Source organism: Hyperoodon ampullatus (assembly GCF_949752795.1).
Source record: "Hyperoodon ampullatus genome assembly, chromosome: 20".
Lineage (NCBI taxonomy): Eukaryota > Metazoa > Chordata > Mammalia > Artiodactyla > Ziphiidae > Hyperoodon > Hyperoodon ampullatus.
The window spans coordinates 23,683,129-23,805,024 of record NC_136933.1 but is presented as its reverse complement, the minus strand read 5'-3'; the positions used below and the strand labels follow the sequence as shown (position 1 = coordinate 23,805,024).

The 121,896-nt window shown below is 44.3% G+C and overlaps 1 protein-coding gene across 1 annotated transcript; it reads right to left on the bottom strand.

Moving 5' to 3' along the window:
* Window positions 1–6,249: 6,249 nt before the first annotated feature.
* ACSL1 (acyl-CoA synthetase long chain family member 1) lies at window positions 6,250–49,715 on the bottom strand (the record flags this gene model as incomplete). The annotated part of the gene is given in 22 exon segments (XM_079726793.1): window positions 6,250–6,390; window positions 6,767–6,838; window positions 6,946–7,047; window positions 8,388–8,531; window positions 10,625–10,741; window positions 11,721–11,809; window positions 13,650–13,722; window positions 14,600–14,695; window positions 15,551–15,685; window positions 17,382–17,516; window positions 19,145–19,173; window positions 19,176–19,221; window positions 19,294–19,371; window positions 20,939–21,012; window positions 21,530–21,581; window positions 21,736–21,768; window positions 24,951–25,129; window positions 25,336–25,435; window positions 28,020–28,121; window positions 30,452–30,516; window positions 31,260–31,374; window positions 49,512–49,715. Coding segments are annotated over 22 exon segments (2,175 nt in total). The 5' UTR covers window positions 49,710–49,715.
* Window positions 49,716–121,896: the final 72,181 nt, after the last annotated feature.

Genomic DNA, 121,896 nt, shown 5'->3' with positions numbered 1-121,896 from the left:
CCTCAGCCTGAAATACCTCTTCTGTGCTGCGGACTTTGCAATCTGTTGTCTCCTGACTCGTCTTCTGAGGCAGTGGCCCCCAACCTTTTTGGCACCAGGGACCCATGTCCTGGAAGCCGATTTTTCCATGGACGGGGTAGGGGAGGGGATGGTTCAGGCTATAACGTGAGCGATGGGGCGTGGCAGATGGAGCTCCGCTCCTCTCCTGCTGTGCGGCCCCGCCCCTAACAGGCTGCGGACTGGTGCCGGGGCTTGGGAACCCCTATTCCGAGGTACAGACTCGTATCTATCTTTACGTGGTTGTCCAGCAGGAACCTCAGATGGAAATTGCCCAAACCCAACCTCTTGATTCCCTTCCCAAAACCAACGCCCTGGGGTCTTCCCGTCTCGGTAAGTAAGGCTCCACCGTCCACCCAACGGTGCTCACCACCGAACCCTCCCTCTTCCTGATTCCCCACGTGACGGGCCCCACCTCCAGCTGCTTTCGACTGTCTTCTATCTCCACTGCCACCAACCTGGTTCAGGCTGCCTTACACAGGTAAGCCTGTCCTGACCGGGTTTCCGTGCTTCTCCTCTGACCCCTCTGCAGCCACCAGGAGGGGTTCATTCAGGGAGTGAACTCCTTGTCTCAAAACCCTTCACTGGTTTCCCCCCGAGAAACATCCAGGTTCCATTCTGGGCTGCAAGGCCTGGTAACCGGCCCTCCTCCTTCTCTAACTGCTTTCAGTTCCACTCTCCTGTGCTTATGAGGCCGCAGCCACACTGGCTTCCTTTCAGGGCCTGGACCAGAGTGAGCTCCTTCTCACCTCAGGGCCTTTGCACTCACTGCTTCTGCTATTGGAAACCTCTTTCTCCAGAGCTTTGCAAGGCTGGTTCCTTCTCATTCTTCAGGTCATCACCTCAAGTGTCACCTCCTCAAAGAGACCTTCTCTGACCCCAACACTTAAAATAGACCCTTGTGGCCCCTCGCCGAGACTTTACACGTTGTTTTCAAGGCACCCATTGCGATCTGAAGTTGTTCATTTGCTTTCCTGTTTACTGTCCATCTCTCTCGGCTAGAAAGTTAGCTGCCCCAGGGCAAGGATCTTGTCTGCTGTGCTCATTGCTGCGTCCCCATAGCACAGAACTGTGTCTGGCACTTAGCTGATGTTAGACACGGAATTATGGGTGGATCACCCACCTAACAGGGGTTTTGTGAGCATTAAATGAGAACATAAGTCAGAGTCCAGAACGCTAAGCATCACACCATGTAACCCCTCTGAGAATTTAAGAGTGCAGCATAGCTCACCACCCAGAGCGAGCCCACAGCCCCTTACAGCTGTTACTACCTCTGGAGCTGATTCCTAGGACGTCCACGGGACCTCAGGAACATGCCACAGGTCTGTGACCCAGCTCTGCACTTACTTTCCTCCTGAAATAGAGCAGCAGGTTCTACCTCACTTTTGGTCCTTGATGGATTCGGGGTTTCCAGCATCACAGAGGGCAACCATGTTTAATTTTTGATGATCCATGAACCAGAATAAAACTGGGAAGTGGTACTAGCCTCTGCTATGACAAAGAACAATCATTAGGTAGGAATCAAAACCGTTTGAACCAAAGCTTAGAGGCATAACTGCTGGCACCAAGAAACAATCCAGTGACACATTTTGTCAGGTTACTGGCGCAGGCAGACAAGAAACCTCCACGGCGTGAAGGTGAAAGCTCAGTGTCCAGAGGCAGACTGCCCAGCTCCAACTCTGTTCAGTGTATGACCCTGACCCAAGTCATGTGCCTCAATTTCCTCACTATGATGGGGACACCAGGAGCATTTGGCTCAGAGGGTTGCAAACATGAAAAGGTCACCTGTGTAAGATGCTCAGAAGAGTGCCGGGCACGTGGCAACACTCAACACATTTTAGTTCTTCTTCTTCTTCTTCTTCTTCCGAGTAATCTAAAAAGCAGAAATGAGGCAAAAATACTTTAACTACCAAATGCCAAATATACTTAAAAACAAACTGTTTTTCTGAGTTTAGACACAGAGTGAGGGTGTGTCAGAGCTGGACCTGCGGGGAGGGCAAGGTGAACCCTCAGGGCAGCAGGGTCACTGCTGCCGGATTGAGACAGAGACCCCTGGGCTTGACGTGTGGTTTTGATTTGGGGGATGGAGTGCCATTGTACATAGTGCACCATGAAAGTTAAGAATTGGAAACAGTGTTTAGGGGTTAATACCCAGAATATATAAAGAACTACTACTGCTCGATAACAAAAACCAATTTTTTTAAATGGGCAAAGGACACTTCTCCAAGGAAGATACACAAGTGACCAATAAGCACACGAAAGGAAGCTCGATCTCATCAGCATTAGGGAAATGCAAATCAAAACCACAATGGGATACCACTTCACACCCATTAGGATGGGCGTTATCAAAAAAAGAAAGAAGAAAACAGAAAGTAAAGTGAGGATGTGGAGCAACAAAGGCCCAATGCAGCCAAAATTAATTAATTAATTAATTAATTAATTAATTTTTTTTAAAAAAGAGAGAGACTTCACCTTCCAATGCAGAGAGTGCGGGTTCGATCCCTGGTCGGGGAGCTAAGATCCCACATGCCTTGTGGCCAAAACCAAAACATAAAAACAGAAGCACTATTGTAACAAATTCAATAAAGACTTTAAAAATGGTCCATATCAAAAAAAATCTAAAAAAGACAAAACAGGGTCTTCCCTGGTGACACAGTGGTTAAGAATCCACCTGCCAATGCAGGGGACGCAGGTTCAAGCCCTGGTCTGGGAAGATCCCACAGGCCGTGGAGCAACTAAGCCCGTGTGCCACAACTACTGAGCCTGCGCTCTAGAGCCCGTGAGCCACAACTACTGAGCCCGCATGCCTAGAGTCCGTGCTCTGCAACAAGAGAAGCCACCGCAATGAGAAGCCTGCACACTGCAACAAAGAGTAGCACCCGCTCGCCGCAACTAGAGAAAGACCGCGCGCAGCAACAAAGACCCAACGCAGCCAAAAATAAAAAGATAAACAAATTTATTAAAAAGACCAAAAAACAAATGAATAAACAAAATGTGGTGTAATTATACAAATATTATTCAGCTATAAAAAGTGAGAGACAACACGAATGGACCTCGAGGGCATTAAGTGAAATAAGCCAGACACAGAAGGACAAACACTGTACGATTCACTCATACGAGGCACCTAAAGTAGTCAGATTCAGAGACAGCAGAATGGTGGTGGCCAGGGGCTGGGGCGAGGAGGGAATGGGAGTTATTACTTAATGGGCAGAGCTTCAGTTTTGCAACATGAAAAGTTCTGGAGGTGGATGGCGGTGACGGTTGCACAACAGTGTGAATGCACTTAATGCCACTGAACTGTATGCTTAATAATGATGAAGATGATAAATCTTATGTGTATCTTACCAGAATTGTTTTTAAAAAGAAAACAAAACAAAACAGTGTTTCTATCAACCTCATTACAGAAGCTTGGTTCAAAATTTCAAATATTTGTCCAAATGAGAGTAATTTAACCAACACCCACCAGTTCCTAAGTCCTGTGCTGGGAGCCCAGGGAGGAGACAGAAAGATCACAGTTCCCGTGAGGGGACGAGAGCAAGAGGGCGCAGGGCAGAAAAAGACGACACGAGGAACTTAGTAACCTAACAAAAAAGGCAGACTGGACGAGGAGGCTTTTTTTTTTTTTTTAAGATTTTTTTGATGTCGACCATTTTTTTAAAAGTCTTTATTGAATTCGTTACAATATTGTTTCCGTTTTTTTTTTTAACTTATCTATTTTTGGCTGTGTTGGGTCTTTGTTGCTGCATATAGGCTTTCTCTAGTTGCGGCGAGTGGGGGCTACTCTTCGTTGCGGTGCGCGGGCTTCTCACTGCGGTGGCTTCTCTTGTTGCGGAGCACGGGCTCTAGAGTGCAGGCTCAGTATTTGTGGCAAGCGGGCTTCAGTAGTTATGGCTCAGGGGCTCTAGAGCACAGGCTCAGTAGTTGTGGTGCACATGGGCTTAGTTGCTCCGCGGCACATGGGATCTTCCCGGACCACGGCTCGAACCCGTGTCCCCTGCGTTGGCAGGTGGATTCTTAACCACTGCGCCACCAGGGAAGCCCTGCTCCTGTTTTATGTTTTGGTTTTTTGGCCCTGAGGCATGTAGGATCTCAGCTCCCCGACCGGGGCTTGAACCCAAACCCCCTGCACTGGAAGGTGGACCGCCAGGGAAGTCTCTTGGATGAGGAGTCTTACCAGAGAGGGGTGCACAGGGCTTGAGCTTTAGAGGAAGAAAGCAGACATCAGCACCCCAAACCCAAGACTGACGGGAAAGAGGACTGAAAACAGGCTACAGAAAAACTTAGGGGGTGATTAACTGAGACCTCTGGAAAAGAAAATCTTTAAAATGACAGCGTAGGGTAGCGATAGAGGAAAAGAAACAGTCGGCTGCTGTCAATGGGACACCTGCTCCGACAGTTCCACAGGGAGAGAATGACTAGTGAGGCCGAATGAAATCCACCCCAGGACCACCGACTGCAGCGATGCCTCCTACACTGTCGCTTTCCCCCCGAGAATTTGTACTTTCAAGGCTTTCTTTGCACACCAAGACTTTCTTCTCTGCAACACAGCAGGGCCATTGCTGGGAGCTGGCCGGGGCCCGGGGTCAGCAACTGGAAGTGTCCGGATGACTGTGTCCGAGGAGGCAGACCTGGGAGGGAGGAAAGACCTGGGAGGCCGAGGTCATTCTTGCTCTTCGCTTGTGCACATCAGAGGCCACGCCGAACGCGACACCTGACGCAAAGAGGGAGGCTTCACTCACTTGAAATGCAGAAATATTTATTTTGGTTTCCTTCATTGTTTTTGGAAATTCTGTTTTGGTTTATAAAACATAGAAATAGCCAACACTTACAGCAAACATTCAAAACCCCATTGTGACAAGTTATTGACTTCTTGTGCAATTAAGAACGCACGTATGAAGCTAGGCTACCAAATAGCGTTATTACAACGACAACTCTTTAGGGCAAACCCTGTTGTGCTTGTATAATACAGGTAGTCACATATCCACAAACAACTGCTTTCAACATATAAATGACAACTAAATTCAGTCACATGTGGCAAAGACTTGCAGTAAAGTGAAATGCTGTTAATTTCCCAAATTAACTTAAAAAAAAAATCTCTTGAGAAGTTAATCCCAGGAAATGAGTTTTCCAGATTCCTATGTCTTAGAATTTTGGCTTGTCAAATACATTTCATAGAAGTCAGGTAGCAATGATAGAAGAGCATTTATTAATTACCGTCCATTTCAATAAGTACCCAAGTGCATCCACTCCCTTAATATTTTTAAAGACATGCCTTGCCTGAGAGTTTATTCTGGGGAAAAAAAGCCACTTAATCACAACGTACTCTTCTGATATGAAAACCACATTAAAAACCATCACAGACAGAGCGACGGGTTCAGTGAAGATAAAGTGGACGGTTCTTCAGGCGTCACAGTTGAACATGGCTGATCCAGGTAATTGTTTCCTTGTTGAAATGCTTGTCTTCACTGCAGAGTCTAAGGCAGATTTTAAAATAACCCCTGGGAAGGGACGGAGGGAGGGAATCGGGTCTGGAGAAGAGGGTCAGCGAATGTTCCGCTCTGTGGACGCCGAATCCACCCGCTCTGGTGAGCGGCCGCCCGTCCATGCCTGCGCTGTTCTGAGTTAGGACCACCCTCTGCTCCGACAGGGGTGACGGGTTAATCAGAAGGGTCACGTGAGATGGGGAGGGGACGGTGGCAGGGATTAAAAAAAAAACCTCTGGTCCACTTGCGACCTCCTGCAGCTGGGACAGTTCTTGTTTATAAGGGACGGTCCCCTCCAGTGCACGGGACTCTTCAGAGCAGCAGACACCTGCAGAATTTGCAGCAAGTAGCAGACATCTCAGAAATAGCAAAGTCCTAACCACTTGGTTAGCAAAAAAGGGAGACAAGTTTTCACCCTCTTTTTAAACTGAGGAAGTCGTAAATAACTTAGCACATTTATAGTTTCCCCTTTACAATTTTTTTAAGGCTCATTTTGGAAATTGTATATCACCGTGAACATGGTCTGCAATGCGAGGTGACCATAAGGCAGTGTTCCATTCCCTCTAAGCTTCCTATGACGAGAATCTGAACGCATGAGGCATACAAAGACGCTCCTTCCCTATTTGCTGTTGTCAAAACTACCCACTGAGGCCATGGGCGGGAGAAGACCGCAGAGGCATACGGCCTCTTCCCAGCTTCCTTCCTCGCATTAGATTTTGATGGTGGAATAAAGTTCATCGATCTGTGACCTGAAATAATTCCGAAGCTCTGGCCTTTTAGCCTTCATCGTTGGGGTCAGAAGGCCGTTGTCGACAGAGAATAATTCAGGGTGGAGACAAATACCTTTGACCTGCAAAGAAACCAGGCAGTCAAAGGAGGGAAGGAGAACGGAGGCCACCTGAGTCTAAAAAGCACTTAAGCTTCCCAAGGGATAAAGACCCTTCTGGGTGATTCAAGCCAGCCTCTCAGGCCAGGTCCCGCTGCACTGTCTCAGCAAAGGGCAGTGGCCTCTTGTCAGTACAGAATCAGGATTGTAGCCTGACCTCCAGGAAGAGAATTCATACCCTTGGTAACAAAAATCCCCTGCCCTGCCAAACCACTCCACTATCCCTTCCACACAGATGTCTTTACATCACCTCATCCTCTTCTATCATATATTCACAAAAAACATCCTCCAGTCAGAAACCCGTTTTGCAGGAATTCATACACTTGGATGCAAGTCTTACCTGTTCAAATGGTTTTAGGCCAGCATCCTGCCCAAGTCTCACCATGTCTTCCAGAACAGCTTTTTGGACACCCTAATAAGGCAAGAAAAGTAAGATCCTTACTCCCGTGGCAGGAGTCCCTGAACTTTCACTTAATGCAAAGGGCGGGTCAGGAGTAGGCTGCACACTTCGGAACCTACCTTGCTTCTGCACAGCTCTTCAAAGGAGCCTTCAAAGCCTCTCTTCCGAGCCCAGGGACCTACCGTCTCAATGTCTGGTACCACAATTGCTATGAGAAATGCCTTTAACAGAGACAAGTTAAGTTATTAAAGGGCTTGATCCAGATGCTCTAAAATTGTGGTTCTTTATTATCTGCAGCCTGGGCCCCTGGGAGAATCTGATGGGAGTTACAGATCCTCTTTTCAGAGCATGTTACCAGCCCCAGAGTCCGTGGGGCCCAGGTTAACTCCTGCCTCTGCAATATAGACAGTGTTGGGGATTTTGCAATAAATGTTTTAAAAGAACCATTGGAAATAAAAACCTAATAAAACCCTAATTTTTACTTACTCTTATATATATTTTTAAAAATAAAACAGGGTCAAATAAGCAAACAAGGGGATAGATATCAGATAACTGCTTTATAAAAAGAGAAAATGTATGCAGATTCATTTAGAAAAAACTCTAATACCTCATTCTTTACAATTTATTTATTTATTTATTTATTTATTTAATTTTTTTTTCGGTATGCGGGCCTCTCACTGTTGTGGCCTCCCCCGTTGTGGAGCACAGGCTCTGGACGCGCAGGCTCAACAGCCATGGCCTACGGGCCTAGCCGCTCCACGGCATGTGGGATCCTCCCGGACCGGGGCACGAACCCGTGTCCCCTGCATCGGCAGGCGGACTCTCAACAACTGCGCCACCAGGGAAGCCCTCTTTACAATTTAGTGACAACGAAACTAAATAAAAATTAGAGGCATGGGTATGATTCCAGGTCGAAGAAAAATAGGTGCACTCTTGAAGAAATAGGTTCACTTTCTTATAAGAAAATATTCTTCCAAAATTATTTGAAAATTTCAAGATTTGTAGAAATATTAACCCTCAGGAAACCAGACACCCTCCTCTTCCTTCCCACCATCTGTCCAAAATTTTAGCAAAGGATGTTTCATTGCAATACTGATGTTGGTTTTCGACTTTAAGATATGTTGGCTCACAACCACCATTTGCTCAAAAATGACGTAGGAGACATATCATAAATAAGTTGGGTTTAATATGTTTGAAAATTCTAAACTTTCTTATAACCTGTATATCAATATTTCCCCTCATAATTAAATTAGAAGCTTATTTTACCCACTCCCTTGGTATCCCTATCCAACTTCCCTTGGTAATATGAAATTAGAGAAAAAACTTTTCTGGATAAGAATTGCCAAGAATAAGAGGTACATATTTCCAGTTACAAAATAGATGAAAAAAAAAAAAAGAAATGCCAAGCAGTAAAAACTAGCAACATGTTGATAATATTCCAGCACATAAGGCATGAAAGTCAACTCACACCCATCGCAAACTTCCCATCACACTGAAAGGCCCTGGACTTCTAGGCCCAGGCCACGCCGGCCACAGAATTCATGGCTGGGGCAGTGCGTACCTGTAAGCTCTCTCCGTGGACAAACACCTGAGCGACAGGTTCACTTCGCTGGTAGATGTTTTCAATCTTCTCTGGAGCTATGTACTCTCCTTGTGCCAGTTTAAAGATGTGCTTTTTCCTGTCGATGATCTTCAAGGTGCCATTCTGTTTGGAGGGCGGGGAGCGGCCTATGAGCAGGTCCAGCAGCTGCTTTCCCCTCAGCAGCAGGCATTTCCTGTACACTATCACTTAATCCTAATAACCTCTGGCAGGGGTCAGCTGTTAACCCATTTTGCAGAGAGGCAAACTGAGGCTTAGAGAGATTATGTAACCTCCCCCAGGCCACTGAGCAGAGTAGAGAGACAGAGAAGGGACTTGGGAGCCCCCCTCACTCCCAGCCAACCAGAGCACCCCACTTGCTCCCTTCAGCTCAGCAAGCTTCACTTTGTCTCATATATGAATTGGCCGCTCGATGGGGTAAAGGTCCTCGAGAGCAGAGACGCGCTCATCCTCCCACAGGGCTCTGCGCAGAGCAGGGGCTGCAGAGGCAGCAGCTCACTCCCCTCTGTCCCTGTTCCAGGGCGGGGGCAGGAGGGGGTGTCAGCTGCCCCCATGATGACTGTGGGGATGCGAGAATCTCCAGACCAGACTCTCCAAATGCCAGTAGCTCCCACCTCCCCATCTCCCGTAAACAAAACCCCCATCCCCACCCGAGGCCACTCTCTCGCTTCGGAGAGTCATCCACTGGAAAGTTCTCTCAGCCCACATCAGTTTTCCTCCGTTTCCAAAAGGAGCCGACTGAGGTCCAGGGAGATTATGAGATGTGCTCCTTAGAGACATAGTCAGAATTAGAACGGATACTTCATCCCTCCTGAGTCTGGAAAGAGGGACTTAATTTATTTCTAAATAGCCTGGGTGGACTTGCCCGGTGGTCCAGTGGGTAGGATTCCAAGCTCCCAATGTAGGGGGTCTGGGTTCAATCCCTGGTTGGGGAACTAAATCCTGTATGCATGCCACAACTGAGAGTCCACAGGCTGCAACTAAAGATCCCACATGCTGCAACTAAGACCCAGCGTAGCCAAAATAAATCAATAATAAATAAATAAATAAATATTAAGAAAAAGAAAAAAAAGAACCACAGTGAAGTACCATAATGTCTATGAAAAAAATAAATAGCTTGGGTACTCTGAAATTAATTGGGGGGGGTATTTTTCAAAACAATAAAAATTTCGGAGTATAAAGCACCATAAAAGAGGGCAGACAGCAGAAGCAAGAAAACTACAATCCTGCAACCTGTGGAACAAAAACCACATTCACAGAAAGATAGACAAGATGAAAGGCAGAGGGCTATGTATCAGATGAAGGAACAAGATAAAACCCCAGAAAAACAACTAAATGAAGTGGAGATAGGCAACCTTCCAGAAAAAGAATTCACAATAATGATAGTGAAGATGATCCAGGACCTCGGAAAAAGAATGGAGGCAAAGATCAAGAAGATGCAAGAAATGTTTAACAAAGACCTAGAAGAATTAAAGAACAAACAAACAGAGATGAGCAATACAATAACTGAAATGAAAACTACATTAGAAGGAATCAATAGTAGAATAACTGAGGCAGAAGAACAGGTAAGTGACCTGGAAGACAGAATGGTGGAATTCACTGCTGCGGAACAGAATAAAGAAAAAAGAATGAAAAGAAATGAAGACAGCCTAAGGGACCTCTGGGACAACATTAAACGCAACAACATTTGCATTACAAGGGTCCCAGTAGGAGAAGAGAGAGAGAAAGGACCAGAGAAAATATCTGCAGAGATTATAGTCGAAAACTTCCCTAACGTGGGAAAGGAAATAGCCACCCAAGTCCAGGAAGCGCTACGAGTCCCATACAGGATAAACCCAAGGAGAAACACGCCAAGACACATAGTAATCAAATTGGCAAAAATTAAAGACAAAGAAAAATTATTGAAAGCAGCAAGGGAAAAACGACAAATAACATACAAGGGAACTCCCATAAGGTTAACAGCTGCTTTCTCAGCAGAAATTCTACAAGCCAGAAGGGAGTGGCATGATATACTTAAAGTGATGAAAGGGAAGAACCTACAACCAAGATTACTCTACCTGGCAAGGATCTCATTCAGATTTGAAAGTTAGGGTGCCAGTTTTAACTTTTTCAAAGTTAGGGTGCCACTGCAACGTGGGTTTTTTTTCTTCCCTATGGTGGAACAAAAGCGTCTGTGAACAGGGGAGGGGACCACTTACTGGTAACCACTTTCCAATGTCCCCTGTGTGCAACCAGCCGTCTTTATCCAGAGCTTCTGCTGTGTTTGCTGGGTCCTTTAAGTAGCCTTGAAATACATTAGCCCCTTTCACACACACCTGAGGGAAAAAGATCGGGAGGGAGGCGTGGGAGTTGGAAGAAGGTGGATGAAAGGTACAAACATCCAGTTATAAGATAAATAAGGACCAGAGGTGTCACGTACAGCATGGCGACTACAGTTAGCACAGCCATATGGAAGATTTTAAAGTTGTTGAGAGAGCAGATCTTAAAGAGTTCTCAACACAAGGGAAAAAACCACATTTCTTCTTTTTTTTGTATCTATATGAGATGATGGATGTTTACTAAACTCACTGCGGTGATCATTTCACAATATATGTGAGTCAAATCATGATGCTGTACACCTTAAACTCCCACCGTGCTGGATGTCAATTATATCTCAACAAAACTGGAGGGGGGAAAAGATGATCTGTTAAGAGCACTGACTGGGGCTTCTCCAGAGAAAACTCGTGTGTGTGTGTGAAAACTCGCGTGTGTGTGTGTGTGTGTGTGTGTGTGTGTCTCCCAGCCTTTAGCCAGACCCTGAATGCCAGATGCAGAGGGAGCTACCAGAGCCCCGCTGGCATCGTGGCGGCACCTCCAACCCCTCACTCCCCTTCCATAATGGCCTTGGCTGCAGTCAAGTTCCAGGACTCACGCTCACCCTAGGCTCTGGATCAGAGCTGCTGGAAAACCCCAAAGGGGGTGAAATCCCAAAGCAATCTGGCCTTCCTTCCTCTAGCCAGTAGCTCACTAACAGGCATGGAGGGCAATGAGCAGACAGGACTTCAGGCCCTGGAGCCTCGGTACCCTCCTGGGCCCACGGCCCCATCGTGGCTGGCAGCAGAAGGCAGGCATTAGTGCCCCCCACCTCCCTACCCGCCCTGCGAGTTAGGCATAAATGTACCGTCAAAAAGAAGGCTGTGTGACTCAGGGTCACCAGCAACACCAAGCTCAGTGGCTTTACGCGCTGTGGTGCTGAGAGGTGGCCGGTTACTGGAGGAGCCCACAGTGAGGGGGTGACTGCGGGATTTCACTCACCTCGCCCTCACCCTTGGCAGCCATGTAATTCATTTCTTCCACATCGACGAGCTTTACAATGTTGCAAGGCATTGGGGCACCAACATGGCCTGTATATCAAATAAAAGATGATCACTCCTACTGTGACTACCGGTATCCTTAGGACAGATCACTTTTATCACAAACATGCCCACTCACGATGAGAACAGAGGGTATAAACCTCTGGTTTCGGCAATCACAGCCTGTCTCCCCCTGGTAAATTACAGAGTTTATTCCTAGAAAAGAGACAAAGACATTCAAAAGTCTCTTAGGGAGCTTTCCCAAGTCTGATGCTCCAAATTATTTTTCAAAGTATAAATGATCTGGCTGCTCATTTTCAGGGCTTCTTTGAACACCTGGAAGCAGGTTTCCTGAAACTTTCACCTAGGAAGGTTCCTATGATCTGATGGCCCTGCTCTCCCTCATACAGACGTAACGTCCCCGTTCTCTATAAGAACAGACCTTGACAGGTCCGATGGTTCTGACCAATACAGCCTTATTCCCTTGATTATAAACGAACATGTTTTACATGTAAGTTTATGAAGACAGGACAGGGATTCTTTTCACAGCTCACTTAACTCTCTTGCCAAAGGGTGCTAGGACTGGGTTCTTTTCCCAAAACAAAAATAACAGATATTAGACTAAGTTTTAAGAGTATCACAAATCATTCTTCCTATGTTTTGATAATTTTAGCTTAAAGAAGTCACTATTCAAATTCTCTAGCCGGTAAGGACCAGGAGTTAAAAATTAAACAAACAGGGACTTCCCTGGTGGCGCAGTGGTTAAGAATCCACCTGCCAATGCAGAGGACAGGGGTTCGATCCCTGGTCCGGGGAGATTCCATGTGCCGCGGAGCAACTAAGCCTGTGTGCCACAACTACCGAGCCTGCGCTCTAGAGCCCATGAGCCACAACTACTGAGCCCATGTGCCACAACTACTGAAGCCCATGTGCCTAGAGCCCGTGCTCCACAACAAGAGAAGCCACCGCAATGAGAAGCCCATGCACCACAATGAAGAGTAGCCCCTGCTCGCCACAACTAGAGAAAGACCGCACACAGCAACGAAGACCCAACGCAGCCAAAAATAAATAAATAAATTTATTTAAAAAAAAAATTAAACAAACACCATGAAAAAGGTTCACAGACTGTTAGTGCCAATCGCAGCGGAATTATGCTACTAGAAAGTGCTTGATACTAGAATCTATGTCACTAGATGCTCATATGTGTAAAACAGCAAACAAATCACAGAATTTATTTATCACAGTGTAGAATACACTGCCGGTGTAGGACAGGGGAAAGCATAGAAGTTTTGTGGTCAGACCTGGGTTGGAATCCTGGCTCCAAAACATAAAGCCGTGTAAATTCTTATACATTACTGACATGCTTTTTAGCCAACAATCAATCGTGTCCTTGCAGAGGTTAACAGGGCTTCTCTCACAGGGATGCTGGGATGAAGCACATATAATATGCATCATCAACTCCTGATGCAAAACACCTCATGCAGGACAGTTTGTCCTCCTCTGTTTTTCCCTTTTGGGACAAAGGACTTGTGTTTATTTCTGTCTGGAGTCTCTGGAAATTTAATTAAAATTTACCAGCAAATACTTAGGCCCCAATCAATTCCTGGAAAGCTCTGTTGGGCCAAACGTTCTGAACCTGGAATAAAGAGCACCATCTCTAGATGTGAGCTTCAGGATCTATGTAAGTCTCTGTTGCCACCCACCCAGGTTGACAGTCAGAGCCTCGAAGTCACATCCCACTCTGCCACAGGGCCCTCTGGTTTCCAAGATTGTTGACCCCAAGGCCTAATCATCAGAGACAGAGCACTTGTTTAGGTTGGTTTATTAACCCAGTTCCAGTAATTCCAATGCCCAAAGTAAGATCCCAGTAAGGAAAGTCCTGCCATCATACCTGCGGTCCAGTCCCCAGGCACAGTCAGGCAGCACCCGGCAGTGCACTCGGTCTGTCCATAGCCTTCGTAGAACTGGGTCACCAAGAGACGGGACAGGAAGAGAGGGGCACAGTCACACCTCTGCTGCAAGTGCTCAGTAACTAAGCTCCTCTAGCTCGTTTGGTAACCTCAGCCGATACACTACAACACGCTTTATTACAGCACCCAACGTATTCACCCACATAGGAGACAACGTCATTCACAGGTCACGCCGTGCACCACCTGCCCAGGGACTCACTCGCTCCGTCGGCTCGGCTACTTATCACCCAGGCTCTGCTGGCTCCTCCTCCCCTTTAAGAAAGGGTCTCTGCATGCTTTGCAGGTCGCCTTATCACTTACTGCCAACCCCCATGCCCTCACACCTGATCTAAAGGCATCTTTTGTGCCTTACCCTAGAGAAAATTACCCAGTGGTAGACACAAACGCATATTCTGCCTGGGGTAAAAGATATATACAGGCATACCTCATTTTATTCGCTTTGCAGATACTGCGTTTCTTACGAATTGGAGGTTTGTGGCAACGCTGCGTTGTCAGATGACGGTTAGCAATGAAGTATTTTTAAATTAAGATATATACATTGCTTTTTAGACATAATACTATTGCACACTTAACAGACTACAGACTAGTGTAAACATTACTTTTATATGCACCGGGAAACCAAAAAGTTCACGTGACTGGCTTTACTGCGTTATTGGCTTTGTTGCAATATTGGCTTTATTGCAGTGGTCTGGAACTGAACCTGCAGTATCTCCGAGGTGTGCCTATACCCCTTTCTCCAAGCAATCTAGGAATAACATGATCTTAACAAAAATACAGCACACGGAGGAGAAGAAGAGTGCCTTTTGGAAAGCAGACTCCTGGGCATGACTCGGTCCGAGCCCAGAGGGAGGTGCGGAGGGAGGCACCTCACCTGGCAGCCCAGCGCGGCTCTCAGGAAGGTCAGCACGGTGGCGGACACGGGCGCTGCTCCTGTGATCATCAGCCGTACTTTTCCTCCCAGGCTCGACTTGCAAGGCAGGGAGAGGGGAGAGGGTGAAGGGGCAAGTGACTGGAAGGTGGCGGGCTTCTCAAAGATTCCTTCTGGGAGCCCCAGTACTCTAACCCACCAGCTCCTTGTCTGCAGGCTGCACAGAACTCACTGCGCCCAACGACGCACAGGCACCCCAAGGGGGACACCTGACTGGAGTTTGGTTCCACCCGAAACCACTCCATTCACTCTCAACAGGTGTGGAAAATAAAGCAACACCTCTATACCTGCAGGTGTTTTAAGGAATTAGAACAAGAGTGTCATGGGTTTATGGCAACCACCACCTTCTGGGGGACATAATATTATTCCGTATTCTTTATTATTCCGTATTCTTTATCTTTATTCTGATAAAGAATACCTCAAGAGTTCCAGAACGGTAAAACAAAATGGAGAATCAGAAAGGCTATGCTACCTGATTCATTTTCTGCCCTGGATAGCTAAACACTGTTCAGACTTATCTTTGACACTGAGGTTTTGCTAATGGCTTTGTCCTTAGTTTTTAGAAATGTGCCAGAAATTCTCCCTCTTACCTTCTCTTTTAAAAACAGCCCTCACACAATATAGGGGTAGGGGATTAAGAGGTACAAACTATTAGGTATAAAATAAGCTACAAAGATACATTGCACAACATGGGGAATATAGCCAATATTTTATAATAGCTATAAATGGAGTATAATCTTTAAAAATTGTGAATTACTATATTGTACACCTGTAACTTATATAATATTGTACATCAACTATACTTCAATTGAAAAAAAAAAAAGAGCCCTCACAGAAAGTTTGAAACGCAAAGGAGTTTACATGACAAATAACCGTTGTGAGTCAATGTGCTACCTGTATTTTGTGGAAGATCAACTTATCCCACAGGCTGTTGTTTCTAATGATGCCACTGCGAAGCTCGGCTTCTTTCCTCTTGGAGGCAAAGTCCAACAGCCATCGCTTCAGCGTGGTGTTTGCCTGAGCAAAAATCTAATAAGTCAAGAAGCAAGAAGGTTTCACAATAAGTAGGATGGCGAGATAATAAGTCAGATAATAACAAGTGTCAAAGAAAATGTAGAGAAATTGGAACCCTCATACACTGCTGGTGGGAATGTAAAATGGTGCAGCTGCTTTAGAAAATAGACCGGCGGTTCCTCAGTTAAACACAGAGTTACTGTATGACTAGCAATTCTGCTCCTAGGCACATACCCGAGAGAATGAAAACACATGTCCACACAGCCTCTTGCCCGTGAATGTTCACAGCAGCATTATTCATAATAGCCAAAAAGTGGAAACAACCCAAATGCCCATCAATGGATGGATGGATAAATAAAATGTGTTGTATCCATGCAGTGGAATATTATTTGGCCATTAAAAGGAATGAAGTATGGATGCATGCTATGACATGGATGGACCTTGAAAGCATACTAAGCAAAAGAAGCCAGCAACAAAAGAATATTGCATGATTCCATTCGCATGAAAATCCAGAATAGGGAAATCTATAGATTCAGAAAGTAGATGAGTTTTTTGGGGGGTGGAGGGAGGTAGCCGGGTGGAGTATGATACCACATTCTTTTTGAGGTGATAAAAATGTTCTAAAATGGACTGTGATAATGGTTGCAGAACTCTGTGAATGTACTAAAATCCTTTGAATTGTACACTTAATGGGTGAATTGCATGTAATGTGAATTATATCTCAATAAAGCTGTTTTATAGTTTTTTAAAAAAGAACTATTAAGAAAATGAGAAGGTTGGCACCTCCCTTGTGGCACAGTGGTTAAGAACCTGCCTGACAATGCAGGGGACACAGGTTCGATCCCTGGTCTGGAAGATTCCACATGCCGCAGAGCAACTAAGCCCATGCGCCACAACTACTGAGCCTGCACTTTACAGCTCGCGTGCCACAACTACTGAACCCATGTGCCACAACTACTGAGCCTGCACGCCACAGCTACTGAAGCCCGTGTGCCTAGAGCCCATGCTCCACAACAAGAGAAGCCACCACAATGAGAAGCCTGTGCACCACAGCAAAGAGTAGCCCCCGCTTGTCGCAACTAGAGAAAGCCCGTGGGCAGCAACAAAGACCCAATGCAGCCAAAAATAAATAAATTTAAAAAAAATGAGAAGGTTCTCATAGATGACGAAAGCCATGTCTCAAAATAAAGAGTATTAGAACCACCCAGTCCAAATTCATTCTGGAGACTGCTCACACCACATGGGGTTCTGCCCCAGCTGTGGGGTCCGTGCTCTAAAGGCTCACCACCTCCTCTTGGTCCCTGGCTTGGTTTAGTCACGTCTCTCAGGGTGGCTAAGTAAGTAATATTTTTCATGCAGTGGAGCTTTACAATTTATAAAGCCTTTTCATATGATGTAATTAGCATCTTTATGAGATGGAGGAGGTAATAGTCCACTGTAAAGATGAGAAAACAGAGGCTCAAAGAGTTTATCGTGAAAATAAAACCACCTCCACCTCACACCTGTATTGTGCCCTCCAGTTTACGAGGTGTGTCCATAGGCGCTTTCTCTTATAACCCTCACTCACAGCTCTGGGAGGTAAACGCACTCAGGTTTCTTAGCAGAGGGGTAAACTGCAGTCCCTCGAGAGAGTAAGGGCAGTGGCCATGGTCACACACAGTCTTGGACTCAAGGTCCGGAGCTCTGCCCCTGCTCTTCGCTTGGCACTTACTCGGTCAAATATCCGGTTCAGCAGTCTGGGGACCACAGGGAAGATGGTAGGTTGAAGGGTCTTGAGATCATCCATAAGCAGCCTGATATCTCCTTGGAAAAATCCTATTTTAGCTCCGTGACTCAGCATCACACACTAGAGAGGTAAACAGAAATATCCAACATGTCATCATTGCAGCAGGGATTACACAACACACACAGACACACAAGGCTCCAGTTTTAGCATTTCAGACCAGCTTCCAGAAATCATAAAGTTCCTAAATGTAGGGAGCTTTTAAAACAATGTTCTTGTGTCCTTGGGTCCTTGTACAACACGGGAATGTGGCATTGCTTTTGCTTACCCTGAAGATAAAGGGACTAGTAAGAAACCAGTGAATGTGGTTTTCAGTGATGATCAGAGAGGTTCTGCTATTTTAGCTTCAATAATAAATATTTGCTGAATGAATGACATGGTATTCGATAACCCAAGTATTTTTAGCCTTCCAGAAACTTTAGGTCTAACTTATTCTCATCAAAAAAACTTAGCTACTTGCCTTAGCTTTTTAAAGTCTCATCTCTTCTATTTGAATCTAACTAAAAAATTCTGAGTAGTCAGAATATGCTGAGGCTGAGGCACTAGGCCATCTATACCACAGCAGTTTGCATTCGGCTATAACCTAGTGCCTGCATTTTTTCCTGTCTGATGCAAGCTGCACTGGCAAGCCACAGGCACTTGACAAAGAGTCTGCCTGTTTTAAATTTTAAAAAGAAAGAGAGATTCAAGAGATGATGCAACGGAAGTACAAACGGTCTCAGGCTTGAAAGCAGAAACAACTAGAAAGGTTCATTGTTTAAAAATTAAAGCTCGGAGGTTTCTGTTCAGTGTGGCCTGCCTCCTGGGAACACTTTGAAAACTAGTTAGGTACTTACGGTCCACTGTCAACATGTCTGCAATCACTCTGTAAACTCACAAGGTCTCCTGAGGCATGCAGGAGACACAAGTATCAGATGGAAGATCCTTGATCCTTTGGGGGAAGTGAATCCTACAGGGCGGCAGCTAGTCAAAGGGCTGGGATTTTATCAGCCACCCCTCTCTCTCTAATACTTGCCCAGTACCTGCAACCCAGCTGGTGCTCCGTGAACATTCATTAAATGAATGAGCAGTGCTCACTGTTTCTCTTATAAGCATACAATCCAAAACTGTCCAAGAAGGAAAAAAGATGGTTCTTGGTCAGTTTTTAAATTAGGCACACACTCGTGTATGAGGAGCTCAGGCAGAGGTCAGCTGAAGATCATCCCGCTTTGCCAAAGGCACTTGGAATATTGCTGAAAAAATGAGCCTGAAGTCAACTTGTGCCTTACGAACAAGCACAGTCAAAAATAGAGACTTCTGGGACTTACGTGGTGGTCCAGTGGTTAGGACTCCGCACCTTCCACTGCAGAGAGTACGGGTTCGATCCCTGGTCGGGGTACTAAGATCCCACAAGCCGCATGGCGTGGCCAAAAAAAAAAAAAAAAAATAGAGACTTCTTACAGAACTGAAGCCTCACCAGCCTTTGTGGGATGGTATTCATAAAAATTCTACATTCACAGCTCATCTTTCTGAATTCATGTCCATATTCATGTCCTTCAAAAGTCTGAGCTTCCAATTTTAAAATGAGTATTAAAGTTCAAGTATCTGGACGCAGAAAAAAAATTAGACTCTTAAATAATTAGCTCAATTTCTAAAATGGGCCTGAGCAAAGAACTCTCTACATAGAGGACAGTCTGCACACTCAAACTTATCTGCATGAACCACTCATGCCTGTGTGCGATGGTAAAAATGAAGTGTCTGTGTCACTGGCATTCAAGACAACTGCTTTCTGTAAAACACAACAACTGAGCAGAAGACAACCAAACGCATGTGCACAAACAAAATAAAAGTCGGTGCCTACCTCTACGACCTTCTCAAACATGTGGGCAAGAGGCAAGAAAGAGATCAAAGTGTCGTCCGAGGAAGGAGTGAATGCACCCTGGGAAGCAAAGACACCAGGCAGGCAGAAAAGCATTACAATTTCCAGGAAGTTTCCAGTTTATCATTATAAATTACGAATTATTAATCTCAAGATTAACATTAACTGTAAACATTTACTGCAATGATTCATGAATTTTAAGTTTTCTTTGAAGGTCAGTAAGGAAATTAAAATTTCACTTGGTAAGGTACTAAATGTTGAACTCTGTTTAGAAAGTATATACCAAAAGGATTAAGAAAGTGTAAGTATAAGTGAAAGTGAGATCGAGCTTCTGCAGTCGCCAAAGGTGCCCATTCCCCCAAACCATTAAGCATAGGCTCCTACCACAAAAAGTAGACCGTAGGGAGCCCTCCCAGAGACATGTAATTTGCAAAAGCAAATTATGTAAAAGTGTGCAAAGGATATGAGGGAAAGGCATTCATTATATTATTCAATAAGTACTTTTTTAAAAGGCAAGTTTGAAAGAGACTTTGGTGTTACAGACTGAATTGTGACCACCCCCCTCAAAGTCATATGTTAAAGCCCTAGCCCCCAAAGTGACTGTATTTGGAGACAGGGAAGGTCATTAAGGTTAAATGAGGTCATGAGGGTGGGGCCCTGATCCAATAAGGCTGGTGCCCTTGTAAGAACAGGAAGAAACACCAGAAACCTCTCTCTTGTTCTCGGTATGCAAACAGAGGAGAGGTCAGGGAGAGGGGTGGTGAGGAGCCTGCGGTCTACAAGCCAAGGGAGCCTTCACCAGACCCAAACCTGCTGGCACCTTGATCATGGACTTCTACCCTCCAAAACTGTGAGAAAATACATGTCTGTTGTTTAAGCCATCCAGTCTGTGTTATTTTGTTGCGGCAGCCCAGGCAGACTAAGATACTTACAAAGCAAACTTTAAGGTTATAGGAAATAACTAAAGTTTGAGGCTTTAATCCTTCTTATAAAGTGGAAGCCAAATCAAATCAAGCATAATAAATAATAAAAACAATAGTAATCCAAAAAACCTTCAGCAGCATTTAACATTTCTTTGTCAACTTAAAGAAATTAATTCTTTTCCATACTAAAATAGGAGATAAAAACAAGAGAGTCAGTTCTTCTCTGTCCTTCCCTGGAAACATTTATAGAGCAGTATCCAAATAAAGTTTTACTATATAAAAGATGTAATAAATTCTATCTGTCAATTCATCTAAACAGTCACAGCAGGAGTTGGGGATTAGGTCCACAGTGAAAACTATTTGGGAGAAGGTGAATGTACGAAAGCTCAGACCTTATCTATATTTCAGACAGTGTTTCAAATACAGCCCATGCCTAACATGATAGTGGGGCTTTTACCACCTTCATTCTTTTTTTTTTTTTAATCTCTTTATTGGAGTATAATTGCTTTACAATGGTGTGTTAGTTTCTGCTTTATAACAAAGTGAATCAGTTATACATATACGTATGTTCCCATATCTCTTCCCTCTTGCATCTCCCTCCCTCCCACCCTCCCTATCCCACCCCTCTAGGTACCACCTTCATTCTTGAGGCCTGATGCCAACCAATGGATATGAAGAAAGATGACAATATCCCCAAAGTTTACCTCTGTTATTTTAACAAATGCTGAACAATCGCTCACTACATTTCGATGGGTGATCAGTGCTCCTTTGGGGTTGCCTGTGAACACATATGAACAGAACAAAGTTAGAGGACAGAAACTCCATCCAAGAATAATGGACATGACAGAAGCCCAGAAACCCCATATCATTAGAGCCTCTGATGCCTGTAGTGTGAGGTACACCCATGAAGGCCAAAAGTGAGTCACATTAAATTCCTGAGCAATCTGTAATCCTTTAAAATGAAACCTATTATTTTAAACCATCTTTACTAATATGGGCAAGTTTTAGAGGGTGTGTGTAGCAGTAAGAGAAGAAAATCCAGGGATTTTATTTCTGGAAACCATGGATACACTTTGTCCTAGCAAGACGGGTGATCCTACTGTGACCTTTCATAGATGTTTGAGGACATGCTCAGATTCTGGGAACATCTTATAGAGCTACCGTAAGACAGGCGTGAACACTTCTGTCTCTTCTGCTTCTAGTCCATCTATAGCTCGAATAAGTCATCCACAAGAAGAGGCAGGGAATATACACTTCCAGATACCACTCAGAAATAATTCCTTTTCAAAACTGACCTGTAGTGCCACTTGTGAAGCAAATTATTGCAATATCTTCAGGTGCTGGAGGCTACAACACATTAAAAAAAAAAGCCAGTATAAATCAGAATAGAATAGAAAACTTTAAGTCATAAGATATCACTCAAGATTTCTATTAGGCTCTGAGCTGACTAGACACGGAAGCTACACAGAGGCTGGGGCAGGGTCGCACATGGTGCACTCACCTTGGGCTTCCGTTTGTTGGCTCTTCCCAGGTCCTTAAAGAGAAGAGAAAAAAAAAATCTTAAATGGAAACATTTTCTAAATGTAAAGAATAAAAGTCACATCAAGTCAGTTCAAGCTGACTTTTCTATGGGATTCACTCACAGCTAACTCAAAGACAGCACAGATTTCAAATTAAATAAACTACAGCAATTTTAATTAACCTGAACCCAAATACTTACCCATTGCTCTAAGAAGCCATTTTCTGGTTGTTTTCTCTCTTATATAAAACTATATCGATGGCATTAGGACTGGCCTTTGAAATAGGATTTATTCAAGACAGGAATCAAAGTCTTTTACACGTTCTTCTGGTTTCCACTCCCCTTCCTATCACAGCCTTTAACAAAGCCTGGCTCTTCACTGTAATCAGAGAACCACAGCTGCTCTGGACCCTTCCAAAACCAGAGCTCAGCACAGATATGTGATCACCCAGTTCTGCAAAACTGACATCTTCAATCTGGAGAGAGAAAATCAGTCTCTGCCAGACTTCACTGGTGGCCATTCTGGAGAGGCTCAACTACCTGTACTCCCCACATGGAGCAGAGGAAGGATGGGGCACCTCTGATTATAAAACAGGCCACGACAGAAGCTCTAAGACCACTCTCGAATGGCTATGAAGGTTAAGAACGACAGATTCATTTCTGAGGTACGGCATTTCCCAAAGGCGGACTCCCAGTTACTACCAAGGGCTAATTCTGATGTTGTTATTTCATGAAGGTGTCTCCATGACCACTTTAATATCTATTAATTTTTTTAATGAACTATTTATATTCTTTTCCTATTAAAATTGAACAGCTTGAGTGAACATGTGGAATGAGCATGCCTAGAAATAAATGGAAATTAGATGGGTGGGCTCAGGGCTCAGTGAGTTTGTACCCAGCATACAGTTTTAAACAGTTTTTAATCCTAATCACACTTTAAATTATATATATAACAGACCGCTGATTAAAAATAGGAACACTGACATCCAAATGGAAATCAACTAAGAGTTAAAGTAGTGATAATTCCACCAATCTTTTTTCTAAAATAATCTTTATCAGATCCAAATTTCCACTCATCTTTTTAAAATTCTTACATTAACTTCTTAAGATCTCTAATTCTTCAAAAATTGATGTTAAGTAAAATAAAGCAAGTTATATGCAATTAGACTTTTAATGTATTAGAAAAAAATTATCCAGGGGCTTCCCTGGTGGCACAGTGGTTGAGAGTCCGCCTGCCAATGCAGGGGACATGGGTTTGTGCCCCGGTCCGGGAAGATCCCACATGCCGTGGAGGGGCTGGGCCCGTGAGCCATAGCCGCTGAGCCTGCGTGTCCGGAGCCTGTGCTCTGCAACGGGAGAGGCCACAACAGTGAGAGGCCCGCATACCGCAAAAAAAAAATAAATTAAAAAAAAATTATCCAAATTAGTCCATTATTTGCCAAGAGAGTTTCATAGCCTGAAGCCTGACTTATGCCATTATTTAGGGAAAAAATACAGCTATTATAAAAATTAAAGTTGTCATCTTTAGGTTCCAAATGCCAAAATAAAAAAGAACCATAAACAGAAGGAAAACTGAATTCTACTTAATGAAGTATTTGGGGGTGATAAAATTTGTACCCTACTGAAAATGAATAAAAAAAGACAAATCAGTGAATAAGGAGATAGAATGATTAATCTGTGATAAAGCAGATATATTAAAATGTTAATTGTAGACTCTTGGTGGGATATAGTGGTCTACTGTTCAACTCTTTCAACTTGTTTGCATATTTGAAAATTTTCGTAACACAATATTGGAAAAAACGCAAAAATACCAATGTTTCTATTTTTGATGCTATAAAAATAGACATTAATAAAAATCAGATCACATGATCAACCAAAAAGTTAGTTTTAAATTCATTGCTTAAAAATGTAATCTTTTGCTTATAAAAATTCTAAAAACCCAATATGAATCATATTATACAGGTAAGTGTAAAACAATGTCTTTTATAAATATTTTAATATAAACTTTACGTTATAATCTGTGGTCACTTATCTAAATTTTAATCTTAAGATTACTTCTTTATCATACAGAGCAGTCAAAAAAGACAAAAAAATGCTTGTGTATGTGTCTGTGTGTGGTGCGGGCAGCAGGAAGAGGAAAAATGGGGGGAAAGATATAATTATGAAATGGGGTTACAAGTAAAAAATACAAAAATAGGGAAATGCTGGGTGAAAAGCTAGTTAAAAACCCAATTTAACAATTCAGCACACCCATTAGCTCTTATGGACTCCTGTTGTATGCTATCGTGTGTGTGTGTGTGTGTGTGTGTGTGTGTGTGTGAGAGTCACAGAGAGGCAGAAGCTCTGACAGAATAAATGACAGATTCTCTGTGACGACTAAGTTCCCCAGGAAAGGTTTTATAGATCCTTCCTCATAGCTCAAATTCTTGATAGAAGGAGAACTGTAAATAAAATTCAAAACCCTATTTATAACAGTTCCAGGAAAATATTTGTAACATTTTCAGAAAGAGAATGACTTATTCTATTGAACCGATTACTTCCCGTGATATGCACATAATAACAAGGGCCTCCTCTTGCCCACTGTTTTGGATTGAAGTTTAATCCAAAAACAACTGGGGAGGCTGGCTTCTCGTAGGATCCGATGTCAAACAATCAATTTAAACATGGACCACACTCATTTTCCTAGAATGGTTACCTTTAAAGTTGTGATTAATGTGAATCTTAAATATAATACAAAAATAAACCAAATCAAGCCTCTATGCTAGAAATTCACCAGGACCCTATAAAAGCAACCTGGGGAAAAGAATAATGAGGCAGATTCCTATGTTTGGCTCCGTTTTAGAGATAAATCAGTAAGTAAAAGGTGTTAAAGCCTAAAGAGGACATACAAAGTTAAATCTCTGCCTGGATCTGCAATTCCCATTTCCAGCATTTATCGGCGTGGCTTGTCAGCGCTCTAGAATGAGTATGTGAGCGCTGCAAATTGCCTGATGAGAACACTTCCTGTAAAATGTGACGGATTAACACTGGGATGCGGGTAGAATTCTTCTTTCCAGTAATGAGACAGAGATTTCTGCTCGCCATCTTTTACAGGACCAGCCAGAGTTGGGACTTTGTGGTCGCACTGGACGCCACATTTGAGCCAAAATGACCTCAGGGAAACCCTGCAGCGAGGTGGGCAGGGCAGGGTGACTCACCTCCATCGCCTTCATGCTGATGATCTCCACCCCGCACTTCTTGCCTCGTTCCAACAGATTACTGCCATAGGAGTCCATGAGAATGATAGTTTTAAGGGATGGTGTTAATTTATTTTCTACACCTTCTAATAAGAGGTTGGCCTTCCCTGGTTTGTCCACAAAAACCAGAGAGAGTTCAGCTGGAAGTGAAGAGACACAGTGAGGAACCAGCTCTGGGATATTAAAAGCTTGACTGTAACATCTGACACCAGGTTAAGTACTACATGTTTTGAACAGGAGGTTAGATGTAAATGGAAAAATCCCTATCATATCATGTATCAGCAAATGTAGTCTCTGTATCTAACCAATAACTATGCCAAAGTGCCCCTAAAGGCCGCAAACATACCTTTGTTGATGATGTAGGTGATTGCTTCTGTTCCAAGGGTGTCATAGAGGGGAACAATCACCATCGAATAAGTAAAGCATCCCTGTTCAATGATCACCCACTAAAGACAAAGTAAAGATCAGGGTGAGAAAATGGGATATTGTGGAACCACTCCAGGGAAAACAATACTCTATAGAGATTCAACATGGAGACACCAGATGTAGCAAAACTAACATCTGTGTATCTACTACTATGTGCCAGGCACCAAAGGGATTCCTAATGAGAGCAAAACACTTGCCCACTTCTTAAAAGGAAAGTACAATTTGCCTGAAAATTTGAGGCAAATATGTGAAAAGAGAATGAACAGCATGAGAGTGACGGGCTCAGAGGCAAGACAGCCTGCAGCGGGCCTCCTTGGTGGGGGAGGTAACCGAGCTTGCCCTTTGCAAGAGCAGCACGATTTGGACAGGTGGAGAGAAAGGTAAGGGGACTCTGGGAGCCGGGACTGTGAGATCAAAGCAGGGAGGGTAAAGGGAGATGCAAGAGGGAAGAGATATGGGGATATATGTATATGTATAACTGATTCACTTTGTTATAAAGCAGAAACTAACACACCATTGTAAAGCAATTATACTCCAATAAAGATGTTAAAAAAAAAAAAAGCAGGGAGGGTGGTCCAGTGGGTAAGAATCTGCCTTCCAATGCAGGGGTCGCAGGTTCGATCTCTGGTCAGGGAACTAAGATCCCACTTGCCGCGGAGCAACTAAGCCCACGTGCCACAACTACTGAGCCCGCATGCCACAACTAGAGAGAAGCCCGCGTGCCGCAATGAAAGATCCTGCATGCCGCAACGAAGATCCCACGTGCCGCATCTAAGACCCAATGCAGCCAAATAAATATTAAAAAAAAAAAAAGCAGGGAGTGGGGGCATCAGTGAGCCACCAGGCTGGCAGGGATGGCCCAGCAGGGCTGTGGGGACTGGCTAGGCTGGAGCGAGGGCTGGAGCCGGCCTGAGGCCACGGGGGAGCCTGGCTCTATGTCCCTGGCAAGGTGCAGCCTCTGGGGTTTCTCGGCCAAACAGCAACTGGAGCCCTGAGGGACAGCAATCTGGCCAGTGTGCCGTAGGGCCTGGGACTAGGGGAAGAGGGACACATTGTCTACCGGGAAAACTGTCCTGGAAGGCTCCCCAGGAAAGTGAGGAAGGAAAGAAGTGACACAGTCACTGGTCATCTTCCTCTAAACTCATCAGCCACACCGCAACTGACCCGCCTACAAGGCAGATGCAGCAGAGTCACTCTTTTGCTTATAATCCTCAGTGGTGCCCATCATCCGCAGAACACATGGCATGGATAAGGGCACAGCGGCTGTGGGAAGCAAGCACAACCCACTCACATTCACTTGGCCTGGAGCTGTCTCTCTCTCTCTCATCCTGCCACTCCACCCTCCACCACAGTGAAATGCTTCATCCCCCGTCACAGACATGCTGCTCCACGCAAGCGTGCCATTGTTCCTGACATTCCCTTGGCCTCCCCACCCTCGAAGGCATCAGGACTCCACCGTGGACTTCCCTGGTGGCGCAGTGGTTAAGAATCCGCCAGCCAATGCAGGGGACATGGGTTCGAGCCCTGGTCCGGGAAGATTCCACGTGCCGCGGGGCAACTAAGCCCGCGTACCACAACTACTGAGCCCGCGTGCTGCAACTACTGAAGCCCACGCGCCCAGAGCCTGTGCTCCCCAACAAGAGAAGCCAGGGCAATGAGAAGCTCGTGCACCGCATGAAGAGTAGCCCCAGCTCGCCGCAACTAGAGAAAGCCCGTGCACAGCAACGAAGACCCAATGCAGCCAAAAATAATAAATAAATAAATTTATTTTAAAAAAACCACTGAGAAACCACTCTAATTTATAAAATTGCCACAGCAGTGAGAGGCCCACATACCACAAAAAAAAAAAAAAAAAAGAACAAATAATTTATAAAATAGTAGCACAGAGATTGAACCAACATGTCTTTTGGACCCAAGTAGGTCTAAGAATCAATTCAATTTCTTCAAGCCCAGTGCTTGAACTTTTCTGCACCAGCTATGCCACTATTTACTCACACTACAGGCAATGGCTCCAGGGGGCTTCTAATTTAAATGTAATTCAATACAGCGGTTTACAGAAGCACCACCCATGGGCCCAGATAGCTAAACAACAGTCTGCTTGCCCAAATTAAGGCCAGCTCCCAGTGAGGGCCCTTCTCCATGGTTCCTGGGATTTTAAACTTTATAACCTGGGCAGAGAGAGCCCAGACCTTTTAGAGAGAAAAGATGAGAGTTTGCTACTGACAAAAATGTATCCAAGTTTCTCTGTCATTTATTAATGCCATTTTTCTAATCACAGAGGAAGCCCTTAAAGTGGGAAGACTTCTTTGTTAGTTATTTGTTCTAAGACTTTCTTGACTAGTTTTTGTTTGGGGACCTGATTTAAAAAAAACAAAAACCATAATTTTCTTTAAAAGTGATTTTCTTTTTCCTACCTAAAGGCTAAGAAGGGCCTGGTTTGGGTTTTCATACATGTAACTCTCTAAGGCATAACACAAAGTCATGTTCTCAGAGGTAATCAGAACAAAGAATCTGGTCTGAAGCAGAGGTAGGTGTGAACCCTAACTGGTTCTTCCATCTGAGATCTCTCCAAACCATGTACGGTCAGCGCCTAATGGTTAATACCTCAGGTCTGTTCTGAGAAAAGATGCCGATGAACTGATCTGGGGCCGCCTTGAAGCCCTTGTGGAGCAGCGCTGAGCCCACACACTCTGCCATTTCTGCAACCTAAAACGGGGGAGAAAAAATCAGGAAGAGCATCAGGCCCAACTCAAGGAACACGGCTTCCTGCGATGGCCAAGCCTAATATCTCAGCCAAGAAGCAGCATTGCCTGGGGGGAAAGAACAAGGGCAAACAGGCATTCCTTTAGTTACACATTTTTGTAAAGTTCAAGGTTTGAATCACCAGAACTCACTGTAAAAAAACTGATCATACAGTTCCTTCTGCAGAGCAAATGAACTTCACCCCAACAGCTGCAAGTCACAGAAGACACATGTCAGAGTTTCTATATTTTAGTTTAGTTTCTATACTTTTATACTTCAGTTTTATAAAATTATAAAAGCAATCCAGGGACACAGAAATTTGTGTCTGTGTCTATCTGTGTCTATAAAGAGCAACCAAGTGGCCAAAACTTGTCCTTTGATATAAACACACAAACAACAAGTTTGGGGGAGATCTTTGAAAAAAAAAAAAGAACAAGCTCTTATCAGTAGGCTCCACAATTCTATTCTTGAGAATTTATTCTTTGGAAATAACCCGATCCTAACCAGAGGTTTGAAAAAACTTTAGGTATAAAGATATGTATTTCAAAATTATCTAAAGTCACAAAAGTCTAGGGGAAAAAAGACCAATGGCTGGATGGTTAAGTAAATGATGGTAAATCTCTAAGAAAATGTTCTACAGCTAGTAAATACTACAGTTATGAAAACCATATCAAACAGAGTATTTGTAACAATTTTAAGTAAGATAAATGAATACAAAAACGCATACTATTAATTACAACTATGTAAAAATAGGTGGATTCGTAAAAATTGGGCAGGGCTATATCCCTGCCCCCAGCCCTCATCCTCTCCTCATTCCTACCCCAAATGAACTAAAAGAAAAATGTTTTTTAATCTTAATTTGGAATTCTTTTCTTTATTCTCAGTTGCTAAATTCTCAAGAGCACTTTAAATCCACACCCACGCCCGCAGAAAATAGAATCACACCTATTCCTGCCCCAGAAGCCCGTAGGTTCTGGCACATAGTACCCCTCCCCACGCACCAATGGCGGTGAAAGCAACGCTGGCCAGGCGACAGCAAGAATGACATTAACGTGCTTATTACTTCCACACGTCATGGACTGTTTCACAACTCCTGCTTGTGTGTAAGGGCTGGGAACCTGCGAGTACCTAGATGGTTTTCAGAGCTTATTGGGATTCTATGCATGCACTTGTATCTCTAGAAAGAGGGTCCAGACCTTTCTTTGAAAAACCTTACAGGGGTTCCTAGCCCCAAAAGCTAAGAGTCACTGGGCTAGGGGGGAAAAGTGATTGAAATATACAAATTCAAAGTTAGCTTAAGTCTATTTTTTTATCTTCACCAGCCTCTGTCTGAAATGTACAAATGTACTTCTGAAACCCCAGTGATTTTTCAATCTGCCTTCAAACATCCCACCTGCAATGGACCTGTTTTCTCTCCTCCAGCCAATATATAACAGAAGCAATAGAGGAACAGACCACTAGAGGTGACTGCAGTGTAAACCCCAAGGGCTGGGCTTTCTCTCTTTTTGTAATGCAAGTGCCGGCCTTAAGCTTTGATTGCTGACCATCCACTTCCACGGCTGACGCATCACCAGCCAAAGGCTAGATAAGGAGCCAGGCCCCCTCCCAGCAGGAGGCTGCTTTGTTTTACAGATCTTGGCTGATGTTGAGAACTGACCATTTGAGCCACTTGTTTTCTCTCTTCCTGTGCTTTAAGTTCCGGCTCTTCTGTTTCAAATTCATCAATAAGATGAGCCCTCGAAACCCTAGGCCCCCAGCTTTGACCCCAATAAAGCAGAACCCCAGGTGCTCTATGCTCTCTCTCCCCCTACCCGAGACCTCGCCTGTGTGGCCCAGGTGTGCTGTGTCATTTCCATGTCCTGTAGTAAGAAAGCTTTATTTTTTCCAAGTTTCCTTATGGTTATTGCTAAAAGGCGTCTTGCAATCATAATATGAACTACGAGGGCTGGCCCAGCCACTATATTGATTATTGATAGGCTGAGACCTGCACAAAACAGTAACGTGACAAGAAGATGATGTAACCCAGAAGCACTTGAAGATTCTGTGAGGCCTGAAGACCATCGTGCAATGTGAAATTTCTAACGCACATGAACTGTTTTTACACCACTTGTGAAAATGAGGGATGTGAAAACTACTATTTGGCTCTGGTAAGGCAAAATCAACACTGAGAGATCCCTCTGCCCACCGGACCTACAGCTCATTACTCCTTCCTGCCCAATGTTCAACGGCTCCAAGAACTGCCATGTTCCAGCACTATGGCTCGCGTGAGGCGGCCACACAGCCAGAAAACTCACCTGTTTGTATGAAAGCCATTCATAGGGTTGGTCTGGTTTCCGAGAGCCTAAACACAGGCCATTATCTGAAAGGCGAAAAAAATTAAAAAGAAAAAAGGATGGACTTAACATGCATAAATATTCCTAGATTCTCGTTTTAACACGCATAAATATTCCTGGATTCTCGTTTGTATCTTTCATTCCACAAAGTATCAGGTAGATTCTACTGTGGTCCTCAGACGTGAAACAATGAATTCAGATTGCAAATGTTTTCTCCCTGGGTTTTGGTCTGAGTCTTTGTTTCTTTATTTCTATTTTGTTCCTTACATGGGGCAGGAGGGAGAGGGGCTGGAAGGCCGGGCAGCTTCCAGGTACCCAGGGTCTTTCGTGCCACCCTCAGGGATGAAGGGCAGTCCCATGAGCCGACGCCCCCCAAGTGCCTCTGATGGAACCCCGCTTCCTTGGATGTCAGTGTTCATTTCTCAAAATATGGGTCTCCTGGTCAAGCAAGTCTGAGACATGTTGGATCAGGCGCAATTTAACAGGTCTCTTTACTGCAAGAAACGTCAGAGCCTATTCTGAGCTAACAGACGTGTGACTCTCCATGAAACACATATGTGACCATGGAAGCCCCTTGGCCACGGGGCACACCCGGCGGGACCCGTGTGCAGTGAGACTCACTCTGTGGAAGTTATGGATGGAGACAGGGAGCCGGGAGCCAGACCGAGTGGGAGAAAGTTGGGAGCAAATATGGCTTTCTGATGAAAGACCCCTCTTTCTGAAGGAAAAACATGAAGCCTTAGTCACACGGATTCAGTCAAATGCTTACTTGACAGCTGTATGCCCCTCTGGAAACCTTCATATAACGTTCTGACGTCATCATAGAAATACACCAAGGGCTCGTCACTGTCCAGGAGCACGGATCTCCGGGCACCATCACTGCCCTGGGAAAAAGACAGACAGACAGATGGCACGTCAGCAGAAAGCATCAAAAATAAAAAGTCTACCGTGTGCACCTTCAGTCCTCTCCAGGGCCTGGGAGCAGCTGCTCGGTGAGCATTTGCTAGATGAACTCCAGGGCGGGATGTGCTGGCGTCTGATATAAATCATCCACCTGGAGACAAGTGCAGGCTTCAGAGAAGCAAGGCCAGGACCATGTCCATCCAGGACCCCTGGGAAAAGGAAGCAACTGAGGGAAAAAGAAAAGAGGTTCACAGACCTATAAGCACTGGTCGTGCCAGACAAGGCTGAAGAGTCTGAGGACTGGACACCAACCCCGAAATGCACTGTGATGATTCTCAAACTGCGGCCAGCAGCACAGAGGACGGATTTTTGTCAGGTCTTGTGGAAAGGACACACTGCTCAGTTTTACTTCCATCATGTTATCTATATTCTTTTGGAGATTACGTCTACTGCTTTTTCTCTTTGCCGACTTCAGTTTCTCAGGTAGCATCTACTAGTTACCATCATCAGCTATAAAATGTAGGATGTGCATGGACACACTGACCTGCAGCACTTGTAAGGAGGCAGAGTTGCTACCGTTGTGCCCCCTACTCTAAGTTGCCATCTGTCGGCTCAGAAAGTACACCCGTTATGGACAAGAACGCCTAACTGGCAAGTCATCTCAAGAGGCAGGAGTTCTCAACCACTGAGCAGCTCAGCATGCTGGGGCCCCAGAGATACTGCAAGGGGTACAGATGTATTTTTGTTTAAACTTTCTTGGGGGGTGTTAGATTATGATACAAGGACTTCTGGTACCACAAGAAAGCATGGTTCAAAAGTGGGAGACATTGTTTCTAGCATGAGGTTTGAAGGAAGAAACTAGGAAAGGCTTCAGGAAGGGGCAAAAGGGAAGGTCTCAAAGAGGAAACAGCCTGAAAAGGCAGAGCTGACGGGGAAACAGGATGCACTCCAGGGGACAGGCCAGTGTGGAGACCCTTTATAAGGCAAAGAGACAGCCAGACAGGTGCTGGTGGATTCTTTTCCTTATTGTTGCTGTTTTTTAAAAATTAGGATTCTTCACTCCTCCTCCCATTAGCTCTTTCCTTCCCCTATTAAGTTATCATTTATAGGGGACTTCCCTGGTGGTCCAGTGGTTAAGAATCTGCCTTCCAGTGCAGGGGACATGGGTTCGATCCCTGCTCGGGGAACTAAGATCCCACACGCTGTGGGGCAACTAAGCCCGTGAGCTCTGGAGCCTGCGCTCCGCAACTAGAGAGAAGCCCGCGTGCCGCAACTAAGACCCGACACAGCCAAATAAATAAATAAATATTTTTAAAAAAGTTATCATTTAGGGCTTCCCTGGTGGCGCAGTGGTTGAGAGTCCACCTGCCGATGCAGGGGTCACGGGTTCGTGCCCTGGTCTGGGAGGATCCCACATGCCACGGAGCGGCTGGGCCTGTGAGCCATGGCCGCTGAGCCTGCGCATCCGGAGCCTGTGCTCCGCAACGGGAGAGGCCACAACAGTGAGAGGCCCGCAAGAGAGGACTACAAGGCCAGTCCTTCTTAGCCTACATCATTTTACCAACAAATATTCAGATTAAAATTCAGAAGCAATTCGTGGCTTTAGAGTAAACATCAGAAGCCTCTTCAACCCAGGAAGCTACCCCAAAGACCCAGGGCACCGAGGCTAAGATAGAAAGAGCGAGACAGGAGACTGAAAGACAGAAAATGGGAAGGAGAAAAAACGCTGAGAAAAGTAAAAGGTGCGCCTGCTAAAGAGAAGCCAGCTGCCATTAAATAGCTGTCTCCTGGCCACCCGCCCGACCTGCTCTGCGTGTCACCACATGGCCTGAAGGCGCAGGCAGCCTGGTGGCCCGCGGAGAGGCCCTCATGACCTCAGCCTAGCATGGTGCCACCTACACCTCTCCTCAGGCCAGTCGCTCATCCGTGGCACTACTCAGTTGTTTCTCTGCAAAAGCAATACTGCCTTCCCAGTGCGCTCTGCTGAGCGGTGCCCACAGCTGCCAACAGAGCTGACGGGAACCAGGAAAGAAGATACAGGGCTTGTTCTGAAGGCGGCTAAATCTTATCCCTACATGACCAGAGGGACTCCAGGAGTACTGGCTGAGCAGAGGCGCATGGAGGGAGCCGGAACGAATAGAGAGGAGAAGCCTAGAATCTACAGAGCACAGGCTCACCCCCGAGCTGAGGTCCTCAGAGAATGGTCAAGGTAACACCTGGCCCTTGTAGGGAAAGCATTTGGCGAGCCCTCTGCCAGATCTACCAAGTCAGAAACTCTGGGGGTGTGATCCAGCAGCCGCGTTTCAGCCGGTCCTTCGGGGGACTCTGGTGCGCCAGCCTGGAGGCATTAAGGTCCCCAGCAGGGAAGCGGTGAAGATCCGGGTAATGCTTTAAAAGGAAATCTACAAGGAGGGTGAGCAGTGTACGGAACAAGATGGACAGAGACCAACTGACGTGGGCCTGGACTAGGGCAGGGGCGTGACACTGGAGGCGCTAAGCACTAATGAATGGGATTGGTAGGTAACTGGATGCAGGAAAACAGGAAGGGAGAGTTGGAGGCCTGAGACAACAGCAGTTCCGATTTATCCAGAATAGGAAACTAGGGATTGGGGGTAGGTTTGAAAAAAGACATTAAGTTTAGCTCTGGATATATGGAGACCCTATCTCTTCAAGACAACAGGTCGACTCCCCAGTTCCTACTTTGAGAATCACTGCTCTGGAGTATCGTTTTATAACAAACTTTTGCCTAAGTAATTCTTTGGTTATGCTGCCGTTTTGGTGGTATATGATCTTCAGGACTTTGAGAAGCATGGTGGTAAAACAGCCAAATTAAAGTTAAAGAAGTTAATCAGGGGCTTCCCTGGTGGCGCAGTAGTTGAGAGTCCGCCTGCCGATGCAGGGGACGCGGGTTCGTGCCCAGGTCCAGGAGGATCCCACATGCTGCGAAGCGGCTAGGCCCGTGAGCCACGGCCGCTGAGCCTGCGCGTCCGGAGCCTGTGCTCCGCAACAGGAGGGGCCACAACAGTGAGAGGCCCGCGTACCGTAAAAAAAAAAAACCAAAAACCAGAAGTTAATCACATCCCAAATAAAGCCATCATCTTGACAAAGTAACCGAGGACAAGACATTTATTATTACTCTAATTGGCAAAGTAGCAAAAGTTTGAAGATAAAGCAGTAAATGAATTCTATGCCCAAACTGTACAATTTAAGGTATAGGTGAAACACTGGGGGACAGGTCACAGTGTCACTTAACTGTAAGGCGTACTCTGTAATTTCAGGAGAGGAGCTGAGTGAAATGAGGGTGGGGAGACCGAGCAACAGGGTCTGTGCTTTGTTGCTCCACGATGATCACAATATGCCCGTAAGGACTCATCATTTTTGATGTGCATATGAGTTACCGTTCATCTTGAACGGAAGTGCTATCCATAAACCCTGGGTGTTAACAACCTTAGTTACACCTGCAAGGTGAGGGCTTACATGCTGAGTGCAACGGAGGCTCAAATGTCCATATGTGCTACAAAATTGAGCCATTTCAAAGGCAGGGCATTTAACTATCGGGTTATCCAAGTACATGCAGCTATTTCTAGGAACACCTACTTAAATGAAGAAATATTTTAAATCTGGCCTTTCTGGACTTCTGACATCACCTACAGATCGGGGGTGAAGATGTGGGTTTCAGCTGTACTCAAAACACAGGGAGAGCTATGCAGACAGCCCTGGTGGAATGTGCAGGAAATTGGCCAATAAGATTGAGTCAGGGAGGATTAAGGGTTTTTTCTTTCCTCTTTAACATGGTTTATACAGTTTTCCCAGTTTTAAAAAAAGAAAAGATTGTGAGTCAGTGGGTAGTGACCACCCTACCGTCAAATCGCGGTCACGAGGCTATTCGGCAATGGCTATACAAGCAAAGGTTCCTCTAGAGGTCAGTCTCCCCACGTGGGCTGAGTTAGGAAATAAAAGTTCAAGTTCCCCTCAGGGGCAGTAAGGACAGGAAGACAGTGAACATCTGTGAATCGATGGTTCCCAGGACTAGAGCTCTTGCCAATATTTGAGAAAAAGGAACATTTGATGGTGAGACTCATTTTGCATCACTCCCATATTTAAATGCAAAAGCAGGGACTTCCCTGGTGGCGCAGTGGTTAAGAATCTGCCTGCCAATGCAGGGGACAAGGGTTCGAGCCCTGGTCCGGGAAGATCCCACATGCCGAGGAACTACTGAGCCTGTGCTTTAGAACCCATGAGCCACAACTACTGAAGCCCGTGAGCCTAGAGCCCGTGCTCCGCAACCAGAGAAGCCACCGCAATGAGAAGCCCACGCACCCCAACGAAGAGTAGTCCCTGCTTGCCGCAGCTAGAGAAAGCCCACGCGCAGCAATGAAGACCCAACGCAGCCAAAAATAAATATAAATAAATGAATGAATGAATGAATGAATAAATGCAAAAGCAAATTATTACATCCTTGAGGATTTCTCAGGGGTAGAAAGGCCTGAGCTTTATAAATTGTGGTCCCATTTATCTCCATCTAGAAAATGGCCCCAACAGTCAACCACCTATTATGTGACTACCCTTTATTTCCTCTAAGGAGATGGATTGGGGGAGGGCAGGAAGTAGGAGGGAGGGAGGGAGGGAGGGAGGAGGGGAAGGTAGGGACAGCAGAGAGGGAGGGGGGAGAACCCAGTAACATCTAAAGAGGCTGCTGAAGACTGGGCTGGAGTTTATCTAATCCATCTCTAGGGAGAAAAGCAGCAGGTGGAAACCACAGTTCTCGGGGGTAAAAATGACTTTTTTTTGCTCTTTCCAATATCGTCCGTGTAAAATACACTCCCCCCAGCACGTAGATTTCACATGCATCTTACCTGCTCAGGCCACCATCACCTGCAGTCTTTTATAAACAGGCACAAAGAGACTTTTCCATCCGGGGACCCAGAGGCTCTCTCTGGCCATCAGTTCTATCCAGCAACACGAGATCTTTGACAGAGCAAACTAGGGCCTTTATTCAAGACGAGCCAATAGGTGATGTTCCCAACCAGATTTTTCAGGATAATGAACAGGGTATTTTAAAAATACCTAGACTCCTGCATTATGTTGACATAAATGTAACCAGGCACCCATGAACCCTCCGGTTTACTGTTCGCGCTCACCATTTAACCAGCCAATTTCCCGAGATCCTTTACCCACAGTGGGTGAAGCAGGGGCAGAAGCATCCGTTACAGCCGGCGCTGGGTGTTGTCATCTGAGTGCAGGAGGCTTGGAAGGAAGTGTTCACTTCGAAGAGGAGAAAATGGACAAACAGACGGTGGGGAGACCTTCCCGTCTCAGTCCCACGTCTAAAATGCGGCAGAGCGAGCCTCAGACCAGCCTGTAGGACATCCGGGTTCAAACTCGCCCACACATGGTTCATCTCCACCTTGCAGGAGACAAGCCCAGATCCTGGTGGCCACCTGGGGGGGTCTGGTTCTCTATCGCTCTCCTCTAATCCTCAGGAGGCTTTCCTGTCCCCCCACCCCAGCTTCCTCTCCAGTTTTCGGCTTCCTGAGCGCCCCCTGTACCGACGGGAGGACCTGCCTAAGGGGTGGGGTAGGCCGACTCAGTACTTAGCAAACCAGTTCTGTGCCGCCAAACACAGGTCAATCTCGTCACCAGAGAAAACTAGCCAACTGCACAAGGGAAAATAGCTCCCTCCCACCTCCGTGGAAGGGGAGAGAGTTCAGAGTCACAAAATCCAAATTCCCACAAACACACACTGGTCCAGCAAAACAAGCCTGCCTGTAGCATCTCCGAGTGCTGGCCACTTAGAACATACGAGGCACTAGCTCACAGGCTGAAGGAAACGTGTCTGTTCCTTACCCTTCCTCGGCCTTTTAGAGGCTGCTGTGAAGGTGGGGTTTTGCCCAGAGGCTCAGAAGGCCTACATCTGCCATGTTTCTTTCGATAGGAGTGGACCTTGCTTGGGGCGAGGCTAATTAAGTAATTTACTTATTTATTTATTTATTGGGCTGCGTTGGGTCTTTGTTGCTGCGCGCGGGCTTTCTCTAGTTGCAGCGAGCGGGGGCTACTCTTCATTGTGGTGCGTGGCCTTCTCATTGCGGTGGCTTCTCTTGTTGCAGAGCATGGGCTCTAGGCACGTGGGCTTCAGTAGTTGCAGCACGTGGGCTCAGTAGTTGTGGCTCGTGGGCTCTAGAGCACAGACTCAGTAGTTGTTGTGCACGGGCTTAGCTGCTCCGCAGCATGTGGCATCTTCCCGGACCAGGGCTTGAACCCGTGTCCCCTCCATCCCACCCTCTGTGTCCCATCTGCTAGGACAACTGGCTGAAAATGCCCTCTGAAGTTGTGATGTTTCTGGAAAACTTGTGTGAAAATCCTCTGAATATCACAGCAGCAAAGTCGCCAGTGGTGCGGCTGGAAGGGCACATCTCTGCCCACCTCTTTACCTGACCACGTGCGTAATCATATCACAGTGAAGAACAGGCCGTGGGGAACAGTGACAGGAGCTTGCAATGACAAATGGTAAGTAAGTGAGCGTTAATGCCTAATCACAGGTTGACACAAGGATTCCAGACAGATATGAAGCCAGAGCCTCAAACCAAGGGATTCTTCCAAAGTCTCACACGCTCTCCTAGTCGACTGTTCCCAGGCTTCCCAGAGGTGAGAATGACGTTCACGTTTATGTTCATATTTACACGTGACTCTGCAGGAACAAGGCCGCCCCCTCCCTTCCTCCTAGCGTGGACCTGGCTCAGACTCACGCCTGACGAGGCTACTGCCCCTCGCAGGTTGCCCCACGAGTCCTCCGCACGCCCCCAGGGCTGTGTCAGAGGAGTGAGCGGTCCCGCCGTCTGGCCGCACCTGCCCTTCCGGGACAGCCCTCCTCTTGCTGTGTCCCTGCAGCTTCCCCTCGGGCTTGTCCCGACGCTGCTGCCGCTCATCCTGCCCGATGCCACAGCCGCTGAATCCCCTCCACTGGGTCCAGAAGGGCATCGCCATTCTTGCCGTGTTTTTCCAGCTTTGCTGAGGTGTAACTGACAACACTGCAACATATCCACAGTGGACAACGTGACGTGACACACACATGCGTTGTGAAAGGATCCCCCATCGAGTGAATTAACACATCCATCACCTCACATCTTTACCGTTTTAAATCTTTTTTGGATATTGAAGTTCTACTCTCTCAGCAAATTTCAATTATACAACATTATCAACTACAGTCACCACGTCAGACATCAGATCCTCAGACCTTATTCCTCTGACAGCTGAAAGTTGGACCCTTTACCAACCTCTCCCTGCTTCCTCCACCCACCCAGGCCCTGGCAACCACCATTCTACTCACTGTTTCTAGGAGTTCAACTCTTTTTTGGGGGGGGAACACCATCATCACCCCTTTGTCTCCACAAGTCCAGGGTGAGAACTTCATAAAAGCTTTCAAACAATGACCTGCTCTCTTCTCGTGTGGAAACTGCTTTGCCAGTTTGCAAGGAGGTCTTTACACCCACACCCTGTGTCGAGCGTGACTCTGCCAGCCACGGGGGAAATCCTACTCAGTGACAGTCTCCACAGGCACCTGTACACATGGACTAAGAATGCCAGTCCCTGTCACAGTAGGCACGTGAGCTGGGAGGCCAGAGGTTTGTCCGGATAAGCAATGGCATCAAGAAGGCCTCCCGGGGGCTTCCCTGGTGGCACAGTGGTTGAGAGTCCGCCTGCCGATGCAGGGGATGCGGGTTCGTGCCCCGGTCCGGGAAGATCCCACATGCCGCGGAGTGGCTGGGCCCGTGAGCCATGGCTGCTGAGCCTGCACGTCCGGAGCCTGTGCTCCTCAACGGGAGAGGCCACAGCAGTGAGAGGCCCGCGTACCGAAAAAAAATAAAAAAGAAGGCCTCCCTGGAGGAGGGGACTTTTGAATTCGAAAACCTTGCTATTTACTGAGCATGTCTTCCACAGGCTGGATGTGCTACCTTTAGTTTGCTTCTTTCAAGTTCTTCCTGATAAAGAACCGTGGCTCTAGTTTTATGGCATGAAAACAAGTCACTCATGTGACTCTTAGTTTGAGGATGACCCTTGTCCTCTGTCAGGGCTGGAAGGAGTCCTTGGTGGCCCTTCCTGCTGGGCTGTACTCTCCGCAAGGGCAGCAGCCTCTTCCTGCCTGGTCTGGGCACACCATGTATTTGCTGAATGAATGCCCATCTCATACCTACTCTGTGACTCAGGAGGATCGAATCCAGAGTGTCACAGCCTCTATATTTGACTTTCAGCAGCACGGGATTAAAATGCTAAGGCAAGTTCCTCACCATATATATATCCCAACATATGAATGTTTAAATCTCAACCTTTCATGCAAAAGGGTCACCCAGCCAGCATGTGACCTGGATGTCATGAGGTTATCTGGGGTGGAAGTAAGTCATCCAACACGGAGACAGGATGAGTTATACCCAGAGAACTCGTTCTACATATTAAAAGGTATAAACCCACGCTAAGCCAAGGCCTGGTAACAAGGCTAAACAGTGACTCTGCTATAGACTAACTGGTTGAGTTACCAGAGGTACATTTTAAAATAAGTTGTGATAGTCTTCAAATGAAGCCTTTAAAATGCTAAGGGGCTTCACTGGTGGCGCAGTGGTTGAGAGTCCGCCTGCCGATGCAGGGGACATGGGTTTGTGTCCCGGTCCGGGAAGATCCCACATGCTGCGGAGCGGCTGGGCCTGTGAGCCATGGCCGCTGAGCCTGCGTGTCCAGAAAAAAAAAAAAAAAAAAACCAAAACAAAAACACTGCTGGAGGGAATGTCCCGTCACTTCCGTTTTCCAGATGAGGACTCTGAAGGTCAGGCTGGGTGAGCCTGCCCAAGGCCGCCTGGTCCAAGCAGAGCGGTCAGGTCCAGCCTCGGCCACAGCTGCCCCTGTCCCTCGGGTCCATTCTGGCTCCAAAATGCTCTCCTACTCCCCGTAACTGCAACTACCACGGCCTGGGCCCTGACCAATCCCAAAGGGTTTCTGGTCACTCCAGCAAAGATCAGCTTCACGAGTGGGACATGAGATTTCAATTCCAGAGAACAGGCTGAGACCAGCTAAAACTGGAAAACTTGCACATCACTTGTGAATGTGATTTCAAAAACCAAAAAAACCCAGATATACACACAAAAACTTGCTTTCACACCCTGCTCGAAGTTATGGAACTACAGCAGAGAAACGCTGTGGAAGACAGAATTCTTCCCGGACACGCACTGTTGCAGGTCAGGAGCTGTGCCTGCAGACGGAGGGAAACGGCTCTCTGAACAGGGTCTTGATCAAACCAGGCTCAGAAATTTACGAGAGACTTTTGGGATTCTGTTGCCAACTCCAGTTTCGCTGCCCTATCCTACAGCGTGTGTCTGCATCACCTTTCCTGCACAGGTCTACAGCATGGGTGCTAACATCCACTTTATTACCCTGATTTGTAAAAGGAAATTTTAGAAGCTTTAACTTATCCAGAACCTCTGTGCTACTGCTTTATTTATTTATTTATTTTCTTCTTCTTTTTTTTTTTTTTGGCCACGCTGTGCAGCATGCAGGATCTTAGTGCTGTGACCAGGGATGGAACCCATGCTCCCTGCAGTGGAATCGTGGAGTCCTAACCACTGGACTGCCAGGGAAGTCCCCTCTGTGCTGCTGCTTTAAAAGAAAAGTGTGACTGGGAAGCAGCCCGTGTGGGTAGTGATGAGATGCAGCCAAACCCAAAGGGCAGATTCCTCTCATTCTCATAGCCATGTAAAGTTTATGGGAAGAGGAGGGTGAAAAAACTGCCTATGCAAAATGGGAGAGGGGTGTGAAGGTGGGGATGGGCAAATGGTGCTTACTTGGCTTCAAAGTAGGAACAAAGCAACAGTACTTTATTTGGCTGATCAGCCCCTTCAACAGTGCCAGCCAGACAGGCTCCTGATTAATACTTAATGAATTAAGTTACTCTTTCTGCCATGGATGTCCATATGACGATGCCAGCTATATAAAAGCATCTATATTACTAAGTATCATAATCCCAAATTCAATATTTTAAGTTCTTTTTTAGATATGCAAAGCAAATTTTGTATCTCTTCCTAAGACCTACAAATTCTGAAAATCAGAGCTAAATCTATTCCTATAAACAAGGAGAAAAATCAGGAAGCCCATACACCAGGTAATGGAATTAGAGATTTTAATTTTCTTTCTGCTTACCTGCAGTTTTAAATTGTCCTACAGAGAACATGTATAATTATTTTAATAAGGCTCAATGACTTTATGCTAAACTGGAATTTAAAAACCACATTGTAAGTGCCTCTCCAATTTCTCATACAATAAGAATTTGGCTTTTTTATTTTTTACAGTTACTGCTTAATTAAAAATATCTTAAATCTATACTGGCTAAGTACTCTTTTCAGAGTGATGGCAATGCTACGGTGAGACACCAGGTCCTCTGCCAGAAGACAAGGGATGCCAAAAACTTCACACATATCAGAAAAAATTAAATTCTATTTACGTTTGGTATATGACTAGCTGTTGTGAAATACTAAGTTTACCTTCTAACTAGAAATAAAATACAAAGCCAGCTTTCCTCAGCAGTAGTTCATTCTATTTTTACATTTTGGCATGAATTACACTGACATATCATTTTATATATTTTAAGAGTTTCACATTAATGAATCCAAGAAATTGTCTGAAATGAAACAAAGAACTGAAGCCCTATAAATAACAAAAAGGTATTAATTAGGCCAGGGCTTCATTTGGAAGGACACATTCTCCTGCTTGTGACCATCAGCCCGGGTCCGAGGAGGGCAGGGAGGGGGTGGGGGGCGACCATTCACTGCTACATCTACAAGTAAATGAGGTGATTCTCTGTTTCCCAATGCTTTTCTCTTGCGAGTCATAAATCCTGAAAATGAATTCTGACCTGGGTAGGGGAAAGCAGGAAACTACAGAGAGTAGGTGAAGAGTCAAAGCACCAGTGAACACCTGGCTGCTTCTCTTTTCTATTAACCTTAAACAGAGATTCGCGAGGGCAGGAAGGTAGAGAAGGATCGCTGAGAATCTCCCTCTGGACTTCCCTATCACCCCCCCAAGTAAGCCCGAATTATGGAACTTCACTCTCTGCTTGGTTCTTAAGAGTGATGAGAGCCTGACCTTTTGTTTGCCCAAGTTAAACACAACCACGGCACCCAATGCTACCTTATACACCTCTTTTTTTTTTTTCTGAATGTTTTTTCTTTTTTTTTAACATCTTTACTAGAGTATAGTTGCTTTACAATGGTGTGTTAGTTTCTGCTTTATAACAAAGTGAATCAGTTATACACATACATGTATGTTCCCATATCTCCTCCCTCTTGCGTCTCCCTCCCTCCCTCCCACCCTCCCTATCACACCTTACACACCTCTTGAATGTCCTTGATTCTTCACGCCCATCCTAAATTCTGTGGCCACATTAACCCTGCAGGCTCCCAGTCTGGCCTCATCCTATTAGAACTCCCCAAGTCCCAACTCCCTCTTGCGAGAGGCACCAGAATCACAACTAGCTGCTGAACAATCATCAACAGGAAGACACTGGAACTCACCAAAAAAGATACCCCACATCCAAAGACAAACAAGAAGCCCCAGTGAGATGGTAGGAGGGGCACAATCACAATAAAATCAAATCCCATAACTGCTGCATGGGTGACTCACAAACTGCAGAACACTTATATCACAGAAGTCCACCCACTGGAGTGAAGGCTCTGAGACCCATGTCAGGCTTCCCAACATGTGGGTCCAGCAATGGAAGGAGGAATTCCCAGAGAATCAGACTTTGAAAGCTAGCGGGATTTGATTGCAGGACTATGACAGGACTGCGGGAAACAGAGACTCCACTCTTGGAAGGCACACACAAAGTAGTGTGCATATCAGGACCCAGGGGGAATGAGCAGTGACCCCATAGGAGACTGAACTAGACCTACCTGCTAGTGTTGGAGAGTCTCCTGCAGAGGTGGGGGGCAGCTGTGGCTCACCTCAAGGACAAGGACACTGCAGGCTCCAGTGCTGGGTTGCCTCAGGCCAAACAACTAACAGGGAGGGAACTCAACCCCACCCATCACTAGACAAGCAGATTAAAGTTTTACTGAGCTCTGCCCACCAGAGCAGCACCCAGCTCTACCCACCACCAGTCCCGCCCACCAGGAAGCTTGCACAAGCCTCTTAGATAGCCTCACCCACCAGAGGGCAGACAGCAGAAGCGAGTACAATCCTGCAGCCTGTGGACAAAAACCACATTCACAGAGAGACAAAATGAAAAGGCAGAGGGCTATGTACCAGATGAAGGAACAAGATAAAACCCCAGAAAAACAACTAAATAAAGTGGAGATAGGCAACCTTGCAGAAAAAAATTCAGAATAATGATAGTGAAGATGATCCAGGACCTCAGAAAAAGAATGGAGGCAAAGATCGAGAAGATGCAAGAAATGTTTAACAAGACGTAGAAGAATTAAAGAACAAACAAACAGAGATGAACAATACAATAACTGAAATGAAAAATAAACTAGAAGGAATCAAAAGCAGAATAACTGAGGGAGAAGAACAGATAAGTGACCCGAAAGACAGAATGGTGGAAATCACTGCCAAGGAACAGAATAAAGAAAAGAGAATGAAAAGAAATGAAGACAGCCTAAGAGACCTCTGGGACAACATTAAATGCACCAACATTCACATTATAGGGGTCCCAGAAGGAGAAGAGAAAGAGAAAGAACCTGAGAAAATATTTGAAGAGATTATGGTCAAAAAATTCCCTAACATGGGAAAGGAAATAGCCACCCAAGTCCAGGAAGCGCAGAGGGTCCCAAGCAGGATAAAACCAAGGAGAAGCACGCCAAGACAAACTGACAAAAATTAAAGACAAAGAAAAATTATTAAAATCAACAAGGGAAAAATGACAAATAACATACAAAAGAACTCCCATAAGGTTAACAGCTGATTTCTCAGCAGAAACTCCACAAGCCAGAAGGGAGTGCCATGATATATTTAAAGTGATGAAAGGGAAGAACCTATAACCAAGATTACCCGGCAAGGGTCTCATTCAGATTCGATGGAGAAATCAAAAGCTTTACAGACAAGCAAAAGCTAAGAGAATTCAGCACCACCAAACCAGCTCTACAACAAATGCTAAAGGAACTTCTCTAAGTGGGAAACACAAGAGAAGAAAAGGACCTACAAAAACAAACCCAAAACAATTCAGAAAATGGTAATTCAGAACACACATATCGATAATTACCTTAAATGTCAATGGATTAAATGCTCCAACCAAAAGACACAGGCTCGCTGAATGGATACAAAAACAAGACCTGTGTATATGCTGTCTACAAGAGATGCACTTCAGACCTAGGGACACATACAGACTGAAAGTGAGGGAATGCAAAGAGATATTCCATGCAAATGGAAATCAAAAGAAAGCTGAAGTAGCAATACTCGTATCAGATAGAACAGACTTTAAAATAAAGGGTGTTACAAAAGACAAGGAAGGACACTACATAATGATCAAGGGATCAATCCAAGAAGAAGATATAATAACAATTATAAATATATATGCACCCAACATAGGAGCACCTCAACACATAAGGCAAATGCTAACAGCTATAAAAGAGGAAATCGATAGTATCACAACAACCGTGGGGGATTTTAAAACCTCACTTACACCAATGGACAGATCATCCATACAGAAAATTAATAAGGAAACAAAAGCTTTAAATGACACTATAGACCAGATAGATTTAATTGATATTTATAGGACATTCCATCTGAAAACAGCAGATTACACTTTCTTCCCAAGTGCACACGGAACATTCTCCAGGATAGATCACATCTTGGGGCACAAATCAAGTCTCGGTAAATGTAAGAAAACTGAAATCATATCAAGCATCTTTTCCAACCACAACACTGAGATTAGAAGTAAATTACAGGGAGAAAAATGTAAAAAGCACGAACACATGGAGGCTAAACAATACATTACTAAATAACCAAGAGATCACTGAAGAAATCAAAGAGGAAATCAAAAACTACCTAGAGACAAATGACAATGAAAACACGACCATCCAAAACCTATGGGATGAAGCAAAAGCAATTCTAAAAGGGAAATTTATAGCAATACAATCCTACGTTGAGAAACAAGAAAAACCTCAAATAAACCATCTAACCTTACACCTAAAGGAACCAGAGAAAGAAGAACAAACAAAACCCAAAGTTAGCAGAGGGAAAGAAATCATAAAGATCAGAGCAGAAATAAATGAAATAGAAACAAAGAAAACAATAGCAAAGATCAATAAAACTAAAAGCTGGTTCTTTGAGAAGATAAACAAAATTGATAAACCATTAGCCAGACTCATCAAGAAAAAGAGGGAGAGGACTCAAATCAATAAAATTAGAAATGAAAAAGGAGAAGTTAGGGGCCTCCCTGGTGGCGCAGTGGTTGAGAGTCCGCCTGCCGATGCAGGGGATACGGGTTCGTGCCCTGGTCTGGGAGGATCCCATATGCCGCGGAGCGGCTGGGCCCGTGAGCCATGGCTGCTGAGCCTGCGCATCCGGAGCCTGTGCTCCGCAACGGGAGAGGCCACAACAGTGAGAGGCCCGCATACCACAAAAAAAAAAAAAAAAAAAAAAAAAAAAAAAAAAAAAAAAAAAAGGAGAAGTTACAACAGACACCACAGAAATACAAAGCATCCTAAGACACTACTACAAGCAATTCTATGCCAATAAAATGGACAACCTGGAAGAAATGGACAAATTCTTAGAAAAGCAGAACCTTCTGAAACTGAACCAGCAAGAAATAGAAGATAAAAACAGACCAATCACAAGCACTGAAATTGAAACTGTGATTAAAAATTGTCCAACAAACAAAAGCCCAGGACTAGATGGCCTCACAGGCGAATTCTATCAAACATTTAAAGAAGAGTTAACACCTATCCTTCTCAAACTCTTCCAAAAAATTGCAGAGGAAGGAACACTCCCAAACTCATTCTACGAGGCCACCATCACCCTGACACCAAAATCAAAGAAAGATACTACAAAAAAAGAAAATTACAGACCAATATCACTGATGAATATAGATGCAAAGATCTGCAACAAAATACTAGCAAACAGAATCCAGCAACACATTAAAAAGATCATACACTATCATCAAGTGGGATTTATCCAAGGGATGCAAGGATTCTTCAATATACGCAAATAGATCAATGTGATATTAACAAATTGAAGAATAAAAACCATATGATCATCTCAATAGATGCAGAAACAGCTTTTGACAAAACTCAACACCTATTTATGATAAAAACTCTCCAGAAAGTGGGCATAGAGGGAACCTACCTCAACATAATAAAGGCCATATATGACAATCCCACAGCAAACATCATTCTCAATGGTGAAAACCTGAAAGCATTTCCTCTGAGGTCAGGAACAAGACAAGGATGTCCACTCTCACAACTATTATTCAATATAGTTTTGTAAGTCCTAGCCACAGCAATCAGAGAAGAAAAAGAAATAAAATGTGTACAAATTGGAAAAGAAGAAGTAAAACTGTCACTGTTTGCAGATGACATGATACTATACATAGAGAATCCTAAAGATGCCACCAGAAAACTACTAGAGCTAATCAATGAATTTGGTAAAGCTGCAGGATACAAAATTAATGCACAGAAACCTCTTGCATTCCTAAACACTAACAACAAAAGATCAGAAAGAGAAATTAAGGAAACAATCCCATTCACCACTGCAACAAAAAGAATAAAATACCTAGGAATAAACCTAACTAAGGTTTACCTAAGAAGGTAAAAGCCCTGTACTCAGAAAACTATAAGACACTGATGAAAGAAATTAAAGATGACTCAAACAGATGGAGAGATATACCATGTTCTTGGACTGGAAGAATCAATGTTGTGAAAATGACTATACTACCCAAAGCAATCTACAGATTCAATGCAGTCCCTATCAAATTAACAATGGCACTTCTTACAGAACAAGAACAAAAAATCTTAAAACTTGCATGGAGGCAAAAAGACCCTGAATAGCCAAAGCAGTCTTGAGGGAAAAAAACAGAGCTAGAGGAATCAGACTCCCTGACTTCAGACTATACTACATAGCTACAGTAATCAAGACAATATGGTAATGGCACAAAAACAGAAATATAGATCAACAGAGCAGGATAGAAAACCCAGAGATAAACCCAAGCACCTATGGTCAACTAATCTATGACAAAGGAGGCATGGATAGACAATGGAGAAAAGACAGTCTCTTCAATAAGTGGTGCCAGGAAAACTGGACAGCTACATGTAAAAGAATGATATTAGAACACTCCCTAACACCATACACAAAAATAAACTCAAAATGGATTCGAGACCTAAATGTAAGACCGGACAGTATAAAACTCTTAGATGAAAACAGGAAGAACACTCTTTGACATAAATCACAGCAAGATCTTTTTTGATCCACCTCCTAGAGTAATGGAAGTAAAAACAAATATAAACAAATAGGACCTAATGAAACTTAAAAGCTTTTGCACAGCAAAGGAAACTATAAACAAGTCGAAAAGACAACCCTCAGAATGGGAGAAATATTTGCAAATGAATCAACGGACAAAGGATTAATGTCCAAAATATACAAGCAGCTCATTCAGCTCAATATCAAAAAAACAAACAACCCAATCCAAAAATGGGCAGAAGACCTAAATAGACATTTCACCAAGGAAGACATACAGATGGCCAAAAGGCACATGAAAAGCTGCTCAACATCACTAATTATTAGAGAAATGCAAATCAAAACTACAATGAAGTATCACCTCATGCTGGTTAGAATGGGCATCATCAGAAAATCTACAAACAACAAATGCTGGAGAGGGTGTGGAGAAAAGGGAACCCTCTTGCACTGTTGGTGGGAATGTAAATTGATACAGCCACTATGGAGGTTCCTTATAAAACTAAAAATAGAACTACCGTATGACCCAGCAATCCCACTACTGGGCATATACCCAGAGAAAACCATAATTCAAAAAGACACATGCACCCTAATGTTCACTGCAGCACTATTTACAATAGCCAGGTCACGGAAGCAACGTAAATGCCCATCGACAAACAAATGGATGAAGAAGATGTGGTACATATATACAATGGAATATTACTCAGCTATAAAAAGGAATGAAATTGGGTCATTTGTAGAGACGTGGATGGATGTAGAGACTGTCATATAGAGTGAAGTAAGTCAGAAAGAGAAAAACAAGTATCATATATTAATGCATATATGTGGAACCTAGAAAAACAGAACAGATGGACCTGTTTGCAAGGCAGAAACAGAGACACAGATGTAGAGAACAAACGTATGGACACCAAGGGGGGAGAATGGCGGGGGTGGTGGTGGTGGGATGAATTGGGAGATTGGGATTGACATGTATACACTAATATGTATAAAATAGATAACTAATAAGAAGCTCCTGTATAAAAAAATAAAATAAAATTCAAGAATAAAAAAAAAAGCTTAAAAAAAACAAAAACAAAAAACAGATGTACCATACTAATGTTAGATGTTAATAATAGCAGAAATCGATGTGGAGTTTATGGAAATTCTGTAATTTTTCTGTAAATCTAAAACTGTTCTAAAAACTCAACTTAAAAAAAATCTGATATAAAGAAGCAAGTAATGAGTATGCAGCCAAAAAAAAAAAAAGAAATCCTGAGTCCTTTTTACCCCCTGTGCAATGTGTTCCAGGTATCAGACAACCACAGGTGAAATCCTTCTTTCTCTAACAACTGACAACCCTCTTCTCCGCTGAGGGCAGGGACCCTGTGCCTGTCCTTTCCCCTCTCAGGATCCTCCGGGCACAGCTCAGAGCCCAGCGCAGGCCAGAAGCCCCATGAGATTACGGGACGAGCCTCTGCTCCGTGTGATGTGGCCAGACGCCCAAGCAGCATCGCTGCCTGTGTCCCTCTGCCCTATTTTTCTGCCCTCCTCTTCTCATCACTGCTGAAATTCTGTTTGGGGAGCACATTTCAGTTTACAAAGTGCCCCACCAATATTCGCTTGTGATTATGATCTTGCTCGACGCCGCCTTCGATGGGGCCTGGAACCTGTGGAGAGGGAGGCAGAGGCCCGGGGGCGGCCAGGCTCCACTTACCGCCACCTGCACCGACTGCATGGCCAGGTCGCACGGTGGCTTCAGGGCCCGCGGCCGCGTGGCGTACCAGAAGGTGGTGAGCGCTGCGAACGCACCGAAGCCCATGAGTGTGTTGGTTGGAAGGGTGCGCACGTACTGCCGGAAGTCAACCATCTCTGGCATCCGAAAGTACTGGGACAGCTCGTGGGCTTGCATCATCCTGGGTTGGTGGCACCCTACACCGATATCTGCCGGAGAGAAAAACATCACGTTCATTCCAGGGTGGCGCTATGCTGCTCCAGACTCCCCGGGGCTGACCATCAACTCGACGCTGGCTGACCAACTGGGGGCATTAAAGCCACAGGCTGATGGTCCAGGTCTTTTCCTGGCTGCCAAATCTCACTTTTCTAAAAACATTTTAGGAATTCGTTTTACTTCTATCATTTTGTGAAAAGTTTTCGTTGACCACATTAAAAAGATTTAGTCACTCAGAATTCCTGCCATAAAATGTTCACACAAGGGGCATAAGTTACCATTTTCTTGCCTTATATTCTCTCTCTTGTTCTCTTCCACCTAATCAAATACACTCAACTCTCATTATCACAGCTGATGGGGAGAAGAACAGCGAGGCAGAAACTAGCTCGGACCACCCAAAGGCCATCAGTTTCCATTTCTTCTGACAAAGCTCAGCACAAGCTCCCCAGCTGGTGAGAGAGACCAAGCTGGGTCCTGAGTGGGCCCCTCACCTTCCCCACGCTCTTTGTACCACAAAAGCAGCCATATAAGCGCAGGGTAAACTGGAGTTGGCTATTCTGACAAAACAGTGTCATTTATATTCCTCAAGCTATTATAACTAAAATAAATAATAAAAGGGTGTGCATAAATATCTAGAGATATTTATCTAGCAAATATCTAGGGAGATTATAGCATAGTATTTGAGAGAAAGTACAAAATAGTATTTAAGATCCCAGATTCTAGAGCCAAATCCCACCTCCCCAGCTCATCAGCTGTATGACTGGGGACAAATCACTTGCCCTTTCTGTGCCTCAGTTTCCTCATCCATAAAAACAGCACCTATCTCATAGGACTTTTATAAGGACTACATGGTTCACATAAAGAGCTTAGAATGGTGTGAGGCACCACAATGTGTTCAGTCCATGTTGGGCATTATTAGTATTTCCTCTACCGACATTCTGTGATCAGTCCTGCCTGGAGAACAGTAAGAGACAGAGGCAGTAAAAGACGACACAACCACAAGGAGTTTACATACAAAATTAAGAAGCCAAAACACACGGAAGAAAATCAGATGAACAGCCCCACATATATATTAAAGCCTCAAATTGAATATTATAAATAATATATATATATATATCAATGTAAAAATGAATGTGCAGTACAGAGAACAAATAAGAATAATTCTAATTAGAAAACTATTGATGAATAGCTACTCTAAAGTATGTCTGGCAGTACAGGGAAGGAAATCCTAGGAAACGATCTGAAAGACTTTTCTCAAAAACTGCCCGGCAATGCGACAACTGTTAACCTTTATCATTAATTCAGATGGTATTTTTGAGCTCCTTATTTTATGTTTTTTAGAGAGCTACGTCCCAAGACTGAAAATCTTTTTTTTCCCCAAATATAGAAATCCTCTTCAAATTTAAATCTACATCACTGTATATATCTTTTTACAGAGCTGAGAATATCAGGGGCTTTCACTGGCCGTCAGTTCTCTAGGAGGCAATCTTGTGCTACAACAGCCCTGTGTAGGCAGACATACACACACACAGACACACAGACAATTTCGAGCTTTAACATGACAACAGAGAAGGAGCAGGTAAGTGCATTTCTGCAGGTCATAACTGTGCAGAGAAAGCACCAGCACTTACAAAACCATTCACCCTCTGTGCCACCAACAGCTGGCTGCTGGGTGACACACCACTGCAGAAACAGACTAGGCAGCAGGGTAGGGGCGGAGTAGGGGATGGACGTGCTCACCCGGTGCTTAGCCAGCCTGCCAAGGTCTCTCAGGGCATCCGTCACATGCCCGGTCCTGTGCTGCTGCCCACTGGGCTAAAGGTAACTAGCAGACAAAATCCATACTTGACTTCCCAAGAGAACAGACAGTGGAGGATAGGCCAATGAGAAGCTGGGAGCAGTCACCCCACTGGGCAGGGACAGGATCAGTGAGTGTCAATGCCGGTGCCAGTTCCGAAGACAGACACTGTTTTCTTTCTGCTCAGCATCCCAATAAGGAGAGACAATGGGCATATTTTTTTTAAAACCACTGAAATGAACGATCAGATGTTGGGTGGTCACGTCAAACGGACATAAGACAGATCAAGAAAGTAACTGATTATCAGTACACTGACAGCAGGTTTCTTCTAGATGAATTCATAACTCGAACTGAACTATCCCAGCCATTCAACAAATCTGAGCATCTTGTGTGGGCTAGGAGCTGGGAAGACAATGCCAGATGACCCGGTCTGGGCTCCCAACGGGCTAACCAGCTAGTGGGGGAGATAAACAAGCAGTATCTGTCTGCAAGGTGGAGTAAGTGTTAGCACCGTGAAGATCCACCGATCAAGGAAGACCCCTCTGAGGAGGGGATGTTTACACCGAGACTTTGAGGATAAGCAGGCAAATCAAGTCCAGGTCTTACTGGCCCCGAGTAGTCAGATTTCATAAACAGTATTGCAACTCCACGGATGCACAGAAACCTTATGCATATAATGTGCACACCTGCCTTTCCCTCCAATCATTCTGGCTGCCTTCTTCACCTCACAGCACTTGGAGTCTGGATGGGAGGTACCCACCCTATTTATTACACACAAGCCTGACCTTCCCTCCTCTGTCCCCGAAGTCCCTGAAGTCATTTCCATAAAACCTAGATCGTGCGAATTTACAGGAGTTGTTCAACGGACTCACATCCCTGTGTGAGCATATTAAATCATCCCCCCATAAACAAACACAGTCATAAACAAGTGATTAATTTTTTTATATTATATTAAGCATCAGCAATAGCCAAGCTACAAGTAGATGGCATTATACTAAGAAAGAAATGTCTATTTCTAGAAATAAGTCTAGGAAAGAAAACTTAAAAAAAACAAAACCAGAAAATTGCTGATTCGGTAGCATTATACTAAGAAAGAAATAAGTCTATTTCTAGAAATAAGTTTAGGAAAGAAAACTTAAAAAAAAACCAGAAAAGTGCTGATTCAGTAGCATGCATGCAAGAACATTTTATTAGGTACTGATCTGTAACACTAAGGATTTAAATACAGCTAAATTCTTATCTTTAGTGGGTGATGATGACAAGCTATAGCAGTTTAATTCATGCCTTTTAGCTGGCAGCCAGGTAACAAGCTGCAAATCAACTTTGCTGAACAAATCGGTTAATGCTATACATGGGAAAACTATAGTCCACACAATGAAGAAAGAAGGCAATACCTGGTGTAGATCCATGTAAGGGAGAACTCTTAAATGTGAATGGGGAGTATTACAAATCTTTTCCCTTCTATTTTCCCTTCTATTCAACTGCTATTAAGGAAACGGCACTTAGGCTATTTAGAAATGGAGGCAGACCTACATGCAAAGAAAATTAGCCACAATAAATAGCCTTTAAATGCTCCAGGTGAACACAAACACCACGTCTTAAGACAGTCCCAGCAGGCCTCTAAGAAGTATCAAGACTCACGTACTTGCCAACAAGCGGTTAAAACCCAGATCTTATGCTTGTTCCAATGGTGCTCTAGTTGGAATCTTTTTCCTAATTCTTAATTTCCACATCACCATCTCAGGAAGTTTTTTATAGCCCAGGCATATAATCATGGTGCTGTTTGCTAAGAACATGATTCAGTCAGCTTTTAAGCCGGCTTAGGCGGTCAGTATTTGTTGCACACACAAGGCTACTGGCAGCCAGCTCCTCCTTCCCTATAGCTACTCTCACACCGACAGAAAGTGAGCTCGCTCAGTTGAGTCTTCCGAAATTCCTATAAAGCTGGAGTCTAAAACCACAGGATGACGGGGAGCGTACCAATGGTGGGGGAAACCTGGCACAAGCTCACTGCAAAGAACCAGAGCAGAGGACGTCTTTAAATAGACCTGGGTAGAAATAGATGTACAAGCAGAGGAACAGAAACTGGACTGCATGACTGTCAGAAAACAAAATCCTGGCACCCATCTGCCCGAACTTTGGGAAGAAGTGCTAAATGATACAATTAGCATCAATATGGTGTTTTGGAAAGGCTTTCACATCGTGTGTCTTATTTAAAATCAAAATATAAAATCTGATGAGGAAACAGAGGCTGGACACTTACAAGGCTTCCAGAAGGTATATCCCAAGATGGGGACACCAACCCAACTAAACTCATGCTTTTTCCCCTACAGGAACAGTTCTTACCCTCTGCTGGGCTGCTGACTCGCTCCACTAAGAACATGCACGTACTTGTTTGCACCTGGGGCTCACAAGCCCCCTGCAGCCCATACCCCAGGTTAGGACCCATGAGAGCAGGCGGCCTCTACAGGTCCCTGCAGCACTCACACGCCTCAGTATTAGGAGAGCTCGGCATCTGAAATCCATCTCACCCTCCGTGACCTACAGAACCGCGAGCATTCACCCCTTTACCTTGGCCTGGGAGCATGTGGGTTCAAGGCCCACTGTACACAAAGGGTCACCTCTTACCATTCTGTTTGCACCAGGAAAAAAGTGGCTCAGGGCCAGAGGTGACTCAAAAGGGCATCATTCTCTATGGACACACATATACGCACGCACAGCTCCTGCGATTCTGCAAACAGATACTTACATTAGCATTTTATTTTCTTCATGTCATTTATAAATCCCCCAAATGGGTGAGCTGGATGTTTCTCTCCTTCTAAAGTTCCTCGAGCTTTCATCCAGCCGAATTATAGCCGTTTGATGGACTACTTTACCAGGAATGCAGCCCTCCAACAAACCCACATACATAGCACCCTTGACCCAGCAGCAGCAAACGAAGAAGTCCTGACGTCCCGCCTTCAAGCAGCAAGCCAAGCTGGCGAGATGCTGCCATTCCTCGTCCACCTCCTCCCCTGCACAATAGGCTATTTACAGAGGCCTGAAAGTGCCCTCTTTGTCCGGCACTAGCTGGGCAGAGCTCGGCCTCAAGAGCAACAAGAGGGCAGCAGCCAGACCGTGTGCTGTGCTTTCAACTGGCCTCTCCAAACCCGCTGGATTCCTGCTCCTTAACCCTGGCTGGCAGAGTACCTAAAGCTAGATTTGCTTAAACCATCCGCTCTGGAACCGAGAGAGCAGCCAGGCTCCCTGTAGAGAGCGGGAGCTATAGAAGCTTCACAGAGGTGCCCAAGTCTGCTGTTCCAACCCCATCCCACGGGGGAGTTCCTGACCGTGGTCGCTGCCCCTGGACCATCTCCTCATCCTGAGCAGGAGAAGGACAAGGACCACTTGGGTCACTCAGGGATCCCAGGCAGAAGGAGCAAGTAGTTCCACAGGGAATTATCCCCATCCGCTGCCTTGGGGTTTCCCTCCCCAAGGAGGCATAGTAAACCTTAAACCCGCTTAATTTTCATTAAAGTGATTCTGTGTGTGGATCCCCAATTCAATTTCCAAGAAGATTTTAAAAGGAGAAAGGGAGCGGAGACGCTTTGTTTTTAGAAAGCTTTTTTTTGTTTGTTTGTTTTTCAGTATGCGGGCCTCTCACTGTTGTGGCCTCTCCCGCTGCGGAGCACAGGCCCTGGACGCGCAGACTCAGCGGCCATGGCTCACGGGCCCAGCTGCTCCGCGGCATGTGAGATCTTCCCAGACTGGGGCACGAACCCATGTCCCCTGCATTGGCAGGCAGACTCTCAACCGCTGCGCCACCAGGGAAGCCCTAGAAAACTGTTTTATTGAAACAGTCGAGGCAAGCTGAATAATTCTATACTCAACCACTCCCTGCCCATCTCCTTAAAGCTGTCCAAGGGTGGGACACAAAGCTTTCACAGGCAAGTATAGGGCTAGACTGATTTTTTACCAGTAAGATTAGGGCCAGGCCTCACCCGTTCACAGTGGCCACCGGCCACCACTACCACATACATCCCCAAATAAAGAGATTCCAAATATAACATGCCCAACCGGAACAGATAAACTTTTAGGGATCAGATGAAACTGGTCAAATGCCTGCTCGTTACAGTCTCCGTATTCACCAAGCTATACATATATTTAAGTCATACAACAATATACATTACTTTAGAAATATTTACTGGTTTTCTATTCACATTTCATTAATATTTTATTCAAAGTCTTTGAACATGCTTCTTCCAACAGGGTCTTCAGAATCTCCAAAGCCACATTTTGAGGATTAACAGTTTTCTGTGGCATATCTTCACATTTTTCTCTTCCATTTAAGCTGGTTAAGTGGAAGCATTTTTTGAACTCCCATCTGCAGCTACCACTGCAAAAATTCTCCCAAGTCACAGGAACACATCTGTATAATGTTAGGACAGTTAAAAAAAAATCTGTCCTGGGCTTCCTTGGTGGCGCAGTGGTGGAGAGTCCGCCTGCCGATGCAGGGGACACGGGTTCGTGCCCCGGTCCGGGAAGATCCCACATGCCGTGGAGCGGCTGGGCCCGTGAGCCATGGCCGCTGAGCCTGCGCGTCCGGAGCCTGTGCTCCGCAATGGGAGAGGCCACAACAGTGAGAGGCCCGCATACCGCAAAAAAAAAAAAAAAAAAAAAATCTGTCCTATGGGTCCATATTCATATAACTAAACCACATACTTCACTGCTTTTTAAACTGATGTTTAAAAGGTTTTTATAATAATATCCAATGCTTGCCTTTGTAAAGTCCAGCCCCCAGAAGTAATTACCCAGCCAGCATTCAATTTCTTTGCCTTAGACTTTTACAAGAACCCAAGATTCAGATTGTCAGGGGTGGCTTCAAGACAGGGTGCTCAGGCTTCCCTGGTGGCGCAGTGGTTGAGAATCCGCCTGCCAATGCAGGGGACACGGGTTCGAGCCTTGGTCCGGGAAGATCCCACATGCTGCGGAGCAACTAAGCCCGTGTGCCACAACTACTGAGCCTGCGCTCTAGAGCCCGCAAGCCACAACTACTGAAGCCCGCGCGCCACAACTACTGAAGCCCGCACGTCTAGAGCCCGTGCTCCACAACAAGAGAAGCCACCACAATGAGAAGCCCGCGCACCTCAACGAACAGCAGCCCCCGCTCGCCGCAACTAGAGAAAGCCCGTGTGCAGCAACGAAGACCCAACACAGCCAAAAATAAATAAATAAAATAAATAAATGAAAAAAAAGACAGGGTGCCCCCTCTACTGATGTTGTTCAAAATAAAGTGCCCGAGAGAGCACTCCGTAGCGTGAAAGGCTTGGTAAGACTTTAACGTGAGGACTGAAAGAGGGTTTGGGAAAACCTCACCTTCTATGGACATGTACATGATTTACTATCCACTTGGGGGTACAAACTTCGAACACTTGCAGACGCCATTCACGAGGCTTGGAAGTAAACTGCATAACAACAATACAGACACAACATAGAGAATAACGAGGTGCCAGTAAGTGCAAAAGAAACTGTGGACGCCATCACACCATCTTGGGAGAGCTGTGTGTGGACGCAGGAGGTGAGTGTGGTCTAAGAAAATGAGCGTTAACTTCAGGCTCTGGGGGTGAGAAGCAGCTCCCCACCTCAGCTCAAGGATTTGGAGCAGGTTAATCCAGAACGCACGACAGGGTAAGCTGCACAGGAGATGGGAAGGAAGACGTCTGGGGAAATTAGCGTGAGGTTACGATGTCTGTGAGGCCACTGTGAGTTAGGCACATAGCACATGTCAGGCCGGTGCTGAGCAGTCAGCCGTGAGAGCACGTGTAGTAACAGTCCTCACTGCACGGAGTTGCTACTGACAATGCAAAGACCAGGAAACCGTGCGGGGAAGTTCAACTCCCTGCCCAGCTCCACACAAGAACAGGACTAGAGGCTGGGCTGAGGGCAAGGCCACTGGACCTTAAGAGGCAAGTGCTGGGACCCAGGCACACGGTGATTCAAATCTACACAAAGGTGGGACACAACGCAGAGGATGACAAAAAGCGAGGACACGTGGGGCTTTAAAAAGCTGGGATGTGACCCCCAATGTCCACCCACAGGTGAAGAGATAAACAGAATGCGGTGCATGCACAGGATGGAATATTCTTCAGCCTTTACAAAAGATGGAAATTCTGATACCCGCCATGATATGGGTGAACCTTGAAAACGTTATGCCAAGTGAGAGAAGCCAGACACAAAAGGACGCATACCATGCGGTTCTGCTTATACCAGGGGCCTAAAATAGGTGAATTCATAGAGACAGAAAAAGACACACGGGGGTGGGGGGGTTTACTGCTTCACAGTACAGTTTCTGCTTCAGATGATCAGAAATTCCGGACTAGAGTGTGGTAATGGTTATACAACACTGGAAATGTACTTAACGCCACGGAATTGCACACTTAACGCCACGGAATTGCACACTTAACTATGGTTAAAATGGTAAATTTTATGTTACTCATATTTTACCAGAATTTTAAAAAATTTAATCACTTAAAAAAAATACGTACCAGGATTCGGTAACTAAGTGGATATAAATGGAAAAAAGAGAAGGAGTTGGAAGGTGAGTTTTGGAGTCTGGAGAATGGTGGTGGAGCCATGAAGTGCAGAGGTGGCTGTGAGGCATCTGTAGGCCCTTGTCCTGGCGCGAGTGGAAGGGCGATCCCTCCTCTCCCCGTGCTCCTCCGGGCTCCCCTGCCGACCCCAGCCTCAGGGCCGCCACGAAGGCAGGTGTCACAGCGCACGCCACCTCCGTTCCTCCTCGGCACCCCTGCCCTTGCTGCACCGCACGAGCCCCCCAAAGCCCAGCAGAAGGTCCCTGTGCCTCCAAACCCGCTCCGCAGTCCCCCTCACCTACAGCTCTCCTCCCTGGTCCTACTTTAAGATGTCCAGGGCTTCCCTGGTGGCACAGTGGCTGAGAGTCTGCCTGCCAGTGCAGGGGACGCGGGTTCGAGCCCCGGTCCGGGAAGATCCCACATGCCGCGGAGCAGCTGGGCCCGTGTGCCACAACTACTGAGCCTGCGAGCCACAACCACTGGGGCCCGCGCGCCTAGAGCCCGTGCTCTGCAGCAGAAGAGGCCACCACAGCCAAAAAAAAAAAAAAAAAAAAAAAGATGTCCAAATCCTACCCAAATAGGCCAGAGGCTGCTTTCCCGAATAAATTCTTACGGGACCCACTCAGTCAGAAGTCGGGAGTCCTTCCTCTGAATTCCAGGAATGCTCTAGTTGTAGCCCTCGTGCGGTCCTTAGCGTCTCCTGTTTTGCGCTTATGGTGAGTGTATGCTTCCCTTGGGGAGATGCTCCCCCTCCTCATGGGCCGGAGCCCTGGCCCAACTGTCTCAAGATGCCCTCAGTGCTTAGCATGGTGCCCTGCCCAGAACAGGTGCTTCCTAAATATTTCCTGAGTCATGAAAGACCCTCTGTGATCCTGCCCAGTTCTCTACTGCAAGCCTCCGGAAGATGTGTACACAGAGCTGTGATTCTCCAAAGAGAAAGGGGGTATTCAGGCCATTTCCAAGCTTCAGCATCTTCCCTCGGCACCCTCGCTGCTGCTATGAGGCAGTGAGCTGGGAGGAAGCAGCACCTTCCAGGGGGCCTGAAGGGGAAAGAAACAAACCAGCAGACAGGATGGCAAGCCACTGACTGAGAGGCTACCTCCGAACATCCACTTTCCCATCTTCCCATTGCCTATTTCTCAAACTCTTTCACTTATGTATGATGTCACCCCCAAGGTCATCTAAAGGCAAGGGTCCTCACTTCTCCTTTGTAGAAATCCATTCAGACATGTGATTGCGGGTTAGTTTACAACAAATTAAGGCTGCCCATGAGGAAGACGAGAGCAAACCCCTTTCTTAAATAGAACAGCCAATGCCAGAGGAAGGGCTGAGTCCAGAGTCTGACCCCAGGGCTGGCCACCAACTTCTGTAAGTGAGTTTTATCTCTGAAAGGAAAGCAAATCCTCCCAACCAGAGAAACTGCCCAGGGGCTGGAACACAAGGGCGGGCTGGCGTGAGGAGCCCTTAGAAAGGCCCAGAGCGTGGATGGGTGGGTGGCCATCTGGGATGCAAGGAATGCTCGAAGCAGGACCTGCCCAGCATTCCCCAGAGAGAAAAAAACCACCAAGCACACAGCTCTCCTCCCTTCTCTCTTCAACACAGATACAGAGACCTGTCAGGTACATCCACTTGGGAAAACGATAATTATAGTCAGGCCCAGCCTGGTGAAGATATGCAGGTCACCTAAAAGCCTCTCCGTCAGGGTGAAATTTTAGTGGCATGGATTTCAGAGGAAATGTTTCCATTCAAAAAAAACATTCCTAAGAGAAGCAAGATGTTTCCACTGGTCGCCCAACAGCGATTCACTACTATTAAGTGGTATCTAGATATGAGTCACGACGGGGCAGGGACGTCTCCCAGGAAGAGCCAGAGAAGGGAACAGCCCTGGACAGAGCAGACCCACAGTCAGCCAGCTCTGCTTCAGTGGCTGGAGACCAGGCAGCTGTTTGTTAGGCTGACCCCAGGCTTCTGCGAGAACCAAGACAGAAGAGGCTCCTGCAGGCGAGGCTTCCCGCTCATCAGTGGGTCTGAAAGGCATGTTGTTTCAGCTGATCTGGGCACAGAAAGGGAGGGTCCTGATTACGTCTGGGGGCCTGCATGTCACAGAGAATGACACTGTGGTATGGGGCAGTCAGGCAGCACAAGGGGAGCCTGTTATGATAACAGCTGGAGAAGAAATAAAATTCCTGTGGCCACTAAACAATCCAGAAGAAAAGATTCTCTACCTTCCTGGCATGCAATGAACCACAAAGTAAACCCTGAAGCAGAAGGCACCCCGAGAGAAGGAGACAACAATCGAACAGGAAACAGGACCCATGTCTTTCACAACGACCAGGGCTGGACCCAGCTGGCAGGGGCCCTCCTCTAAGGGCCTCAGGACCGGGAGGAGGTCCATTTGTTTGAGACGCTGCACACAGGGAAGGCACCGAAGTCCTGGGGTCCCTTCAGATGCTCTGTCCAGAGCTAGCAACTTCCGGTAGTGGCCACGGGAGGGGGCAGAACAGAATCGTGAAAGAACGCTAGACCCACAGGCACGGAGCTCTCTGTCCAGGTACTGGCTGTGCCCCGGGAGCCGCAAAACCTGAGCCAGCCGCCCTGCTGCCTGTGGAGGCCCCCGGGGGACGAGGAAGGGAGGGGGAACAGAGGGAAGCTTCACCCCTTCTGTCACCAACACCACAGAGCATCATCTCCAAGGTGACGCTCAAAGAGGCAAAAGCTGGCCACGCAGTCCCGGCATTTGGGACTAAATAACAGGATCCCACCCACCCAGAAACTCCGGGCGATGGCAGGACATAAAAAGAAAACAACCCATTGTTAAAAAAACCCATCAATTCTATGGGTATTTGTTTTATGGTTTTATTACTCTTTGTACTTTGCTGTATTTTTTTTTTTTTTTTTTTTTTTTTTTTAGTTTCTCAAGATAAACAAGCTATAACTAGGTCAGGTCAGTTCATTTCCTCCTGTATTTATGTATTTCCCACCTGCTCCAGAAAGGGCCCTGGGTGGTAAGCTGTCCTTCCAGCAAAGTGACAGATGGGGTGAAAGCCCCTCCCAGAAAATACATATCTAAGCTCTCACCGTCTGCCCTAACCTGTAAGAGTTAACACACCTGCAGGAGTTAACCAAACTATGCAGGGCCCTGGGCTCCAGGAGCCAGAGGGGAGAAAGCACTGTGTATGGGCTGGAGCACAGAGGGAGGGCGGTCCAGCGAGCCAAGAGCCAGACAGGAACAGGCAGAGGCAGCTGGGGGTGGGGAAACGTCAAGGCCCAGCCCGTGCTGGCAGCACCCGGGGTGGCGGGTAGGTTAAGGACAACAGTGACATAAACCAGAGGCCCCGACACTCCTCTCTCCCAGGAGAGCAGCCTGGCAGCAGGCTGAGCAAAGCTGGTGCAGGAGCCAGAGGGCAGCAGGACCAGCCCTTGCAGCTCCCAGAGGATGCAGTGATCAAATGTCAGTGACCTGGATAAGGAGGCTGAGGGGACACAAGGTTGGGTAGAGATACTTACACCTCTGAAAACAGACCGAGGTTCCAAAGGGACAGATAAACCAGAGAAATGGCTAGCAAAGCAGGGGTGAGTGGAACACAGAATAAAAGGCAGATTTCTACCCAGAGAGTCAGCAAGGCCAGCTACTCCCAAACTTGGGAGAAATCCACTTTTGATCGTTGACGGATTTCAGCTCTGGGGACACCCTCAGTGGCGCAGCAGGAAGCGACAGGAGAAACAGAGAAAAGGTTTAAGCAGGATTTAGCTCATTGTGTGAGAAGGGATGAGGGAGGCCTCGGTGAGCGAGGGTTACACCCAGAGTTCAGGTAACTATAAGAGGTGATTAGCCCCGGGGAAGCTAAAGACAAAACGAATCTAACCAGTTGCAGAGGATTATAGAATAATGACCCAGTGTTTAAAAGAAGGAAGGGGAAAAAAAGAGATTGTCCCATCTGGCCGTACTTCCTCGGAACAGGTGACACTAGTTTTGGGTCTTTATTTTCCCTTTATGTTTTGTTTAAATTTTTATTATGAAAATTTCCAAGTCTATTCAAAAGTATACAGGGTAGTATAAGAAGCCACCATGTACCCATAATAACCCCAGCTTCAGTTTCAATAATGATCAACATCTTGTCAGCACTGTTTCATTCTTAAACAACAATTTAAAAGCAAATCCCAAACGTCCTACCATTCAGGTGACACTACTGAGGCCCGTTTTAGCTCTACGATCCTACAGCTTTGAGAACTCAGTTAAGAGGAGTAAAACGGGCACAGATGCTGTAACCTGCCACTGACCAAAGGTTTAAACAAAGAAAGCCAACTCAAATATTGACTTGAAGTGGCCAACCCAGCATGATATTTAATTGTCATGCAAGAAAAAGGTACATGTATACACACTGAGAATATTTAGGGAGCACCCACTCTACATCAAGCACTGCCTGAGGCACAGGAGTGAATTAATACAACAGAAAAAAATGAAATCCTTGTCCTAAAGATGTTTCTTTCTACATTGTCAAGTTTTGGCCAAAGGCAAAACATCTTCCAGGTTTAACCTGGCTCTCCTAAAGTCAGAGGCTAATTTGACACGAATCACAACCCAGTGTCACAAAGCAGTGTCTATCCCCCCTTAACTAACAAATTCCTTTATTTTATTTTATTTTTGCGGTATGCGGGCCTCTCACTGTTGTGGCCTCTCCCATTGAGGAGCACAGGCTCCGGACGCGCAGGCCCAGCGGCCATGGCTCACGGGCCCAGCCGCTCCGCGGCATGTGGGATCTTCCCGGACCGGGGCACGAACCCGTGTCTCCTGCATCGGCAGGCAGACTCTCAACCACTGCGCCACCAGGGAAGCCCTCCTTTCTTTTAAAAATGGCATTTGGAGGGGTCTTGCCATACTGGTGGCAGAGAAGGAGTTAATTTTCTGACTCTCTAAACTTTTGATAATGCATCAAAAATCATAAGTAAATGTATCCCTGACATGTAGATGCACTTATTTATAAACTGTATACATGTGCAAATATTTTCTGAACATTATGAAACATACAATTATGAATTTAAAAAGAAAGCTAAAAAATAAATATCTACAGAAGTTCTAATACATCCACCTGCACCCTAATAGATGGTCTCCCCAACCCGGGGCACATGCACCCCATTTTGGAGACCAGCGCCCCACCTCCTCTCTGTCACCTGCCTGGCTAGAGTCTGTGTCAGTTCCCAACTACAGGCAGCGGTAAACACAACTGCTAACCGGAGCGCCTGCAAAAGCCCGCGGCGCCCAGGACGCAGGGTAACAGTGCCGGCCCAAGCTGCACACGGACCTTCCATCCAGGGGGAGACAAAAATACTCCGCATCCCTGTGATGGAAAGAAACGTGCCGGGAGGGCAGCACAGCACAGGTCACGGGCACCCGGGCTAGTGCCGAGGCCAAGCGGACTGGGGCGCTGCTCTGGAGGAAGGAGACTCTAGGCAAGGGCCCCGGGCAGGCTAAGGGCCTGGCTCATCGGAGGCGGTCTGTCCCGGGACCTCAGCTAGAGTCCCTGAGTGCCCTCCAGAGAGGCCCTGGAGTCTGACGTGCTGCTCTCTGACTCATGCCAGGAGGGGAAACACAGCCCGGCACCACCTCCGGCATCTAGCCTGCTCGGGCTGCTGGGCATACCCTCTGCATTGTGGGGCCCTCCCCGGTGAGCTGGTTGGTTGGACAGTGTGACAGCAAGGTCCCTGCCAGCTGCTCAGTCTGGGGCGCCTCCGGAGATTTTCAACGAATTTGATCTCAGCTACAAGATCTAAGCCTTGCACAGGATCATAACATACAAACCTGGAACGATGAAATGTACATTCTTGTCAGTGACACCGTCTATGAGACATCTGTCCATCTGAATGTCTCCTGGTCTCAATCAATCATCAGATAACACTAAGGACTTATTAGCAGCGAGGCCCTGTGTTAAACGCTGCTGAAAACACAGAAACGACAGTGACTAGGTCTCCTAAATGCACAGAGCTCAGTGTGTGGCTGGGGGACCTAGTGGGGAAGTGAGCTATGCGCGTACGAAGAGGCAAAGGAAGGGCCGGGGTGGGGGGTGCACTCGAAACGCAGGGTAACCAGTACAGCCAGGCACCAAGCAACTGGAAAAGAAGGAGGCCAACCACCAGAACAGGGTTCAGGAGAGCCTCCCCGGCCAGGCACTAACCCTTCAGTTTCTGAATTAGGGGTGAGGGCTCTTGGGGTAGCAGCTGTCTTCTAACCGGAATGGGAGTGTTTCATCATTTTAACCACGAGTTGCTGTCAGCCGAGGGTTTCAGTGAGTGACGTGGAGTCTGAGGACAGCGACGGTCCCTCTGGGGAAAGTGCCTCTGAGGAGCGGAGCGATGAGCTACGAGGGTGGGATGAGGAATGTCACTGCAGACGGGGGACAGTGGGCACACAGGCCTGGGGGGCTCGTCCGGGGCATGGGACAGCGAGTCGGGTGGAAGACAAGAGTCATGGGTGCAGAGGCCTTGGTTCAACCCTGTGCCACCAGAGTGTCTTTCCAAAAGTCCCAGCTCGTGGTGGTTTGGGAAACTCATGGGAAACAGCAGGTTGGACCCAGACCCCAGAAGCCCCCGAGAGCCAAGCTACGTGAAGACTTGGGGCCTTCCAGAAGGACCCTGGAAGGCTTCTGGGCGGAGGAGGGATTCGATCCGAACTCTGTGTTACGAAGAGTCATCATCCTCCCCCTCTTTTTTTAACTAAGGACTTTTGCTGTCTAAACTGGAGGTGCCAGACTCTGGATTAGGGCAGTGACATGGACAATGAAAGGAAGAAATGCGTGTGTGCTGGGCAGGATGGTACAGAATAAGCAGAACCTGCTGACTGGCAGGATCTTCGGGCACGAGTCAAGGATGACACCGAGGTCCGGCTGTTCCCCGCACCGAGGTCCGGCTGTTCCCCGAACAGGCATAGGGCCCGGGAACAAACGCCATTGTGTGTCACGGCCCGAGGGGAACACAGCTTGTGTAACCTTGGTAAGTCACCTCCTCTCCTGCACCAGGTACTGCATCGGGCGATGAGTGAGTTAGGCTCAGGGACCCGGGGAACCTGGGGTGCGCTGGAGTGTCTCAGAGGTGAGGAAGCAACCGCATCTCGAGCCTCTGTGATCTGGGATTCCCACCCCTCCCTCCTTAAACCATGGCAGCCCTGCTTTTATTTATTTCATATATTGGGGTTCTGCCTAAAACTGTCCTGGGGAAAGGAGGCCATAACCACTGGACTACACTTCTGTGCCTGCAAACCCTGCAAATCCATGATTCTATTCTCTTGTCTATTAAAAGTTTCTAGCACAATCTAGAACAAGACTAACTTCCAGGGCAGGCAAAGCCTTTTACTCTTTACTTTTCTAGAAAGTCACACCTGTGTAGCAAGTGATCTTATCACTCGCCGACGCTGAATGGAGCTGAATCAAAATCTGTTGTCGTTTCAGCCCACTGGTAGTAAAGACAGCGTGTGAATGAGACAGGGGATGACCAAGGAGTAATGATACGGAAGAAGAATCAGCTCTGTCCTCAGTCTTGCTGGATAACCTAGAACTTTCCAGGCCCCCCTGGACTAAGAACCCTTCAAGTTCAAGAAGCAGAGCCAAGCCATTAGGCGCTCTGGCCCTGGAGCCAAACTGCCTAGGTTCAAACCCTGGTTTGAGAGACTTAATCCCTGCACCTGTTCCTTTACCTTTCGTAAAATATGGATAAAAGTAGGACCTACCTACAGGGTAGCTGGGAGGATTAACTGCGTTAACAGATCTGAAGCACCAAGAACAGTGCCTGGAGCTATTAGCTGTCACTACCCCCTATCCTGTCCACTCAGCTGACACTGCCTTGCTCTGCAGTTGACAGCCGAGCCTGGAGGGAGAAACGAGCTCCTGTAGGAACTTTCTCTTTACTCTGGTTAACAAAAGAATAAATGGTACTCAGGGTATTTTGACCTTACGTATATGGACATTTTCCCCACAACAAACCTGTGGGAAAAGTGCCAACTTCTACAGCGGCCAAATAAGTGTGCAAATGGACAGATAATACATTTATCAGAAGTCCCTCTAGAATGAGGAAATGGTGCAAAAGGCAGCCCACATTTCCTCCTGTGATGCCCTAACTTCTTTTCACTTATCGTTCCAAAGCACGAAATCCTTATTTGAACAGCTTTTGACTAGAACACATGAACCCAAAAGTCCATTAAAACCATACACTAATAAAAATAATTTCCAAATCATTGTCAATTTCAACAATTTTAAAGCAGAACATGCCCAAACTTAAAAAAATATATATTGAAATATATAAGAAGCTTGGTGAACTGTTCTGAAATAGACAGTTGTTCCTAAATATCCAACAATAGGGGAAAGGTAAATAAATTATGGCATATCCCATAAACCATACAAGGCAGTCACCTTCAAAACTCATTTTTTTCAACAGTATGTAACATGAAAAAAATTGTTCACGATATAACTTAGGTGGTTAAAATTTATCAAAAATTTTATCTTTGATTAAAAATATACTCTTAAGCTTAAAAAAAATCTGGAAAAACACAAAAAGGAAATACATGAAAATGTTACTAATATTCAATCTCTTGAAGAGAGGTTTTTGTTTTTTGGGGGGTTTTTTTGGCCATACCATGTAGCTTGCAGGATCTCAGTTCCCCGACCACTGACTGAACCCGGGCCACAACAGTGAAAGCCCAGAATCCTAACCAGTAGGCCACCAGGGAACTCCCAGATTTATTTTTTATAGTTCACAAATTTTCTATAACAAGCATAGATTTCTATTACAACATTAAATGTATATATTATAAAAATGTCTTATTGTATACTGTATTTATATAAATATATAATTTTATTTATACATACAGATTTTCTGAGGCAAATGGTTTTGACTTAGATATTAGCTTTCAAATTTTATTTAAAACTTGAAAACTACATGGAGCCACCAGTCCTGAAATCTTAGATTCTAGAGACAAGACGCTGGTCTCCAGCCTAATGTATTCTTCTGCAGCAGGGAAACAGAGTCCTCACCCCTAGCTAAGTTTCTGGCTGAAGAAAGTGCCATCCCTCCAAGCCGGCCAAATTTCAGGGAAGGCTCTGTCATATTTCTCCCTTCCCTCTTGATTCCACAAAAGTTATGACTAATAACTGTGTCGCCTCCAACATAGTTAAGAAATTCTAAATGTTAGGATGTGAGAAAGCAGAAAAATGAACCAAACTCAAATTATGTGACCCTTTTCTCTTGTCACTGTGGTACAAATTAGGTAACACCTCGAGCTTACACAAACTAGGATTTCTTAAGAGCTGGCATTCAGCATTTTAGATGAGGAACGGGCGAGGAAATGGCATGGAGTTGCGGACACAAGCACTGGTAAGTCTGCCTCTACCTTCTAGCTCATCACGTACAGCTATGACTTCAGGGCTTGTGCTTGTTTGAAAGCTCTCCAAAGCTCCTTTAAGTACTAGAACGTTGAAACTCAAACTCATCCCCTGGCACGTTCTCTGTTCCCTGAGACTTGGCCTCCAGGCAGGAGTGTCAAAGCAAAGTGACTCTAATGTGTTTGTCTGGACATCAAGTTGGACCGATAACCTTCAATAAAAACTCTGGCATCTTTGATCTCCCTCCTGACTGGCCACGGCCTATCACAGAGCAGAGCTTGAAGAGGACTTAGGATAACTACAGATCTGAGCTGCCTTAAAGGAGGTTCTTTTGTATTTTCTAAGACAGGAGTCTAACGCATTGCATCATCCAAACAATACTCTTCACAAAACGTGATTAATTCTGTCAACACTGACAGAATTTGGTTATAACAGATAGTAAATGCCAAAGAATAATGGACATAGGTGGCAAATTTGCACAATAAATTCAGCAACCGACCTTAAAAAATTATCTATTCCCCCAAGATTACTGAGTATCACATCTAGAAATTACTACTATTCCTACAGTCTCCCTCTTTCCAGAAAAGTGAAACTTGAAGGGAGAGAGGAGAAATCCCCAGCTGTAATGACAAAACATGATCTTTCCCCAGGCCCTCCTCCAAACTTCCACAAGACAGCTACATCAGAAACCAAAGACGTAGCCAGCCCTGGATATCAAGCAGGACACTGTGGCATGCGGTACACTGTCAACTATTCCAAAGCTCAACCAAAAGCAGAGACAGTTATGAACACTTGACCTTTGTGATATAAACAGACACCTGTCTCTACCTGCCTTTGTCACAAGTATCTATCTCTTAAATACCCCAAATTAAAAAGCCCAGAGATTCTTTTTAGTCAGGCTGCCCACAACGATAATAAAAATACTGCCAAACTATGCATAACAGAGACGGGAAGGAAATAGGTCAACATGCTTATAAGTGTGAGAGAAGGGTGATTTAATAAAAGTCTTTTCATTTTACAGCAAATGCAGAAAACAGAAATCTGTAACACATGGTCTATGATGCGTCTATCTTATTTTAAGTGAGGGAGGGAGGTATGAAGTGTGCTGCTCTTCAGGGTTTGCTTTTTCTAGTCACAGAATTTTAGCTGTGAAAGACTTTGGTCTAATGCAGTCTTTTCCAAATGAGGAGTCAAGTTTCATACTGGGAAGGGATTCTCCCAGTTGAGTCAGAATAAGAAAAAAAGTCTCCCAGGACTGGCTCTACCCTGATGGCAAGCGAAGTTTCCTTTGAAAGTCCCACCTTCTCAAGCCCACCCAACCAGACTGTCAACTCAGACCTTAAGTTTTAAGCCAATCTAACCTGCCACCTCCATCTGAAAATGCTGAATCAAACCAGAGGTTTTGACTGGCTTTTTGTTTGTAAGTGTGAAGCAAATAATTGTTTACATTGAGACAATCACAGGTGAAATCTGTGTCAGAAACCGTGAAATTTAACCAGTTTCTCTTATGCTAAGCAAAGGTCAAAAATAAAAGTAAGGATATTAACAGTTAGGCACTCTGTATATTCCTGCACCAACAAGAAGCTTAAAAGTCTGAACTTTCAAAGGCAAGGGCACTTTTATAATGGTCTTAGTTAAGCTCCATAACCTTGAAAGTGAGTGGGGTGGGGAAGGAGTCTGCAATTCTAACGTACACACTGATGAGCAGGAGCATCTATCTCTCGGTTCTCGTGCACGTGTTCATTCAAGTCACCGTCTAGGCTACAAGGTAATAGACAACATGATTTTTGCTTCCTAATTTCAAAACATGCCAGGCTCTTTAAATGACTCCATCACGGCCAAGTGCAGCGGATACGGGCACTCCTCTGCAGGCACCGCGAGAATTTCCACATGGTGGCAACCGGCTTTTGATGCTGCCTTTGACCCTCCCGCGGGCGCTGCGCGCAGGGGCAACCGTCACGCCGAGGCTGGGAGACTGCCTGCTCCGATGCTTCCACGCGCGGTCCGAGCGCGCCTGAAACCCCGCCACGGGGGCAGGAGGGAGGCCGCGGCCCAGAGAGCACCGTCACGGCCCCGCGGGATCATCGCCTGGTATCTGCAGCTCCGGGTCCGGCTTCCCGCCGGGCCGGTCCCCGCCGCCACACAAACAAGGACCCGGTCCGGCGGCGCGCGTCACACGCACCACGCCGTGCACCAGCCCCAAGCCCGCGCCGCCCGCGGGGAGCTGCGGGCCGGCCTCCCCGGCTCCGGCACAGGAAGCGGCGGCGGCTAGGGCGGCCCGGAGGCCTCCGCTGCGGCGGGAACCCGAGGAGCCGCGGGGCAGAGGCCGGAAAAGCGGAACGTCCCTGCGAGCCGAGGCCCTGTTCGCGTGCCTCCGCTGCGGCCGCAACCTCCTGGGCTCGGGCCGGCAGGGGAGCCTCAGCCCCGCGCCCCGCCGAGACGCCGGCGCCGCAGCAGGCACGGATGCGGCTCCCCGCGGCAGGAGCACTCACCTCCTCCACAGGCTCGGCCGTGCACCCCCGGCTGTCACCGCAGCCCACTGCTGACCCCAAGCCGACTCCGGATCTTATTTAAGGGGGCCGCCGCCGCTGCGTGCGCTGGCTACGCCCCAGGCCCCGCCGCCTTGGAACCAGGCTGCGGCGGGTGCTCGTGCCGCGCCCGCCCCGCCCTCAGGCCCCGCCCCGCCCACCGCGCGCTCGCCTTCCCGTCTGGTCGCGCGTATGCCGAGAGGGCACGGAGTGTCCCGGGGCACACGTATCTCTAGTCGTCCGAACTGCCGTGGATTTCATAATGAGTCCGAGGAAGGGCAAGAGGTAAACTGTGGTGGCTCAGCCCGGAAGGCTGCGGTGCTGCGGCGGCCGGGAAACGCCCTTTTGCGTCTTCCACCCGCAACCGCGTGCCCCGCTGACTCCTTGGCGGGCGGGGGCTTTTGCAGGGAGGGGCCCTGGGGGCCCGAGGCCTTTCCTTTCCTATTTTCTTTGGCAGCGACGTGCGTAACCTGGTTTCACTACGGGCCCCACATAGAGTTTCGCCACACTCCCTGGCTGGGAAGGCTCTGGTCTGGATTTCTGCAGAGCCCTGGACATGAAGCAACCCGGACAGATGAGCCCAGGTACAGGCGGAGCAGAGCGCATGCTCGACATCGCTCAAGGGCAGTGTTCACCTGACAATTCTTGTGGCCTGTCCACTGCTCAGTCCTGGCCGTGCTATTTTGAGGACTTCTGTCTGCGAGCATGCGATGCCGATTTGGGGCTTTCAGAAGCCAACGCAGTTTTTTTCAGGCTCGTAGCCAAATGTTATTTTTCCTCTCAGCACCTGTGGCCTGTCAGCATCCTTAACCTCTAATACCGGTGGTCCCAGTTACAGTGGCGCTTGTGCCCCGCAGTGCGTGGAGGGCTCTTATCTAGTACTGCTTGGAATTGGAGGCAGGAGAAGAATTATTGTTATAATAAACACCTCTAATAATGACAGATAACTTTTACTGAAACATTTCACACACATTTTATTGAATCTTCATCATAACCCTATGAGGTGGGTGCCGTCATTATTCCCTTTTCGCAGATGCAGAAACTGAGGCCCAGAGAGGTTGAGTGCTAGTGAGGGCAAAAGTCACTGGGAACTCAGGCAGTCGGCCTCCAGGGCACGTCCATAATAGGCCGTGCAAGTGTACTTGTACACTGTACAGTACAGTACAAATGTACTTGTACTTACATTCTGGTGAACTTGTGCTCACGGAGACCTCAAAGCAGACTGCAGCTGACTCCATGATAATCTCCTAAGGACTTCCCCCTGGGCTTCTCTCACTGCTCCAGAAGCTGATGGTGAGGCAGCCCACACCCCGGCGGCCTCTGTAACAGCTCACTTCTCCTAGGCCCCCTTCTCCATCTAGATCTGCTAGATCTTGACTCTCCACTTAAAAGAAAAAAATGGACTCCACTTTCGTTTGTATGGGTTTCCACTTGCTAATCCTGGATTTAGATCTCTGCCTGTGTCTCCTTCTCCTCACCCGTGATTTCATCATTTCAGCCTCTCCTTTGCCCCCTGACTTCTCCTGCCGGTCCTTCAGCCCCGGTGCCTCCTCAGATGCTTCCCAAGGTCTGTGGTGCATTAGTTTGCTGGGGCAACCATAACTAAGTGCCACAAACCGGGTGGCTTAAGCAACAGAAAAGTATCGTCTTACAGTTCTGGAGGCTAGATGTTCAAAATCAAGGTGAGAGCAGAGTTGGTTCCCTCTGAAGGCTGTGTGGGGAGACTCTCTTCCAGGCCTCTCTCTAGAGCCGTCCTCTCCCTATGTCTCCTTGTGTGGCTTTCCCTCCATATGTGCCTGTGTCCAGATTTCTCCTTATAAGGACACCAGTCCAACTGGATTAGGGTCCACAATAATGACCTCACTTTAACATGATTACCTCTGTAAAGACTCTATCTCCAGATAAGGTCACATTCTGAGGTCCTAGGGATTAATACTTCAACATATAAATGTGGGGGGGGCCCTCAATTCCACCCATAACATGTCACAGTTGTCATTGGCTGCCTCCTCTTATCCCTTCCCTCTCCAGGGACACTTTTCTCCTAATGAGCATGCCTGTCCCTGGGTTCTAGCCCTTAATTCAGGCTCTAGACCGGGACCGGCACACAACCGGGGATTGCATCTCGATTCCTAGCCCACTGGCAGAAGCTACTGTGTGACGCTGGGAAGCAACTTCACTCCCCAGAAGTTCAGGTTTCCCCTCGGGAATTAAGGGGGCTAGATGAAATCATTTCTCAGGTCCTTTTCGGCACTAACACTTCTTTTTAACATCTTTATTGGAGTATAATTGCTTTACAATGTTGTATTAGTTTCTGCTGTATGACAAAGTGAATCAGCTATACATATACATATATCCCCATATCCCCTCCCTCTTGTGTCGCCCTCCCACCCTCCCTATCCCACCCTTCTAGGTGGTCACAAAGACTTTTTAAAAAAACCTTTGCTCCGTAATCATTTCAAAAACTTTCACAGTTTATGGGGTTGTCCTGTGACCATCAGATACAGACTTGATGGGTGGCAGTATTGCACAGAAGTTGAGGACACAGGCTTTGGGGTTGGGCCAACTTGCATAAAGCCCCATCCCATCCTCTGTAAAATGAGATTAAGAGTACGTACCTTAGAAGGGTGTCACAAGGATTGCCATCCTCTGGCCTCAGTCTTCTCATTAAATGAAAGTTCCAGACTCCACAGTTGGGGGTTCCATTCTGTGACTCACGTAGAAGTAGGAATCCAGTCTCAAACCTCTTTATTTCTTCCAAACGCCTCTCTACCTGAGCGACCAAGAGCCAACTGGATGTTTCAGTGCAACGAATTTCCTATCAGAAGCTTGAGTCTTCTCAGTTGTTCTCACCCCCATTACATTTTGGCTTGATTAGAATTTTGTGACTAATTCCAGCTAGATCTAAATCTACATCAATCTTCTAGAGAAGCTAAAGTGAGTCAAAGTCCTCCTTTGGAGACAAGCTGAGGGGCAGGTTGACAATGGCCTTGTCTCCAAAGCCCTCACTTGCAGTTGCCCCTTGCGAAGTTGTGATGATTATTAATCGTCTACATCTGTTGCCTTTGAGCACAGTCCTCTGAACTAAGCCACATCAGTTAATAATGGCTGGATTGTAAAGTAACTATATTCCAATAAAAAATTTTTTTTAATGTATGAATGATTAAAAAAAAATGGCTGGGACTTCCCTGGTGGTCCAGTGGGTAAGACTATGCGCTCCCAATGCAGGGGGCCCAGGTTTGATCCCTGGTCGGGGAACTACATCTCGCATGCATGCCACAACTAAGAGTCTGCATGCCACAACTAAAAGACCCCGCATGCCGCAACGAAGATCCTGCGTGATGCAACTAAGACCCGGCACAGCTAAAATAAATAAATTAATTAAGTAATAATGGCCAATGTGTTTTTACTTCCAGACCTTGGGAGGTGGATGGTTAAAGAAAGGGTTGGCGTCAGTGGACATTTACGTTAGACATATAACCGTCTCCCCCATGAAACTAAGTGTCTGGAGAGCAGGCACCGTATCCTATTAATCTTCATAAACCACCACCACCCCACACGCCTATGCAAGTCCTAGCATACTATTTACACACAGTACGTACTCAGTTGTTGAACTGGACATACTTTTCTAACTATTCACACATGGTCAAACAAGCGTGGATCCAGGTTTTGTGGAACTGGAAGTTTATGTAATTTAGAGGGCCTCCTTAAGAAAATTACAAAGTTAAATACAAAAGAGAACGTTTCTATAGATTGAAACAAGAAACAACAATAAATTACAAATTTTAAAACTTTATAACACAATACACTTCACAAAAACTAGGAGAAATCTAAACATTTTATTAATTTTTTCCACCCTCTACAATAAGTTTTTACCCCTACCATTTTGGCTGCATACTCATTAATTGCTTCTTTATATGAGATTTTTAAAAAGTTTATTTATTTATTTAAAATAATCTCTATTTTTAAAAACACTCATCATTTATTTATTTATTTATTTATTTATTTATTTATTTATTTTTGGCTCCATTTGGTCTTCATTGTTGTGCATGGGCTTTCTCTAGTTGCGGTGAGCAGGGGCTACTCTTCGTGGCGGTGCGCGGGCTTCTCACTGCGGTGGCTTCTCTTATTGCAGAGCACGGGCTCTAGGCACACGGACTTCAGTAGTTGTGGCACATGGGCTCAGTAGTTGTGGCCCGCGGGCTCTAGAGCGCAGGCTCAATAGTTGTGGCACATGGGCTTAGTTGCTCCGTGGCGTGTGGGATCTTCCAGGCCCAGGGCTCAAACCTGTGTCCCCTGCATTGGCAGGTGGATTCTTAACCACTGTGCTACCAGGGAGGTCCTAAAATTTATTTTTTAGAACAGTTTTAGATTTATAGAAAAATTGCAGAATTTCCATAAACCCCACACCCAATTTCTGCTATTATTAATATCTAACATTAGTATGGTACATTTGTTTTCAGTTTTTGCTTTTTTAAAAAAATTTTTTTATTCTTGAATTTTATTTTTTATTTTTTTATGCAGCAGGTTCTTATTAGTTATCTATTTCATACATATTGGTGTATACATGTCCATCCCAATCTCCCAATTCATCCCACCCCACCCCCCACTCTCCTCCTTGGTGTCCATACATTTGTTCTCTACATCACTGTCTCTGTTTCTGCCTTGCAGATCGGTTCATCTGTACCATTTTTCTAGATTCCACATATATGTGTTAATATACGATATTTTTCTCCTTCTGACTTACTTTACTCTGTATGACAGTCTCTAGGTCCATCCACTTCTCTACAAATGACCCAATTTTGTTCTTTTTATGGCTGAGTAATATTCCATTGTATATATGTACCACATCTTCTTTATCCATTCATCTGTCGATGGGCATTTAGGTTGCTTCCATGACCTGGCTATTGTAAATACTGCTGCAATGAACATTGGGGTGCATGTGTCTTTTTTTTTTAATTTAATTTAATTTATTTTTTATACAGCAGGTTCTTATTAGTTATCTCTTTGTTTTACTGTTTTTATTTTTCTTCATTTAAAAAAATATTTATTTTTTGAATTTTAGAATTTTATCTTTTTATACAGCAGGTTCTTATTAGTTATCCATTTTATACATATTAGTGTATATATGTCAATCCCAATCTCCCAATTCATCACACACACACACCCCGCCACTTCCCCCCTTGGTGTCCATATGTTTGTTCTCTACGTGTGTCTCTGTTTCTGCCCTGCAAACTGGTTCATCTGTACCATTTTTCTAGATTCCACATATATGCGTTAATATACGATATTTGTTATTCTCTTTCTTACTTACTTCACTCTGTATGACAGTCTCTAGATCCATCCACGTCTCTACAAATGACCCAATTTCGTTCCTTTTTATGGCTGAGTAATACTCCATTGTATATATGTACCACATCTTCTTTATCCATTCCTCTGTCGATGGGCATTTAGGTTGCTTCCATGACCTGGCTATTGTAAATAGTGCTGCAATGAACATTGGGATGCATGTTTCTTTTTGAATTATGGTTTTCTCTGGGTATATGCCCAGTAGTGGGATTGCTGGGTCATATGGTAATTCTATTTTTAGTTTTATAAGGAACCTCCATGCTGTTCTCCATAGTGGCTGTATCAATTTACATTCCCACCAACAGTGCAAGAGGGTTCCCTTTTCTCCACACCCTCTCCAGCATTTGTTGTTTGTAGATTTTCTGATGATGCCCATTCTAACCAGCATGAGGTGATACCTCATTGTAGTTTTGATTTGCATTTCTCTAATAATTAGTGATGTTGAGCAGCTTTTCATGTGCTTCTTGGCCATCTGCATGTCTTTGGAGAAACGTCTATTTAGGTCTTCTGCCCATTTTTTGATTGGGCTTTTTGTTTTTTTAATATTGAGCTGTGTGAGCTGTTTACATATTTTGGAGATTAATCCTTTGGCTGTTGATTCGTTTGCAAATATTTTCACTTGTTCTAAGGGTTGTCGTTTCGAGTTATTTATAGTTTTCTTTGCTTTGCAAAAGCGTTTAAGTATCATTAGGTCCTATTTGTTTATTTTTGTTTTTACTTCCATTACTCTAGGAGGTGGGTCAAAAAAGATATCACTGTGATTTATGTCAAAGAGTGTTCTTCCTGTTTTCCTCTAAGAGTTTTATAGTGTCCAGTCTTACATTTAGGTCTTTAATCCATTTTGAGTTTATTTTGGTGTATGGTGTTAGGGAGTGTTCTAATTTCATTCTTTTACATGTAGCTGTCCAGTTTTCCCAGCACCACTTATTGAAGAGACTGTCTTTTCTCCATTGTATATCCTTAGCTCCTTTGTCATAGACTAGTTGACCATAGGTGCGTATATTGAAGAACCCTTGCATCCCTTGGATAAATCCCACTTGATCACGGTGTACGATCCTTTTAATGTGTTGTTGGATTCTGTTTGCTAGTATTTTGTTGATGATTTTTGTATGTATATTCATCAGTGACATTGGTCTGTAATTTTCTTTTTTTGTAGTATCCTTGTCTGGTTTTGGTATCAGGATGATGGTGGCCTCATAGAATGAGTTTGGGAGTGTTCCTTCCTCTGAAATTTTTTGGAAGAGTTTGAGAAGGATGGGTGTTAGCTCTTCTCTAAATGTTTGACAGAATTCACCTGTGAAACCATCTGGTCCTGGATTTTCGTTTGTTGGAAGATTTTTTTTTTTTTTTTTTTTTTTTTGGCTGCATTGGGTCTTCGTTGCTGCGCGTGGGCTTTCTCTAGTTGCAGCAAGTGGGGGCTACTCTTCATTGTGGTGCGCAGGCTTCTCACTGCAGTGGCCTCTCCTGTTGCAGAGCACGGGCTCCAGGCACACGGGCTTCACTAGTTGTGGCATGTGGGCTCAGTAGCTATGGCTCACGGGCTCTAGAGCACAGGCTCAGTAGTTGTGGCACATGGGCTTAGTTGCTCCACGGCATGCGGGATCCTCCCAGACCAGGGCTCGAACGCGTTGTCCCCTGCACTGGCAGGCCGACTCTTAACCACTGCACCACCAGGGAAGTCCCTGTTGGAAGATTTTTAATCACAGTTTCAATTTCATCACTTGTGAGTGGTCTGTTCATATTTTCTGTTTCTTCCTGCTTCAATCTTGGAAGGTTTTACCTTTCTAAGAATTTGTCCATTTCTTCCAGGTTGTCAATTTTATTGCATAGTGTTGCTTGTAGTAGTCTCTTATGATGCTTTGTATTTCTGTGGTGTCTGTTGTAACTTCTCCTTTTTCATTTCTAAATTTATTGATTTGAGTCCTCTCCCTCTCTTCTTGATGAGTCTGGCTAAAGCTTTATCAATTTTGTTTATCTTCTCAAAGAACCAGCTTTTAGTTTTATTGATCTTTGCCATTGTTTTCTTTGTTTCTATTTCATTTATTTCTGCTCTGATCTTTATGATTTCTTTCCTTCTACTAACCTTGGGTTTTGTTTGTTCTTCTTTCTCTAGTTCCTTTAGGTGTAAGGTTAGATAGTTTACTTGAGGTTTTTCTTGTTTCTTGAGGTAGGGTTGTATTGCTATAAACTTCCCTCTTAGAACTGCTTTTGCTGCATCCCATAGGTTTTGGATGGTTGTGTTTTCATTGTCATTTGTCTCTAGGTAGTTTTTGATTTCCTCTTTGATTTCTTCAGTGATCTCTTGGTTATTTAGTAATGTATTGTTTAGCCTCCATGTGTATGTGTTTTTTACATTTTTTCCCCTGTAATTTATTTCTCATCTCATAGTGTTGTGGTTGGAAAAGATGCTTGAAATGATTTCAATTTTCTTAAATTTACCAAGGCTTGATTTGTGGCCCAAGACGTGATCTATCCTGGAGAATGTTCCATGTGCACTTGGGAAGAAAATGTAATCTGCTGTTTGGGGATGGAATGTCCTATAAATATCAATTAAATCTACCTGGTCTATAGTGTCATTTAAAGCTTTTGTTTCCTTATTAATTTTCTGTATGGATTATCTGTCCATTGGTGTAAGCGAGGTGTTAAAATCCCCCACTATTATTGTGATACTGTCAATTTCCTCCTTTATAGCTGTTAGCATTTGCCTTACGTGTTAAGGTGCTCCTATGTTGGGTGCATATATATTTATAATTGTTATATCTTCTTTTTGGATTGATCCCTTGATCATTACGTAGTGTCCTTCCTTGTCTCTTGTAACACTCTATTTTAAAGTCTATTCCACCTGATACGAGTATTGCTACTCCAGCTTTATTATGATTTCCATTTGCATGGAATATCTTTTTGCATCCCCTCACTTTCAGTCTGTGTGTGTCCATAGGTCTGAAGTGGGTCTCTTGTAGACAGCATATATAGGGGTCTTGTTTTTGTATCCATTCAGCGAGCCTGTGTCTTTTGGTTGGAGCATTTAATCCATTGACATTTAAGGTAATTATTGATATGTGTGTTCTGAATTACCATTTTCTGAATTGTTTTGGGTTTGTTTTTGTAGGTCCTTTTCTTCTCTTGTGTTTCCCACTTAGAGAAGTTCCTTTAGCATTTGTTGTAGAGTTGGTTTGGTGGTGCTGAATTCTCTTAGCTTTTGCTTGTCTGTAAAGCTTTTGATTTCTCTGTCAAATCTGAATGAGACCTTTGCTGGGTAATCTTGGTTATATCATCACTTTAAATATATTGTGCCCCTCCCTTTTAGCTTGTAGAGTTTCTGCTGAGAAATCAGCTGTTAACCTTATGGGAATTCTCTTGTATGTTATTTGTCATTTTTCCCTTGTTGCTTTTAATAATTTTTCTTTGTCTTTAATTTTTGTCAGTTTGATTACTATGTGTCTTGGCGTGTTTCTCCTTGGGTTTATCCTGCCTGGGACCCTCTGCGCTTCCTGGACTTGGGTGGCTATTTCCTTTCCCATGTTAGGGAATTTTTTGACCATAATCTCTTCAAATATTTTCTCGGGTTCTTTCTCTTTTTCTTCTCCTTCTGGGACCCCTATAATGCGAATGTTAGTGAATTTAATGTTGTCTCAGAGGTCTCTTCGGCTGTCTTCATTTCTTTTCATTCTCTTTTCTTTATTCTGTTCCTTGGCAGTGATTTCCACCATTCTGTCTTTTGGGTCACTTATCCGTTCTTCTGCCTCAGTTATTCTGCTTTTGATTCCTTCTAGTGTATTTTTCATTTCAGTTATTGTATTGTTCATCTCTGTTTGTTTGTTCTTTAATTCTTCTATGTCTTGTTAGACATTTCTTGCATCTTCTCGATCTTTGCCTCCATTCTTTTTCCGAGGTCCTGGATCATCTTCACTATCATTGTGAATTCTTTTTCTGGAAGGTTGCCTATCTCCACTTCATTTAGTTGTTTTTCTGGGGTTTTATCTTGTTCCTTCATCTGGTACACAGCCCTCTGCCTTTTCATTTTGTCTATCTTTCTGTGAATGTGGTTTTTGTCCACAGGCTGCAGGATTGTAGTTCTTGCTTCTGCTGTCTGCCCTCTGCAAGCTTCCTGATGGGAGGGACTGGTGGTGGGTAGAGCTGGGTGTTGCTCTGGTGGGCAGAGCTCAGTAAAACTTTAATCCACTTGTCTGCTGATGGGTGGGGCTGGGTTCCCTCCCTGTTGGTTGTTTGGCCTGAGGCGACCCAACACTGGAGCCTACCCGGCTCTCTGGTGGGGCCAATGGCAGACTCTGGGAGGGCTCACGCCAAGGAGTTCTTCCCAGAATTTCTGCTGCCAGCGTCCTTGTCCCCACGGTGAGCCACAGCCACCTCCCGCCTCTGCAGGAGACCCTCCAACACTAGCAGGTAGGTTTGGTTCAGTCTCCTATGTGGTCACTGCTCCTTTCCCCTGGGTCCTGATGCACACACTACTTTGTGTGTGCCCTCCAAGAGTAGAGTCTCTGTTTCCCCCAGCCCTGTCAAAGTCCTGCAATCAAATCCCACTAGCCTTCAAAGTCTGATTCTCTGGGAATTCCTCCTCCCATTGCTGGACCCACATGTTGGGAAGCCTGACGTGGGGCTCAAAGCCTTCACTCCAGGGGGTGGACTTTTGTGGTATAAGTGTTCTCCAGTTTGTGAGTGACCCACCCAGCAGTTATGGGATTTGATTTTATTGTGATTGTGCCCCTCCTACCCTCTCATTGGGGCTTCTCCTTTGTCTTTGGATGTGGGGTATCTTTTTTGGTGAGTTCCAGTGTCTTCCTGTTGATGATTGTTCAGCAGTTAGTTGTGATTCTGGCGCTTTCACAAGAGGGAGTGAGTGCATGTCCTTCTACTCTGCCATCTTGTTTTAATGAATTAAAACAAGATGTTTGTTTTAATGAATTTTTTTTTTGGCCGTGCCAGGTCTTAGTTGTAGCATGTAGGATCTTTGTTGCGGGGTGCAGGATCTTTAGTTGTGGCGCATGGGATCTTTTAATTGCAGCATGTGGGATCTAGCTCCCCAATCAAGAATTGAACCTGGGCCCCCTGCATTGGGAGCATGGAGTCTTAAACACTGGACCACCAGGGAAGTCCCCAGTATGGTATAATTGTTAACATTAATGAGCCACCATTGATACTTTTTTATAACTAAAGTTTATACCTCATTCAGATTCCCTTATTTTTTACCTAATGTCCTTTTCCTGTTCCTGACCAGACACTATACTACATTTTGTGGTTGTATCTCCTTAGACTCCTCTTGGCTGTGACAGTTTCTCAGACGATCCTTGTTTTTGACTTTGACAGTTTTGAGAAATACTGGTTATTTTATTTTGTAAAATGTCCTTCTATTGGGATTTGTCTGGGGTTTTTCTCAAAATAAGTATGGATTTTGGGATGGAAGACCACATATGACATTTTTATTATATAATTTTCTATAGAGAGAATAGAAGGAAAGTTCATTCTTTTCCTTCAACATGGTTGATGGAATTTTTTTTTTAATGATAGCTTTGATTAGCTGTTGATGAGAACCAGATCCAGTGCTTTCCATTTTATTTTTTATTTTATTTATTTATTTATTTTTTGTGGTACGCGGGCCTCTCACTGTTGTGGCCTCCCGTTGCAGAGCACAGGCTCCGGACATGCAGGCTCTGGACGCGCAGGCTCAGCAGCCATGGCTCATGGGCCCAGCTGCCCCGCGGCATGTGGGATCTTCCCGGACCGGGGCACAAACCTGTGTCCCCTGTATCAGCAGGTGGGCTCTCAACCACTGAGCCACCAGGGAAGCCCCAGTGCTTTCCATTTTAAATGAGCGCTGATCAGAAGAATTTTCAGTAGTATAGCTTCTGGCTATGTACCTTTCACCCTGTGTTTCTCTTTCATTGCCCAAATACTTCCAGATGCCTTAGGACAGGTTGATAAGGAAATATGAGCACTGGCCCTGAGCTCTTCTGCCAGGATACTGCGTGAGTTGGCAGAGAGAGTAGTCCTGAAGGCTTTCTTACACTTTGAGGTTATAAATATGCATGCAAGTGACTGAACATCCCATATATATCTCCCCAAACCCACAGTAGTATATGCCCAACTCCAGTTCCCCTTAGCTGGGTGCCAAAAACGACCTGACCACTTCAGCACTGCCAAGGGAGGGGTGGTGACAGAGGGGACTTGGAGTAGAGAAAGGCAACAGTGTTAACTGATTGCAGTTAAATTATCTTACTTTTGTAAATTTTGCAGAAACGTTGAACTATGTGAACATGTTGCTAGAGCCCTTCCCAGGTCTTATAAGGGGCTCCTGTAAGGAGGGGACCTGAAAATTAAGCTATGTTAGCTTCACAGTTGGCAGGACTTTTTGCAGAGCTACCGTGCTACTGGTCAGATTTGCTAGTGCACCTCTCTTGTGCTTCCAGCAATAGGGAGGGAGGATATTTCTCCAAACTGACACTGTTCTGGAGCTACTGATGATTATCACATGGCCTTTAGTTGTCCTAATGAAGCCATGGTCCTCCCGTCTCCCACATCCCTTTTATTTTTTAAATGCACTTGAACCACCGACTCTGTTAACTTTATGAGGGAGAGCTGGCCCACAGCTGCGCAGGCAGTGACTTCTCTGGGTTTGCCCCTCTTCCTCCTGGGTGAGGGTCCACCAGCTCTCCTAGAGGTGTTCTCCAGGCCCTCTCCTGGCTTTTCAGGGCTGCCCCAACACAGAGTTGTTGGATGAGGACAGGGCTTCCAGACTCTATCCTGCACTCCCACAACACTAGACTTTCTGTTTCTTGAGGTGGGATGAAGATTGTTTTTTAGTCCATCAAATAGAAATTGTAAGTACCCCAATCTTCCAATTCAACTGGCTTCTCACTGTCAACCAGTGAAATTCAAACTCTTTATCAGAACTTGTGAGACGCCCTTCATAAGATGCTGGTTGCTTTTCTCACCAGCCAGCTCTCTGGCCACTCCCCTCTCCAGCTGCGTGGAACTACTTGCAGGTTAAGAGCTGAAGTTTTGGAGTCAGACCACTTGAATTCAAATTCCACAATTTACCAGTTGCAGACCTAGGGCAAAAAACCCTCTGGACCCTAGCTTTCTCATCTGCCAAATGAGTATAGTACTGTATTTTGTCCAATCTAAATCAAAATCAATTGTAAGATGCACCATTACTTTATGTACCCTTGAAAAAGAAAAAAAAAATGTTGCACGTTATAACTGCAAGACATCATCTGTTGGGTGATGCATCCTGTATTGATTAGCTCTTATAGCAAATCACCTTAAAACTAAGTGGCTTAAAACAATGATCGTTTGTTAGCTTATGATTCTGTGGGCTGGTACTTGGGTCAGGTTCAGCTGGTCAGTTCCTCTGTTAGTCTCTCTTGGGCTCTCTCTTGCAGCTGGTGGATAAACTGGAGCTAGATGGTCCAGGGATGGCCTCGCTCACATGTTTGATGGTTGTCAGGCTATTTGCTGGGGTCCTTTAGTTTTCTTCCACACGGCCACTTCAGTTAGCTAGTTCAAGCATGTTCAATCGGTGGTCTCAAGGCTCTAACTCAGCAAAGGGGACAAGCCCCAATGTACAATTGCTTTTCAAACCTCTGCTTGCATCATGTTTGCTGCTCTTCCATTGGCCAAAGCAAGCCACATGACCACGTCAGGAATCCATGTGGGAAAGAACTACCCAAGGACATGGATACAAGGAGGGGAACCATGGTGGCCATTTTGCAAACTATGTGCCTCACATCCTGATTCTAGAGATGTAAAAAATAAAAAATAAAATCTGGAAAATTATGCAGCTAAGAATACACAAAATATAGTAATAGTGATGGACTAGACTTGTTATGGTGATAACTAGACTTATTATGGTGATCATTTTGCGATATATACATATCAAATAATTATCTTGTACATCTGAAACCAATATAATGTTATACGTCAATTATGTCTCAATTTAAGAACATAAAGGAGAGAAGAAATATATTTGCTAAAGGGAACACAGAGTTTAAGAATATTTATTTTGTCTGTAGCTTTAACTTATAAAGGTGGGAAAATTAGAGCATGTGTAAACCTATAAGCTTTGAGTCAGAAGCCAGCAAAATGGAAGATATTGAAAATAAAATGGGAACAGGGATTATTGGTGGAGTCAGACCTCAATGTTGGAAGAGATGGGAGGGAAATGTTTTTGAAAACAGGTAAAGCTTCTAGCAGAGGAAAAGACCTTTTTCTGCAACTGGAGGGAAAGAAGTACAAGAGGATACAGATAAAGTTGGAAGATATTAGAGTTGAAGGAGAAAGGAACCCCACGCTTTACTCTTATGACTAAAGTAAGTCAAATATTCTCCATTCTAAACAGTAGATACTTACAAAGCCTTCCCCCTCAGCCTCCATTTCCTTCAGAGATTACAATCCTGCAGTCCTTTTGTTTTCACAGAAGAAATAATGCTCTTGCAGGAAAAATAATGCTTCTGTGGGTTTCTGCCAAGGAAATACTTCCTTGATCAACCTGAAAACATGTAGGACTGCCCAGTTCAACGGACAACAATGGTATACACAGCTTTCCCTAAGGAGTTTCTGCTCTGGAGCATTCCTGGCAGGTCCACCATTTGAGCCCTCCAGCTATACATAAACTTTACTGAGTCCGCACAGTTTATAGAACTAAAGCTCCCAATTGATAACCACTACTGCTCTGACAAACCACAAGTTCCTGGAATGTCACTTTAAACAGTTTAGGGTGACAAGATGAAATATATCACCAAGAGAGCTCCTTTCAAGGTATTTAAATATGAATCACAGTCCTGTCTTCCGTACATGGTACTCTCTTTTCACTCAGTCATCACTCAGCCAACCTAATAGAGGAATATGTAAGCCAATATTTTTGAAAATGTGTTTTCTGCTTATTAGAAGAAAACTATAATTTCTGAAGAAAAGAAAATCCTATATCTGATTCCTGAATAAACACTGGAAGAGATATGGATAGATAGGTAGATGATGCTGATAGATAAATAGATACAGATGGATGGATGGATAGATGTGTCTGGAGTATGGTAGGCTCTTTTGGGGCTGTGTCACCTTCTATCCAAGAAAGGACCATTATGTTAAAAAAGGGGTGTCTCTCGTGACATATGTCACAGAGTGCTTGGCACCAAGCACTTAGTACAGCGCTTGGTGCCAAGTGAACACTCTATAATTACTAGTATTTTTGCTTCTTTTTGGAAAGCCTTTGTATTTATTCCTCTTTCTACCCTACAACCCCTTAAATTCTTATTTATCCTCCAAAACCTAACTGAGGCACCACTTTCTCCAGGACACATGCACACATGCACACACACACATTTCTTGTTCCCAGAGCTGTGCTACCCTGCACTTCAGACGCAGGGCCTTTGTTGTAACAGGTTTGTCTATGCTTCTAGGCCTGTGGCCTGGCTTTGAGCTCCTTGACAGCAAATACGCAGCGTCTAGACATCTTCCAGCCCCGTGCCAATGCAGTGCCTGGCACTTGATACACGTTTATTTAATTGAACTGACAGGTCACCTCCAGTAAAACTGCTTCTCATGCCCTTAGGTATAATCTTTCCTTCCTCTGGAGGTGCTCCCACAGTTCTTTATAATGTTTCTGGTATAGGACTTGTCACATTCAATTGTGATCACTTGTTTGTGCAACATGCACACATATAGACTGTGCCTTATTCACCTTTATATGACACAGAGCCCATAGCACCATGTCTGGTGGTAGCAGTGAATTATCTACAGACACCTGTTAAATGAATAATAACAGCGTTTCAAATCTCCATTCCTCTTTTTTTTTTTTATTAGTTTCTGCTTTATAACAAAGTGAATCAGTCATACATATATATCTGTTCCCACATCCCTTCCCTCATGCATCTCCCTCCCTCCCACCCTCCCCATCCCACCCCTCCAGGCAGTCACAAAGCACCGAGCTGATCTCCCTGTGTTCTGCGGCTGCTTCCCACTATCTATCTACCTTACGTTTCGTAGTGTATATATGTCCATGCCTCTCTTTTGCTTTGTCACAGCTTACCCTTCCCCCTCCCCATATCCTCAAGTCCATTCTCAAGTAGGTCTGTGTCTTTATTCCCGTTTTACCCCTAGGTTCTTCATGACATTTTTTTTTTTTAATTCCATATATATGTGTTAGCATACGGTATTTGTCTTTCTCTTTCTGACTTACTTCACTCTGTATGACAGACTCTAGGTCTATCCACCTCATTACAAATAGCTCAGTTTCGTTTCTTTTTATGGCTGAGTAATATTCCATTGTATATATGTGCCACATCTTCTTTATCCATTCATCTGATGATGGACACTTAGGTTGTTTCCAGCTCCGGGCTATTGTGAATAGAGCTGCAATGAACATTTTGGTACATGTCTCTTTTTGAATTATGGTTTTCTCAGGGTATATGCCTAGTAGTGGGATTGCTGGGTCATATGGTAGTTCTGTTTTTAGTTTTTTAAGGAACCTCCATACTGTTCTCCATAGTGGCTGTACCAATTCACATTCCCACCAGCAGTGCAAGAGTGTTCCCTTTTCTCCACACCCTCTCCAGCATTTACTGTTTCTAGATTTCTTGATGATGGCCATTCTGACTGGTGTGAGATGATATCTCATTGTAGTTTTGATTTGCATTTCTCTAATGATTAATGATGTTGAGCATTCTTTCATGTGTTTGTTGGCAGTCTGTATATCTTCTTTGGAGAAATGCCTATTTAAGTCTTCTGCCCATTTTTGGATTGGGTTGTTTGTTTTTTTGCTATTGAGCTGCATGAGCTGTTTATAAATTTTGGAGATTAATCCTTTGTCTCCATTCCTCTTATACTCAGGAAGGCAGATGGCACAACTGGCCTGGGTTAGGTAAGCCTGGAGTAGGCCTGGGGAGACCAAGTTTCCAATTCTGGCTTTTTCACCAATTAAATGTGTGATTTGGCCTCCAACCTGGGCTTTACCTGTCTGGGCCTCGTTGGTGTCATCTTAAAATGCTTTGAACGGGTAACATAATTCTAATGTGGTCCATTCTACCTTTAAAGTTCTAGGACTTAGTTTAAAGGTACATTGGAGGATGCACATAAAAGGCCTTAGGGGACTTCCCTGGTGGTCCAGTGGCTAAGACTCCGCGCTCCCAATGCAGGGGGCTTGATCCCTGGTCCTGGGAACTAAGATCCCACATGCTGAGCAGTGCAGCCAAAAAATAAAGTTAAAAAAAGAATCCTTCTGTTTTAGGAAAAAGGTACTTAAAATACTTATTTATTTATTCAACAGATATTTATTGAGTGTTTTCTAGGTGTCAGGCACTGCTCAAGTAAGCCTTCAGGGAAATAGCAGTGAACAAGAAAAGTCCTCACCACCGTACGAGAGCTTACATTCTAACAGGGAGGGGGCCAACAGTAAAGAAACAACTCCAACAATGTAAGGTGGTGATACATGCTATTAAGAAAATTAAAACAATAGAAAAATAGAAGTTGGGATTGAGAGTGACAGAAGGAGAGAGGCACTCCCTACATAGGCTGGGAGGGAAGGCTTCTAGAGGAAGTGAAAGAGCTTTTTGAGCAGAGGTTTAAATGAAGGAAGGGATGGAGTCCCATGAAAACAGGTGGGGAGAATTTTCCAAGAAGAGTGATCAAATAAAAGGCGAGGGCAAAGGTCTCAGGTCGGTATGTTTAAGGAAGAGCAGGAAGGTCAGAGAGGTCAGAGCCAAATGAGATGTTTCAGGAAATGGGACAAGCAAATGCAAAAGCTCTGAGTCAAGTTTAAGAAGGACAAGGCTGGGCTTCCCTGGTGGCGCAGTGGTTGAGAGTCCGCCTGTCGACGCAGGGGACACGGGTTTGAGCCCTGGTCAGGGAAGATCCCACATGCCGCGGAGGAGCTAAGTCCATGCACCACAACTACAGAGCCTGTGCTCTAGAGCCCATGAGCCACAACTACTGAGCCTGTGAGCCACAACTACTGAGCCTGTGTCCTAGAGCCCACGAGCCACAACTACTGAGCCCACATGCCACAACTACCTAGAGCCTGTGCTCCGCGACAAGAGAAGCCACCGCACTGCAACGAAGACTAGCTCTCGCTCGACGCAACTAAAGAAAGCCCACATGCAGCAATGAAGACCCAACGCAACCAAAATAAATAAATAAATAAATTTATTTTTAAAAAAAAGTTTAAAAGAAGAGAGGGCAAGGCTATCAACAGAGTATAAGAGTGAGCCAGGAAAACAGACAGGGATGACTTCAGAGAAGTGGCCAAGGGTCAACCTTCGTCCACAAGTTTTTTATTATTCCATTATATCAGGGTGGCAGGCACTGTGCTAAGCTCTGGGAACACAGCCCTGAACTGGCCCTGCCCCCAAGGAGCTTAAGTCCCTTCAGCGGACTCCCAAGTATGTCAAACACATTTTCAGTCATCAACCTTATTTTCCGTCACTTCCTATCTTGCCAACTTCAGTCGAACTCTTCTGGTCCATCAAGCTTTTGCTTAAGATGTTTGCTTTGCCCAGGTTTGCCCTTATTACCATCTCACACATGTAAAGCTTCCTTAGCCTTTATGGCACAGCTCAAATACCAGTTCCTTCAGGAAATTTCTAACACCCTAGGCTTGAAGAAATCTCTGCTGCTCCATCCATCCATCCATCACATTCATTGATTCTTTTTCTTTCTAACAGGTAGCAGGCCTGTCCTGGGCACTGCTGATGCAGCAGTGGGCAAAAAACAATCTTACTTTTGACAATATCAGAATGTAATGGCAAAGTTCAACAACAAATCAATCATTGAAATACAGGGAAATATTACCATCAATCGTTTTTTTAATCAGGCACTTGCTGTATGCTCAATGTCATATTAAACACGAGAAGTAACAAAAAGTAAAATAGGAAATCCTGACTTTAAGCGTGTCTCCTGCTTTACGAATAGAATTTTTAAACAATTTTTCAGTGTAGAGAATAGATATTAAATATCTGCTTATTAAAGATTTAATATAAAGTTCAAACAATAGAAATTCAATTGGATAATTGAGTATGGTGATGAAAATATCTATATACGACTTTCACTGATAATGGAGTAGATCTCTCAAATAATAAATTTCTATAGAAGTCAATCAATTAATCAAAAAATATTGCAAAACACTCTACCAACTAGACACTGTGGGAGAATCCCCCTCAGGGTGTTTACATTTATATTTAACTGTGGGGATAAGACCTACACCTACGAAAAGATAACTGCATTTAAGAAATGAGACAGTGAAGGATAGGAAGCAAATCAGTAAATAATATAAATTCAGAGAAGTATTGTGGGGGGAGGCTTTGAATCGGTCCTTTCATGATGAGCAAAATTCACAGGATGAAAACGAGCAAAGGTGGAACTCCGATTTAGGGAAATAATGACAGCAAAGGCCTGTCTGAGAAATGGTGAAGTATTACAAAGCATACAGAAGAGTGTGGAGTTTATTCAGACTCGGGGAGTTAGCACTAGACTGTTTCACTCATCATCATCCCCAGCACCTAGCATACGGCCTGACATAAATATTTGTGGGATGAATGGATTTTTAAAAAATGAATGAATAAGCCATAGGGGGCTACGTAGATTCATATTCAGGAAAATGACTTAGAATAAATGGTGCTTCTGGAAGATTCACCTGGCAGAAATGAACATGATGAGTAGGACTGAGTAGGGAGGAAAGTGAAGAGCGGCCCACCCGCCGGGAAACGTGTAGTCACGGGGAAGAACGTGACGCTCCAGATAGCGCCAACAGGTCTAAGAAACAGCTGAAGCACTGCACAAAAGTTGGCGATGGATATGAGGGACCGGATAGAAGGAAGAGTCCAAGGATGACACGGGGGACTAGAAGGATGGCAGTGGTTTGTACGGGAAGAGGATGTTTAAGGAGGATCGTCCCAGGAGAAGGTGAAATTTAGGGGCTGGGGGAGGGAGGCCATGGAGATGTAGAGCCTTAGTCTAATCGCAGAGATGAGCAGGGAAGATGCCTGCTCTCCTGTCGTGGAAGGAACAGGCTGAGGTCCCTGTGAAAGGTTCCTGTTCAGTATGTCCCTTTTCCCTTAAGCTAATTTTCCTTGCAATTCTGCAGCAGTACAAGCTCATTAAATAACCCAGTCAGCAAAATGTGCCTGTGATTTAGTTCCATGAGTGTTTGATTTCTTTTATCTGTGATCATTCATTTTATCTGTGATCCAGCAATTGAAAGCTATTTGTATGTTTTGTATGTTCTAAGTGGAGGGGCAAGGGCTCTACTTTGCCTGCTTCTGAGCTAAGGAGCATCGTCGGTGATGTGCCCAAAAGCGCTGGGATGGAGAGTGATCCTGCTATAGCTACTGTACCCACCACTGGGGGAAGGCTGGGGTCAAACAGTTAATAAACAGAGAGTCAAAGCCTCGACCCGCCTGCCTCTGGATCCTACATCTGCAGAGAGCTTTATAAATAGAGTTAATTTCTGTCTGGACCAGCCTAACTGAATACTTGCGTGAAGGCAAGCGTATATTTAGATGACTGCCCAGCTGATTCCATCCTGCAGTTTGTGTGCCTGTTTGAAGCACACAATTGAAGTTTGTTAAATACAGATAAAAATGTTCTTATGGTCAAGTTTATTGGGCATCCATTTCTTTGTCTTTGTCAGTAGGATAATAATGGTTCACAGAGTTTCTGGGGGCAGTGGCAGCAACATGTGGGCCAATCAGGAACAGTAGTGCCAGTGAAAGACCAAGGCGGCTTGTACCAAAGTGGTAGCAGTGGTGGAGAAAGTGGATATATCTGGAATATATTTTACAGTAGAACCAACAAGACTTGTTTCTTGATTGGATGGGGTTGGGTGGTGTTATTAATGGGGGAAATAGAGGACTTAAAACGATTAGGTTTCTGCCCTGAAAAACTGGTGGATCCTGGTTCCGTTTATTGAGATTAGAAGGACTTTGGCAGAAACAAGTTTGAGAGAAAAAAATAAATAATTCTGCTTTGGAGATGTTAAGTTTGAGAGGTCTACTACCCATCTAAGCAGAGTTTCTGAGCAGGCTGTCAGATGTACCCTCAGGGGAGTTCCGGCATGGAGATTCAGATCTGGGAGATAGAGTTTGCAAATCTCCAACCTCCTTCTCAGCTGTTAGGTTAACTAAGGAGGGGGAAGAAATCCTTCTCAGCTTCAGAGAAATGAGGAACTGATGTCTATTTGTCAATTTATATTTTCATTTGTTCCTCAAATATTTATTGAGTGCTTTTCAGTGCTAGATGGTGTGTTGAATTCTGTGGTTACAATAGTAATAAGATGAGTAAAAATAGATACAATCACTGCCCTCATCGACCCTGACACCTAGAGCAGCACTATACAACACAATCTGAGCTTCATATGTAAATTTAAATTTTCTAGTAGCCACATTAAAAAGCTAAAAAGAATTAGATGAAATTAATTTTAATAATATAGGTTATTTAACCCAATATGTCCCCAAATAATATAATTACAACATGTAATCAATATCAAAATTATTAATGAGATATTTTACTTTTTGTAAAATTGGGTGTTCAAACTCCATTGTGTATTGTACATGTACAGCACATCTCAGTTCAGATTAACCGCGTTTCAAGCACTCAGCAGCCATACGTGACTATTGGACAGCTCAGACCTAGAGTGTGTTGTACAACTTTGCTCCTTGATATGCAAACCCCTCCCTCTGCCCACTGATTATCTCAGGACATCGGGGACCATCTGGGGCTCCAGGATGCTGTCCAATAGCGAGGTGGAACCTCTGAGGATCACGGCCCCAGAGCAAAACCATCAGTTCATGCTGCCTGAAGGGCCAGCGATGGCAACCTGATGACACACGTGTTATTATTCCACAGATCAGTATCCAGCTGTCCCCAGCCACACCTAGATTAATTAGTGACCCACTGGAGGATAACCGCTGTGTGCTTTTAAAATGGCAGCATTGCCACCATGGTAAATATGTTTACTGTCAAGGTTAAAAAAAAAGTTGGTTTTCTGTAAATCAAGCTGTCTCAATCCCGCAGTCTCTGTGGACAACCTCCCTTGTCACGTGTCCCTGACACGTGGTGGTGACTCTATTTGGTGGTATTTCTCCTCTGAATCCCAGCACCTGGCCATGGTAGGGCTCACTGTGTGTTCAGCAAGTGAACACGGGAATGGTATGTTTGTTCCATGACTCAGGGGAGGAAAGCATATGGGATTATGTTTCTGAAGTTGGTTCCTTCTTCAAATGACAGATATAGACAACGACTAATGCCTTCTTTGACATCTTCCTCTCAGGAGGACTCAACACGGGTATTTCTTTCTTTAACAAGTATGCTTCATAGCTGGTTGCCCCTTCCCCATCACATGCAGTTCAAAGGTCAGTAAAAAGGAGTCTTGAGGACAGCGGCTTCTGAAACCTAAGAGAGGTGCAGAAGCTCCAACAGTGAGATGGGGCTTCACTGGGAGCAAGCTGCTTAGGGAAAGTACTTCGTCCCAACCATTTCAAGAAGGCTGCCCGTGCAGACATGCCCGTGGTAGTTTCCCTGCTTAACTTTTTCCCTGAAGATTCTATGTCTAGGGACAGATTCAGCCCAGCGTGGGCATGCATGTTGAAAATTGCCCAGTCTTTCTACCTTTTGCCTTTTTGGTTCATCTGCTATTTCACGAGAGTCTGAACACTAGGTCCTCCCCTGGCTTCCTGGGCCTAGAGATGTGCCTTGCAGGGGCGTCGGCAATGAAGGAATGAGACAGGCTCTGATAACCCGGGGCCTTCGAAAAGCAGCAGCCAAGGACTGATCAGGGAGCTGCAGGAAGGCGAGCCTGCCAGCAGACTTGAGGGAAGGAGAGGAAGGAAGCTGGGATGGACTCTTCCTCGCAGTCGTAGGAAAGTTGGGCAGAGCCAAAGGGAGCCTGAGACAAAGTCACCAGCCAGCCAGAAGAGCTCCATGTCCCCCAGGAAGGGGCCGTTCCTAGCGCCCCTGCCACCTTCAGTCATCGGTGGGGAGCTGCCTGTGGGGAGCGAGACCTTGGCCAAGGCAGAGATGGATTTCAGAGCAGCAGCTGGTGCCCTGGACCAGCGATGCCCCTGGTAGCTGGAGGTCTGGGAGGTGCACCCCCATGGCCGCTTTCAGGCCTGTGTCCAGTTTCTCTCATGAACAAGCTGTGTGGGCCCTGCATGGTTCATACACAGAGCAAGTGCCACATGACATGGGGGGGGGCTGTGCCCTGGAATTGACACTGAGGTCCTAGGTCAAGTTCCTGATCATCACTTATTAGCTCTGTGACCTTAGAAGAGTCACTGAGCCTCTCAGAGCCTCGGTTTCTTGATTTGGAACCAATACCTGTCTCACAGTGTTGTGGAAAATGAAATGAGCTCACGTGGGAGAGAGTGCTTTGTACAGCGTTGATACAAATGCTGAATGCCCGACTTGAACAAAATCAACAAAGCATAATTATTAAAGACCAACAACAGGAAGTCTGGAATCTTGCTCTAAGGAAAGTCTGGGGCGATGAGAGGGACTTTCCCCATCTTTGTGGTTACATTTGTGGAACACTGCACGCTAGCCCAGTATGCAAGTTCCACAGAGTCTCTATCACTTAGTGGATGCCAGTTGTTAGACTATGTTCCAGGCAGACATTTATGAAAATTTTAAAATGTGCAGAGATTGGGGAAGATGAAGAGTGTTTTCAGAAAGGCTTAAAATTTTATAGAAGATGGCTATTCTGCAGTTCCTGAATAATTTACGGTGGAGGATAATTCGTGGTGAGTCAGTGGTAGCTGCCTACTGCTTCCCTGCTTTCCTCTTCTGCCTTCTAAGATGAGGAAGATGCTGGGAACAAAAAGCTGTTTGAGTTACAGGTCGTCTGGCAGTTTTTATTCCAGGGCAATATTGAGATTTGAAAGGCTGGGGCCCTGCCTCTTAGAGACCCCAGGGTGAGAGCACAGGAATAAGCAGTGACTCAGAGGCCTCTTCCAGAGACTCAGATTCCAGGGCAAACTCGCTCACTGGGCAAAGGATTCTAGAAGATGGTGCGAGTGAAACTGGAAGACCAAAGCTGGAAAGACCCTGTGAGTTTATTTTTAAATAGGTGAAGGACTCAGAACCACATAGATTTTATTCTGGAAAAAAGGCATTGAAGTAGATAATCTGTTAGAATCCAGGCTTCTAATGTTAGCTCTGAGGTTGTGAGTAAATGAAATTAGGCATTGGACTGGTAGCAACCGGATAGCCGAGGGTGGAGACTGAACTGCACGAGGTGATTCACACCATCAACAATTTACTCAACTATGAGGAAACAGGTCAACCCACCCGAGGACGCCCCCCGACGGAAGACTCCCCAACCAGGCTACTTGCTTCCCTGCTGATCTCCGTGAAGTGTTTTGTTTCATTTAGCCAACACCCAAAGATTAAAGGCAATGATTTCTCCTTCAAATACAGCCCTGAAGTTATAGCTTTCCCAACTTCTCTTTCCTTCTGGCCACGCTACCTCTTCCGGCCTATGGCAGCCAGCAGCCACAGCCAGTTCAAAGGGCACAGGACACAGCGTGAGCACATAAACCAGACACCGATGGAGGGGGTCTGACTAAACCAGGGTTTCTGCAAGTGTGGTCCATGGACCACCTGCATCAGAGTCCCCTGCATATCTCACCAAGGAGGAGATTTCATCAGCCCCACCCAGACCTACTCATTCAGAATGTCTGGGAGTGGAATCCAGAATCTGCATTCTCTCCCCACCAACACACACTAGTTTTCCTCAAGCCATTCTTTTGCACACAAGAGTGTGAGACACAATTAGATGATCACTAAGCTCTCAGATCAAAAACCTTCATGATCCTGATTTGAGAAAATTTACCTTATTTTTCAGTTATTTACAGTTTTAAAGTTTTAAGCTCTTTTTTCCCTGTATATACTCTCTGGACTTTCTCTTTTATTAGTCAGGGATCTATTTTTAAAGTCTCAACAAAGTATTCATAATGTATATAATATATGACATGCAAGACCCTATGTTTTGCATGGGGGAATGGGAATACTGACAAAAATATATGAGGCGCCCTGCCCTGAAGGTGCATACAGGCCACAGGAGGAGCTAAGACTACATGGAACCAACTTTGCTGCAAGGCGGAGGGTCACCAAATCACAGGATAATTAACTCAAGAGGCCCCCTTCTGACTGGTCGGTACTTGGCCTTGCCAGTAGTGAAATACACTGAATATCAATCGTGGCAATAAGTACTATATGACTAGTGGAAACAAAGTTCTTCAAGGTTTGAGAGGAGGAAGATATCACAACCAACTGAGGCAGCGAGGGGAGCTTCACAGGACATGTGGCAACTGAGTGAGCCCATCAAGGATAGGTAAGATTTCAATGGGAAGAGGACATTCCTGTAGAGGAAGTGGTATGAGAAAGGCTTAGGGGTGGGGAATTGTGAGGTGTGGTCAGGGAACGCAGAGAAGTTCAGTCTGGAGTGAGTGGAGAGGGGTTTCATTGGAAAGATGGATGGTTCCCATCAAGTCAAACCACTCCAAAACCTAAAGGCTTAAAACAACAACCACCATTTATTTTGCTCATGAATCTATAGCTTGCCTTTGTTCTACTCAACATCAGCTTAATTGGGGCTGGGGGATCCACTTTCATGAGGACCCCCTCCCATGGCTGGAGGGTTGGAGATGGCTGTCTCTTCTTCTTTATGTGGGCTCCTCTATAGTTTGGGCTTCCCCACAGCTGTTGGGTTGCAAGAGTAAGCATTCCCAGAGAGCCAGGTGGAAGACGTGTCACCTTTACGACCTAGTTCAGGGAGTCAGAGTATCACTTTAGCTGTGAGCACGAGCCCAGATGCAAAGAGAGGGAACAGAGACATCGTCTCCCAATGGAGGAGCATCAAAGTTCTTTGTAAGAAGAGAAGGTGGGAAGAGAGAAGTGATAGTCAATTTTAGAAAATATATGTGAGAACCATCTCTAATGATGCATTAAATGGTAATATAAAGCACTTTTTAAAAACACAGATAATTTTATTATATATATCATGGCAACCTTTCAAATAGGCAAAGCTAATATTATTCTTATTTTGCAGACGAGGAAACAAAACTGAGAGACACAAGAGTAGAAAGGTGGATTTGCCATGAATTTAATGAAGCTTTAGTTTCAGAGCCCCTCACTAGCACTGACACCTTCTTCCAAGGCCCTAAGAGGGTCCCAGAATTGTGTTCACAGGGTCATATGTTTTGTAAATTTTCAGAGGTAAGATATCTTAACTGCAATTGGTTAAATCCATTGTTACTTTTCCACTTTGACCTCCTCTCCATCACATTTCTCCTTGTGTCAGGTGTCACTGGAATGATTATGAGCATTTTGGAGATCCTGTTAAGGGGAAAGTGAATTATGGATACATTTAGTTTTGGTGGAGTGGGATTTATAGATGTGGATTTCAGTAACTTCAACATATAGTTGTTATTACTGGGCTTCCCAAAGCAGAAATGACTTCCAGAAATACTCCTATGGCTTACTGGAACTCATCCAGGAATGTGATACTAAAGTCCAAGGCCAGAGCTTGTACTGTGATCTGACTGTGTCCTACGGTATCTGGAATTAGAATGAAAACATATGCACGGTGGAGGAGAAACAAAGTGTGAAACGTATATAACCGGAAGCTAGTCTGTGGAGAATTCTTCCAATCAGAAAATAATTGTTGTACCTGCCCAAAGTCAGAATACAATGCAAGGAAAGCAGGTAAACATTATGATACAAGTGTTAAGAGAGAAACTCTCTGAAAGGAAGAACTGGAACTCAGAGCTGCTGGCAGCCAAGAAAGTTAACGATGCCTGCAGTGGGTTTGCAGGAAGTGGAAGAAAAATGAGGCCTGTTGTTACCATGAAAGATGAACTTGTAGAGAATAGGAATGGGGTCACAATCATTATCAACTCATCAACAAAAAGCACCAATAAAGTACCATTTCGCACATTACACTGTGCAGGGATACTGGAGTGTAGAGGATGGCCTTTCATTACACATGCTGGATTAGACACGGTTTCTGACCTGTATGATGGAAGGTAACGTAAAATGAAGCTAACTCAGGCTAGCTTATTGGGTAAAACCAACAACAGAAGGAAAATAAGACATTACTTAGGCAATGCAATAACTGTATCTATGTTGTTTATTGGCACACGATATTTGTTACTTGAAATGGAATGCAGGTAGCATGTTTTGGAAGAAGAAAAATCAGAAATAATCATTGAAGTCCTATGCTTAAACAGGGCAGGAATCAGAGAAATCCAACTGCAGAGGGTTTGTGGAGGAAATAGGATTCTAAGAATCGCAAAGTTGGCTGGGCAGGGAGGTTATTCCCAGTGCATGCTCCAAATAACAGTTGGGTACATTTCATGATGCAATTACAGTGTAAGAGGTAAAGGAACTTTGAGCATGCTTGAGAGGAGTGATCTGAATAACAACTGCTATCGTTTTTGAGATACCTGTGTCTAAGCAGAAGAAAATAAATTAGGTAAAATAATCTTCATTCCTGATGATGCCTTTGAAAGAGAAACTATCTTAGTTGTGCTTGTTAAAGATCATAGGGTCCACAACATCATCAGAAATGGTGGGTTTGGGGTCCAATGGATGAGGTTGATGAGTGCAGTAGCAATAGTGAGATCTAAAGGAGAAGATGAGAGTTAATAGAGGTCAGCCTAGGACGGTTGTAGTAGCCATGGGAAAAGGCGGCATGTCCGTGAAGAGATGACCGTGGCAAGGGGTGGAGATGAATGGAAGCTCACTCTGAGGATTATTGGTGGTGTTGGCCTCTCCAAGAACAAGAAATAACCTCCTCTGTTTGTCTTGCTACTACCTCTAGCTACAGCCTAGTTCTCTCTGTATATTTATGTCTCAAATCAATGGGCAGTGCCTGCTAAATGGGTTCCTCCCCATCTGGGTTCCATGCTGTCATGGTAGAAATCTTTTCCTAATCCCCTCAGTCTTTTCTCCCCACAGGAGCCCTGGGCAGAGTAGGGCTCTCTCCTTTTGGAAACTCTCTTCCCTGATTTGTGACTTCCGTGACCTACATTAGTGTCTTATCTCTCTCTCTCTCTGCCCCTTCCTTTCATCTTTCAGTGACTCCTTTCCCATATCATGCTCCTCAACTGTGGGCACCCCCAGGTGTCAATCCTAGTCCTCTGGTCTGCTCTCTTTATATTGGACTCTTGTTCATTTTTACTTTTCAAATACATACATTTATAATAATCTCCAAATCTGCATTTCCACAGACAACCTTTTTGCCAAAGCTTGTGGTACATACTCCTTGATGTATTATCATCATTTCAAGCTCAAAACATCCAAAACTTACCTCCTCATCTATCTCCCCAAACTACTTCCTAATTTCTGGCCATGTTATCACACTCCACACTCAAATTCTTCTAAATTTGTGTCTTTGGGCTTTTGTGTTCCTTTGTCCCTTACATCACTCACCAAGTCCTGTGGACTCATCTTTGCCATGTTGGTAAATTCATACCTGTCTCTCCTTATCCCAAGAAGCCCAAGCCATCTCATTACATCTCTCCAGGGAATAGAATGTTTGTTGTTTTTCTCTAAATTATCTTCCCTAAACACTGCTTCGGTAGCAGTGGTAGTAGTATCATAACTAAACACTTACTGTATGTCAAGTACTTTAGTAGAAGCTTTAAATACATTACTCATTTAAGCCTTTCAACTCTATGAATTGAAACTACTGTTAAACATATTTTACATTTACTGAATCTCAGCAAGTTTAACCATGTTTCCCAGAGTCATACAGCTAACATGGAATATGGCCTTGAACTTCTGTCTTGTCATGCTACATATGTGCTAAAAAATCTACAACAGTCTCCTGTTGCTTTTCAGGTCACATCCAGCATCCAGTGTCTCCATAATCTAGCCTCACCAATCTGTCTAGTTCACTGCCTTCTACTCTCCAGCGTGGTACCTTTCTTAATGGCCCCACCTTCCTAAGTAATGGGTGGAGCACAGACACTGAATCATGAATCTGACATCTACCGCTTCCCTACATCTGAGTTCTCTTATTTGTAAAATACCTACCTCATAGTCCCAGGATAGCTGTGAGGACTCGGTACAATGAATGTAAAGGGCCTAGCATGGTGCAAGGAACATAACAGGTGCATAATAAACAGGACCCACTGTGGCTGTTACGATTTATTCCTGCCTCTGTGCCTATGTTCATGATATTCCCCACACAGGAAATGCTTGTCCTTCATATTGCTCTAGCCTAACAGTTCCTAAAGGCCAAATCCCATTTTTATTTTTTAATCATTTTTATTTTTTATTATTTATTTTAAAAACTGAGTATAGTTGACTTACGATATTATAGCAGAGATTATATTAGACAGTAGATATTAGGTTAGATTTGATATTTTATAGATTACAATGTAATTATAAAATATTGACTATATTCTCTGTGCTATACATTACATCCCTGTGGATTATTTATTTTATAACTGGTAGTTTGTATGTCTTAATCCCCAATCCCATCTTTATTAAAGTTTTCCTTTACTCCAGCACACATTGGTCTCTCCCGTCTACAATTCTGAATGCACTTTTTATATAACTAGACAACTAGTATCATATACTATCTTATTCTTGAATGGTTTTGCATAAATCAGCCTCACAAGTTACTTGTGAGCTTGTTTGTATTTCTTCTGTTCTCATCTCAAAGCTCTTGGCAAAGTGTACCAAAGTGATTTGTTAATTGATTGATGGGGAAATTTAAACATTAGGAGAAATGTGAGAGGAAAAAGGAGCAAATTGGATAGTCTCTTGTTTGGTTTGATTTAGCAATCAATGACTGGTGTTTAGATTATCCTGTAAGAAGCCTGAACCAGAAGGGGAGATACAGAAAAAGAGTTGATATCAACTGTAGTATAGGGACAGAGAAATGGTAGATCTCTGTATTATTCATCCCTTACTTTTAAATTCTTTCTCCTAAAGAAGAGATAAACCCAAGAGGAAATGCTGTGAGACACATCTTCAGGCAGTGAAAGAGACAGAACGGTGTGAAGATGCACTGAGCTGGAAATACTGAAGAGAGGGTCCAAGATATTCACGTTTGTAAACCACACAGAAAAAAACAGGAAGCACATTTAAACAGAAAAACCCAGGCAATATTAAAGAAGTGAGATTGTGACTGATGAAAGAGTAAGAGGAAAAGCCTTAAATGAACTCAAGTACCCAGTAAATTCGTGGAAAGCCAGATTCATTGCTTAACTAGCCACTAAGGAAGGAAATCAGATAACCATATTATTTTGAAAGAAACCAGACTATGTTTATTGAGTGACCCGGAAGAAGTGAAAAAGGCTAGATACAGGTGCTTTGTTTTGGTTTCTGAGATTGAGTCATGTCAGGGAGCCCATTTGCTGTATTCATAAAATGCCAAAATAGGGAGAGATCTTGACAAGCTGATGAACTCTTACCGGTGGGACTGGCCACCATGGATGAGCAGCCAAGGAGAATTGAAAGGACAGCATGTATTCATGGCTTTGAACCCCTGTATTATTCTGCAGAGGGGATGTAAGTTATATTATATGACGTGAAGGCAGAGTAAGTAGTCAGCTTGCTGTAAATCACTTGCAGAGCAGCCTCTTTGGCCTCAGGCCAAGGCAAGTAGGCAAGGCTACTTACTCCAAAGACTGCAGTCACTAGCTTGTTTGACTTAAAGGATAGGAGGGATGTGTTCACCAGGTGTGCAAACTGCTATATCAGACAATCCCAGAACTCTAATGTCCAATCAGGTGTTAGGCAGGTGGCCTTCCACATAGTAATCCAGGGAAGCAGCTCCTTCAGTGAAGTTCTGCTGTCTTCAACCCAAGATGTCAAGATCATCCTGGAATCATCCATCAGCAAATGGGGGAAGCAGGAAGAGAACTTCCTTAGCCCCTAAGTGGCAGGATCACTTCCTCTACATTCCATTGATGAGAACCAGTTGTAAGTCCCTACCGAGATGCACTGGTGACTGGGAAATTAATTTGACTGTTTTCCTAGGAGTATGAAATAGGAGGGGTGAGTTAATCCCTATGGAGGAAAATACTGGGTTGGATTTTTTTTTTTTTTTTTTTTTTTTGCGGTATGTGGTCCTCTCACTGTTGTGGCCTCTCCCGTTGCGGAGCATAGGCTCCAGACGCGCAGGCTCAGCGGCCATGGCTCATGGGCCCAGCCGCTCTGCGGCAGGTGGGATCTTCCTGGACCGGGGCACGAACCCGCATCCCCTGCATCGACAGGCAGACTCTCAACCACTGCGCCACCAGGGAAGCCCTGGGTTGGATTTTTAAAAATCCAAATAATGAAACAAATTTTTCTACCAATCAACATGCCTATAAGCATGGAATGATTTAATTTTTCATTTCAAACAGATGTTTTGGGTTGTGAAGACCCAAAAAGCCTATGGGTCTCATGTGCTTTTTGGTAAAAGAATGTGAGTAAATGGAGATTGCAAAAGTTTATTTGTTGAATCAATGAGTTACTAAATTAATGAAGCTTCTTTAGGGATGTAGTGGGAGCTAGTTCTTCCCCACCAAGAAACAAAGAAATAAAAAAATTCTAAGAAAGAGAAATGAGAATTATGAAAATTAATCATTCAGCCAACAATTACAGCATTTATCAAGAGACAAAAGTACAGAGTTTTGAAATAGCTGAACTCTAGTAACTTCAATGTTTCAGTTTTGCATCAGGGTGATATTTCATTCCCAAGGTTATTTTAGGTCTCCAAACCTCTTTCAGACTGGAGGAAATTATCATGCTTTTCATGCAAGTACCTTAATGTAGCAAGTTGAAGGTATTTTATAGAAGTGTCAAAGGTAGATTTTTTTTTTTTTTTCTTGTTGCGGTATGCGGCCTCTCACTGCTGTGGCCTCTCCCGTTGTGGAGCACAGGCTCCGGACGCGCAGGCCCAGCGGCCATGGCTCACGGGCCCAGCTGCTCTGCGGCATGTGGGATCTTCCCAGACCGGGGCACGAGCCCGTCTCCCCTGCATCGGCAGGCGGACTCTCAACCACTGCACCACCAGGGAAGCCCTCAAAGGTAGATTTGAAAGTTTAAAAAAATGACCAGTATGATAGAGGTTATACAGACAGAAAAGATCATTCTCAAACAATAGCATGAGAGATATGAGTTGGGAATAAAGGCTAGAGTTCTTTGTCTATGGCAGAGAAAACGTGCAGAATCTCCCCCTGGAAGACAGACAGACTTACTTAAAGTCATTAGACCAATAACCGTGTTTTCTCTCTTAGAGGTCTCGGGTAACAGAAAAGATGTTTCAGCTTTAAATACAGAGTTTTATAGCAGAAATATGTCACCTAATTTAATGCCCACTATAAAACTAAAAGGAAGTAAAGTCTTGAAGCAGTAAAATAATTTGCCCTATGTCACAGTTGGAGTGAATAGTCTAATTCTACTCCATAAAGAGGTATTAGCAATCCTATGGTTGTGTTGAAATTGAGGCTACTTGGATGCAAAATATCATGGGTCCTTTGACAAAATGGGTGGTAGGAAGGAAGAACAGAGGGATGGGAGGCCCTAGTTTCTGAAGCAGTAGGTAAAGAAAGTGTCTATAATCAGGTGGGCAAGGCCTGGGACTGGGGGACACAGGCAGCCTTCAAGTGCTCAGGAGCCAAAAGGATGAAGCACTGTTCCCTGACATCTGTTTATGGCAGGAAATGACACTATGGGTCAGTTCAAATCCCAGAGACGGGGCCAGGCTGGGTGCCAAGTCCATTGACAGCTGAACCGGGATTCAGAATAAGGCTGGCCTCCCCATGGCCTACAGACTAGCTAGGGCAACAGATCAGACTTAAGGAAGCAGTGCTTAGCTAGAGAAGGGCGCAGGGAGAGAGAGGGCTGGGGACTAGGTGAGCCCCCTGGATGCTTCTGGAAGCTGCCAGGTCTCACACAAGGTCCCTCCAAGAGTCACCTAAGCCCAGCAATTGTGGCCAGGCCACAGGACCCAGTCTGGGCTGGTGGCTTATCCTCAAGCTCCCTAGGTATGAGAGGAGGGGTGGAGACACTCATGTTTTGCGTCTGTGGCGTCCAGGACTGACTCCAGGGCTGTGGGGGTTGGAAGGATGTAACTGCGGGTTGATTAGGAAGGCAAGGCCCCCAGAAGCAGGGTCGATTACATGGAAACGTGGTGGATCAAGTGGACATGAAGAACACACCCAGCAGCTCTGCTGTCTCCAAAAGGTCCTAGGTTGGTCCTCTGAAGACCGGGAACTTCAGCTCAGCTTTGCCACTCATTGGTTGTGTGCCCCAGGCGAACGGTTTGTATCTCTAGGTTGTGGCTTCTTCCTTTTAAGGGAGGAACCATACAGCTGATGAGGGGGGGCACCGAGTCTTAGAGGGCTTGTGCAGATGGCGGGGATGCTGGAGCATCAAGGGGTCTGAGGCACACAGGAAGGCGCTGGACAAGTGGCAGCTGTCACCCTTCTCTGTCACCTCTCCCCTGGGGCCAAAACCCATTCTTCCAGATTCTCCCTCACTGGTCAATGATCCATTTTCTCCTCATAGGATCAAGTCTAGAGTTGGACAAAGTCCATGAAGGAAGGACTGCCTACCTAAATAATGTTATTCCCTATACCCATTCAGGCAACACCACTACCAGTGAACAGTCATTGAATCCTTCTTCAGTTGCCAGACTCCACACTAGATGCCTTGCATTCCTGACCCCTCCCCCAACAACCCTATCACATAGTTTGTCAATTAGTCCCAATTTATAGATGAAGTCACTGAGACACGCAGAAGTTACAAACCAGTGGTGGAATCAGAACTTGAACTCAGGCAGCCTGTGCTTTATAACCACCAAACCACACCGTCTTTCCTAGGCAAGGCTGCTAGATCACGAACAAGTAGGAACAGAGAGTAGAGAAGGAATTTTCAGTGGTAAGAACTGGTAACTGGAGATTTGGGGAAAGAGAAATGAAAAGAATTGAAATGGAGAAGAGAAAAACAGTAGTATTTGTGGGGAAAATACAGAAAATAAAATTTGTCTTGAGAATAAGATGAAAATGAAGGCGTGAAAGCCGGTTTTATTCATGCATCATAGACTTATAAATGAGACATTCACTGAATAGCTAGAATTAAACATGATATCAGCTTTTAGGGGACTCACAGTCTAAAAACCAGATGTTCGTACACCTCCAAAATCTAGTTCAACAAGAGAGGTTTCTAACAGAGTGTGGAAATGGCTGCCTAAAATAGATCCCTAGGCCAAAAGTTACAGAAGAATTGCAAGAGCTGGCGGGGGAGGGAGGGGGAGTTTCTTGCATTATCATGAAGAAGAAAGTCAAATCAATTCCACTCTTTCAGGTCAAGCTCCCTCCCCTCATCCCAGCCATATCAGACAAGAAAGAACAAACTTAGGGTCAATTATTTGGGGGCAGAGAGAGGATGTAGAAATGAGGCCACTGGGGACTTCTTACATTGCAAAGCCTTGAAATTATCTCAGTTTTGCTCTGATTCCTCGGTGGAGACGTGTTGAACCCCTGAGTCTACTGACCTCTGCCTGATATTTGCAGATCGGCTTTGTGAGTCTCTAGAAGACACTTCGTGGCCTTTTGTAAGTAGAGAGAGGGCCAACACAATGATTCAAAAGTTGTGGCAGGACTATTTTCAAAGAAATAAAATCCTGGCGCTAGAAAAGCAAAGCTCTTAATCTTTCGGACACGGATGTAAACCATCGGAATGGGGTGCAGTGGGCAGGATTAACAGAGTAACTATAGCCCAGATGCTTCGGGAAGCTGGAAAACCCAAAACATAACAGGGAGAAGAGCAGGATGGCAGACTGAGCAGGAACCACAGGTCTCTCTGGTTCCGTAAATTCTGATCCTCTCTCAGCCCCTCACCCGTCATCAGGCCTGTTCCTCTCTATATGGATGGGGTATGAGTTTACACCAAGGGAGAAAGTCCATCTCAACTGCTTCTCTTGTTTCACTTATGCTTTCTCCCCAAATATAAAAACGGCATACTCAAGAGAAGGATTTAGAAAATACAGAAAGAAATAAAAAAAAAGAATTTCTTATAATCTCAATATCTGTTATCTCCTGCCCTAAGGGGCCACCTGTCTTGTTTACCAAGCTCTACCCCCAGATCCTAGAAGAGTAACTGGCACATAGTAGGTGTTTAATTCCACATCTTTTCTGTATGAATCAATCCCAACTTTAAAAATGAATCAATCGGTATCCAGAGATTACATCTTAATATCAGTTGCACATCATCCCATATTTCAAAGCATGCATTTTCTGTAAACTTGTGTATTTTTTTTCTGGGCATGTTTTTATTGTGGTAAAATACACCTAACATACAATTTATCATTTTAACAGTTTTAAAGTATACAATTCAGTGGCATTAAATATATTCATAAGATTGTACAACCACCACCACCATCCATTTCAGAACTTCTCATCATCCCAAACTGAAACTCTAGATTCATTAAACAGTCCTCCCCATTCATTCCTCCTCCAGCCCCTGATAACCTCTGCTCTACTTTCTGTCCCTATGAATTTACATATTCTAGGTACCCCCTATAAACGGAATCATACACTATTAGTCCCTCTGTGCCTGACTTGTTTCACTTAGCATATTTTCAATGTTCATCCATGTTGTAGCATATAACAGAATTTCATTTCTTTTTTTTGTTTGTTTGCGGTACGTGGGCCTCTCACTGTCGTGGCCTCTCCCGTTGCGGAGCACAGGCCCCGGATGCACAGGCCCAGCGGCCATGGCTCACGGGCCCAGCTGCTCCGCGGCATATGGGATCCTCCCAGACCGGGGCACGAACCCGTATCCCCTGCATCGGCAGGCGGACTCTCAACCACTGCGCCACCAGGGAGGCCCAGAATTTCATTTCTTTTAAAGGCTGACTATTATTCCATTGTGTGTGTGTGTATTTCACATTTTATTTATCCATTCATTTCTTGATGGACATTTGGGTTTTTCCAGTACATATTTACAATTTTGCATCTCCTTTATTCACTTTATAGTATCTCATGATCATTCTCCATTTTATTAAAATATTTCTTGGGCTTCCCTGGTGGCGCAGAGGTTGGGAGTCCGCCTGCCGATGCAGGGGACACGGGTTCGTGCCCTGGTCCGGGAAGATCCCACATGACGCGGAGAGGCTGGCCCGTGGGCCATGGCTGCTGAGCCTGCGCGTCCGGAGCCTGTACTCTGCAACGGGAGAGGCCACAACAGTGAGAGGCCCTCATACCGAAAAAAAAAAAAAAAATTCTTATTGTATATTATATATAATATGAATATATTTACATATATAATAATTATATGTAATAATTATAGTTATTATGTTATATATTTATCCATTTTATTCTTTTTTTTTTTTTTTTTTTGCGGTACACGGGCCTCTCACTGCTGTGGCCTCTCCTGTTGCGGAGCACAGGCTCCGGACGCGCAGGCCCAGTGGCCATGGCTCACGGGCCCAGCCACTCGGCGGCATGTGGGATCTTCCCGGACCGGGGCACAAACCCGTGTCCCCTGCATCGGCAGGCGGACTCTCAACCACTGCGCCACCAGGGAAGCCCCCATTTTATTATTTTCTTTTGGCAGGCACATTTTATCTGATTGAGAGACAATGTTGCTATAATTGTTCTCCCATGTTTGAACATTTAGGTTATTTCAGTCTTTTGCCATGGTAAGCAAGGCTGAAACACCCTTGGACATAAGCCTTTGTCCAAGTGTGTTTGTGATATTATTGTTTTCTAAGGATAGCTTCTTAGAAGGTGAATTACTGTGACAATTATGTTATCTAAACTTCTCTTGATGTTTTCTTTCCAATTTGCTTGGCAAATGGCTTTCCAGAAAACAGTATGGTGGTTCCTCAAAAAATTAAAAATAGAACTACCATACAATCCAGCAATTCCACCTTTGGATATTTATCTGAAGAAAACAAAAACAAAGATTTGAAAAGATATCTGCACCCCCATCTTCACTGCAACATTATTTGTAATAGACAGACATGGAAACAACCTAAGTGCCCATCAATGAATGAATGGACAAAGAAGATGTGATACACACACACACACACACACAGGAATATTACTCAGCCATAAAAAAAGAATGGAATCTTGCCATTTGCAACAACATGGATGGACCTTGAAATACTGCATGATTTCACTTATATGTGGAATCTAAAACAAAACAAACAAATAAAAAAGCCAAGCTCGGGCTTCCCTGGTGGCGCAGTGGTTGAGAGTCCGCCTGCCGATGCAGGGGACGCAGGTTCGTGCCCCGATCCGGGAAGATCCCACATGCCGCGGAGCAGCTGGGCCCGTGAGCCATGGCCGCTGAGCCTGCACGTCCGGAGCCTTGCTCCGCAACGGGAGTGGCCACAACAGTGAGAGGCCTGCATACCGCAAAAAAAAAAAAAAAAAAAAAAAAAAAAATCCAAGCTCATAGATACAGAGATCAGATTGGTGGTTACCAGAGAGGGGATGTGAGGGGTGGGCAAAATGGGTGAAGGAAGCCAAAAGGTACAAACTTCCAGTTATAAAATAAATAAGCCACAGGGATGTCATGCACAGCATGCTGACTATAGCAAATAATACTGTATTGTGTATTTGAAAGTTGCTAAGAGAGTAGATCTTAAATCGTTTTCATCACAAGAAAAGATAATTTCGTAACTGTGATGACAAACGGTAACTAGACTTATTATAGTGATCATTTCATAATGTATACAAATATCAAAGCATTATGTTGTACCTGAAACTAATACTATAACGTTATTTGTCAATTATACCTCAATAATTTAAAATATAAATAAATAAATAAAAGTAAAAATTTTAATTTTTTGCTTGTTGTTGGGATAGAAGGATACAATTGATTTTTGTTTACTGGTATATCCAGCAACCTTGCTAACTAATTAAATTTAATAATTTAGCTGTAGATCTTTTTGGATAGTCTATGTACACCACCAAATTGCCTGTGAACAGGGGCAGTTTTCGTCCTTGTGTTCATATTCTTACACTTGTTTTCTTTATCTTTCTTATTCGTTGGCTCGGATAGTCTTGTCTCATTCTCAGTAGAGGGAAAGTTTTTAACATTTAATCATAATGTTTGTGTACTTTTTTTTATAGGTGCATTTTATCAGATTCAAGCAGTTTTATTTACATTTGCTAAAAGTTCTAATCATGCATATATATTGAATTTTGGCAAGTTCTTTTTTGGCACTTATCTATAAGGTAATATGATATTTTCCCCTAATTCTCTTAATATGACAAAATATTTCAGGTGTTAAACCATTCTTTTTTTTTTGTTTCAAATGTGATGGTTTTATTTTCTTTTCTTCTGATGCAAAACCAAAGATTCCACTACAGCACAGAGACCAATATAATAAAAGGTCATGAGGAAGTGTGGGACAGGCAGGACGTGATGTACAAACGAGGATCATGTCCTTTCTTTATAACATGACACTACATCGTCACTGAGGCACACACTCAAAATAACACTTCGGAACTAAACGGTGGCACAAACGTGACAACCTCCAGGAATGCCTTCAAGCACCTCCCTTCGGATGGACTTAACGATCTCTAGACTTCAGTATGGGCAAGATTACAATTCTTTGGAAGAATAAAAGTTTACACTTTTCAAATTTCACGGAAGACCTTGACTAAGGTCAAGACATAGTGGGTTCATTTCTCTTAATTCCCAGGGACAAAGCTGGTGCATTACTCAAAACCACATTAAGCTTCTTAGTTCAAATCCCAACCCAATCTTGTGATTTCCCGCATTGAAGTTCCTTCCATCAATCAAAACAGATAGGGTCAGTTTGACTCCTGGGCAAAGTGTTTGGGTATGACCCTGTCCAATCAGGCTGGCATGACTTACTTTAGCAGATAGAGAAGTTCTATAAGTCACTTTGTATTTAGCGGTGATGTCAGAAATGGGTATCATTAACTGCCAGCCATCCAAGTGAGGTTCGGTGACATTTCAATCTTCTCCTTAACCTTCTGGTGGATACAACCTCCAGACTCAGTGCCATGGTTCACATAAGTGAGGGGCTGGAAGTCTGCAGCCTTGTAACCCAGGGCAAAATTATTCTGTGACAGTTTGGACTTGGCTGTGTCAAAACTCATCAAAACTCATCTGGTAGTCAGCAAGCCAGCCTTCAAAGACTGACACAGCCCACTCACAGATGGCTGGTTCAGAAAAATCGATCAGTTAGTTCATTAAGAGGTACAGTTGAGTGATACTGTATTGTGTTAAAATTCCACAATTTGTTTATACCTTCACCGTTTGATGGACATTGGAATTGTTGGGTCACGTGTTAAGTGTATGTTTAACTTTTTAAGAAACTACCAAATTGTTTTCCAGAGTGGTTTTGCCATGTATTTTGATTTTTATATATTTAAAACCCCATAAGACTTCACTATTATGGTTTCAATCCTCAATATTCATTTATATTTCCCTTTATGTTTATCTTCTATTTTTCTTTTCACTCTTTTTTGCATCTCTGAGCTACTATCTGGAATCATTTTCTTTCTGGCTGAAGAACATCTTTTAGTATTTTCATTAGTGTTGGTCTGCTGATGATGCATTTTTTTCATTTTTGTTTGTCTGAAAATGTATTTGTTTCACCTACATTTTTGAAGGATATTTTTGCTGTCAGTCTGGCTGCTCCTTTGAAGGTCATTTTTCTTCTTCTGTTAGCTACATTTAACACTTTTTTGCCCTTCATCTCCAGCAGTTGTACTGTGGTGTGCTTAGGTGTGATATGTTTTATAGTGACCTTCTTGGTTTTATTGTGCTTCTTGAATCTGTAGTTTGATATCATCCATCCATTTTGGAAAATTCTCAATTGTTATCTTGGCAAATATTGCTTCTGTCTAATTCTCTCTTTCTTCTTCTTCTGGACCAATTACTCATACAATTTTCACTATAGCTCCTATGTTTCTTAGCCTCTTTTCTGCGTTTATTATCCTTTTGTTCCTCTGTGCTTTTATTTTGGATGTTTATTACTGATTTTCCAGTTCACTATTCTCTCTCCAGCTGCTAAACACATTATAAAATTTTTCTGTTATACAAGTTTCATTTTAAAAATCATTTCCAGTTTTCTACATAAATTCTGAATTTCAACTTTTATCTCTGTAAACATATTAAGTACAGTTATTTTAAGGTTTGTGTCGGATTATTTGTATAATTGTAAATCTGTTTTTATTATTGTTTTCCCCCCTTGGTTATCTATCACATTAACTTGTCTCCTCATTTTCCTGATTTTTTTTTAATGAGTAGCAGATATTGTATATGAAAAATTGGGAGATAAATTGGAGTCTAAGATGATGGTATCTTTAAATAGAGCATTTATGTTTTTCCCCTTGTTAGTAGCTGAGATTATCTGAAGCTTGCTTTAGTCCCTTTGAAGGTCAGTTCATTTAGAGTTCACACTTAGTCCTAGAGTGTAGCCTTGTAGCTTAGCAAAGCTTAGAGGGGTTCCTGGGATCCTCTTCTTTGGTAGTTTGTGAATTCCAGGTTTTTCTCCTAACTTCATGAATTTGTCAGTACCTCTGTTGAGCTGCTCAGCTTCTCATCTGCCTTTTCTGGAAGCTCCAGAGACCTGAATGCAATGACCATCTCTTTGTGTTTCCTTCTTTTTTAAGATTGTGGATCCTTGATTCTTCCTAACTTCATAATTCCTTGATGACTTCAAACATTAAAAAAAAATAATTGTTCAGATATTCTAGTTCTTAGCAGGAGGATTAATCCAAATTATTTACACTACCACATCCAGAACTGGAATTCCTAAGAACAAAAATGTTTAGGTTGGGGGCTTCCCTGGTGGCGCAGTGGTTGAGAGTCCACCTGCCGATGCAGGGGACACGGGTTCGTGCCCCGGTTGGGGAAGATCCCACATGCTGCGGAGCGGCTGGGCCCGTGAGCCATGGCCGCTGAGCCTGCGCGTCCGGAGCCTGTGCTCCGCAATGGGAGAGGCCACAACAGTGAGAGGCCCGCGTACCGAAAAAAAAAAAAAAAAAAGTTTAGGTATAAATGAAAAGAATCAGAGTGAAGGAGAAGGCAGACTACAAAATAAAATATTAGAAATCATATGTACATGAACATAAATATGAAGAACAGAAAATGAACATAAGTGAAACATAGCTATAGCCTCTTAATATTCCTCAATATTTCTTTTATCTTTGGCTTTCCATATACATATGAATATTCATATATATATGGATATATATTCTCCCCTATGACTATTCATCTCCTTATTTTGGTACATTTGCCTGAGAAGTGTGAGGAAATTTGTTACATAAACCCAAACTGTCAAGTTATTTGTGAGAATATATAAGAAATTTAGAGAGGGAAAAAGAAATGGTATACACTGCAGTTACTTAGTAATAAAACAATATAATAAGGTGCGAATAGTAAATTAATTATTAGGGACAGAAAGTTGCCATTCAAAAATTAATTACAGTCATTCCTCAGTGTTCACGGGGGATTGGTTCCAGGATCCACACCCCTGCCCCGCTCTCCCACACCAAAATTCCCTAATGCTCATGTCCTTTATATGAAATGGTAGTACTAGCATATAACCCATGCACATCCTCCCATTTACTTTAAATCATCTCTAGATTACTTATAATACCTCATACAATGTAAATGCTATGTAAATAGTTGTCAGTGTGTGGCAAATTCAAGTTCTGTCTTTTGGAGTTTTCTGGCATTTAAAAAATGTATATATTTTCAATCTGCAGTTAATTGAATGCACAGTTGTGGAACTCACAGTTACAGAGGGCCAAATGCAGTTGATAAAAATATGTGAGAATAGTAAAGACTTAAAATATAATAATTAGGATGACTACGGTTCCTGGGAGGGAGTGAAAAAAACTAAGAGCCGATTAGTGCTACCAAAATAAAAGCACAGCAGCATTAACAAAAAGAAAAAAAAAGAAATCTTAAAGAAACGTTATCACCAACAAAAATAATAGAAAATCAAGTGATGCTAGAATAAGATTTAAGGAAATAAAAGTTCTTAAACAGAAAACTCCCTTTAAATATAAATTCTTATTGAAAAATCAGTCTTACATAAGTTAATCTATTATTTCCCGCCTCAATAGTTACAATGCATATTATATATTTCAAGATTTTTTGTTATTTTAGGACTTTATAATCAGCTTTTTAGGATCACTACTTTGAACACAGTCTTTATTGAAAAGATGGAAATATGAAATGTGTATGGGAATAGGATGAATCTACACAGACCCAATTTATCCTGGACTATGTTTTTGGAAAAAATTCCTGATAATTCATAAAAACCTGCTTACAAAAAGGTTCCAGTGATGTGGTTAATCAATGATTTGAAGTAAAAGTACAACCTTCAGAGTTGTAGCAATTCAGTACAACAGTACAAAGTCAAAAGATACACTTATACATGCAGGAGAGGAAAGGAAATAGAATTAGTGAGGATGGAGAGTTAGAAGCAGTTAAACGAGTATTTTAGCTTGAAGCCATTCGTTGGTTATTATGACAAGGAAGTCTACTGAATGAGGTTGAAAGCAAAAGCAGCCGACCAAGGCTAGGACTGAAGAGCATGATAATTCGTTTACTTGAGAATGAAAGAGTACACCATGTACAGCACTGCAGGCACTTAAGCCTGGTACATTCTAGAAGTCAACATGGAGAAGAAGATGCTAGATAGACACAAGAACATTGAGCTCTTTTAGTCCTGCTTTTATAATTGGAGAACAACTTGAAAATATGGAGAGCATATTACAGAAAACACGTAGTACTGTAGAACATAAACCTGGTATATGAAAACTGAAAACCGGGTCAAGAAACACAGTGTTCATACAAGCCACTAAAGTATGAGGCCAAAATATAAGTGAAAATACATAGATTTCACTCTGAAAATAGGATATATTTTTCTTAATCTCACTTTCTGACTCAGGGGGTCTCACTTATGGGTTTCTTTTCCCGAATTATATGAAATGGTTTGATGGACTCATCCACTGATTTGATCCAGAAATCCTCCTCTTGTTTTGAGTAATTCTAAATTGTCTTAAAGAATGGTATGAAATCCCTAAACAAATGAATTACCAGTTGTAATTTGCTTTAATTAAAAAACTAAATATGTACCAGAAGGGATTTATGGAGACCATGTGGGATGTTGTAAAACCAAAAAATCCAAGAGTGCATCCTTTCTAAAAAGTTTGGAATCCTTGCACTACCTAAAGTGTATATGTGCCACATCTCCTTTATCCATTCATCTGTCAATGGACACTTAGGTTGCTTCCATGTCCTGGCTACTGTAAATAGCGCTGCAGTGAACATTGTGGTACATGACTCTTTTTGAATTATGGTTTTCTCAGGGTATATGCCCGGTAGTGGGATTGCTGGGTCTTATGGTAGCTCTATTTTTAGTTTTTAAGGAACCTCCATACTGTTCTCCATAGTGGTTGTATCAATTTACATTCCCATGAAAAAGAAACAAAACTGAGTTATTTGTAGTGAGGTGGATGGATCAAGAGTCTGTCATACAGAGTGAAGTAAGTCAGAAAGAAAAACAAATACCGTATGCTAACGCATATATATGGAATCTAAAAAAAAAAAAGGTACTGATGAACCTAGTTGCATGGCAGGAATAAAGAGGTAGACATAGAAAATGGACTTGAGGACATGGGGTGGGAGGGGCAAGCTGGGGCGAAGTGAGAGTAGAATCGATATATATACACTATTGAATGTAAAATAGTTGGCTGGTGGGAAGCAGCTGCATAGCACAGGGAAATCCGCTCCGTGCTTTGTGACCACCTAGAGGGGTGGGATAGGGAGGATGAGAGAGAGGCTCAAGAGGGAGGGGATATGGGGACACGTGTACGCGTATGGCTGATTCGCCTTGTTGTGCAACAGAAACTAACACAGTATCGTGAAGCCATTATACTCCAATAAAGATCTATTTAAAAAATCCACTCCCCCCAAAAAAATAAAGTGTATCTAAAAACACTAATTTCCATACATATGTCTCAAGGTGGTCTGAGGCTGCAACATATCAAAAAAACCCCAAGGAATTGAGGGGGAAACGTCATGGTTCCAGGACGCTTAATATAAACAATCGGTTAATTTATGCTTTTTGGTTTTCATCAAGTTGAGTCCTGTGTCACTTGTAAAGCTATTGTCTCTCGAGTTCCAACTTACTTTCTGTGTTCGGCTTTGTAACAGTGGGGCTGGGACTCCACATACATTTTTCTTTTGCCAGCTGGCTCCCTCCTGCCGATGAGGAGCCCTAGAGGAAGACTGGTGGGAGGGAAGGAGGAAAGGGATCTACTCCTTCTGGTGGCTTCCAGTGGGCTTCCTGGTTGCTTCCTGTTCTGGTCGGCCTCAGAAGCCTTGCTTCTTCCCCACTGCAGCTGTGCTTGTTCCAGATGCAGCAGTTTGCAGCTCTCCTAACCTTCCTAGAACCAGCCTCATTGTCCCCTTCAGACACACCAGCACTAGCTGCTGGCATCGGGGCCTCAGAGCCTAGGCTTCTGCTCTGTGGGCCCCTTTTCTAAGCATCTAAGTTTTAAACATTCCAACGTCTTTCCTTCATCGGAACCCTAGGGGGGTATCTGCTTCCTGCACTTGCTGATTCAATCTATGAAGTGTGGTACCTTCTGTTCTGTTTTTGCCTTGTCAGTTACTTTGATGGGTAGAATAATGGTCCCCCGAAGATATCCATGTCTTAATCCCCCACGCCTGTGAATATGGTACCTTACATGGCAGAAGAAACTTTGCAGTTAATTTAAGGATCTTGGGATGGGAAGAGTATCCTGGACTATCTGTAATGTAATCACAAGGGTCAACATGAGTGGGCACAGGAAGGTCAGAGTCAGAGAAGGAGGCGTGACAATGGAAGCAGAGGCTGGAGTGACGTGAGGCCAGTGAGACAAGAAATACAGGTGATCGCTCAAAGCTGGAGAAGACAAAAAAACAGGCTGTCCCCAAGAGCCTCCAGAAGCAACACAATTCTGCTGACACCTTGATTTTAGTCCAGTGAAACTGATTTTGGACTTCTGACCTCCAGAACTATAAGATAATAAATCTGTGCTGTCTTAAGCCACTCAATTTGTGGTATAATTTGTTACAGCAGCAATAGGAAGCTACTGTACCTAGTTACCTAGTTTATAATGCTTTATATTAAATTCTGTCTGTTAAAATAACCACTGAGGTTTGTACCCCCTGACTTGCCCCTGACTGATTCAAGTAGAATCTGCACATCTCGTTCTGCATTGTTAAAAGGGTAAGTACTGCTCAGTTAGTTTTTTAATTTGAATTCTCAGGTCTCAGTTGTATTTTCCAAGTTTAACATTAGTTTGTGATGACATACTTAGCATTGAATTTTTGGAAAAGAGTTTTCTTCTCCTATTTGTAAAATTTCATTCTTCTTATTAAGGTCAACTTTATATTATGGAATATAACATTAAAGTATAGGAACTAAATTAGAAATTAAAACGAAGGACACAAACATAAATTTGTAAGGTTGTCATGACAATCAGGAAAAACGAATCTAAGATCTGTGGTGTTTGCTATGGTCACTGGGTGGGAAGCAGGGCAGAACACCTGGACTGGCTGGGACTGGGAGTCCAGTTAATGACGAAATGAGTGAATGTTACTTCTCTGGACATGAAGGCACAATCCAGTGACTGGGAAGTCCAGGGAGACTGCGAGACAGAAGCAAATGCAAATTCTAGGAGTTTAATGAAGGTATGAGGTCACAGCTGTGCACAATGGCTCCGGTAACTGAGCTGAATCCAACATCCAGGGAATGCCCAATGGACTAGAAGCAAGGCTGCCATCATGGCTTTTAGTAGACAAATAGAGTTCATAGTCCAGGGGAGTCTACAAAGGCAGTAATGAGCAAGTGGATCTCAACAGGGTCTCTAGAGAAGGGATTTTGACCTCTAGTCTCAAAGCAGATACGTGAATAGGTGTAGTGTTTACTCTGATTTCTGTAACATCTACCCCTCACTGTGAGGATATGCAAGGACTCCAAGTCAATTTAGAGGTTTCAAAAAAAACATACATATATAAAGAGATTTATTTTAAGGAATCAGTTAACACTATTTTGCAGGCTGGCAAGTCCAAAATCTGCAGGATGGGCCAGCAGCCTGGAGACCCAGGAAGAGCTGATGCTGCAGTTCAAGTTGGAAGGCCATCTGCTGGCAGAATTCCTTCTTGCTTGGGGGGAGGTAAGTCTTGGTTCTATTAAGGCCTTCAACTGATTGGATGAAGCCCACCCACCTTATGGAGAGTAATCTGCTTTACAAAAAGTCCACCAATTTAGATGTAAATCTCATCTAAAACCATCCTCACAGAAACATCCAGATTAATGTTTGACCAAATATTTGGATATCATGGCCCAGCCAAGTTGACACATAAAATTAACCATCACAACCTTCTTGCCTAGCTACTGAGGTAGAGGAGGATATATATATATATATATATATATATATATATATATATATATATATATATATATATATTTTTTTTTTTTTTTTTTTTTTTTTTGCGGTATGCGTGCCTCTCACTGTTGTGGCCTCTCCCGTTGCAGAGCACAGGCTCCCGATGCGCAGGCTCAGCGGCCATGGCTCACAGGCCCAGCCACTCCGCGGCATGTGGGATCCTCCCGGACCAGGGCACGAACCCGTGTCCCCTGCATCGGCAGGCGGACTCTCAACCACTGCGCCACCAGGGAAGCCCGCATGATTTTTTTTGTCTAAAGGAGAGGCAACTGTATGAAACATAAGACCACCAATTACAACAGTGAGACAGTGAAGGAAGTGAGAAGTGAGAATTCATAGCTAAAGGAAACAATAACCATGAGACCTCTGATTGCTTTCTACTTCTTCAGCAAACAATTGAGTGTCACTTAGTGTTTGGGTACAGCAGTACCACACATCTCAATAGCTCCTGAAGGTATTTTAGTCCTAGAGCACAGGACGATAATTAACAAAATAACTGAGTTATTAAATTGGCTTATATTCAGTACAACACTGAATCTATAAGAAAGGGAGAATAGATATTGAATCGAGATGGAAAACTGAGTGTACGTTTGTACCCCCATGCAAAACATCCAGAAAAAATACCTTAAAACATTAAAAGAATGAATTAAAAAGAGAGAAAATAAGAAGCACAACCAGAAAGCTTAAAACTTTGAAAAAATTCATGGGTGATAAAAAGCAGAAGGGATCATATTAACCAAGGAAACCCTAATCCAAAACACATTCAGAAGGTAGCTATGGGGTCAGGGGAGCTTCTGGTAGAATTCCAAGCTCAGAGTCAAGGGAACAAGGACCAGAAGTAACCGAGGAAATAAGCAAGTTGCCAAGTGAACGACCGAGAGAGGTGGGCCCCTCCTCCTTCCTGCTCTTGTGTGGAGTGCCAGCATCGGCAGAGTTTAGCACCTGCTACAGCAGGGCTGGCCAACCAGAGCACAGGATCTGTGCCATTGTCCCCAGAGAGATCTGAGATGTGTGTTAGATGTCCAAGTGGGATGTCAAATAGGCCACTGCAAATTTGACTGTGGAACTCGGGAAAGGTAGGGGCTGGAGACACAAATTTGGACTCATCATATTTGGATGGTAATTAAAGCCATAAGACTAGATGAGATCACCTAGGGAAATAATGTGTACAGAGAAGAGAAGAGGACCCAGGACTGAGACCCAGGACACCCCAACATATGGAGACAGGTTATATCTGTGTGACACTGAAACAACCAGTTAGTTAAATTAGTTTAAATATGTGAAAAAATGAGTGGTTATGCAGAAGGGGACTTGTCCACATAGACCAGAACTGAAACATGGTGTAGTCCCTGACCAGATCCAGGACAGTTTGACTGGGAGCTTTTTGAGAAGAGACTATTTGCTCATCTTTATGGATCTGAGCTGCCACACAATAGGTGCTTGATAAATGTTTAATGAACAAATTTGTAAATTTAAAAACAAACTTTGCATTGTTTGGGGAGAATTTCGACCAAACTTCTAATTGTTGTTAAGCATTTTCTCCACCCACCTCAATGTTTGCTCTCTGTTTTGGTCCCTTTGCAAGTAATGTCTAGAAACATACCTTTTAGATTCAAAGACTTTTAAATAATAAAGGACCTCCTTCCTTTTTACCTACCTCAGTAGGTAAATTAGCAGTTTGTCATTTATTTCTAATTTTCCAGCTGCACTAATTTCACTTTTCCATCAAGACCTTTTTGAGAAAAATATGAGATAAGGAAATATTCCCTCCATGGACTCCTCCAAGGATGATGGTGGAAGGCGATTATCTGAGGATAAGAGTTGTGACTACATGGCTCAGCTACTTTCTCCCAAAGGAAGGTCTCACGTCTCCGATGACATCTGAATTTGATTTCATTAAAGGAACCAACAGGTTTCTTTGTACTATTTTAGTGAAATTGTAACAATATTCACATTGTTTCAGAATTCTAATGTCTGTCTAGATTTCAACAGAGTGGAGCACCTGACTGTTTATTGATGTTAATTATAGCTGATGGTAGCATCCATCATTGCAAAGAGGGGGGATAAAGCGACAAGAAATATATGCAAAAGAAAAAAAATGTACTGTGGAATATTTCCATACCAATAAATATAGCTCTACCTCATAATTTTTTAGGACTTCAGAGATTTCCATTTTACAAATTTATAACAACTCACTTAACACAATCTACATACTTGGGCATTTAATTTTCTCTTATCATAAACATTTGTTGCAGACAGTTTCAAACTCAGTCTGATTATTTCCTTGGGAGAGAGATTCATAGATTAAAGGATATGCATTTGAAAGGGTTTTTGACAGGTCCTGCCAAATTTCTCTTCGGAAGAGTTGTATCAACTTAAATTCCCATTATCAGCGACCTCCTTTCCCATACCATTGCTAACTTAGGGTATTATGATTCTTTGAAATATCTGTCAATTATATGGGTGAAAAAGTAGCTTATTGTTGTTGTAATTTACTTTTTTTTGCTTACATTTTTTTTCACATTTTTATTAAGGTGCAATTTACCAAGCTGTTAAAGAGGCAGGAAGAAAAATGGTACCTGGTGCCTCTTCTGTGCTCCAGGGTGCCTCGCACAGTGGCTGATTTTGCCCAACAGGCTTCCACCAAGTGCCCTTAGGTCCCAAGCGCTTGAGCAGTCAAACAGCAAGGTGCTGACTAGGCTGAGAAGTCTAAGCCCGTGTCCCAACCCTTTGCGTCTTGCATTGAAACCACGGTCTTTCACAAGATTGCAGAATGGTGTCTTAAGGATGAAGAAATATATCTCTTTTAAAACAGTTTATCAAATGATGAAAGACCTTTGTTATTGGGAATATGTTGGAGAAGAAAAAAAAAGCCAAACCCTGTAGAAATCAGAATGTGAAAAGCAGTTCCAACAGCAAGAAGTTCTTTGCTTGGGGGGGACAAATGTCGATCAACAGCCTAATCCTAATCTTCACACATCCCCTCTCAGGATTTAGTAGGAAACTTTATAACTCTGAGATGAGGAAGAGGTTTCTTTTGGAGTGCCTGCAGTTTGGGTTTGTGGTTCATTCTTGCCACCTGTGTTACTGACCTGAGAGGTGCGGGCTGTGGTTTCCCCATTGTCTGCTATGCTTGTCTCGGTCAGTAGCACAATGGAGTGAAGGCTTTTAGGCTCTTAGAGGACTACTGTACAAGTGATGGCCAATCACAGCTCCAAGAGCATGAAATGGCATTTTATCACACAGTCAGTGAAGTGCTTGGGTTTTCTCTACAGGAACAGAAATTATTATATTGCATAGGGCCATCTTTTTCTTTAAAGGGGGAGAAAAATCCACTTCCAATTCAGGTAGGATATTGAGGATTGCAGAGGAGTGAATGCTTTTTGGAGTTACGTGCTTGTGCAAGGAAAGGGAGTGAGGACAAAATGCTAATGAAATACAGAAACCAAACCTACTGAAGTGTGGAAAAGGTCTGGCATAATATTCAAGCTGCCACGAAGCACTTCACTTATAGCAAAGCTGCACTCAGCCGCTGATGCTCAGTGGAGTCCACATCAGGAGGGCTTCTCCCCAGCAGGGACAGTCCTCTCAGGAGACAGGACAGAATGGCATCTTAGAGCCCGGGGATCTCAGGATGTGCCTCGTACAGACTCCTCATAGCAAGGTAACAGCCAGCCCAGAGGAGATCCACTGGACACCCCGCTGGGCCATCGTCCCTCTAGTGCTTTCCCTCCACCCACCCCAGGCCTCTCCAGCCCCCTCTCCTATCGGCTGCTCCTCTATGGGGGCAGGAGAAACTCTCGATACTTACTAAAATATATTTACAGATGAAATAAGATGTCTAAGGTTTCTAGTGATGGGGAGCCATTGGTAGGGACAGAGATGAAACAAAATGGCTATGAGTTGATATCTGCTAACGTTGATCATGGATACGTGGAGGTTATTGTACTATTCTGTTTTCACCTATGTTTGAAATTTTTCATAACAAAATACTTTTTAAAAATCATGAGACAGTGGGAAAAAAAAGGAAATCCTCTCTAAACATCAGAGTGAGGGGAGCTAGGAGGTTCCTGCAGAGCACTGGCCTGGGGTCCTGTGCATGGCTGTTGACAACAATTATGAACAAGGGTGGTAATGATCAGAACCATGACGTGAAAAGCCTGGAATTGTGAAACTCAGTAGATATAAAGCCAGTCCAGGAATCTACCCTTTGAACAAGCACTTCAGACGACTCAGAAGTAGGTGGCCCAAGGGCCACAGTTTGAGAAACTCTTCACTCATGAGCCTGATTTTTTGCTCCAAATGGGCTCATTTTCTTTATTCTAGCAAGACCACTCTAACAGTAGGATATGGGCGATTAACTCAACTAACTGCATTAGCCCAAAGGGTCTGAAAACTGATGATGATGAGTAAGTGCTGCCCAAGGGCTACATACCTGATTACTGCACCCTAACGTATTATTGACAGAACAATCTTCCATAGTTCTTAGAAATTTGTATGCCTCAGATTAAAGGACCACTGGTTAGAATAACATTGTTAGGAGATTTAATAGAAAAACTATTAATTATTAAGAAAAAAATAGGAAAATACTGAAAGTTCTTAGTATTGATGAAAGCCCTTGATAAAAAGATTTTTTTAAAAAAACTTACATCACTTGATTGAAACAAAATATTAATACACTAGCATTTCTTTGGCAGGTCTAGGGAGCCAGGTCAGGTTCTGGGGAAGGGATTAACCAACAGTGTTCCCCTCTAGGTCACAGTTGCTAATTTTGGATCCAGTCATGTAGTCTGTGACATGTGAGAGTAAGGTTATAGGAAAACAGGATTTCTCACAACTTGTTTTAGGATTGCAGAATGTCACAACCCCAACTGACGGAAATTTGGCAATTTCTATCAAAATTACAGATTCATGTGCCATTTGACCCAGCAATCCTGCTTCTAAGTATTTTCCTGTAGACACAACTCCACACGTGTAAATGCTACAGCACTGCCACATTGATTGTAATAGCAAACAATTGGAAATAAGCCAGCTGCCCATCAGTAGCAGAATGGTTAAATAAGCCATATATTAAGATATTCTTATTTGTTTGACTTTGAATAAAGAAAAGCTTGAAGGAAGTAGTGAAAATGGTTAACTATAGCTAGGGTAACCAAATTGTTTTTTTGCCTAAATGGGATATTTTTGAGAGTGAAAGGGGTCACTATTAATATTTGTACCAAGACAATAGGTACAGCTTGGTACAGTCCTAGACAAACCAGTCTGTACCTAGAGGGGTGGGAATGGGGCCTGGGGGACACAGTAACTGGGGCCAGGTGGGAGTGACACTTCACAAAGTCACCTTATTATATTGCTTTGACTTTGGAATTATGCATGTATATTACCTATTGGAAACAACAAGAAATAAAACTGAGAAAATATTTGAGAAATTATCATGGTCTTTGTAAAATTTGCTACTGGATTTTAATAGTCTTTAATGGTAGACAAGCATTTAATAATTTATCAGCTCCCTATTGGCAGTGTTTGAAGACAAGATCAGAGCATGAATGAATACAGAGCTACGTTCTCAGAGGTGAACATTCCAGTAGAGAGCTGAGGATATTCAACCTTCATTGATTCCATCTATCCATTTGGTCACTCATTCAGCTTTCAGCATATATTAATTGAGCACCTTTTATGTGCCAGGCTAAGTAGGCACTGGGAATTCTCTGGTGCTCGGGATAGATCCTGACCTCCTCATGGACCTCTGGACAAGTACACAGGACATAAGAACAGCATGGTGAAGTGCAGTTGCCAGAAATGTAGCAATGAGGTGGGTACAAGGGCTTCCCTGAGGAGATCACTGAGCAGTTGAAAGTGAGTGAAAGAGGAGAGCACTGAGCAGTTGAAAGTGAGTGAAAGAAAGAATGGGGGCTTCCCTGGTGGCGCAGTGGTTAAGAATCCACCTGCCAATGCAGGGGACACGGGTTTGATCCCTGGTCCAGGAAGATCCCACATGCTGCGGAGCAACTAAGTCCGTATGCCACAACTACTGAGCCTGCGTGCCACAACTACTGAAGCCCACATGCCTATAGCCTGTGCTCTGCAACAA